General features: G+C 40.8%; 1 protein-coding gene and 1 long non-coding RNA gene across 15 annotated transcripts; one reads left to right on the top strand and one right to left on the bottom strand.

Moving 5' to 3' along the window:
• The first annotated feature begins 42344 nt into the window (after positions 1-42344).
• On the top strand, positions 42345-100806 carry MOBP (myelin associated oligodendrocyte basic protein). Of its 14 annotated transcripts, none has more exons than XR_012431005.1 (8): positions 42345-42406; positions 52922-53002; positions 71678-71743; positions 74289-74498; positions 74757-75106; positions 85917-86140; positions 96513-96596; positions 96714-100806. XR_012431005.1 is itself a non-coding variant. In XM_074031758.1 (6 exons), the coding sequence occupies exons 4-5, from the start codon at positions 74293-74295 to the stop codon at positions 75070-75072; spliced, it is 522 nt and encodes a 173-aa protein (XP_073887859.1). In that variant the 5' UTR covers positions 42345-42405; positions 52919-53002; positions 71678-71743; positions 74289-74292; the 3' UTR covers positions 75073-75106; positions 85917-88514. The 14 variants fall into 14 exon arrangements, 7 of the variants coding, with proteins under 7 accessions (XP_073887859.1, XP_073887862.1, XP_073887857.1 ...); XR_012431004.1 differs by having other exon boundaries at positions 42345-42405; positions 52919-53002; XR_012431007.1 differs by having other exon boundaries at positions 42345-42405; positions 52919-53002; positions 74757-75068.
• LOC123571843 (uncharacterized) lies at positions 84224-86417 on the bottom strand. Its single transcript, XR_006696126.3, has 3 exons — positions 85879-86417; positions 84765-84871; positions 84224-84397 (listed from the first exon to the last, which is right to left on the bottom strand). It is a non-coding gene; the product is annotated as an uncharacterized lncRNA (long non-coding RNA).
• Positions 100807-144179: the final 43373 nt, after the last annotated feature.

Genomic DNA, 144179 nt, shown 5'->3' on the forward strand with positions numbered 1-144179 from the left:
GGTCTTCAGGTGTGGTCATCTTCTCTCACACTAAAATACTCTCATCTCCTAGACGTGAATGTTTAATTGCACCCCAGCATGACATTTGGCCTGTGCTTAGCAGGCAGTTTTGAGGCCCCGGCTTATTAATGCACAAAAGCACAGCACATAAGCCAACACTTAAGTCCTAATTAGCAAGAATCAGTCTGTATCTCTGTAGTCCCTGCATCTACTCTGGCCACCATCTCTGTATGCTTAGGGCAGCCATGTGAACATTATTAATTATTGTACACTCCAAGACAATAGTTATTATGTAGGCAGGAGTAGTGGCCTTGTTTGTTTCTTGTGCTGCTGCTCCCCTTGCTGCTTCCCATACACCCTCCTGATGAGGTGTACATCTATGGTGCCTCACGGCTCAGGCACTGATGAGTAAAGAAAATGGGAAAAAAGAGTTTGATATTAGCCCCTACCGAAGCATATGAAGAAGCGTCTCAGCTGCTTTCATTGAAAAATTCCTAGCCAGTGTGTGGGCTTTTCTTATCACCGCTGCTTATCAGCATGTCAAAAGTCAATTCTTCGGACTGCAAATCTTGACGGCCTTAGACATAATGCTCTTACTGCATGTGGAGCTAACCCCAGGAAGATGGAGTGGCAGTCTCTGGAGGATTAGGTGGTCTCCAATGTGGGTTGATGGGCTCCTGAACTCTTTCCTTTAACCACGCAGAGTCTACACTGCCAGTGGTCATGTGCCGCAACTCTATAGATGTAGAAACTCAAAATATTCAAAATATTCTGAAACAGTTTCCATTGAAAGGAAGGAGAAAAGCAGTCAGGTGCCACGCTTCGGTCAAGAGAACTAGTAGATGGCTCACAAGAACACTCTGTCGCTACTGTCTGTGCCTCTGTCACAACAAACATCCTGATCCTTCAGTTTCAAGGGTGCAGGGCCATTTTCCTCCCTTTCATACTGGTAGTTCTCAAGATAACTGTATGATATGCTGGGAATGCAATATCCTGATAATCAGGTGACATTGGTCAGAACAGCCCAGGCTCTGTTATAGTCCCTGCTCAAAACAGAATGGCCTTTAACACTTGTGTCCAGCAAACCACATCCTGGGAGAAAACCCAAGGTGGGCTGCTTTCTGGGGTCCCTCAGCTGTAGTGCAAGTGAAGCATTTACAGTCAAAACTCCATCCATCTGCTCTGGGTAGCTTTCCTGATCTTGGGGTAGCGGTTCATATTGAATCCTAGACTTCTGTTGTCTTCTGTTAGATATTTGTAAGTAATAAACTCACTTCATGGAATTTATGTATGAATGTATTTGGTCTCATTGTACTCAGAAAAGTTGGTAGCCATTGCGCAGTGAACCCGCTTCATAATTGGTGAAAACACCTATGGCCCCCTTGTGCCACGGCAAGGAGGTTAATTCAGCCAAACATAAACTTCATGTTCGTAAAACCCTGTGGCACAATTATCACCATGTGGGAGGCCTTTAACAATGGTGATGCTGATTTGAAGAACTCTGAAGGAAGAAATTTACACAAATGGGTTGGGTACATGGGAGTCCCTCCTAACTTAAAGCAACCCTTACTCCCCTCTGCCTAAAAAGAGTGGAGAAGCCAGGCGTGGTGGCTCAGGCCTGTAATCCGAGCACTTTGGGAGGCTGAGGCAGGCAGATCACAAGGTCAGGGGTTCAAGACCAGCCTGACCAACATGGGGAAGCCATGTCTCTACTAAAAATACAAAAATTAGCCAGGCGTGGTGGTGGGCACCTACAATCCCAGCTACTTGGGAGGCTGAGGCAGGAGAATCACTTGAACCAGGGAGGCGGAGGTTGCAGTGAGTCGAGACCATGCCACTGCACTCCAGCCTGCGTGACAGGGCAAGACTCCGTCTCAGGAAAAAAAAAAAAAAAAAAGTGGATAAGAACTGAAACAGGTTTACAATTTCACCTAATTGGAAATACAAAGTTTACAAAAATAATATTTAAAATAAAAGGTTAAATGAGTGCTCATTGAATTTTATGCCTCCACAAAATAGGTTGTGAATTAACTTCCACATTTATTGAAAGCCACCAAAGTTGGGAAGCCTCCGTGTCTGATATTCACATGTGGCTCAAATGAGAATTGTACCTGGGGATACCCCAAAGCTTAAATATGGTATCCCCTATGATATTATGAGGAGTTACTGTACATAAAACCGGTTGTCTTCCTTTAACTCTGAAAATCATATTATCTTGCCTAAATTCTCCATAACGCATCGCTCTGCAGTATCCTATAGTGGACATAGGTTTCCTGAACAATGAGCACTAAAATTAAGTGTGTGCGACTCACCTATGTTCTTATCAAAATGGAAATCCCTGAATCCTACTAGTTAGAATAACACGACAGAGCTGCATGTGAGGAAGGACCACGTGAGTCCCGGGAAAGAGCTGAGGCCCTGAAGCGGGAGGTGGCCAGGACCGAGACCTGATGCCTGTGTGGAGAATCGTCTGTGGGTGTGAGTGGCACTCTGGGGTCAGTGCCCAGGTTCTTATGCTCCCCCTCCTCAAAGATCAGGGCCTGAGCAGGGGCTGGCATGTGTGTGGCACCTGGAACTGCAAGGCCACCACCCATGTGTGAGGCCGTCATGGGGACCTGAACACGGTGTCATCTGCAGACTCCACCCATCCATTGGCCCCAATTCCTGGCCAGCTTCTGCCAAGGTGAGGGGGTGGAATTTGGAAGGTGGGTGTAAGCTGAAGCCTGTCCCCCAGTGACTGACATACAGTGATGACACTCTCTATGTGGGGGAAAGAAAGAGAAATCAGACTGTTATTGTGTCTATGTAGAAAGATGAAGACATAAGAAAGTCCATTTAGATCTGTACTGAGAAAAATTCTTCTGCCTTGAGATGCCGTTAATCTGTAACCCTAGCCCTAACCCTGTGCTCACAGAAACATGTGCTGTATTGACTCAAGGTTTAATGGATTTAGGGCTGTGCAGGATGTGCCTTAGTGAAAATGTGTTTGCAGGCAGTATGCTTGGTAAAAGTCATCGCCGTTCTCCAGTCTCGAGTACCCAGGGACACAGTGCACTGCGGAAAGCCTCAGGGACCTCTGCCCAAGAAAGCCTGGGTATTGTCCAAGGTTTCTCCCCACTGAGGCAGCCTGAGATATGGCCTCGTGGGAAGGGAAAGACCTGACCGTCCCCCAGCCCGACACCCATAAAGGGTCTGTGCTGAGGAGGATTAGTGAACGAGGAAGGCCTTTTTGCAGTTGATGTAAGAGGAAGGCATCTGTCTCCTGCTCATCCCTGGAAACGGAATGTCTCGGTGTAAAACCTGACCATACATTCTATTTACTGAGATAGGAGAAAACCGCCTTCTGGCTGGAGGTGAGACATGCTGGCTGCAATACTGCTCTTACTGCATGGAGATGTTGGTGTAAAGTCAAACGTAAATCTGGCCGACGTGCACATCGAGGCACAGCACCTTTCCTGAAACGTATTTATGACACAGAGTCCTTTGCTCACATGTTTTCCTGCTGACCCTCTCCCCACCACTACCCTGTAGTCCTGCCACATCCCCCCCACTGCTTGCCGAGATAGTAGAGATAGTGATCAATGAATACTGAGGGAACTCCAGAGACCAGTGCCAGTGCGGGTCCTCCGTATGCTGAGCGCAGGTCCCCTGGGCCCACTTTCCTTCCTCTATACTTTGTCTCTGTGTCGAAGTTTTATGGGGGTGCAGTCATGCCCATCTCTTCACAGGCCACCTGCAGAAGGCTGCTGTCATGCAGCCATGGCAGAGTTGCATCCTTGAGGCAAAGATCAGTTGGCAAAGCTGAAAATACTGACTCCTGGCTCTTTAGGGAAACAGTTTCCGGTCCCTGGTTTAAGGGCTGTGTGGCAGGACCCCAGGATCTTGGTCAGATTGCTCCTCAGTCAAGGCCTGCTGTGGCCTTCGCTAGTATATCTGCAAAGTCTGTGTGCTATGGTGCCTCTCATGGGGGCGTTGAGCTCTGGCGTGCTAGATTTCAGGGTCTCTGCCTCATGGTCATCTGTTTCACCAACAGAGACCCTGTGGCCAGATTCAAATTAGCAGGAACAGTTGGTCTTTGGCAGCAGGTATACCTTAGAGCTGAGCTGCCACCGACCCTGAGGTGGTCCCATGACACCTACTGTCTGGGTCAAAGTTGGGGCAGGGCTGGTGTCCTGAACTGCCGTGCGATGTGGATCATAATAGCCAGGGGGAGAGAGGGGGTTGCTATTACTCCCCATATCGCAGAGGGTGCCTCACCCCCCTGCGATGTGGATTGTAATAGCCAATTACTCCCCCCTGCAATGTGTGTCCATTATTAGCAGTCTCTTTTGTTCAGGATATTAGGAACAATTTCACAGGTTGTGTGTTCACAGCTTGCGATAGGGAAACGAATACCATCCTCTGCACCTCCGGATATTAGGAACCATGTCACACAATGGGTGTACACTTTTTGGGAGATTTAGGGTAATGTCGTCCTGTGTTTCCCTGAATATTCAGAGAAATATCACAGGGTGGCTGTACACCCGCTACTCTCTTGGCAGGAACATCATACTTTGCCTACTGGAAATTAGAAGCAGTATCACAGACTGGATGTCAAGTCACTGTCATATTGGAAGTAATATCATGCTCTCCCCCACAAGTTATGAGGAATAATATCACAGGGTGGTGTGTACCTTCTCCGGTAGTGGGAGTAGTATCATCATCTCTTCCTTTAGATGACAGGAACAATATCACAGGGTGGGTGTACACCCCGTGTGTTTTTGGAAGCAAAGTCATTCTCTCTTCTTCTAGGTTTTACGATTCATATCACAGGCGGGGTGTACACCCCCTGTTATATTGGATGGAATCTCATCCTCTTTCAACCTGTATCTTTAGAACAATATCCCATGGGGGCTGTACATCTCTTCAATATTGGTAGTAATACCATCTTCTCCTTTCCTGGATATCAGAAACAATATCACAGGAGGGGTGTACACCCCTTGCAATATTGGTAGTAATATCACCTCTCCCTTGTGGTTATTAAGGACAAAATCCCAGGGTGGCTGTACGGTTTCTACTGAGTAATATCATCCACTCACCCCCTGGATATCAGGAACCATATCACAGAAGAGGTGTCCACCTCCTTTGATATTGTCAGCCATGTCGTCTTCTTCCCGCCTGGATATTAAGAAGGATACCCCGGGTTTGGGGGTGGTGTACACCCACTGCGATATTGAAAGTAAAATCAGCCTCTTTCCCACTGGATATTAGGAACCATATCACAGGTGTGTGTGCACCTTCTGGGATATTGGGAGTACTATCAGCCTCCACCCCGCTGCATTTTAGAAACAATATACGGGGAGCAGGGTGGTTACACCCCCTGCGTTATTGAGAACAATATTCTTCTCTTTTCCCTGTACAGTAGCAACTACATCACAGGGGTCTGTACACCTTCTGCGATATTGGGATTAATGTTATCCTCTCCACCACTGAATGTCAAAAGCAATATCACAGAAGGGTGTACACCCCCTGTGATATGGCCAGTAATATTATCGTCTCTACCTTTGGATGCTAGGAACATCATCACTGGGGCTTGTACACTCCCCTGCGATATTGGGCATAATGTTATCCTCTCTTCCCCTGGATATTAGGAACGATATCCCTGGTGGTGGGAGGTGGAGTACATTAAGAACAATATCACTGGGTGGGTGTACACCCCCTGTGATATTGGGTGTAGTATCATCCTCTCTTCCCTAGGATATTAAGAACAATATCACAAGAGGGGTGTACAGCCACAGCCCTTGTGTTATTGGGAGCAATGGCATCTTCTCCCCCCCTGTCGATATAAGGAACTATATCCCAGTGTGGGTGTACATCCCCTGTGATATTGGGCATATTGTCATCGTCTCCCAACATGGATATGGGGCATAGTGTCACAGGGGGGTGTACACCTTCTTCGATATTGGGAGTAATATCATCTTCTCCCCGCAGGATTGTAGGCACAATATCGAAGGGGTTTTACAACTCGTGTGATATGGGAAGTAATATCATCCTCTCCCCACCTAGATGTTAGGAACTATATCACAGGCGGCTGCACACTTCTTGCGATATTGGGAGTCATATCATCCTCTCCCATCATGGATCTTAAGAACAATATTACAAAAGAGGTGTACACCCCCTGCGATATTGAGAGTAATATTATGCTCTCCCCTTTGGGATATTAGGAACAATATCGCAGGAGGTGTGTACAACCCCTGCAATATTGGGAGTAATATCATCCTCTCCCCCTGAATAGAAGAAACCATATCACAGGAGGATGTACATCCCCTGTGATATTTGGAGTAATATAATTTCCTCTCCCTCTGGATATTCGGAACAATATCACAGTGGGTGTGTACACCCCCTGTGATATTGCCAGTAGTATCATCGTCTCCCTCCCAGGATATAGGGAACCCCGTTGTGATATTGGGAGTAATATCTTCCTCTCCCCCACTGGCTATTAGGGGCAATGTCATAGAAGGGGTGTACACCCCCTGCTCTATTGGGAGTGATATCGTCCTCTCCGTCCCTGAATATTAAGAAAAATATCACTAGGGAGTGTACACCTCTTGCAGTATTGAGACTAATATCATCCTCTCTCCCCCTGGATATTAGGAACCATACCACAGGGGTTGTGTACACCCCCTGCGAAATCGGAAGAAACATCATCCTCTCCACCTTTCGATGTTAGGGACAATATCACGGGGGAGGTCTACGCCCCTTGCGATATTGGGAGTCATATCATCCTCTCCCACCCAGGATATAAGGAGCAAGATGACCGAAGGGATGTACACCCACCGCGATAGTTTCAATAATGTCATCCTCTACCCCCTGGCTATTAGGAATAACATCATAGAAGGGTGTACACTTTCTTTGATATTGGGAGTAATATCATCCTCTCCCCACCGGATATCAGGAACAAGTCTATTAATTATTAATATTCATAAATATAAAAATTAATAGCAATCTTCGATATTAACAATCACAATAAAGATAGTAAGAATTAATACTGGCTAAAATGTTAACGATTAGTATTAATAATTAATAGTAACATCACTATTAATTGTAAAATAGTGATATCAGCAATTAATGTTACTTAAATCAATACTAAGTGATGTTGGTAATAAAATAATAATTAATATTAAGAACTAATAATATTGTTAAATGACAGTAATATTAATAATTAATTTTAAGCGTGCATAATCATATATTTAAAATAATTATTCACAATTAATAATGGTAACCTATTAATTAATAGTATCATTGATAATTATTAAAATTGATCATTGATGTTTAATAATTAATCATATTATTACTCCTAATACCGCAGGGGGTGTACACCTACTTGTGATATTGTTCCTAATATCCAGGGACGGAGAACATGATTTTAGTTTGAATATTGCAGGAGGTGTACACTCACCCTGTGACACTGATCCTAATATCCAGGGATCATGACTCCCAATGTAGCAATGAGTGGGCAGCCATGGATGTTAGGAACAATATCCCAGGCTGGGTGTACACCTCCTGTTCTATGGGGAGTAATATCATCCTCTCCCTTCCAGGATATTAATAACAATATCACAGGGTGGGTGAACACCTGCGATACTGGAATTATTATCACCCTCTCCCCCTCTGGATACTAGGAACAATATCACAGAAGAGCCGTACCCTCCCTGCGATATTGGGAGCAATATCATATGCTTCTTCCATTAATATTAGGAGCAATATCACCGGATGGCTGCCCAAGGAACACCTTGCCGTCATTCTCGTAAACCCATGACCTTCCAGCTTGGGCATTAGGGCCATTATGAACATGTGACAGTCTGCAGAGATTTTGTTTATGGCCAGTTTTGGGGCCAGTTTATGGCCAGATTTTGGGGGGCTTGCTCCCAACACTTCTTTTCTTCCCTTCCCTTCCCTTCCCGTCCCTTCTCTCTCTCTCTCCTCTCTCTCTCTCTCTCTCTCTCTCCTCTCTTTCTCTCTTTCTTTCTTTCCAGAGTTTCACTCTTGTCACCCAGGCGGGAGTGCACTGGCACGATCTCGACTTACTGCAACCTCTGCCTCCTGGGTTCGAGCGATTCTCCTGCCTCATCTTCCTGAGTAGCTGGGATTACAGGTGCCCGCCTCTATGCCCAGCTAATTTTTGTATTTTGGTTTGAGTAATGTGTGATCCTAGGCAAGTCACTATCTCTCCTTATTTGTGAAACAAGGACAGTAGTATTACCTATCTCCTGGAATTCTTGGGAGGTCAAATGAGACTTCACGTATTTAGCAAAGTAAATGGCATATAGCTAGAATTCAAACTTTACCTACTAACGTGATCTTTAAATATTGTCCCTCGCTATTGCCACAATGTCTTTGACTTCAGAGCAGGATGAAGGAAGGAAGGAAGGTAATGGAGAAAAGTACCAGACAACACTCAGGAACCAGTTTACAGAAGGGTCTCTAATAGCATTGAGCCTCTTCATAAACTTCTACTTGCCCCCGGAACACAGAGAGGATTATAGATGGGATTTTGGTAGCACGCACTTGGGACAGGCTGCTAGGCCATGGCTTTCACACAAAACAAGGGTCTGGCATAGCTGCCCTTAAAATGTGCATGGTTTTGGCCGGGCGCGGTGGCTCAAGCCTGTAATCCCAGCACTTTGGGAGGCCGAGACGGGCGGATCACAAGGTCAGGAGATCGAGACCATCCTGGCTAACACGGTGAAACCCCGTCTCTACTAAAAAATACAAAAACCTAGCTGGGTGAGGTGGCGGGCGTCTGTAGTCCCAGCTGCTCAGGAGGCTGAGGCAGGAGAATGGCGTGAACCCGGGAGGTGGAGCTTGCAGTGAGCTGAGATCCAGCCACTGCACTCCAGTCTGGGCGACAAAGCGAGACTCTGTCTCAACAACAACAACAAAAAAATGTGCATGGTTTTCTGACTGACAGTGGCCCAAGAAGCCGTCTCCCCACTCCATGAGTGGTGGGCTGGTTCATGCTCGTGTAAAGACCCCCATCCCATTATTGCCGTCTTCTTAGAAGGCCTCCAGCACTACTCAGGCAGTTTGGGCCAGATGGCCTCCATTTTCATCTAGCCTTCCAGCTGGCTTTAATCCTGAGGAACAAGGATATTCTATCTGGAATGTTTAGAATCACCTCCTAAATAGGATACTAGAGATATAGATATTTTAGGGCCCTTGTCCCATTTGCTTTTTGGGTCTAATTAATACCTTATCCTAGCCCAAAAGGCTTCTCACCTTTACTGTATGCATAGGAAATTTCTAGCCTTCAACCTCAAGAGAGGAGCCTCCAAGTCTCCTGGCTGCACACAGGGTCCTGCCAGCTTTCAGCCTCACAGGATAATGGAACATTTTAAATGCTTCCAAACTCACTGATAACGTGAGTTACTGTAATTGCAATTATTCAGACCTTACTTCATTCCTCCAACAGTCCTAGTTTTGTACTGATTTGAGTAAAGTGGTTAAATTCTGCTGCTTTTAGAAAAATCACAGATTTGTAGTTGCACCATTTGGGAGAAGAACTGAAATGTCGCTTTGAAAATATGAATTTAGGCCAGGCACAGTGGTTCACGCCTGTAATACCAGCACTTTGGGAGGCTAAGGCAGGCAGATTATGAGGTCAAGAGAACCAGACCATACTGGCCAACCTGGTGAAACCCCGTCTCTACTAAAAACACAAAAATTAGCTGGGCATGATGGCGCTCACCTGTAGTTCCAGTTACTCGGGAGGCTGAGGCAGGAGAATCGCTAGAACCTGGGACTCAGAGGTTGCAGTAAGCCGAGATGGCACCACTGCACTCCAGCCTGGTGACAGAGCAAGACTCTGTCTAAAAAAAAAAAATTAAAAATTATTTAAAAATAGAGATAAGGGTCTTGCTATGTTGCCCAGGCTGGTCTTGAACTCCTGGTCTCAAGAGATTATCCCAAGTTAGCCTCCCAAAGTGCTAGGATTATAGGTGGAAAATCTGAATTTATCAGTGGAGGAGCGAGGAAGAAATGAACTCTTTGAAGAGAGTGATTTGCTAAGGGAATATTCTCTCTCTACAGAGGGCTCCTTGGACAGGTTCCAGAAGACCTTAGTATAGATACAGGATATGAGAATCACAGCATCTATAAACTGCATCCTCAAGGTGTCTTTTCCCAGGGATACTGTTATTGTGCTCATATTCCTTCTTATTTCTAATTATGTATATTTGTGCTTTTTCTCTTAGTTAGTACCGCATTAGTGAGTAGTCCACGGACCATCCTCACTTCTGATATCAATTGCACATTTGGGAAATTCCCAAGGCCATTCACAGTTTTTTGCTTTGTTTTGTTTTGAGATAGAGTCTCTCTCTGTCATCCAGGCTGGAGTGCAGTGGCATGATCTTGGCTCACTGCAACCTCTGCCTCCCGGGTTCAAGTGATCCTCCCATTTCAGCCTCCCGAGTAGCTAGGCACACAGGTGTGTGCCATCATGCTAATTTTTGTATTTTTAGTAGGCGTAGGGTTTCACCATGTTGGCCAGGCTGGTCTTGAACTCCTGACTTCAAGTGATGTTCCTCCCTCAGCCTCCCAAAGTGCTGGGATTACAGGTGTGAACCACTGAACTTGGCCTACTCTCAGGTTTAATGATTCACCAGAAGCACTCTTAGAACTCACTGAAACTGTGATCCTCATAGTTATGGTTTATTGCCGTGAAAGAACACAGATTAAAATCAGCCAAAAGAAGAGCTGCATGGGGCAGAGTCTAGCAGAGTTCCACACTTGGAGCTTCAGTTGTCCTCTCCCAACTGTGGGCTCACAGACAGTGCTAACGGATCCCTGCAACAGTGTGTGACAATATGCATGAAGCATGGCCAACAAGGGAAGCTCGCCTGAGCCTTGGTGTCCAGAGTTTTGCTGGGGCCAGGTTATGTAGACATGTTTGACTGTTCATGTGGCCGACTTTTAGTCCCCTGCTCCTCCAGATACAGAGCAGGTACTGTGTGGTCTAAAGATTTCATCACAAATTAGTGTGAGACTATCTGGCATGGTCAAGTCCCTCAGATAAACAAAGACACTCTTTCTTTCTTTTCTTTCTTTCTGTCTTTCTTTCTTTCTTTCTTTCTTTCTTTCTTTTCTTTCTTTCTTTCTTTCTCTCTTTCTTTCTTTTCTTTTCTTTCTTTCTTTTTCTTTCTTTCTTTCTCTCTCTCTCCTTCCTTCCTTTCTTTCTTTCTCTCTCTCTCTCTCTCTCTCTCTCTCTTTCCTTCCTTCCTTCCTTCCTTCCTTCCTTCCTTCCTTCCTTCCTTCCTTCCTTCCTTCCTTCCTTCCTTTCTTTCTTTCTTTCTTCCTTTCTTTCTTTCTTTCTTTCTTTCTTTCTTTCTTTCTTTCTTTCTTTCTTTCTTTCTTTCTCTTTCTTTCTTTCTTAATTTCTTTCTCTCTCTCTCTCTTAAAAGAGATAGCATCTCACTTCCTATGTTGCTCAGGCTGGTCTCAAACTCCTAGCCTCACGTGATCTCCTGCCTCAGCCTCTCGAGTAGTTGGGATTATAGGCACAAACCACTGCACCCGGCCCAACAAAGATACTCTTTTTTTTTTTTTTTTTTTGAGACGGAGTCTTGCTCTGTAGCCCGGGCTGGAGTGCAGTGGCCTGATCTCAGCTCACTGCAAGCTCCGCCTCCCGGGTTTACGCCATTCTCCTGCCTCAGCCTCCGGAGTAGCTGGGACTACAGGCGCCCGCCACCTCGCCCGGCTAGTTTTTTGTATTTTTAGTAGAGACGGGGTTTCACCGTGTTAGCCAGGATGGTCTCGATCTCCTGACCTCGTGATCCGCCCGTCTCGGCCTCCCAAAGTGCTGGGATTACAGGCTTGAGCCACCGCGCCCGGCCTAAAGATACTCTTAATTAGTCAGGACATTCTAAGAGTTTAGAGGTCACTTCCTAGGAGCAGAGGGCAAAGGCCAGACCTCTCCCTGGGTAAGTTTAATTCTTTATTATATAATGAGTTTGATCAGTGATAACATTTAAATTATTTTTGATTCTATATTATTTTTCAAATTTTTATTTCTGCTCTATGACTTTCCTTCTTATTTTCTCAGATTTCATTTACTATTTTAAAACTTCTTGAGACGAAGTACTAATTCACATATCTTGGTTCACTCTTGTTCAGTAATATATGTAATAAATTTACTATAAATTACTACAAATTAGACTTATCTTTATGATTTCTAGGTGATATACTGCTGTAGTTTGTAGTTATTCTTTGGCCAAGTGTTGTTTAAGGGTGCTTTTTATCAGTGTCAAGAATTGCTATTCATTTTTATTTTCATTGCCTTGTCAGTGTGGTCCGTATTCCTGCTGAATTTTGGACTTTGTTGAAGTTTTCATTGGGGTATAAAACATGGTTGAATTTGGGGACTATTACAATACATAAGCATTTGAAAAAAAGTTATGTTCTAGTTATTAGGGAACAGGGTTCCCTAATATGTATATATAATTAGGTCAAATTATTAATTATATTCAAACAATGTATGTTATTATTTTTGTATATTTGATATTTTGTATATTTGATTTTTGAGGTCTAATAGAAGTGAATTAAAAGCTCTTGCTGTTATCTTTCTCTGATCTTTTATTATATTACCTATAGGTCACATGTTTAGATACTACCGTTATTTGTTGAATAAAGATTCGTATTCTTTAGAAAAATTAAAATTAGCCAGGCGTGGTGGCTGGTGCCTGTAGTCCCAGCTACTCTGGAGGCTGAGGCAGGAGAATCGCTTGATCTTGGGAGACGGATGTTACAGTGAGCTGAGATTGTGCCACTGCACTTCAGCCTGGGTGACAGAGTGAGACTCTGTCTCAAAGAAGGAAAAAAAATAAAAATAAAAGAAATATTTGTATTCTTTATATCTCCACTGCGGATCTTACCTGTTAGCGTTATGAAGTATCCTTTTTTTCTTGCTTAATAATTTTTCCCCTTTCTTCAACTCCCTACCAACTTCTTTCTTTCTGTTTTATTTTAATATGCATGGCATTTCTTTCCTACTCATTTATTTCATTTATTTATTTTTTTGGAGATGGAGTCTTGCTCTGTTGCCCAAGTTGGAGTGCAATGGCACGTTCTTGGCTCACTGCAACCTCTGACTCCTGGGCCCAAGTGATTCTCCTGGCTCAGCCTCCTGAGTAGCTGGGATTACAGGCATGTGCCACCACACCCAGCTAAGTTTTGTATTTTTAGTAGAGACAGCATTTTGCCACATTGGCCAAGCTGTTCTCAAACTCCTGGCCTCAAGTGATCTGCCTGCCTTGGCCTCCCAAAGTGCTGAGTTTACAGGTGTGAGCCACTGCTCCTGGCCCCACTCATTTATTTTAAAAACTCTAGGAGCTGCCTTTTTTTTTTTTTTTTTTTTTGTAAGTCTCTACTAAACTCTATATAGTTTTTTTTAGTTCTTAGTTTTGATATAATCTTATAGTTTTTAAAATAGGTATGTATATCCATGTCCACTATTTTTGTGTATAAAAGATTCTTCAGTGAGTCACTGTTGCATGTCATATAAGACTCACTAAAGACATCACTCTCAGAACTAGTAAAAGTCTATCCCAAAGATGCACTTCAATATCTCATTTATTGTCAAAGAAGGAAATTTTAGAAAGCTTACCTGTGTCCTGCCTTTCAGTGATCCAAGTTTCAGAAATACTAAAATCATCTTACTACCCAGTTAAAAAAAAAACAAAACTAGAAACACAAAACAAGAATTACTCCATTGCCCTATTGTATTTAAGAAGTATTCTTTAATAAAGCAGGACCCAGAAAGAAAGAAAAAAGAAAAGAAAAAAGGAAGGAAGGAAAGTAAAAGGAAATGAGGAAGGAAGGAAGGAAGGAAGGAAAGAAGGAAGGAAGGAAGGGAGGGAGCAGGCACAGTGGCTCACGCCTATAATCTCAGCAATTTGGGAAGTCGAGGCAGGTGCATCATTTGAGGCCAGGAGTTTGAGACCAGCCTGGCCAACGTGATGAAGCCCCGTCTCTGTGAAAAATACAAAAATTAGCCGGGCGTAGTGGCATGTGCCTGTAATCCTAGCTACTTGGGTGGCTAAGGCACAAAATAGCTTGAATCTGGGAGACAGAGGTTGCAGCCTGGGTGACAGAGCGAGACTCTGTCTTAAAAGAAAAAAAAAAAAAAGAAGAAGAAGAGAGGAAGAAGGAAAAGAAAGAAAGATGGCCATAGTCAAGTTCAATTCCAGACAATGGCAATGATATTTTTATAAATGTTGCATATTTTGTCAGAATTTAAAAAGAAACTGGTAGGCCTCCGAGAGTTTCACTTTATTTGCAAAATAAAGGATTTGGTTACATGATCTCCAAGTTTTATTTTCTGCCAAATAGTCCGTGGATGACCAGGCAACAGAGTTCCCTAAATGATCTGATTAAACTTCGCGTGGGAACGGATGAAGAAGTGAGGCTTCCTCCCAGCGTCACTCAGCTGCATGGAGGCAGGATGGAGACCGGTACCTGCACCTCTGAAAAGAAGGGCAAAGCCTTCTGTGCATTGCACTTCCAGGCATGGATCACACTGATGCAGCCTGGTTCATTTTTCCCTTGCTGTGCCTTCAACAGCAGCTGACAGGTGATGGGACAAGGTCTCTAAAAAATTTCATACAGGGGTCAGGCTGCAGAGTACAGCAAAGGTTGTCGAGGTCTGAAAAACCTCTGACTACACCTGCCTCTGAGCCTGCTCAGATGGCCCCACACACTCGGGGAACTCTCCTCGGTCACATCAGGTCAGTGCTGTTTTTTTATGAGTCCTTGAACTGTGCATGGTTCTCATCATTCATGCTAATCGAATGTGGGCTCCAGAAGATAATCATTGTAAAGAGAGGATGATTAATGTTGTGATTTAAAAAATGTAAGACCTATGGCTTATGGCTTATATAATAATATAACAGTTATTTATTCAATCATTCATTTACGCCAGATCTATGCAACTGGGAACCCATAATGAGCCAAACTTTTTGCTAATTACTGGGGCAATAATGGCCAGAATTAAGTAATTTCAGATAATAAACCACTTTTGCTCAGCTTTGGGACTAAACCCTCCGTGAAACCAGCAGACAATGTCATCATTTTCTCCTGCTCCCCTCTCCAGACTCATTCCATTCTCTTCCCATTAAAATTCTACCCTCTAGGCATGCAGCTCACCCTGAGGGTCCCTGATCACTCTTCCTTCTAGGACTTCACAGACACTCTTCTTTTCTCTGCAGCTTTTTGTTCCGTTTTTGCATATGGCAACTTGGACAGTTTTCTTTGGAGAGTGGGAAGTATAACATATTTTTGTTTTATTATTAAAAAATACATTGTCCAGGTCAGGTGCAGTGGCTCACGTCTGTAATTCCAGCACCTTGGGAGGCTGAGGTGGGTGGATCATTTGAGGTCAGGAGTTCGAGACCAGCCTGGCCAACATGGTGAAACCCCATCTCCACTAAAAAAACAAAAACTAGCCAGGCGTGGTGGCAGGCGCTTGTAGTACCAGCTACTTGGGAGGCTGAGAAGGAGAATTGCTTGAGCCCAGGAGGCAGAGTTTGCAGTGAGCCGAGACTGTGCCATTGCACTCCAGCCTGGGCGACAAAGTGAGACTGTCTCAAAAAAAAAAAAAAAAAAAAAAAATTGTCCTGTGCAGTGGCTCATGTCTATAATCTCAACATTTTGGGAGGCTGAGATAGGAAGATTGCTTGACCCCAGGAGTTCGAGACCAGCCTGGGCAACACAGGGAAACCCTGTCTGTACAAAAACTTAAAAATTAGGCAGTGTGGTGGTACATACCTGTAGTCCCAGCTACTTGGGAGGCTAAGGCAGGAGGATCACTGGAACCTGGGAGTTTGAGGTTGCTGTGTGCCATGATTGCACTACTGCACTCCAACCTGGGTGGGAGAGTGAGTCCTTGTCTTCTTTTTTTTTTGAGATGGAGTCTCGCTCTCTCGCTCAGACTGGAGTGCTGTGGTGTGATCTCGGCTCACTGCAACCTCCGCCTCCCGGGTTCAAGCAATTCTCTGCCTCAGCCTCCCGAGTAGCTGGGATTACAGCTACTTTTTTTATGTTAGATTATGGCTAACTTAACATAATAACTGTTGCCAGTTATTATGCTCAAATTCTTTATTCTATGTAATACATGTGGAAAAAATTTAAATCCTAGGTTGCTCCTGGCGTAACTCTGTAGACTCAACATCTGGAACGCTTTCTCCATTTTCAAGTTAATATATTCTCAGAGCATGCAAAATAATTTGAGTGATTATCTAAGGAAACACCAATCCATGCTAAAACATTACGTTTTCTATAGCTAAACAGCCCTTTGCAGCCACAGTTTTTTCAAATATTCCTAGAAAACAAGATCTGGCTGAACTGAAAATACTAATAGCATGATCAATAAGTTACACTTGTTAAACAAGGAGTAAAGAAATGCAACATCTGAATTCTTTAAAGCCACAAGCCAGAGGAACAGATCTAAAACACTGACTACTTAAAGCATTTTCTATCTTCAAACTTCTAGAAAAACAAATATTACAGAAGCCTCCTGTGCTATTTCACAAGTCCTGACTGGCTTGAAGTGAAAGGAAATCAAGACACTAAACAAGTCAAGAAAAAACCTCAAATACCATAAAATATTTATTAAAAAGACATTATAATTTGCAATGTATTTTGCAGGGAAAAAATGGAAGAGGAATTGAATGCCTAGTTTTGAAAAATGGAAGCAGGAATTGAATGCCTAGCTATGAAACCAGTAGGCCTCTGAGAGTTTCACTTTAGTTGCAAAATAAGGGATTTGGTTACATGATCTCCAAGTTTTATTTTCTGCCAAATAGTCCGTGGGTAACCAGGCATCAGAGTTCCCCAAATGATCTGATGAAACTCAATGTGGGAATGGACAAAGAAGCAAGGCTGCCTCCCAGGGTCACTCAGCTGCATGGTGGCAGGATGGAGGCTGGTACCCACACCTCTGAAAAGGAGGACAAAGCCTTCTGTGCATTGCACTTCTAGGCATGGATCACACTGATGCAGCCTGGTTCACTTCTCCCTCGCTGTGCCTTCAACAGCAGCTGACAGATGACGGGACAAGGTCTAATACAACTCACAGCCCTAAGCATGATTGGGACCTGCAGTGCTCAAATCTCTACAAAGGTTAATGGGATTGGTAATCAGAATGCAAAGTTATCCTCTGTGTGATTAACAAAGATGCTGCAGATGCTGATAGATGTGACAAGCTCCTTATTTGCATGTCTGGATGCCAGCCCTCCCTTTCACTGTTCAGTTTTTCCAATCTCTGGTTCCATGAGACCAAGTCTATAGCTTCACCTATAATGACTGTGCTCTACTATGCATCACTGGAATTGGATATGAATATATTTGACATTTCCAAATGTTCAAGCATAACATTTTTTCTTTAGTAATCAAAGAGACTGTTACACATGTATACAATCTATTACACGCTATATGCATAATCTGTTTATGTTATTTTAAAAAATAGAATATTTCTCACAAATAATAATAAACTAAAATGGAAAGACTGGATAACATTCAATTTCTTATTCATTTAGTCTCCGAATGATTTTCCTTTAATAAAAGTATCATATTTGTTAATGATTCTATTCATAATCTCTTAGAAAACATAGGCCGGGCGTGGTGGCTCAGGCCTATAAACCCAGCACTTTGGAGGTCGAGGCAGGCAGATCACTTGAGGTCAGAAGTTCGAGACCAGCCTGTTCAACAAGGTGAAACCCCGTTTCTACTAAAAAAAAAAAAAAAAAAAAAAAAAGCCAAGCGAGGTGGTGGGCACCTGTAATCCAAGCTACTAGGGAGGCTGAGGCAGAAGAATCGCTTGAACCCTAGAGGCCAAGGTTGCAGTGAGCAGAGATCTGCACTCCAGCCTGGGTGACAGAGTGAGACTCCATCTAAAAAAAAATACAAAATTTAAGGCTGAAGGAGGTGGGTCGCTTGAGCCTGGGAAGGTTGAGGCTACAGTGAGCTACGATTGCATCTCTGCACTTCAGCCTGGGCCACACAGTGAGACTCTGTTTCAAAAAAAGAAAAAAATATATAATATCTCATACAGAGACTAGATAAAATTTCCAGTGTTAGAACAAAGCCACCAATACCCAAATGTGGTCCTTTGCTCCCTTGGCATTGGAAGTTGTGGGCCTGTCACCCCTGGATTCCTGGGGTCGTGTGCAGAAGGGGGTGACCTGTAGAGCATTGCTGGCCCTGCACTGGAAAGTGATGAAAGTCTGAGATGAGGGAAACAGGGCAGACTCCCTCATTGCTGGAGGACACCGGCATGGTCGCCATTTCACAGTGCTGTTGGGAGAGGCATCTGTTGGAGCTCCGCAGAGGCTGGAAGAGTTCCCTGAGCCCATAGTTCTTACCTGGGTCTGCGGTCAAAAGCAGCTTCAGCAGGAGCAGCACCTACCCGATGCCTGGCACTGTGATGCGATGCTTCAGTGAAGGGCATCCTGATGCCTAGATGAGGACATCAGGGGAGCCAGGGCTCCCTCTGCAGGGAGGGATGGGGCAGGGAGAGAGAGAACCGGGTGTATCCTGTGAGCACCTCTGTCCTGGGCACTGGGTCCTCTCTGCACCCACTCCTCTCTTCCCATCAACCCCTGAATAGGGCTCCAGAGGCCAGAACTGGAATGGGGAATCTGTGTCCCTACTCATTCCTTCAGACCCAGCTTGGAAATCTTTTCCAAAGAAGATTTTCAGGCTCCCAGCTTCCTGCTGAATGAAATGCCCTCTTCTACGTTCCTAGAGCATCCTTTGCTAACACTTTTGAAAGCCTTTATCCTGGCACATGAGCTGTTTCTTTGGCTCTTTGAGGCCAAAGACTTTGTTGTATTCATCTCTTTGTCCCCAGAGATTCACATAAGGCTTAGTGCATGGTCATTCTTTGATTGCTGATGGAAAAACGAACAAACACATGAATGAACGAATATAATCCAATGACTTGCTTTTTGTCCTTGAAGTACTCCTGGAACTTTATTTTTCTTTGCCATAGGAAAGGAAGGAAGAAAGCGATTTGAAATTTAAAAGGCCAGCAGTCCTGGAAACCCAGAGGTATGTCCCGATGTGCCCATTTCAGCGGCAGAAGCAGTACAGGATTCAGTGTCAGCTCAGGAGCCAAAAAGCTCAGGTTTAAAAACAGGTGTTGCTGTTTGGTCTTGTGATCCTGGGGACATGATCTAACTTCTCTGTGCCTTGGTTTCTCCACGCGTAAATTAGAGAATAGTAGTGCCATATCATGGGGTTGTCAAGAGGATCAAATGAATTAATGTATCTAGAGCCCTTGGAATATTTTCTGGCATGCAGCAGTGCTCCAAACATGTCAGCTGTTGTTGCACTACAGTGTTTAATACGCGATCTTTTTTTTTTTTTTTTTTTTTTTTTTTGAGACGGAGTCTCGCTGTGTCACCCAGGCTGGAGTGCAGTGGCGCGATCTCGGCTCACTGCAAGCTCCACCTCCCGGGTTCACGCCATTCTCCTGCCTCAGCCTCCGAGTAGCTGGGACTACAGGCGCCCGCCACCACGCCCGGCTAGTTTTTTTTTTTTTTTTTTTTTGGTATTTTTTTTTTTTTTTTTTGAGATGAAGTCTTGCTCTGTTGCCTGGGCTGGAGTGCAGTGGTGCGATCTCGGCTCACTGCAACCTCTGCCTCCCAGGTTGAAGTGATTTCCTGCCTCAGCCTCCCGAGCAGCTGGGACTACAGGCACATGCCACCACGCCACCATGCCCAGCTAATTTTTGAATTTTTAGTAGAGATGGGGTTTCACCATATTGGCCAGGCTAGTCTCAAACTCCTGACCTTGCGATCCACCCACCTAGGCCTCCCAAAGTGCTGGCATTACAGGCGTCAGCCACCGAACCCAGTCAATATGTGATCATTCTTAATGCCCAAGCAGAGATGAGGGTTAGGCTAGGAACTGCACTCTCCTTCATAGTTTATCACTAAACACAGTTCGACCATGAAAAGAAAAAGAAAAGAAAAGCTGTTTCACTCAAAATTAGATAATTTCCTGCAGAGAGTAATGAACAAGAGACTGTCTTAACCTGATTAAAGGAAGCCTCAAGAAAATGAGTATAAACTTCTTACTTAATGATAAAACAGTAGATTCTTTCCCAAGATAAAAACGAATGTTACTTAGGCTGCAAGGATAAATGACAGATGAGTTGAGAGTGCTGCATAAAAGACCAGAAACAGGCCAATTCCAGACAGAAGATTGACTGACCAAATTGATGACTCCCATTTCATAAGGTATTGTGTCGTAGCAAGTGGGGAGATAAGACGAGAGAAGTCCCTGATACAACTGCTTTGAGTGAAGGGCTCACATATACCCTTTTCTTTCCTTTTTTATAACTTTGACAAGTCATCTTTTAAAATTTCAAATTTTGACCATCAACATAAAATATTCAAGGCACTTGGTACTAGATAATATATAGGCAACAGAAGAGGAGAAACCCTATTTTAAGTATGTAACTATCATCTGCCATATTAAGGTAGGGATTTCTCATATCAATTCTACATAGTGCTGATTTTTGTATTTTTAGTAGAGATGGGGTTCCACCAAGTTGGCCAGGCTGGTCTCAAACTCTTGACCTCAAGGGATCCACCCTCCTCGGCCTCTCAAAGTGCTGGGACTACAGACATGAGCCACTGCACCAGGCCAAAACACAAGTCTTTTAGAAATGTTTCAATGGCTCATCTGATCACAGTATCACCATGTGAATATTTTCTAACTTTTCCAACTTAATTCTATATTGAAAAATAAGTTGCTTGGCCTGGAATAGTCCCTAGATACCTTTAAGAACAATTAAAAAAAATTAATATTATTCTAAATAAATTATAGTTGCATACATTTAAGGGATACACTGTGATGTTTTGATATACGTATACCATGTGGAGTAATTAAATCAAGCTAATTAACATATCTGTCATCTCACTTATTTTTTCTGATGAGACATTTGAAATTTACTCTCTCAGTCATTTTGAAATATACATTATTATTGACTATAATCACCCTGATGTGCAACAGATCTCAAAACTTACTCCTTAAATAAGTTAAGTGGGGAAGTGAGACAAGGGTGGAAATAGGCAGTAAAGCTGTGGCCAACTGGGGTTCCATGCACTGGGAGCTCTGGGAGGCCATGGAGAATTGAAAGCAAGCAGCGAGTGGGCAGGTGGCGAAAATGATGAACAAGTTCCTCCTATTTGGTGATCATTGTGTTTTACTGAAAGCTTCAAAAATGGAAGTTTTTGGGTGCTCCATTCACTGAATATTTTGTTTAAATGGTTTCAATGGGTTTTAAGCAAAAACAAATCAAAATTTAAAATAAGTATTTTATAAAAATGAGAAGGGGCACAGGTTGATTTACACAGTAGTTTTTCAAAGGCTCAAAAATTTCCAAAATCTGATGATTAGTACCAAACTTCAAATAAAAAGTGAGCAAAATTCATTGAAAAGAACAGTCATTAAATAGAAAGTCACCTTCCTGGTGTGATCTGTAAATGTGTGTTCTGTAGCTGCACATTTTAAACTGTCATTTTAGGGCACAGTCTTCTTAAAATACCTACTTATTTTTGGAGTGGACATTGAGGCTTCCTCAGCAGATTTCTATCTCTTTTGGGGAACGTGGGAGGTGGGAGGATCAGTGAATCACCACAGCTCCCACATGGAAAGTAAAAGCTTATAGACAATTTGTGCAAGTTCCACAGTCATCACCAACTTTCTGGAGAAACAGATTTAACACCTAATTTTCTATTAACCTTGATTTTCATTTATTTGAGCTCATTGCTACCAAAAGCTTTATTGCAACCAAAAGCTTTATTGCAAAATGCAAAATCATTGTCAAATAATTGAATCAGTAGTTGCAGATTTACATTATATAGAAAAATGATAAAGCCAGTACAGCAAAAGCAGAGTACTCCACGTTCTTGATGGAAGGATTTCTCAGCTTCCTTCTTACCTGTAATTTCCTACCTACCCCAGCAACTGACTGTCCAGCTTTTTGCATTTCACGTGCCGCGGTTAATTGTTACTGTGCATCTGGTTGGTACTCCCGTTGCTAGCAGGAGCAGCAGCTGGGATTGCTTTTATCAGCATCTGAGACAAATAGGAACTGACTGTCTCTGGGCCTCGTGTCCCAGCACATTCTATAATTTTAGCAAGTGCCCTGAATGCTGTCTTTGAAATGGAGGTATTGGTTAAGCTTCTGCATTTGGAAAGAGCAGAGCAAGCAGATATGATTACTGCTGATCATCTTTCACTAAGCATGTCTAAGTGAGAGTTCCTTTTACTGCACGCGTGTGTCACGTGCCATGACCAGAAGAGATAATGGCCCGAGTGGGGTGGACACAGTGGACGCTTACCAAACCCAGCCTGACTTATTTTAATGCAGCAATTAAATAATACTTTGGGCTGGGCACGGTGGCTCGCGCCTGTAATCCCAGCACTTTGGGAGGCCAAGGCAGGCGGATCACTTGAGGTCAGGAGTTCAAGACCAGCCTGGCCAACATGGCAAAACCCCTTCTCTACTAAAAATACACAAAAAAATTAGCCAGGCCTGGTGGCACATGCCTGTAATCCTAGCTACTCAGGAGCCTGAGGCAGGAGACTCATTTGAACCCAGGAGGTGGAGGTTGCGGTGAGCTAAGATTGAGCTGTTGCATTCCAGCCTGGGAGACAGTGAGACTCCGTCTCAGAAATAAAAAATAGATAAAAACTTTGTCCCAAAATGGACAATCTTGGACAAATGATAAACTGGAAAGGACACAGGGAAAAGAGACCTAAACTGGGCCTGTCCCAGACCATTGGGATGTTTGCTCACCTCTGCAAGCATGCCATCCAGCTCCAGCGGCCTGTGGGCCTTGGTGGAGTGTGGAAGCTGGTTTGGTTAATATCTCAGTCTCCAGTTGCGATGACGCAGCGAGGACTGAAATCTAGGAAAATCCCACTCCCAAGCCAGTACTCATTGCATATGACAGCTTCAGCCTGTGATCACTTTCAGCTGTTTCTACTGACTCATTCTGGCCACAAGGGGGCAGTGTAGCGTAGTGATTATGAGCACAGACCAGTCAGACTTCCCGAATGAAGCTCACATTTCTTCCCCTGACTTTGTAACTGGGCAAGTTACTGAAGATATTTGAGTTTGAGTTTCAACACCTACAAAATGAGAATAATAAACACATCGAATAGGGTTGTCGTGGGGGAATAGATGAGATAAATGCATGAAGTGCTTGAAGAATATAGTCATACAAAACTTAACGATGGGAATACTTTCTGAGAAACGTGTGGTTGAGGCCATTTCATCATTGTGCAAACATCACAGAGTGTACTTACACAAATAACGATGGCATAACTTATACACACTTAGGCTATATGGCATAGCCTACTGCTCCTAGGTTACTGTCTTTGTCTGATTGTGTTGTTATAAAGGAACACCTAAGGCTCAGTAATTTTTGAAGAAAAGAAGTTTACTTGCCTCATGGTTCTGCAGGCTTGAAGCATGGTGCCAGCATCTGCTTCTGGTGAGGGCCTCAGGCTGCTTCCACTCATGGCGGAAAAAGAAGGGGAGCTGTCATGGGCAGAGATCATATGGCAATAGAGAAGCAGCAAGAGAGTGGGACGGCAAGGCGGCAGGCTCTTTTTAACAGGCAGATCTCAAGGAAACTCATAGAGTGAGAACTCACTCACTACTGCGAGGCTGGCACCAAGCCATTCATGAGGGATTCACCCCACCAGGGCCCAAATGCCTCTCATTAGGCTTCACCTCCAACACTGGGGATCAAATTTCAACCTGAGGCTTAGAGAGGACAAATATCCAAACCACAGCCACTATAAACCTGTACAACATGTTACTGTACTGATTACTGCAGGCAATTCAAACATAATGGTGTTTGTGTATAAAAACATATTTAAACAGAAAAGCGGCAGTAAAAATGCAATTAAAAAATATAAAAAATAGTACACCTGTATGGGGCACTTCACATAAATGGAGCTTGCGGCACTGGAAATCACTCTGAGTCAGTGAGTGAGTGGTGAGTGTGAAGTCCCAGGACATTACTGTACTCTGCTGTTGACTTTATAAACACTGTACATTTAGACTACGCTAAATTTATTTATTTATTTATTTATTGAGGCAGAGTCTCACTCCGTTGTCCAGGCTGGAGTGCAGTGTTGTGATCTCAGCTCACTGCAATCTCCACCTCCTGGGTCCAAGCAATTCTCCTGCCTCAGCCTCCCGAGCAGCTGGGACTACAGGTACATGCCACCACATCCAGCTAATTTGTTAATTTCTGTAATTTTAGTAGAGACAGGGTTTCACTATGTTGGCCAGGCTGGTCTTGAACTCCTGACCTCAGGTGATCCATCCCCTTGGCCTCCCAAAGTGCTGGGATTACAGGCGTGAGCCACCGTGCCTGGCCTAATTTTTGTATTTTTTTGTAAAGATGGGGTTTCACTATGTTGCCCAGGCTGGTCTTGAACTCCTGACTTCAAGTGATCCATCCTCCTCTGGTTCCCAAGGTGTTGGGATTACAGGCGTGAGCCACTGCGCCCGGCCTCTAGCAGTCCTGCTCTGAGGTTCTCACAGTCCCACCTTTTCTCTGCAAGAAGCTGAACGGTCAGAATGAAGAACAAGAGGACATGTGTGTCATTGAATGTTATTTCCAATTTGAAAGTTTTGCCTTAATTGGAGCATTTACTTCATTTAAGATAGTGTAATTACTGATTGATATAATGGACTGAATATTTGTGTTCCCTGACTCCCACCAATTCATATGTGGATATCCTTACCCCAACATGACAGTATTAGGAGGCAGGGCCTTTGGGAGGTGACTAGGTCATAAAGGAGAAGCTTTCATGAATGGGATTAGTGCCCTGATAAAAGGAACCCCAGGAAGCTCTCTTGCTCTCTTTCTGGTATATGAGGTATAAAAAACAGTCGGCAGTCTGTAAGCCAGAAGAAGGCCCTCATCAGAACCTGGGGCCACGCGGGCATCCTCATCTCAGACTTCCAGCATCCACAACTGTGAGAAATAAATTCCTGTTGTTTGTAAGCCATCCACTCTGTGATGCTTTATTACGGCAGCCTGAATGGATGGTGACAATATATCTTGTTCATCTCACTGTGTTCTATTTGTCTTACCTGTTTTTCTTTATCCCCTATTTTAGAATTAATGCTATTTTTTTAATTAAAAAATTTCAAATTGAGATATGATTTATTTACAGTAAAATTTTACCATTTTTGTTTAGTTCTGTAACTTTTTAATTTAAAAAAATATTTAAAATTGTTTTTGAGACACAGTCCCACTCTGTCATCCAGGATAGAGTGCAGTGGCGTGATCAGGGCTCACTGCAGCCTCAATCTCCCAGGCTCAAGTGATCCTCCCACTTCAGCCTTCCAAGTAGCTGGGATTACAGGTGCACACCACCATGCCCAGCTAATTTTTGTATTTTTTGTAGAGACAAGGTTTCGCGATATTGCCCAGGCTCAAGTGATCCTCCCGCCTTGGCCTCCCCAAATGCTTGGATTACAGGCATGAGTTTTTTTAAGACAGATCTCACTCTATTGTCTGGGCTGGAGTGCAGTGGTTTAATCATAGCTCACTGCAACCTTGATCTCCTGGGCTCAGAAAATCCTCTCACCTTAGCCTCCTGAGTAGCTGGGACCACCGACACACACCACTATGCCCAGCTAATTTTTTTTCTTTTTGTAGAGATAGGGGTGTCACTATGTTCCCAGGCTGGTCTCAAACTCCTGGGCTCAAGTGACTCCTGTGTTCCTACCTTGGCCTCCCAAAGTTCTGGGATCACAAGCGTGAGCCACCATGCCCAGCCTAGTTCTATGAGTTTTCACAGCACATAGAGGTCATTACCACCACCATGATCAAGATACGCAATAGTTTCATCACCCAAAAAATCCTCCTATGCTCTTTTATAGCCTTCCCCAACCTCCTCTTATCCCTGCTCCTGGCAACTGCCAATATTTCTCCATCACTTTAGTTTTGCTTTTTCTAGAATGTCATATAAATGGAATCATGAACTATGCAGACTTTTGTGTCTGGCTTCTTTTAGTTAACATAATGCATTTGAAATTCATTCCTGTTGTTGATAGTTCCAATAGTTTATTCCTTCTTACTGTTGAGTAGTATTCCATTGAATGAACATACCAGAGTTTGTTTATTCTCTCACTAGTTGAGAGACATTGAATCTCCAGCCCTAGTTTCAGTATTTGGTAATTATAAATGAGATGATAATAAACATTTGTGTATCAGTTGAGTTTATTTCTTTAGGGTAGTTCAGCAGTGGGATTTCTGAGTCATATAGTAAGTATACTTAGTTTAACTTTTTGAGAAACTGCCAAATTGTCTTCCAAAGTGGCTGTGCTATTTGCCAACCCCACTAACAATGTTTAAGAGTTCTGAGCCAGGTGCGGTGACTCACGCCTGTAATCCCAGTACTTCGGGAGGCTGAGACAGGTGAATCACTTGGGGCCAGGAGTTCGAGACCAGTCTGGCCAATGTGGTGAAACCCCATCTCTACTAAAAACACAAAAATTACCCGGATGTGGTGGTGCACACCTGTAGTTCCAGCTACTCAGGAGGCTGAGGCAGGAGAATCTCTTGAACCTGGGAGGCAGAGGTTGCAGTGAGCCGAGATTGTGCCACTGCATTCCAGCCTTGGTGACAGGTTGCTCTGCAACCTCGCCTGCATTTGGTATTGTCAGAAATTTTTAAAAAGCCATTTAATGGGTTTATAATGCAACATCACTGTGGACGTAATTATATGCCCCTAATTATTAATGATGTTGAGCATCATTTTTTGTATTTGCCACCTGTACTAATCTTCGTTCGTAAAGTGTCTTTTGATTGTGTTTTCATTTGAAACTTGGTCATATTTTTCTGTTTCTTTATATGCCAAGTAATTTTGGATTGCATCCTGGACTTTCTATTTTATTTTTTTTTAGAGACAGGGTTTCTCCATGTTGGCCAGGCTGGTCTTGAACTTTTGGCCTCCAGTGATCCGCCCACCTTAGTCTCCCAAAGTGCTGGGTTGGTTGTTATGTTGTGTTGATTCTGAGTCTTGTTAATCCTCTGAAGAACATCCAGGGGGTTTGGTTTAGAAGGCATTATTCAGCAGCTTTTATCCTAATTATTTCTTCCTTGAAGATAATCTGTCTTTTTTCCTTTGGCTGCTTCTCTTCGTGTATTTTTTTTTCTAAAAATTTTTTATAAGTGTGTTGATGTGTGAATTTCTTTTTACTTGTCATGCTGAGGGGCTTACCGCGTCTTCAGACTTTGAATTGATGTTTTTCAATATTTTGAGATACAATCTTTATCCAGCATTTTTTCAAGTGTTGATTTTCTCTTCTTTTCTTTCTCCTGTCCCTCTGGGATTCCAGTTAACTACATGCTGGACTTCCTTACTATTTTCTTTAGCTTTTCTTTTGTATGTTTCATTCTTTTTTCCCTCTGTGCTGCATTCTAGATATTTTATTTCAACTAGCTTTTTATTTTCTTTCTTTCTTTCTTTCTTTTTTTTTTTTGCGACAAGGTCTCACTTTGTTGCCGAGGCTGGAGGGCAGTGAGTTGTTAGGTTGGAGTTACCTAGGCTGGAGATCTTGGCTCACTGCAGCCTCAACCATCTGGGCTCAGGTGATCCTCTCACCTCTCAGCATCCTGATAGCTGGGACTACAGGCATGTGCCACCATGCCAGGCTAATTGTTTGTGTTTTTTTTGTAAAGATGTGGTTTTGCCATGTTGCCAGTCTGGTCTTAAACTCTTGGGCTCAAGCAATCCTCTTGCCTCAGCCTCCCAAAGTTCTGGGATTACAGGCATGAGCTACCACACCCTGCCTCAACTAGCTTTTTGATTCACTAATTCCCTATTCAGCTGTGTCTAATCTGATTTTATACTAATCTGTTTAGTTGGTAATTTGCATTTTAAAACTTCTGAGTTTTAAAATTTTTATTTTTTTATTTTTATTTTTCCAATTTGCCAGGAAGTTTTTATAGCTTTCAGGTTACAGCCAAATTTTTAAATTTTGTCTTTTATCTCCTGTTCATAATAAGCATAGCTACTTTGAAATCTGTGTTAGATAATTCCATTGTTAGGATCCTTTCTATTTTTGTTTCTAGTGTACATTTTTTCCTGCAACTTCCCATTTATGTTGTCTATTCACATGCTTTATTGTCTTTGAATATGGGTAGGGCATTTCACTTAAAAAGTTGTTTGAAGAAATAACTTGATAACTTGGAGACTGTTACCTCTCTCCAGAAAACGTAAGTCATTTCTCCTTGCTTGGGTAAACTATTAATCTATATTTACCTCCGGAAACAGAATGTTGTGAGTTAACCAGGTGACTGCAAGACTGTGCAAAGACGATTTTACTTCCTATTTGCCCTTTTTCTTAGGGCAGGTGCTTGTGTTCATAGCCCAAAAATTTGGGAGATTTATCATTATTAATGGGCTCTAATCAACCTTTTGTCCCCTTAGCCTGGTGAAAGTCCTGTGGTGGGCTAAATAATTTGGTTCCCAAAGATACCCATGTCCTAATTCCTGGAACCTGTGAGTATGTTACCTTATGGGGCAAAAGGCATTTTGTAGACGTGACTAACTTAAGGATCTTGAGATGGGAAGATTATTCTGGATTATCTAGGTGGGTCCAGTATCATCAGAGGAGTGCTTATAAGAGGGAATTAGGGGTGAGAGACAGAAAAAGATGCAAAGCAGAGGTACGTGCTGGCACAGTAGAGAGACAGAGGGAGAAAATGGAGAAGATGGTACATCACTAGCTTTGAAGACAGAGAAAGAGGGCGCAAGTCAAGTGCTGGGGAAATACAATTAAAAATAAAATCTCCTACCACCCTAGAAAACACGTCCAAAAAGTAAAAGAAAAAGATAATAGTGTTATTATCGAATAAGCATTAAGGCAGAATGTAATGCACATCACAAGCAATCTACTAAAGAGATTATGAGGACAGAAAGATTTTTCACCCTTTTATACCTCCGTGTATATCTGCCAGGTAGACATATACATAGATATTTTCTTTCTTTTCTTTCTTTCTTTTTTTTTTTGAGATGAAGTCTCACTCTGTCACCCAGGCCGAAGTGCAGTGGTGTAATCTCAGCTCACTGCAACCTCTGCTTTCCGGGTTCAAGAGATTCTCCTGCCTTAGCCTCCTGAGTAGCTAGGATTACAGGTGTGCACCACCATGCCTAGCTAATTTTTGTATTTTTAGTAGAGACAGAGTTTCACCATGTTGGCCAGTCTGGTCTTAAACTCCTGACCTCAGGTGATCTGCCTGCCTTGGCCTCCCAGAGTGCTGGGATTACAGGCATGAGCCACCATGCCCAGCCAGCTCCGATGTTTTCAAGATAAACAATAAGTAGTCCTCTAGCAAGAGGACCAGACAGTATCTCTTAAGACAGACACTTCAATGACTTTCAGCCAAAAAAAAAAAAAAAAAAAAAAAGACATTTGATTGACTTCAGTGGCAATGATTCAGTGCTTCTCTCCCTCTCCAAATACTTTAGAAGAAAGAAAATAACACTGTCACAAAACTTGCAAAGATATCATGAATACAATTTCTTTACAGACTTTGTCACACGTAGTTCATCCTAAATGCACCTGATAATTGGAGTAGCCATCCGTGTAGCTAATTGCTGTATCCAAAGGACAAATAAACTTCTCTTTAAGACAGGAGGTTGTTTTGCAACTTGGAATGAGGCACCCACTGAAGGTAGACTCCCATCCTGCCACAGGAACTGGGAGATAAGGGGGCCATGTCCCTTGATGCTTACATTTCAAAGAGATGACGCCCAGATCCTTGAGAAGGACATTCCCGGGCTGTGAAGTCTGCAAAAGGGCTTATTTAAGCTTTTAAAAAGATTTATGCACATCCCAAAAAGGTAGAGAAAGAACTTAGAATGATAAGTTTTCTAAACTAAATGTTCTTAAATAGGGGGAAGTCTCTTTCCTGATTTTCTTTTTCTTTTTTTAATTTGTATTATGTATGAATGTATGTATGTATGTATTTATTTATTTCAGTCTCCTAGCTATGAAATTCTAGCTCACTGCAGCCTGGAACTCCTGGGCTCGAGGAATACTTCCATCTCAGCCTCCCGAGTAGCTAGGACTACAGGACCACGTCACCACACGTGGCTACGTTTTTTATTTTTTTTAGAGGCAGGGTCTTGCTATGTTGTTCAGGCTGGCTTTGAACCCCTGGCCTCAAGCGATCCTCCCACCTCGGCCTCCTAGAGTGCTGGGATTATAGGTGTGAGCCACTGTGACTGGCCTGATGGGTAAGATAGCACAGGTGGTTTACTGAGGAGACAAGACCTGCCTATAGCACAGTGAGGTTCATATGGAAGTCTTGGGGTCCAAAGAGAATTGAAATAAGACCCTGGGGACCAGCCAGGCCCCAAGGAGGTGGCAGGAAAGGAAAGTGAGCCCAGGCAAAGTAGCTGATTGTTTCTCTGAATGTGTGACTGGGTAAATCTCGGGACTGGGAAAGTTTTTTTTTGCGCTTTTCTGAGCTCAACTTTTGGGTGCCCATGCCTTGCTTTGAAAGGGTTTTTGTCTGTGAACCCAGACATCTTTCATTAATTACTTAAGTTACTCAGAAAACTGGGGGCCCTGGAGCGAAAGGAAGAGACAAAAGGGGAAAAAATCCATGTAGCATTCTGGTTCTGTTTGATCTGGAAGACAGCGGGCAATAATGGAAGAATGCTGGAGATGGAGATTGGAGGGTGGTTGGATTCCACCATCTTGAGCCACGTCTGCTGTTTGGACTTGCAGACTTCAAACATGGCTAGGGGATTCCTAATTAGAATCGAGTTAATTCCCTTCTTGGTGTTCAGGGGAGCAGTCACTGCTGGGCGAGATGGTCGCAGATCGGATCCTGGATATGGGCTTATGTGTTTGCTTTCTGAAGATGAATGCATTAACTGCAACTCTCACTAATGGAAAGGAGCCTGTTTCTTTGTCCACGTGGTCAAATGAAGCCTGGGCATGGTCACTTAGCTCTGGGCATAGGGAGGGCAAGATTTAGGCTTTAGGGTCCAGGACCCCCCAATCTGACTTCTCCCATTTCTAAGCCTCCCAGGACCTCCCAGAATCTGAGACCGCAGTGAATAGGACATAAGGGTGGTGGGTGCGTGGGGGGGATCCCGTCCTTACAGCATCGCCCCCCAATTCACTCCTAGTTAACCCTGTTGTCGCCAACTTAGTGAAAACCTCGCCCCTGTCTCCGTCACACATCTGGCGCCTCCAAGTGATGTTTAAGCCGGTGTGCAGGCCGGTTGGTGACGGGGCTGGGACGACGCAGTCCCCATGCCCGCGCCGGGCAGCGCCGCCACTTCCTCGCCAGCCCCCGCCGCAGCGCTCCCCATCCGGGCCGCGCCACTTTGACCGATCTCCCCGATTTTCAAAACGGAGAACTGAGCCTCTTTTTATTTTCTTTCTTTTTTTAGAGACAAGTTTTCCCTTTGTCACCCAGGCTTGAGTGCAGTGGTGTGATCATGACTCACTACCTCCTTAAACTCCTGGGCTCAAGCGATCCTCCCCGTTCAAGCCTCCTGAATAGCTAGGACTACAGGCAGGCACCACCACGCCTGGTTAATTTTTATTTTTAAATTTTTATAAAGACGAGGTCTTACTATGTTGCCCACGCTTGTCTCAAACTCCTGGCCTCAAGCAATTCTACCCCGTTAGCCTCCCAAGGCATGAGCCACTGCACCTGGCTTTTTTTCTTTCTTATTTTCAATTTGTACTGCCTTTACAGCAGCAGTCTAGGCAGCCTCTTGAAGAAATGCAAGTTGAAAAGGGGAACATATTATTTCCCAGTCTCCAGAAGAAATGCAGCCCTGCTGGTATCCTAATTTTAGTACAGTGAAGCCAATTTTGGACTTCTGACCTTCAGAACTATAAGATAACGTAGCTATTTTAGGTTGTGCTGTTTTAAGCCATTAAATTTGTGGCACTTCGTGGCATCAACAATAAGAAACTAATACACTAATCAATATACTCCTTGTTACACGATAAGGCAAATAACAACAACAACAACAACTAGGTATACACAGTAGACCACTATTACAGCTCGCTACCATCTGAGAACCACCTCAGAAACACATTGCACGTATCTGTGATTGTTTTTTCATCATTTACTCTGTCCACTGACTTAGATTACAGAATTCTGGGTGAGATACACCCGATTTAGTAATTGAAGTGTTAAAAGTTTTATGGCATGAATATTTAATACAAAAAGGGGTTAATTCCAACCATGTCTCTTTCATTTCTTGTGGAGACCTGTTTGTATCATTAGAAATTGTCTGGCTGCTAGTTACAGAGGCCTAAACTAACACGGGCTTAGTTAAGATAGAGACATATTTTTCACTCGTATAAAGTGAATCATACGTAAGCAATCCAAAGATTGCACAGAGGCTCCAGATATTTTCCGTGTTTCAGAGTCCTATGTGTGCTCTGCCTGACTTAGTTTTTCGTTCTCATGGTTACAAGATGTCCACCTTAGAGCCATTCGAAACATACCATATGTTACAGGCTGGAAGAAGGGAAAAGGGAAAGGATAAAAAGGTGTCTGCCAGTGGAGCAAGCCTAACCCTGAAAGAATGTTCCTGAAGGCCCAGCAAGGCTCCCACGTGCACATCATTCATCACTGGGCACCACCACGTGCAGGCAGAGCTAGGCAGTGTAGGTTCTTTGCAAAGTAAGTGCATTGCCATCCAAGTATCAGAGGGGCTCTGGGACTTAGAAGAAAAGGTAGAGGAGGCATCAGGTAGGCAACTAGTGGTTTCTGATGTGCTGTTCTTTCCAGACAGCTCAGGGTATTTGGATGCTCTCTCCTGCTCTCCTGCTACCTAAACTTGGGTGAGATTGGTGTCTGGAACACAGGTTGAGAAAAATTCACGTTATTAGTTGTTCATACTGTTCTCTGAGGAAACATAGGGATTTTTAAGAACTGTTTTAGGGATTCCACAGACAATATATATTTTTCTTTTAAACGTGTAAGGTGTAGGCTGTATGCAGGGGGTTAAAATGTTTAATCCCAGCACTCCTTGGAAGCCAAGGTGGGCGGGTCACTTGATCAGGAGTTTGAGACCAGCCTGGCCACTATGGTGAAACCACCTCTCTCCTAAAAATACAAAAATTATCCAGGTGTGGTGCCATGTGCCTGTAATCCCAGCTACTCATGAAGCTGATGAAGGAGAATCTCTTGAATCAAGGAGGTGGAGAGCTGAGGTTGCACTAAGCTGAGAACAGGCCACTACCCTCCAGCCTGGGAAACAAGAGCAAGACTGTGTCTCGAACAAAAAAAAATAAATAAAACCCACGAAGGCTTAATGTTACCATGGAGCACAACTATTAATTTTCATAATTTATATCAGAGATTCTTAAACATTCTTTTTTTGGTCTTATTTTTTGTCACCACAGCAGAACAGATTCTTGCTTCAATTCTTCATGGCCATAGTCAAAAGAAATAATAACTCTTTTTAATAACTTAGGTAACTTTCATGTTCTAACAGGTTAGAAGTGATTTGAAAAAATCATAGACTCCTGACTTCAGGAGTGAAGCTACAGACTTGCCTGGTGAGTGTTACAGCTCATGAAGGCAGTGCAGACCCAAACAGTGGGCAGCAGCAAGATTTAATGCCAAGACTGAAAAATCCAAGTTTCGCCAACAGCCACAGACACCCCCGGAAGTTGCCACCGCTAGCTCTGGCGGCCTGCTTTTTTTGCCTTATTTGGCACCACCCACATTCTGCTGATTGGTCCATTTTATAGAGAGCTGATTGGTCCGCTTTACAGAGTGCTGATTGGTCCATTTTACAGAGTGCTGATTGGTCCGTTTTTACCAAGTGCTGATTGGCATATTTACAAACCTTTAGCTAGACACAGAGAGTTCACTGGTGCATTTACAATCCTTTAGCTAGACAGAAAAGTTCTCCAAGTCCTCACAGGACCCAGAAGCCCAGCCGGCTTCACCTCTCATGGGCTGGCTGCAATCTCGGCCTCTTGGGTTCAAGCTGTTCTCCTGCCTCAGCCTCCCAAGTAGCTGGGATTACAGGTGTCTGCCAGCATGCCTGGCTAATTTTTGTATTTTTAGAAGAGCTGGGGTTTCACCATGTTGGTGAAAGATTCTCCCTGGGGCCTGAAAGCTTGAAGGGATGAGTAACTCCTCCCTTCTCAGGCGCAGCCCCAAGGCGCAAGGCCACTTGCACCAGCAGCGTGCGTCAGCAAGATATCAGAAGCAGGAAGAGAGCTGGCTGGAAGACACCTACCCAGGCTAGAAGACACCTATCCTTGAAGATTGAGAAAGAGGCCATCTGGGTACCACATAGCAGTTAGGTCAGATTGGGACACTTCCTGTTTACAGGAGACTATAAAATCCCTGGCCCTTCCTCACTTGGGGCTGAGGCCATTTTAGGTCTCAGCCCACCTGCACCCAGGTGCTCATTAAAACAGCATGTTGCTCCACACTGCCTCGTGTTGTTGGCGCATTCACGGGGTTCCAGCGGACACAAGAACCTTTCAGTTGGCCAGGCTGGTCTCGAACTCCTCACGTCATGATCCACCCGCCTCGGCCTCCCAAAGTGCTGGGATTACAGGCATGAGCTACTACGCCTGGCCTCTTGATACAATTTTAATTGGTAGGGGTTCTTTTTATTAAAAAGAAATCTTGCTGTAGTTGTGTTGTAGTCAGAGCCCGCTTTGAGAAATCCTCCCAATGAAGTTAATCTTTCTCAAATTCAGTCACCAGCCGAGAAGCGATATTTGGAGTAAATGGGAGAGGGTTAATGGAAACTTTAGGTAAAAAAAGATTTAGTTGAAAACAGGCTACGGTTAGCTCAGCCACATGTGCTGTTTACACCTTATTGTGGATTTCAGATCAATAAGGTCAGACATCAGATTTTTGGTTTATCAAGGTGCAATAAATTAGAGAAGGTAGTGTTTATTTATAAACATCTTATTGTGCCCAGTGTTAAAAAAGAGCCTTAAAAAACAACAACAAAAAGCAGCCTGATAATAATTCCAATCTGTTAACTCACAATGGTGTCAGTTACTTGGGATATGTGATTTTCTCAAGACACTTTCTTAATAAGCTACCAGATCACAAAGTGACAAATGTTTGGCTGCTTGGTAAGCATAGAATTAAAATAATGGTAATTCTTTTTTTCAAAGGTTAGTTCCATCAATGTTGGGTTCTGCTCCATGGTGCATATTTCTTGTCTAGTGAAAACTTGTATCAGGAAGTAGAATTAGGGTTCCTCCGCTGCTGCCGGCTAACATCACATTCTTGATACATTCTTATTCTGGGTCTCCCCTTTTGCTAGAATCCTTGCATATTGCTACCCCACATCCACACTTTCCTTCTCTAATGGCAAATTACACAGAATTCCAAACATGGATTGGGCACAGGAAGTTTAACAGTGGTGGTATGGCTCCTACAGAGTGAGTTTTAACATTGGAAATTGAATAAAACCCAGTCCCTTAATTAGGGAACACTATGTACATTATTACACAGGTCACCACTGGCCAGAACACAATTGTGACTGGGCCCTAGCAGAGCAGAGGGAGAGAGACGGAGATGTTGGGTGTGGAGCTTGGGAACACACAGAGGCTTTGTCTGAGTGGCTGGCAGCTCAATTGGTATCATATTCCTCTGTTGACGATTGAACGCTGGAGAACATGGTGCTAAAAATCTGTGAGGTTAAGGTCAAAATCTTGGATGATACAGATTTACACTGAAAGAGAGGATTGAAGGGCAAATGAGGAACCATTTATGAATATTTTCTCCCAGGTTTGATCGATCAGTCCATTATTATTTACTTTACAATAATTAAATGGTCTTATCACTTTTCTTTTTTAAGAGGCAAGGTCTCTGTGTTGCCCAGGCTGGTCTTGAACTCCTGAGCTCAAGTTATCCTCCCGCCTTGGCCTCCCAGAGTGCTGGGATTATAGGCCTGAGCCACCATGTCTAGCTGGTCTTATAATTATTTATAAAACAAAACACTGAGTTTTCATATATATCAGGAAAAATAGCATTGGCGTGAATCAGAAACTCTCTGGCCTACCTTCTGTCTTTCTACTTGAAAAAATCAACTTTTACAACACATATTTGATACATAATTTTGTTAAGTAAATAATAATTGTCTAATTATGGATATGACTTGATGTATATTTAAGCTTTTAGGTGAAAAATGGAAGATGTTCTTATCTTACCAGTGACATGTGCATCTCCTTTCTAAGAAAAATGTTCTTTTGTAAATAATTTACTCATTTGTATTAATTTTCAGTAATCTCCCTAACAAAATCTTTCCTATTCCTTCTAACCTTTTTTACGGTTGAATTTCTCTCTGTGCTAGTATAAAATAGTATTGTGACTGCTAATGAATTTGGGGTTTCTTTTCTTTTCTTTTTTTTTTTTGAGGTGGAGTCTCACCTGTTGTCCAGGCTGTAGTGCAGTGGCTCGATCTCAGCTCACTGCAAACTCTACCTCCTGGGTTCAAGCAATTCTCATGCCTCACCTCCTGAGTAACTGGGATTACAGGCGTGTACCACGATGCCCAGCTAATTTTTCTATTTTTCATAGAGACGGGGTTTCACCATGTTGGCCAGGCTGGTCTCGAACTCCTGACCTCAAGTGATCCACCGGCCTCAGCCTCCCGTAGTGCTGGGATTACGGGTGTGAGCCACCACACCCAGCCTGGGATTTCTCTTCAGAGTGATGAACATGTTACAAAATTAGATGGTGGTAATGGCTCCACACCCTTGTGAATATACTAAAAATTTTGTAAATTTCACAGCTTAAAATGATGAGTTTTATGATATATGAATTATATCTTGCTACAATTACTGTCCTTTGGTAAAAAGTGTCAGGTTAACTACATATGGTTATTTTATCTACTCTCCTTTCCAAAAAATTACTAAAATTATAGTAGTAAAATATTTGTAAAAGGTAAAGGATTAAAAAAATTTTCCTCCACAAAGGCAGTAGAGCATTTTAAAAACTACTTTAACTCCCAAAGAAAAGGAGACAACAAGATGAATGATGATAACACAATTTTAGGAAACATAAAGTGGACGGAGGATGTGAACAGAGTAGAGGAAGTTTCAGTCTGAGTGCTTGCAGGAGCGATGCCTGAGAAAAAAGCACATCAAAAGTTATCTGTTGCAACGCTGAGGGTCTCTGCACCTGGAGCATCCAGGTATAGTGGAAAGCAAGGATCAGGCATAGACAAGTCGCACACACAGAATGGATTCTGAGAGTCATTGCACTAACTTGCTGTGGTCACTGGAAGTTTATTATGGAGAAATTTCCTGATTCGGGAACAGTGAGGAACACTCATGTGGGTCCCTCAGGTCCCTTGTCTACTTTGAGCAGAATATCAATAGCATGGTGTTCAAACTTCTGTATCTTCCCTGCCCCTGTCAGGCTGTAAAATAGATGGCTTTTCATTGAAGAAACTGAATGACTCTATGGAAAAATCCTCCAGCTACTTATATTTCTAGGTTCCTTGTTGTAAAGGCCAACATGGGTGCCTGCGGCATTCCCCAGCATCGAACCCATCCTTGTACCTGGAGCCTCCAGTCTTCTCTTGAATGGCTGACTATTAAGCAGTAATGGACAGTGAAAGATCACCAGATAAAGAGGACAACTTTTGGTTAGAAGGGGAGAGATGGAAACAAATAACCAGGATGAAGAAACGTGGAGTAAGCAAACCGATTCAATGCAAGGAGCAAAACTAACAAAGACACAAAGAAAACCAAAACCAAGCAACATCGCCCAGTGTGGTAGTTACTGTTTTGCTAGTTTCCTAGTTTACAGAAAATGCTATGTGCTTTGAAAAAAGAAAAGTCAGCAAATAAGAATGAAGTCTTGAAATTTAAAAATGTAATTGTCAAAATGAAGTATCAAATTCAAAAAGATGGTTATAATAAATAAAATAAGAAAACTTCATGAGAGATAAAACAAGAAGTCAAAGAATTGGAAACTAGGAAAGAGAAGAATGAGTAACAATTTAGAAGATCAATTTAGATAGTTCAAAAGCCAAATAACAGAAATTCAAGAAACAAGAAAGAGAATGGAGAAAAATAAATTAACAAAACCAACAACAAAAAGGAAGAATTTTTGGAGTGGAATTTTATGAATTTCCAGATGAAAATGCTCCACCAAGTGGGGACGAAAAAACATTCACATTGAAGGATGAAATTTCAGGACAACTGGGGTCAAAATGAGATCTTGAACATTTCCAGAGGCTTAGAAGAAAATCACAGAAAAAGCAACGGGCATCTGAAAGGTCTAGAACTTCTCAAAAACAACACTGGAGGGGAAGATACCAAAAAACAATGTATCATCCACATCATTTTTCTAAGGGAAAATACTTTTCAACTTAGAATTCTATACACAAACAGGCAATCAAGTATGAGGGCAGAGTAAAGGAGTTTTCAGGGACACAAACACTTGAAAAAATTCACTTAATATATACTCTTTCTAGGAAAGGTATTGTAAGGCATGCTTCGGAAAGGTGAGGATGGCATGGGATCCTGGACAAGGTGATCTCTTTCCAGCAAAGCAATGAAGGGAAGACCCAGGCCTGCGTCGGGTCTAGAGAGCAACCAGCCTGAAATCTGAACGAGATGACAGAGGATTACAGAAGACAATAGATGTGAAAGATCATTCAGTATATTGGAATGCTTAGAATTTATTAGCAGATAGTTGACAGATCTGTTGGAATATTTGGAAAAAATGATGAAGTGTAAAATTCAAAACTAAGCAGATTAAAATAAATGAATAAAATTAAAAATGGGGTGATTATTAATTCCAGGAACAAGAAATTTGTACAAAGAAAGGAAACAATCGTAGTTAATCACAAGGTTCTGTAGGAGGGAATATTTACATATTTATAATAATATAAATATTAACTAACTACATTCAGTAGGTAAGGGAAAAGGGAGAGGAAAAAGTAGAATGTAAGAAAACTACACCCTTAAAAGGAAGCCAATAACCTACCATAAATAGGTATATAAATGGCTATTTGTGTGAATTACTTAGTATATGGAAATAAATAGAGAAAAGATAGCTAAAAAAAAGTTTTAAATGGTTGCCTCTGGTGGCTGGGATTTTGAGTGGGGTGAGGCAGCACAAGGGACTATTGTTTTCCAACATAAGCCTTTTAATATTATTATAACTTTGCACAAGTGCTATTTTGATAAATGTAGAAACCAATTAAAATAGTACTTATTGTCACTGTGGCGTATTAGTTTGCTAGGGCTGCTGAAATAAAGTACCACCAACTGGGTGACGTACACAACAGAAATGAATTGTCTCACAGTTCTCAAAACTTGAAGTTTGAGGTCAAGGTGTGGGCAGTGCTGGTTTCTTCCGAGGACTATGAATGAAGGATCTGTTCCAGGCCTCCCTCCTTGGCTTGTAGATGACCATCTTCTCCCCATGACTTCACACTGTCCTCCCTCCAAATGTGTCTTTCTGTTCAAACTTCTTCATGTAAGGACACTAGTCATGTTGCATCAGAGCCCACCCTAACGACTTCATAACTTGATCACCTCTGTGGTCTGTCTTCAAATCCTTATTTGAATCCAAATTTTTTTTTTTTTGGAGACAGAGTCTTGCTCTGTCACCCAGGCTGGAGTGTAGTGGTGCAATCTTGTCTCACAGCAACCTCTGCCTCCCAGGTTCAAGTGATTCTCAATTCGCAGCCTCCTGAGTAGCTGGGAATTAAAATCCTCTGTAATATTAGGCACATGACACCACACCCGGCTAATTTCTTTGTATTTTTAGTAGAGAAAGAATTTTGCCCTGTTGGCAAGGCTGGTCTCAAATTCCTGGCCAAAGTGCTGGGCTTACAGGCGCAAGCCACTGTACCCGGCCTCATTCCAAATTCTAAGACACTAGGGGTTAGGACTCCAACAAAGGAATTTGAGAGACGGGGGATGGGACACATTTTAATTCATAACATGTGGGGATTGTCAACTGTAGCCAAAGTTTCTGTGGGAAAATCCTCTGCAGTGTTAGCAAGTTTCTTAATTGTGACTGTGAGTCCTGGAAGGTCTTGCTCTATGTGGAACACAGGCTGCCATTCAAGAAGAGTGACACTGACTCAGACATGGCCTCCCCAGTGGTTCTGGGAGTGAGAGTGCCACCGCACTAAGGGCAAGCGCTAACATTTAAGTAGAAATAGAAAGAGATGGCATTACGAGCATTTTGTGAAATCTCCATAGTTGGGTTGCATAAATTATATATCACCCTGTATATGGTGGAGTAGAAGATCAAAGATGGGACTTCCCCAAAATGTGTCATTAAGAACTTTTGTTGGAAAGATTTGAGAAGCAGAGGGTCTTTAATAAAGATAGAGTTTTGTAATATATCTACTGGATCTTGTATTTTTTAAATAGCCTGAATTAGTCTTGTTATTTTGTGAATAGAAAACAAATCCTTACAACTGCCACCCGCCTCTGTTGGTAACCTTCTTTAGGGCCAGGGCCGTAAGAGTTGCATTGGTGCAGGACTCTGTGTGCCAGGCATTCTTTCCACCAGTGCAAACATATCAACTGATTTAGTCCTCACTCAAATCCTTGAGGTGGGTCCTGTGATGATCCCAGTGTCAGGGCCTCCAGATTTCAAACTCTAAACCATCCTACCCTACTCCCCAGCCCCCAGTCACAGTCAATACAACACAAGCAAAATACTGGCATCACAGTGGGAATGAATCAATCAGCATACGTCTGTAACTCATTTACTCAGAGAAAGAATGTTTAACTAACTATAAAGTCAGTGTATGAAGAGGCCGGGCGCGGTGGCTCAAGCCTGTAATCACAACACTTTGGGAGGCTAAGGCAGGCTAATTACCTGAGGTCAGGAGTTTGAGACCAGCCTGGGCAACATGGCAAAACCCTGTCTCTACTAAAAATACAAAAATTAGTCAGGCATGGTTGTGGGCATCTGTAGTCCCAGCTGCTCAGGAGGCTGAGGCAGGAGAATAGCTTGAACCCGAGAGGTGGAGGTTGCAGTGAGCTGAGATAGTGCCACTGCACTCCAGCCTGGGGGACAGAACCAGATTCCATCTCAAAACAAAAACAAAAACAAAAATGTTAGTGTACAGAGAGATTTATGGTCAATGTTTGTAGTCTCACTGGATTACCTCTTCAAGATTCCCTGGCTGATTCTTTACTGAGACAAGAGCCTAAAGAGAAACTTGGTGGTAATGTTGACATTTATATTACACTGTCATGCAGGGGGCTCTGGGAATCCAAAAGGCAAGGCTGCTGTTGGTTGGATTGGTTTCAGAAGTAAGCTTTCATCTTTCAAATTATTAGTGGGTAGTTCTACATATATAAAATAAATAGCAGAAGCAGAATTACAGGACTGCTGGGATTTAACAGAGCACAGAAAGGTGTGGCTCCACATTTTAGGAACATTATAAGGAAATGCTGGTGTCTAAGACTGAAGCCAATATACTGTTAATTTAATGAGATTCATCATTTGCAGAAACTATTCAACATAAGAGATGATTTATACATGTTTTTATAAATGTGAATGCATAGGGTAATTGTCATGGAAACTCCCAAATTCAATGTTAGTTGTAACTGGGCTGCATTAGACTCTTGCTAAATCAAGTGTACAAGGGCATGCGTGTGTGAATGTTAGTTTTGGGGTGTATCTGTGGGTATACATGAGTGTTTTAGGGAAGGAAGTGGGGATGGTTATTTAATCTACATGGAGTATAAAAACTCCTGGAATTTGTCAATGTGATTGCAACATGTGGTGGTGTAGCATGTTGGTGGAAGGGTATGTGGTTTGGTGGGGTGAGCTGGTGTGTGGTGTGGTTGGACCTGGCATGGAACTTAACTGGAGTTTGTGTGGAATGAACTTTGAGGGGTGAGTTTTCACATGGGATGTTGATTATGTGGGATGTGGGAGGTGGGAGGCTGGAATACATGAATGCTGGGGGGCTGTACAGTGAATGTGGGGTGTGTGCGTGTGTGTGTGTGATATGGTTGTAGTTTAGCTTAGCTTTTGTTTAGATTTTCTTTTGCTCTTTGTTTTTGTCTTTGTTTGCCCTTTGTTTTGTCTTTGTTTCACTCTTTGTTTAAACTTTCTTTGGCTTTTGTTTGCTCTTTCTTTAGCCTTTTGTTTAAACTTTGTGTGGCCTTTTTGTAGTCTTTCTGTAGCTTTTGTTTTTAAGTGGATCTTCGCTGAGGACTCATCAAAAACACCTTGTGTAATGAAAAACCCAGATCTATAACCTCTCCCTATATATTCTGCATGCATTGAGGTAGGCTCAAACCCTTAGGGACCTGGTATAGACGCGGAATCCGTTTCACACAACAACTGCTATTTGAAGGTAAGAGGATTCCATTGGTTTTTATTTTACTTCATTTTATACTTTCATCTTTAAGTGACAAGTGTACATTTTTGTATGGGCCATTTCATTATATCCCAGGGAAAACTTTCTGTAAGAATAGTCAAAATGGGGAGGACATACAAGGATGGAGAAAACAAGAACAGAGATACCACGTTTATTCTGATGTGGGCAGGGGGCCACCTGGAATGTTCCTGCTAATGTTTGGAAATTTTATGAGCCCAGGGAGAGGCTCTGAGCCCTCATTTAGATTTCCTCAGATTCAAAGCCCTGTGTTCCTGGAGCCAGATGGATGGTAGTTCAGGCTGCTTCTTTTCTTTTCTTTTCTTTTCTTCTATTTCTTCTTTTATTATTTGTCATGATTTAAAAATGAGTTTTTCTTCTTATCTGGGAACAAATTTTTTCCTCATACAGTTGGATTTATGTGTGTGGGGGATGTTAGTGGAACAACAAAGCCCAAATCTTTTTGGAATTCTGCCCCCTGTAGACCAACAACCTTAAACAGAAAGGCACTAATGCTTTGTCTGATAGAGATTATCTTCGAAACAACAGGGAGTTTTCAGTTCTATGGATGACAGAGAAAGGAAAAAATATTATGTGTCAGGGAGGCCAGTAATGAACTTGGCCTACAGTACTAGCAGGAAAATGGGGAAAGGACTTTTTAATGCTTTGTGAATAAATCAGGGAGGCAGAGAGCAGGCTGCTGCCAGGTGTGCGGATATGCTGTTTTGTGACTATTTAGAACAGCAGGAGACTTGTTGGTGAGTGAGTTTCAAAAATTGTTTCAGATTTTTAGAAAAGTTGCAAACAATACAAAAAATTTCAGGTGCACCCAAATTACCCAGATATTCCTGTTTTACCACATTTCCTTTATCATTCTCTTTCTCTCTCTGTATCCATATATATGTGTGTATATACAAAAATATATGTGTGTATATATAGACACATATATTATATATAATATACGTATATATACACACATATATAATTAATTTTAATTAAAATTTATTTTAATTAGAATTAATTAAAATTAGAAAATTAATATTGAGAAAATACTATTTTTAAGTCTAGCGATATCTAGATTTCATCAATTGTCCAAGGAGCCAATTGAGAACCATGCATGACCTTTTGTTGTCCTGTCCCCTTAGCCTCCTTTAATTTGGAACCATACCTGAGGAAGCTTTGACCTAGACAGTTTTAGAGAGTATAAGCCAGTTATTTTGCTAAATGTCCCTCAATATGGGTTTGGTCTGCACTTTTCTCACAATTATGCAGTTTTCAAAGGAATATACTTGCATTTTAGATCACATAAATCCAAATTCATACTTGAATCTGAGTATACAATTTAAAAATTCAAGGTCTTGTTACCTAATAGTTATTAAGATTTTAAATTAGTACCTAAAATCTTTGTACACCAAATAGCCAAAAATTAAAAATCTAGAGCTTTTACAGATAATTCCCAAGGAATCATCAAAAGTGTATAAGTATTGCCCTTGGATTATAAATGGCAATTATAGTGACCTGTACATGAACTTATAGGCTTAAAGTGAGGTATTCAATTTACATTACTTGTGTGTGTTGGATTCATGTCTACTGCTCTCTGAGTATTAGTTTAATAAATGTAATAATTCCTTTCTAGGTGCAACCATTTGCTGAAAGCAGATACGGCTCAATAGAGTTTCCCTGGGTAGACACTCCAGGCTGGCTGGCGTCCTCTTTGTTAACTTAACAAAAAGATCTTCCTAGTAGTAGGGGCGGAGTTAGCTCTGCCTATTAAAAAATTAATTCGGGCTTATATTACTACTAGTATGATCATTGAGGTTCAGAAAGATGAGGTAGTGAATAATAATATAATAATTAGAACCTCGGTGAAACAGTCTCTATCAACCCCAAGTCTGGAACATCACCCTTCCAAGTTCTTTTCCAGCTCCTCCTCTGGCATGAGGCATGAGTCCTTTCCCAGCTGCTCCTCTGGCACGCTGGCATGCCCCTCTTGTACTTGTTTCCATTCAGTTCTGCATTACCTGCTACAATGGCCCAGTGGCAACACCCAGAGAGCTAGTAATTACACATAGAAGGAATCTAACATGTACTGAGATACACACACCACAGCGCTCCCAAGAAGCAACAGGTGTGTAGAGGCATTGACTCAGTTACCAGATCCACCATCTCTGCAAGCGCAGAGCGGAGCTCATTTCTCCACACAATATGTTTGCACTCATGTGGATGAGGGCTTCTGGTGTCCTCAAGTCCAGTGGGTTTTCTATAACTACTATAGAGAACCTCGTGGTGGTTTCCTCAGAATCACCAAGGTTAACTTCAAGTCCCTTCCCCTGAGAGGGATTCCTGGTAGAGACAGAACTCTCATTTCCTTTGTAAGTAAGAGAACTTCAGTTTGGAAGTGGCTGGCAGTTTTATCATTCTGGAGACAGAGGCTTTGACTTCCCAGGAGACTTACTTTGAGAAAATTACTGACATGAATTCCTTAGATTAACAAATATAAAATATCCTTTTTTTTTTTTTTTTTTTTTTGCAGAGAAAACAAGGAAGTCATAAAAAATTTAAATGCAGGGCAGTTGGTTAACCTATTGTATGATCTTTGTAGTACTGTGAACATATTGTGGCTTTAATAGGACTGTTCTCTGGATGACATAGATTAACTTTTTTCTCCTAAATATCGAATTAGGTTAAAATTTTGGAGTTCTGTACATAGTGCTATTTAATATTGAGGAACTCAACTACTGGGAAAATGTAGCATTAGCTATTATGACTATTTCATCAGGGCCATGAAAGTCACTCTGTAGTTTGATAAAGTGTTTTCTACTTAAAAGACAACTCAAAGATATTCCCAAGATGGACCATCCTGGAGTAAAAAATGAGGGCCCCCTTCTCTCACCCAGCCAAAAGAATTGGGGACCACTGGCCAGGCGTGGTGGCTCATGGCTGTAATCCCAGCACTTTGGGAGGCTGAGACAGGCAGACCACTTGAACTCAGGAGTTTAAGAACAACCTGGGCAACATGGGAAGACCCCATCTCCACAAAAAATACAAAAATTAACCAAGCATGGTGGTGCGTGCCTATAGTCCCATCTACTTTGGAGGCTGAGGCTTGAGGATCACTTGAGCCTGGGAGGTAAAGGCTGTATTAAGACATGTTCGTGCCACTACACTCCAGCCTGGGTGACTGTCTCAAAAAGAAAACTGGGACTCTGTCTCAAAAGGGAAAAAAAAAAAATAATAACTGGGGGCCAGAACATGGAAGGGTTGGGAGGGCAGAGAGTCTTGTGGATAGGGGTTAAGCTGCTTCCCACAACGTGGAAATTTGTGGGGCTGTACTTGGCCCATAGGATTAGATCCCATCGTGTGCTGCAAGAGTGACTTCTTATAATAGCTGTGCAGGCCACTCTGGCTTCTGTTGCTTCTGTCACCCTTAAAGCATTAGGTAAATACCTGGTGTCAACTGTGCTCTGGGTGGTTAAGGAAACTTCCTGTTTTAAAATGTACTTCTGATTTTGTTTTTGTTCAGGCATGGTGAGGCCAACCAGATCAGGAGATGGTTGCCATTGAAAAGACAGTGTTTTACTCATCACTCCCAGGAGGGGGGAAAACGTGGGGAAGGGCCACCTGGCCACATGGGGAAGCACCAAGGTCTTAGGTCAGGAGTCAGAAGGAGTGAGGGTGAAAAAGCATGGGTGAGAGCCTTTATTATGGTTTTTGTTGGGAGAAATGGTCTAGGCAGAGTAAGCAGGAGAGGCATGCTTAAGATTGGCTAGTTTGAATAATTTCATGGGGCTCTGAGGTGTAGGAGCTGTCTGGTATCTGGTCCTGGAGTGATAAGGGCAGAAGAATATTAGTTCAACTTGTAAGAGTTCAATAAAGGAGGTAGTTGGTGAATTTGGGTTCTGGACTGGTTGATTTGCATATAAATGGCATCTCACGGGGGGGCAATTGCTATCTCTAGGAATCAGCTAGCCCTGGGAGGGGCAGCATCTCCAGGGTCAGCAATGCCCCAGATGCCAGAGCATCTGGATGGAATACAGAAAATAAGATCATTTACCACAGAATATATGTATCAAAACATCACACACTGTACACCATAAAAACAAAGGAGAAGCAGCACAGGAAGCTATAAGGTTGTGTAATAAGGGTGCTTGAGAGTTAATCTAGACTAAGTGGCTAAGAAGGTTTTCCCTGAGGGAGGCATATTTGACTTGAAATCTTGTATTCTTGGGCAACTGTTACACAAGTAAAGTGAGCTGGGGAGGGTATTTCTGGAAATACCAGTCCAAGGTAGAAGGAGCCATAATGCATTGAGACAATTGAATATGGTTGAAATACAGAGAGACAGGAGCTAAATATGTTTTTTAGCTCTATTTTTAGCTCTATTTTTCTTCACTTGGCTGGTTTTCTGAATGTTCCAAACAAGGGATTTGAGAATTCCTACTCCAATCACTGACACTTGATGGTTTATGTAAGTTATTGTCATAAAAACATATAAATGGCATTAACTTAAATGAAACACAGACTCAAATTACTCAAATTCCAATCTCTGGCACTTGATGGTTTAAGTAAGTTATTTAATAACAACACATGGATGGCATTAACTTAAATGAAACACACACTCAAATTACAGTGATGTGTTGGTTAACAACGAGGATACGTTCTGAGAAATGAGACGTTGGACGATTTAGTCATTGTGTGAACATTATAGAGTGTACTTACACAAACCTAGATGGTACAGGCTACTTAACACAATGGTAAATATTTGTATGTCTAAACATAGAAAAGATACAATAAAAATACAATATTATAATCTCATGGGGCCGCCATTGTTTAAATAATCCCTGATTGACTGAAATGTTGTTATATGGCAGATGACTATACATGGAACGCCTGAATTATACACATCATCCCCCTAAAAAGCCATTTTTCCCTAATTGCTTCTCCCCTTCCATTAAATTTTAATACTACAGATGTACAGTATGTCTGTTTATGTATTGTACATATTTGTGCTTTGCACATAAAAAGAGTGAGAATATGTCTGTTTATGTATTGTACATATTTGTGCTTTGCACATAAAAAGAGAATTCTCACGTAGGTCTGAGATTGAAAAAAAATTAAATAAAACAAGTAAGTTTTTTTTGCCCCCCTCAAGATCCAGTTTTCATCTCTTGGAGGGGATATTACCCACGTTGTGAATACATGCAGTATGCCCTTTACATTGCTTTCTTTAATGTTAACATCTTATGTAACTGTGTAGCACAACTAATAAAACTAATACATTAACATTGATACATTATTAATTAACTATAGAGTCTAATCATATTTCACAAGTTTTCCCACTAATGTTCTTTTTCTGTCAGGCACTAATCCAGGATACTGCATTGCATTTAGTTATCAGGTCTCTTTAATTTTCTCTAACCTGTGACAATTCCTCAGTTTTTCCTTGTCTTTCATGACCTTGAGACTTTTAAAAAACATTGATAAGTTATGTATAGTGTCCTTCAATTTGAATTTTTCTGATGTCTTTTCATGATTAGGTTGAAGTTATATATTATTGAAAAGAATTACACAGAGATGATATGTGCTTCTTATATCAGAGAATAAATGAGGATGATATGTCTTATTACTGGTGATGTTAACCTTGATCATTTGACTGAGATGATACTTCCCAGATTTCTCCACTTTAAAGTGATTGTTCTTTTCTTTTCAATTAGTTAATATTTCTTGGGGGGATATTTGGAGATGATACAAATACTGTGTTTCTGCTTACACTTTCACCTACTAATTTTAGCATCCATTAGTCAATGATGCTTGCAGAAATTATTATTGTGGTATTCTAATAGTGATTTTCTATTTCCCTCATTGCTTCTACATTTATTAATTGGAATGATTCTTTAAGGAAGATTATCTCTTCTAGTCCATTTATTTATTTATTCAGTTATTTATTTATATCAGTATAGGCCCAACAATATTTATTTTATTCCTTGGTTTATAATCCAATACTATTCTTATTTACCTTCTTGCTCAAATAACTTTGGTAGGAGCTCTTTTAGGTTAGCTCCTGTGCCTTTTTCACATGTTGCCAACCTCTCTGAGCATTTTCTGACATCACAATTTGTTCCAGGATAAACTTGTATTTTCTCTCAGTCTCAAATCAATCACCTCTTCAATAAGCTATGGTTCCTTTTATTGGACACTTTACCAGTCTAGCCTAGTATACTGATGATAGTTAAAAAACAAGATTTGGGTATTACTTGTTGTATCAGTTCATTCTTGCATTGCTATAAAGAAATATCTGACACTAGGTAATTTGTATAAAAAAAGAAGCTTAGTTGGCTCATGGTTCTGCAGGCTGTACAGGAAGCATAGCAGCTTCTGTTTCTGGGGAGGCCTCAGGAAGCTTCCAATCATCACAGAAGGCAAAGGGTAAGTGAGACATCTCAGATGGTGAGAGCAGGAGAGAGAGAGAAAGAGAGAGAGGGAGGAGGTGCTGCACACTTTTAAGCAACCAGATATCATGAGAACTCACTATCATGAGGACAGTACCAAGGGGGACGCTGCTAAACCATTCATGAGAAACCATGATCCAATTGCCTCCCACCAGGGTCCACTTCCAACTCAGGGGATTGCATTTTAACATGAGATTTGGTGGGGATACAGAGCCAAACCATATCTGGTATATTCCTTGCTATTGGGGTGTTACTTCTTCTAAAGCTTCTCAGCAGACAGAGCTAGGAAATCTGTGTGTGTATACTAACTTACATACGCACACACCTATATTTATTTCTGTATTTCTGACTCCAATCTAGCAGCACAAGTTTCATTCTAGCCTTCTTCCTTTCCTTTTTTATAACCTCATTCTTTGGATAGTAAGAAACTGAATTCTCATTATCTATAATGTATTTATTTGCTTAATTCTACTATTGTAGGATTATCTAAACTATTTGTCAAAGTTACTTCAGTCATATCCTTTTTTTCCCCCTTCCCTTCAGTGTGGTTATGTGATTCATTTCATTTGATTTATTTATTGTAGTCAGTTTCATTAGTCACAGCCTGCATTCCATCTTGGATTCCTTCTGCTTCCCTACATGGTGATTGATTTATTTTGTTTGATTTTTAAAAAAAATTCTTATTTTTTATGGAAAAGCCTCATTTTGTCATACATTATGTTTATCTTTTCTCTACTTTCTTTAACATATCAATAATGATAATCTCTGGGTCTGCTTCCATTGACCGTTAAAAAAAAATTTGGTGTCCTTTTCCTGTTTCTTTAAATGTCTGGTAATTCTTATTGTATGCTGGACATTGTGGATAATAGATTGTAGAGGTTCTGGATTATGTTAAATTACCAGAGAGCCACTCTGATCCTGTCAAGTCTTGGTTTTAGGCCTTGCTAGGTCAGACCTATTTTATTTTTGCGTTTACTTCTATGAGTTGTCCCTATTATAAGGTGAGAGCTTTCTGGGGTCTCAAAAGATTGGGATGTTCACCAAGGTCTCACAATGTCTCCTCATTAATATGTGAATTCAGGTATTTCTGCTTGGTTATCAGCCTCTTAGCAAGAATTTTTAAGGGGCTTCCCACAGTTTCACCCTGTAATTGTGCAACTTTGGATTTGGCCAAGGATCTGAGAGAAATTATATACAGTCATGCACTGCATAAAGTGTTTTGGTCAATGACAGTGGTGGTCCCATAAGATTATAATACAGCTGAAAAATTCGTATCATCTAGTGATGCCATGGCTGTCATAACATCATAACACATTACTCATCTGTTTGTGGTAATGCTGGTGTAAACAAATCTACTGTGCTGCCAATTGTATAAAAGTATAGCACATACAATTATGTACAGTACATAATACTTGGTAATGATGATAAATGACTATGTTACTTGTTTGTGTATTTATTATAATATACTTTATATTGTTATTTTAGAATGTGCTCCTTCTACTTGTATTAAAAAAAGGTAGCTGTAAAACAGCCTCAGGCAGGTTCTTCAGGAGGTGTTCCAGAAGAAGACATTGTTGTCATAGGAGATGACAGCTCCATGTGTGTTATTGTCCCTGAAGAACTTCCAGTGGGATGTCAGGTGGAGGTAGAAGACAGTGATATTGACAGTCTTGGCCCTGTGTAGGCCTAGGCTAATGTGTGTGTTTGCATCTTAGTTTTTAAGAAAGAAGTTTAAAAAGTAAAAAATAAATTAAAAATTTTAAAAATAGAAAAAAGCTTATAGAATAAGAATATAAAGAGAAAATAATTTTCTATAGCTACATGATGTGTTTTAAGCTAAGTGTTATTACAAAAGAGTCAAAAAGTTAAGAAAATTCAAGTTTATAAAGTAAAAAGTTACAGTAAGCTAACATTTATTTTTGAAGAAGAAAAAATTAAAACAATAATTCTAGTGTAGCCTAAGTGTATAGCATTTATAAAGTCTATAGTGTATACTGTAATGTCCTAGGCCTTCACATTTACTCACCACTCATTTACTGATTCAACCAGAGCAACTTCTGGGCTTGCAAGCTCCATTCATGGTAAGTGCCCTATATAGCTGTACCATTTTAAATCTTTTATACTGCATTTTACTGTACATTTTCTATTTTAGATATGTTTCAATATGCAAATCGTTAAATTACTGTTGCATTACAGTTGCCTACAGTATTCAGTATAGTTACATGCTGTACAGGTGTGTAGCCTGGGAGCAATAGGCTATACCATATAGTCTAGGTGTGTAGCAGGCTAAACCATCTATGATGTTTGTGCAATGACAAAATTGTCTAATGATTCAGTTCTCAGGATTTATCCCTGTCATTAAGCAACACATGACTGGATATTTTCCCACTGGTTCCCTATTGTCTATTATTCTCCCCTCCACCCTTCCAGATTCCCGTGGCCTTAGCACCCCCTAACTCCTACCCCTGTTTCTTCCCATCTCTCCTTGGAATGTTTTTTCCTGTACAGCAGATTGAAAAATATTCACAGAAAAAACCAGGATGAATGTGGAGTTTTGCTTCCTTTCTCTCAAGGATCATAGCCCTGCAATGATTGCCATCCAGTGCCTGAGAATAATTCTTCTGTGTATTTTTTTCAGCTTTATTGTTTCAGCAGGAGTTTAAATTCAATACTTGCTACTATATCTCAACTGATCATTTTTCTCTTTCTTTCTTTCCCTTCCTCCCTCTCTCTCTCTCTGTTTCCTTCTTTCTTTCTTTCTTTCTTTCTTTCTTTCTTTCTTTCTTTCTTTCTTTCTTTCTTTCTTTCTTTCTCTCTCTCTCTCTCTCTCTCTCTCTCTCTCTGTCTGTCTCTTTCGAGATGGAGTCTTGCTATGTCACCCAGGCTAAAGTGCAGTGGTATAATCTCGGCTCACTGCAACCTCCGCCTCCCGGGTTCAAGCGATTCTCCTGCCTCAGCCTCCCAAGTAGCTGGGATTACAGGCGCCTGCCACTGCGCCTGACTAATTTTTGTATTTTTAGTAGAGACGGGGTTTCACCATCTTAGCCAACTGGTCTCAAACTCCTGACCTCATGATCCACCTGCCTCGGCCTCCCAAAGTGCTGGGATTACAGGCGTGAGCCACCGTGCACGGCCCTGATCATTTTTCTAAATAAGAAGCTTGTAGACTCATAGGATTTCAATTATTCTGTCAAGCAGAGGGGAGAAAAGAAACATGCTAGTGATCCTTATCTGATTTCACTTCAGACTCTTACAAGGATTTCTATAGTTCGTTACACAAAGTTTTCAATTACATCCTTATTACTAGAATAAAAATGATCAACTAAGAGAACCAATCAGAATTACAGGGTTCTTTTGGAGGCTATTTTTGTGTCTAGAATCTTTATAATCTTATAAGACCTTTTTTTTTCTTTCAAATAGCCCTTCCAAGATCTGATATATATTAATAAGGAATGGGACCAAAGGTTATGAATAGTCATGTAAACGTCCATATTTCATAGGAAAACAATATTAATATCCTCTGGAACTTCTCAATTTAATGCTTTATCAAACTGGATTTTTTCCTGTAATTTACAGCACAAAGAACACATCTCTTCCTTGAGAGTCATAGAAAAGGAGGAGGATATTCCCTAAGCTCCTTTCTTGGGATGATTGATTTGATTGTGAAGATTTGTGTGTTTAGACCCAGACTCTGGAATTTCATTTATCAAGTTTATAAGCAAAAATTAGGCTTGTAAAGCTCAAATTTACTAGGAGAAATGAAAAAAGAACTACAGATTTTCTATATAATGACAGTGAATTAACTGGACATATAGCATTTTTTTTCTGTATAATGTAAAGGTGGTTATTAAAAGTTTACATGTGATTTTGTGACTATATCTTTCCTCTATCCCTCAGCTGTCAGATGGCATGTAGATCAAACGTCATAATGCTCCCTAGGATTGTGAGAGTGAAGCTCCATGTATAACACACTTGAATTAACTGCAACCTGAGTAACCAAAACACTGTATTAACCAGAGCATATTCTACTGCTTCACTTTCAGGAAAAAAAAAAAAAGAAGCAAATGATACCAAGACAAGCTCATAACAGAGATCCAATCAGCAGATGTGTACGGATGAAAATACAGGTACAAATGAATCGCTTATAGCCTTTTGGATCTGCATCTAAATTTTTGTGTAATGATGACTAGTATTCAGAATGTCACAGTAGAATGCAGAATCAGCAAAAGAATGAGCAATCAAATTTTCAGTAAGAGTTAAATACTTCTTTAGTATGTCCAGGTGGCTCACCCTATTCTAGGTTCTGGGAGCAGAAATATATATAAAAAAATTTATCTACCCCAGAGGGTCTATGGCCCAAGCCACCGTGTGTCTGTACTTGACAAACTCACATATCATGCACAGTGAAACAGCCATTCTCTGATAAACAGACTTCCTCCCTTTATATTCCCAAACTCTCTGCAGGAGAGTCCTTCCATCTTTTTGTGTTAACTGAATCTAGCCTGTTCTCTGAGAACAAGGCTTTATGTGTTAGCCTTTCAAATGGCGGCCACTTTACACTCCAGGTAGCTCCAGGTTTGAGAGTGTGGTCAGTGTCCTCCCCATTGCCACTTTTAGGCTACCATGCCTTCACCCTCTAGTTAAATCTCTGCATTTTGAAGCTTGTGCTGCATTCCTGCCAGACTTCACTGGGCCTCCAAGTCGCACCTCCTCCTTTGCTGATGGTTTTTCACTGGGCTGCCCACTCCCTCTCCACTTAGGTGACTTTACTATTTACTTGAATGAACTATTCACCTATCCACTCTGCTCATCCATCTATTGTCATTGTGTGACCATTGTCAATACCTGAAACTACTCCATCAACCAAACAGTGCAAACATCTAGCATCTCATTCACCATCTTCCTTTCTTTTCATTTGTTATACATATCCCATTACAAGTCTTCTTTCACTAGGTGCTTCTAGTTGACTTGCCCTTTCACCTCCCATTCATTTACCTATTCTTTCATCTATCACCTTTTTCTACCTTCTATTTTCTTCACATTACTGATAGATTCTAAGATCCATTACTTCAATTTTTCTCTTGCAAATTGTCTGGCGAATTCCACCCGGGATGAACCTATCCATCTCCTCTATGTCTACACCCAGGCTGCTAAGAAAAACTAAAGAATAACAGAGTGAAGCAGATTTGTATTTCTGCAAATTAATGGTCAGTGACCTCAACTAGACTCTCAAAACTGGCCAGTTTAATTTCTACAAAATCTCTCTTAAACCCATTCTATTCCTCTCAAGCCTCCAACTCTGTTTTTCTCAGCATTTTTCCATTTCACTGGAAAAATGGAAACTATTAGATGGAGACTTCATACGGTCAAAAGTCTTCTCACTTCTAACAAAGGCCAACGATTTTGCATGTGGTCTGCACTCTAGCTCCTCAGGTTTTTCTCAAGAATATTAATTATTTCCTTTCTTTCTGATATTATTTCTATTTCTTCCTCTCTACTTCCCATTAGCACTTATGCATGCTCCAATTTATCTTATTACTACAAGCAACTCAACAAACCAGCGAAACATCTCCCTCTGTCCCCACAAAGGACCCTTTGCAAACCACATGCTTCTCTGGCTACTACCAGTCTCTCCCACTGTTCTCAAATTTCTGGGCTGGGTTGCCCATAGTTTCTCTTTCTATCTTTAGTCACTATTCCCTCCATAAATCCTCAAATTCAACTTCTGTCTGTTTCAACAACTCCATGGAATCAACTCTTGCTAAAGTCACCAATAATTTTCATACCACTTAATCAAATGTACTCATGTTGTCCTCATATCACGCCACCTTTCAGAGTCATTCTACAAAGTTGACCATTTCTTCTATTGAAATACTTTTTCCCTTTGATTCCCATGATGTCACATGCTCCTAGTTTCTCTTCTACCTCTCTCATTCAGCCACCAAGGCAATCCCATCCACTATCATGGCTTCAATTGCTACCTATACTCCAACAACTTTCAAATTCTATCTCTAGCCAACTTCTCCTCTGAACTATTCACATGACATCTTCATCTAGAAGCCTTCAAACACCTCTACTTGAATGCATTAAAAGTGAACTCATGCTTCTGTTTTTTCCCCAAACCTTCTTTTTCTACAGTAGATACTTCCAACACCTATCTAATTGCTCAAACGACAGACCTTGGATATACCGTTGACTCCTTCTCATTACCGCTTCTTATGTGCAACGAATTACCAAGTCTTGTTAATTCTACTCTTGGAATATTTTGTCACCACCATCATTAGTCACATGGCCTCCTGGAATGGGCTTTGCCCACAAAAACTATTTTCCTCAAAGCTATGGAAGTAAGCTTACAAAAATGCACCTCTGATTATGACATATTTCTACTTTAATATCCTTCAGTATATTAAAGATTTCCCTCCCTTCTAGTATTTTTTGACCTACAAAGCATGTCAATTCACAACTCAGCCTCTGATTTCCTCTCCAGCCCATCCTGCTCCACTCTCCTTCTTACATACACTGGTCTTGTTCTAAGTCCTCAAATGTACCTCCTCAACCCCAACTCAGAGCCTTCTGTCCCAAACACTCTAGGCTTACTCCTCCCTCTGCTGCAATAACATTGACTCACTCTTCAGCTCCTACCCTCCAAGAAGCCTTCCCTGACCTCTTATCCTAGTTAAGATCCTCATCTATATAGACTCATTGCCAACTGTATTTTTCCTTCAAGGCACTAGTCACAAATCTAATTAAACAACTACTTCTGAAGATGGTACTTGTTTAACGTGTGTCCTCCTTGCTAGAATGTGCACTCCTGAGGTCAGGGTCTTTGTTCATTGTCATACTGTCAGGGGCTAACATTATGTTTGGCTTATCATATGTGCTCAGTGACTGCTTTTTTGAAGGAATGAATGATTTTAATATAACATGGTAAGTATAAAGATGGAGGCATAGAGATTGCAAAATGGAACAGAGATAAGTGGCATTTCATTCAGCCAAGGAAGTCTACCAGTGTAATTGCTGTTGCGTGATTCAGATGATGGTCTTGAACACAAAATTTGGGAATAGGGTGGTCAGCAACCTAGTGCTTATTTCAGCTTGTGTCTCCAGCTTGGCCTCTTCTTTGTCTCTCAAAGAATGGAACCCCTGGAAAACCCAAGGCAGCTTAGTAGCTATCACCATTCACTAGTTGTAGGTGGAGCAATAATTTAACCCATCAGATAATCTGAGTTCTCTTCTTAAGTCCCCTGCTGTGACCATAGATCATTTAGGTTTTTCTATAAAGCAATACAATTTGGGAGATTGGTTGTCTTCCCCATCATTCAGGAAAGAATTATAAGAGGATTTACCTACATATGTATACATTCAAAATCCTCTCATTTTCATAGGAGAAACAAACCATCCTTATTTCTTTATTTCTTACACCACAAACACTGGATTAAGAAAGGCAAATAATTGTAAAACCGAGTGCACTTTGAAATTAGGATGCTTTCTATGGAGAGACAATTTTATGCCAAAACCTTAATTTTTAAACTACCCTTGCTGGGAACCTGACAAAAGCAGCCCAAGTCCTACATAACATCCCAGGGGACAGAAGCACCTGGGGATTTTTAAGACACTTTCAATCGAATCAGTTTCAACGTTCATTCATTGAGCGGATGGTGAAACAGAACGCTGAGGATTCAGACAGAAACTCTGTCCTCAAAGAGCTCATGCTGAGGTCACAGACATATAGCCACATTGTTATAACGTAATCCACAAATAGAAGTATGTACAAGTTATAAAGATGGCCCAGAGAGGGACAGATCTTTTTGGGGGATCAAATCCTGATGAGGTAGACCTCAGCTGGGTTGTTAAGGATGAATAGGCATTTACCACACAAGCATGATGGGGAAAAGGCATTCCAGGGAAAGGTCCATCTTCTAATCACAGGATAATGCTTCTGGCCTGTACCAGCAAGAAATGGTGTGGGAGGTGAAGGACAGAGACCAAGCCATGAGGGGTCTATGTGCCATATTAATTGAGAAACAAGTACTTGGTTCTGTAACTGAGGGAACCCTTAAAGTTTTTGAGTAGGGACAGATATAATCAATTTCACGTCATCTCTGTGGCAACGTGGTGGATAGATAAGGGAAAAGTGAGTCTAGAGTCAGGGCTGGCCAGCAGATAAACGGAGAGACCAGCTGGGCCCGCCTGTCCCCTCAGCCTGTGGAATATTCATCCACATACAATTTCAGGCTAAATTTGAGTGTTCATAAGCTAAAACCATGTATTGTATAATTTTAGATACAAGAAACTGAAGGGTATCATGTTATTTACGTAACATTCAGAAAACTACTGCACTTCTTGATTGTTTATCTGGCCCCACTATAATAAGTGAAGGTTTTACTCCTGAAATGTTGCTAAATAAATTATCTGTGTGCTAAAGATAACAACCTTAGGTCACACCCTTTCCTTTCCCTTAGAATAGCTGGAAGCAGGTAGAGTTTGTTCATCAGAAGGGACTTTTGCACAACTTTATGAGATAGTTGCAGGTGGGCAGTGTGGTTCTTGGACCACATTAGTTGGTCCTTGTTGCCTAAAACAAAGCAAAACAATAAGGGCATTTAACATGGCTTTGTTTTGTGTCCCCACATGGGCCTTCAAAATAATTAGGAGTCTCTTATGTTTTCATTTTTTCATAGTCTTAGCAGGTCCCCACATCAGTATTAGATTTTGACATCTTGCTGCTTTCTGTGGAAAAGCACCCAGATTCCAAATAAATATGTGTATGAAATTTTCCATTACCGGGCACTGGTTTGTCACCAACAATCTACTGTTCAACATTTATTGTACTAATTTGTAAACATAATCGTTGTCACGGAGACAAATGGATAAACAAGGACAGACAGATAATGACATCTTTAGAGACAGCATGTGGTAGTTACAGCTAACCTTTGGGTCCTACATTTTTGTGTTTTTGCTGCTGTGGACTGACGAACACAGAAGCCATTGTTTTTTAGTGTGTGAATCTACACTCAGAGAAAAAGGCTCAGCCTCTGGTCTGAGAGGATTAGCAAAGTTTTAGAGACTACTAAAGGTCTCTAAGGGTGAATGGGGAATGAAATTACTCTTCAGGAAACATGGATAATTTTTATCACAGCTAAGGAGTTGAAGCTGAGCAGTTTTTGGAAGGCTATGAAAGTTTTTGAAAGGCATATGTGAAAACCTGGACCAGAAGTGGAATCTTTGGACCCCCAGTTATTATTCCAAAATAGCCCTTGTGGAAGCACCCGTGTGCACTCCTCACTTGCAGGAAGTCGTGGGTTCTTTCTGACAGCCCAGGGCTCACCGGCCTGTGGGCGTTCCTCTCACCAAGTGCCAATCCAGTCAGTGGTGGTTGAATGGACCCACCTCCCTCGCCAGTGCCTCTGATTGGCTGCTTCCCCCTACCCCCCTACCTGACGTCATTTCCCCTGTTTTTGAGGACCAATCAGGATGGACACAAACGATGCTTCCTTACTGTCCTTTGCCTTTCTCTGAGTACTACATAGTTAAGAATATTTGTAATATGATTACTAGCTATAAAAGATACCTCATTTTCTATTATTTCTCCATTTGTCTACTTTTCTTTTAAATTTACAGTTTGTTTTTAATGTAAACATCCTGGTTACTAAAACTTTATACGTTTATATGTTGGAATATTTTCTTCTATACCAGCGCTGGTCTTTCAACTTGTAACCTCAGCTGTATAAAATAATCCTTTTAGTCTGTAAAATAGTCTGTATGATTTGCTTTACTCCTGTTCAAGTTTGCTGTGTTAGAAGGAGCATAGTGTCAGGGTTAGGCACACATTCTAGTTTACCTTTGTTGGGGTCCTGGGACTCCATTTACTAGCTCTGTGATCTTGGTTGAGTTATCTGACTTCTCTGAATCTCTCATTTGCAAAACGGGGCTATTATGAGGTTATGAGGATGAAATAAGTTAAATACGTAAAGCCCTTGAACAGTGCCTGGTTTGTATCTCATTCCACGTGTTTGCTATTGTAATTTTTTTTCTAAGGTATTTGTTCTAATTTCTTCTTGTCTTTTTTTAGGGTAGTCCATCCATTTCCTGACTCTATTAAATAAAATAAAATAAATAAAAATACTCCCTCTGTTGTGATCCATGCTACTATACATATGTGTAGTGTATGTGTAGGGTATAGTATGAAAGTACATACTATACTTCCAGCCACTTCCTCCTAAGGGGCTTTTCCCCAACTGTGTGTGTGGGTTCCTGTTTGTCTACGGACTCTCTTCACTTGATGTCAGGCTCTTTAACTTTTACCCATCTTCTTGATTCTTGTAGAATGGTATCAATTGTTATAATCTCTGTCTTTTTGATAATTGATGAGTTTGAATGTATTTTTATATGCTTATGGGTCATCCGTGACTTCCTCCTGTGTAAATTGCCTTTTCATATGATTTGCCCAATTTTCTTTTGGGTTGCTTTTTCTTAATGATTTGTAAGAGTTCTTTAAATATTCTGGGTAGGAATTATTTGTATATTATGTGTGTTGTGTTCTCCCAGTGTTCCTTAACTTTTGACTATGTTTATTGTGTCTTTTGATGTACAGTAGCTTTTATTTGTTTTTTAACTTCTGTTTTTAGAGACAGGGTCTGGCTTTGCTGCCCAAGCTAGAGTGCCGTGTTGTGATCATAGCTCACTGCTACCACCATCTCCCAGGCTCAAGAGATCCTTTCACCTCAGCCTTCTGAGTAGCTGGGACTACAGGCATGTGATATCATGCCAAGCTAATTAAAAAAAAAATGTAGGGATAGTCTTGCTATGTTGCCCAGGCTTGTCTCAAACTCCAGCCTGGCCTCAAATGATTCTGCCTCAGCCTCCCAAAATACTGGGATTACAAGCATGAGCTACCATGCCCAGCCAGTAGTTTTTAATTTTGATGTAATCACTTCTCCTTGCAAGTTAATTTTATCAACATTATTTGTTGAAGAATCCATCTGCCCCCTACCAATTTATAATAATATTCCTATCATATATCAAGTTCTCTTGTTAATACGGATGTGTTTCTGAGTTCTATTTTTGAATAGAACTGTTCCACTTGTCTGTTTCTGGGCAATGGCACACTATTTTAATTACTATTGCTTAGTAATGTGTTTGGATATCTGGTATGAAAAGTCCTGTCATTCTTTTCAGAATTTTCTTTTTCTTTTTCTTTTTTTTTTTGAGACAGTCTTGCTCTGTCACCCAGGCTGGAGTGCAGTGGTGTGATCTCTGCTCACTGCAAGCCTGGCCTCCCGGGTTCATGCCATTCTCCTGCCTTAGCCTCCCAAGTAGCTGGGACTACAGGTGCCCGCCACCACGTCCAGCTAATTTTTTGTATTTTTAGTAGAGACAGGGTTTCACTGTGTTGGCCAGGATGGTCTTGATCTCCTGACCTCATGATCTGCCTGCCTTGGCCTCCCGAAGTACTGGGATTACAGGCATGAGCCACAGCGCCCGGCCCCAGAATTTTCTTAGTCCTTTGATTTTCCTTTGCCCTTCCATCAAATCAGCTCATCACATACCACAAAAGACCTTTGGTGATTTTAGTAAGAAATGCATGAAGTTATGAACTCACTTCGGAAATGTTTACATCTTTATGATAAAGATCTTTTTCTATCTATGGACAATTTTTCCTTCTATTTATTCATGCATTCTTTTATACTTTCACTGAAGTTTTGAAATTTTTTGTCAAAACAATCCATACATTTTAGTCTTTGATTTATTTCTAGGTACTTCAGGATTCTTGTTGCTATTGTAAATAAAATATTTTTCAGTTATTTTTTTCCATACTCCCTCTCTCCCTGGGTGTTCTCCTATGTTCCTTTGGCTGTAAATCTCATTTTTATGTGAAACACAGTTCAATTCATTTCTGCCCTTCTCTCTTGAGATTTCTCAATCCGCATGACCAATCATTCCCTTCTACAGACACTTGGAGGTTTCAGAAGTATCTCACAATGAACATGTCTAAGATTGAACTCTTGATTCTTTCTTCCCCATCCCTAAACCATTCCCCCACCTTAGAAAAATGATTGACTGTCTACCTAATTTCTCTTGGAGACATCCTGAATGTCTGTGCTTCCTTGCTGACATTCAGTCTGTCTGCTTGTCCTGTTCACTGTTAGATTTCTTTTCTTGCTTATGCTGTACTCTGACCTATCCCAGACTAGTCTGTTAGGTGGCACCATCAGCACTTAGACCTTTAGAAGCATCTCAGGCTTAACCCATGTGGAACACAGTAGGTACTCAATTAATATTTGTTGAATACATAAATGTTTAAAACTATACCCTTATCTTTTCCCCCGCAGTCTCCCCCACCTCAGTAAATTGCTTCATTGGGCATTTGCTTAAGTCATAAGTGTGACAATCATCCTTGCCTTATTCTTTACAACAAGTCACACATCCAGTTTGTCCTTATGTTCTATTAATTTTGCCTCTAAAATCAACCTCCACTGCCACTGCCCTTGTCAAAGTCTCTGTCATGTCTCACTGGTTTTCCTGTTTCCTCTCCTGCTTACTTCTAATCTATATTGCAAGGAGCTTGAGTGATCTTCATGGAACCTAAATATGAAGATATATCTCCTTCAGTCAAGACCTTTCAACACCTTCCTATCCTTCCCATTCCTTAGCTCACTTTCAAGGGCCTGTCTGGTCTTGATCATGCCTTGCCCCTAGCTTCAATGTTCCCCTCCCTCACTCTGTTTCAGCCACTCTGTTTTCTGGTTTCTTGGGGACATCAAGTCTCAAGGTCTGTCTCTGTAACTGTTTTCTCCCTCATGTATGGATGGCTCCCACTTATCTTTTGGATCTCAAATTAAATTTCATTTCTTCAGAAATACTTCCTTAGCCCTCTAATCTAAATTTGTTTCATTTCTATATTGTCTCCTAGCACCCAGTTCCTTCCTTTTAGAGCCCTAATCACATTTCAGTCATACATTGGATATACTACTAATGGGATAAGAGATGATCTGTTAATGTCTTCTTCTCTGTACCCTAAGCTCTGTGAGCATAGGGACCTTCTTGGTCTTGTTCACTATGTGCACTTAAAGGTACTCAATAAATCTTCAAATGGATGACTGTTAGTATTGTATTTGGCTGCCTTTACCTTCAGTTATCTTATGTATATATTCTTTGCACATATAGACTGATATCATCTGCCTTTCCTGTCAGTGGGGTCTATTGTGATCATACATAAATTGTCTCAGTAGCTCCTACCTACTGTTCAGGGGGTCCTTGTCAGCCTTAAAATTAGCACCAAGAATTGCTCTCCAGGGTACTAATATATCTCACCTATTCAAGGCAGGATCTGGGTGTATGCTTCCCTCCCTGGCTCCTGTCCCAGCCCCTGGTGAGAGTGCTACCTCTGGAGGTGACTGAGGATAACAGAGGGAGCTGTAAGTTCCTTCGAGCTGACTACCACATTGACGGTTAACTGGCTTCAGCTGGGATGGCTGGCCACTCCGAGTTTCTGCCATATAGTTAATGACCTAGTTTCCTGCTGCTTTCAGTTGATATTATAGAAGTATTTTCTTTTGTCAATACAACCTCTTCATACGCACCTTTAAAAATGGATGTCTAATATTCAGTTGGTCTTCAAATGACTATAAAATATTTCTGTAATTAGCTAATTATAAGAATATTAATAATTAAATAACAATCAAATCCTTACTGCTTACATTGTATTTGCATACTTTGCAAATGTGCAAGATCTCCCCTCTCATCTTCTGTTCTTTAATAAGCTAGGCTGACTTTAGGAAAGATAAAGAATAGTGAATGCTTCACTTTTTCTGTTTTGGTAATTTTGTTACCACTCCTGTTTCTGGGGAATACGCAGAAATAAAGTTTGGGATTTTCCTACTATCCCCCCCGTCCTCATCAGTTAGTAAAATTCCACTTACAATTTTTCGTGCATATTATTATTCTTACTGAAAATATATTTTATTTTGTTTCTCTTCACAGAATGAAAGGTTAAAAGATTTTATTGCTCTCAAGGGCATTGATATTCAAAGAGTAAATATTAAATTGTGAAATGGAGGCAAGGTTTAACAGAAACTCATTGAAGATTGATAAATATTTTTAAGACTCAAAGTTAATTCTTCATGCTTTGAAAAAATTCAATATTTTAAATGTTAGACAGTTCATCTTGTTCTTAAAACCAGTTATGAAAATTGTAATTCCCAGTTACTTCCATCTCTTCCTTACAATTTTTTCATTTTTTTTTTGAGACAGAGTCTCACTCTGTCACCCAGGCTGAAGTGCAGTGACGTGATCTTGGCTCACTGCAACCTTCACCTCCTGGGCTCAAGCGATTCTCATGCCTCGACCTCCCAAGTAGCTGGGATTACAGGCATGCACCACCATGTTTGGCTAATTTTTGTACTTTTAGTAAATATGGGGTTTCACCACGTTGGCCAGGCTGTTCTTGAACACCTGACCTCGGGTGATCTGCCCGCCTCAGCCTTCCAAAGTGCTGGGATTACAGGTGTGAACCACTGTGCCTGGCTTCTTCCTTACAGTGTTTTCTAATCATTTGAAGGCACATGGGGTGATGGTGTGGGTTTTGAGAAATTACAGCCATGTACTGGAAGGAACTGAGAAAAAGGAAAAGGAAGGCTTAGGAAGAACAAGACCTTATTTGCTCAAGTGTTTTCTACTTTGTGAATTTATGGGGGGAATTCTTTGTCCTGTGGAGCACACTCTTAGGTCATTGAAGGAAACACTTTTCCATTCTGTTCTTTAAAGTGGGAACAAAGAAAGAGGCTTGGGGTAGGTAATTTATTATGACTATCCTCACCCTTTCTCTAGTGTTAGGTATATCGCAGTGATGTCATCCTCTGGACTGTGAATGACAAATTGATGATGTCACTGAGGCCCCATCTCCCCTGTGTGAACAGAGTGGTACGGATTATAACAGACAATTAATCTCATTGGTCAATCATAAGTTGTGCTTATCTTATTTACTTATCTTCTCTGGGCCTCAGTTTCTTCATCTGTAAAATAAGGATAAATGTAATCTATCTCATAGGATTATTGCCAGGGTTAAATCTATGAATAAATGTCATGAACTTGGAAGAGTGCCTGATTCACAGTGAGCTCTCCATCAGTAGTACTATTATAAGCTATTATTTACAACTTATGCTTCTCAATGGGTATGATTTAGGAAATAGCAAAACAATACATTTTTGGTTTTTGTAATCGTTACTTTCGAATTGTCTGGCAGCTCACATACCACGAATCATACCAGACAACTCAGACCACTGAGTTTCCTCGGTGGTGTAAAATGCATGTCCTTTCTGCAAAGAAAGCTGAGCCTCAGATTTGGTGCCTGAAGGTGAAAAGAGAGTAGGCTAGAGGTTGAGTCTTTGCCAGAGAGAAGGAGAAAGCAGAGAGAAGAGTTTTTCTAGCCCACAGAAGAGTGGGAAACGAGAGAGAAAGCAAGCGAGAGAGAGAAAGCTAAGGAGGCAGACGTTTGTTTTCTTTTTTTTAGATGAAACCTCAAAACCGTGGTGGGGGATGTGGTATGGTGTGGTAGAATCATCCAGATATGTTTAAATTTGTTTTGTGTGTGTATGAGGGGCAGTGACACACTGCAACAGGAATAGTGTAGTGGGGGCACTGCAAGCCTCTAGAAAAGGCTGCCCTCAGCCTCATCCAGCGTGACTATGAGTGACGGCACAGCTTTTGTTGGGAGGCTGTCTAAGCCAGTGACTCAGAATAACGCTCTCTGTTCCCCACTCATAATGTATGGGAAACAAACATTTCCTAGAATAGATGTGAAGGAGCTGAGAGGACAGCTGGACCAGAATAGGAGGCTACTGAGTCAGGAGCCTGATGACCAGTGTCTTTGGTTGGGTCAAGTGGTGAGTATGCAATGTGTGTCATTCATGTTAAAAGGTGGGTAGACCAGATGAGGCACCCCATGGCAAGGCCCAGCAGAGGACACCACCCAGACCAGTCACCCCTTCCCTCATTGCCATGAAGATACTCAGCTTTCTCATACTCTTATCTACCCTGAGAAGGAAGAGAGGGAGGTGAGAAATAGTCATGTTAGGGAACTGAACTTTGACTACGAAGTAGGAAGGGATGGTTTCAGCTAGAAGTGACCAAGGCACTATAAACTTAGAGTTTTGGTTGCTCTCTCCCTTCCACTTTCTTTCTCAGCCAACATTCATCATGGGTTGGGCTTGTAATATCACATCAATCCCACAATTACAGATAAATAAAAAAAAGTTGTGCTTTTTTTGGTAAAATCGATCTCGATTTGAATAAATTTGAAATTTCTTGCTTTCTTTATTAACCTGAAATTTCTTTCTTAAGTATATATTAAACATCCCATTCCTTAATTCATATAATAGATCTGGAGACTGATCATTATTTTCCCTTGGAGGTTTTGATATCTGAAGCCAGTGTGTTATTCTCGCATAGGGTTCAGGTCCTGGGTGCATAGTCAAGGTCAAAGCTTGTCTCCTGTTCTTCCCATGTTGAGTTCTTTATGTCTCCTGTTCTTCCCATGTTGAGTTCTTTATACCAAGAGAAGAACAGACCCTTGCTCATGGTTGTGAGGGAGCTTAGTGAAATAATTGAAGACTATTCTGCTTTCGAAATATTGACCTGCATCTACCTTTCATTCTGCAAACTCTGTACCCATTTACATGTCTGACTTCCTATGATGCCATGCAGATATGAAGGGGCATGTGGGCTGCAGCATTTCAGCTTACCACTTGCATTTTCTTTCCTTTCCAGAGGACTGCCCAGAACTAAGGGTCACCTGCGGCTTTCATGACATGATTATGCCACATCCCAATTGCTTTTTTCAGAAAAGATGATAAAAAGAAAGGAGGAAGGATGGGAAGAAGGGCAAAAAATCCACTTTATACTGTTTTAATTTCTTCCTGCAGCCTTTTTAGGGAATGGCAAAGCTGTGTTTATAGATACTATGACACTGGTGGTTACATAGAGCTTAATGCCACCGTTAGGACGTGTAATGAAATGTGTATGTAATGATTAAAGTTAGCTAATTAATTTGCATGAATTAGAAAAAGATATAGTGTGTTCACAAAATCTTTCTTTTTCCCATAAAGAGCCCAGTTTTATAACTTTCAAGGTTAGTTAGAAAGGTCCCTTCCTCTGTTGAATAGACATTTTTGCCTGAACCAGAGCAGAGTCCCCAGTGGAACATGGGACTGCTAGAGAGCATCTGGGGACAGGAAATAAGTGGCTAAGGGCTCTGCAGCTGTTGTGAAAGACACCCTTTGTTCATTCTCTCATTTTTAGTCAAACATCTTCTGAATCAGGCATTGAACAGGATTAAGGACAAAAAATTTAAGGAGACAGTGAAACAGTAAGGGTAGCACTAGAGTTTCTAGATGCTTTCCTAGAATTATTCACAGAACACAAAGGAAGGAGGTATGATCATTACTCTTTGGGGGAAGGGATGGATCTGGAAAGGCTCTCAGGGAGTGTCTTCACTTTGAGCTGAACCTCAAGGCAATGGAGGCATTTGTTGTGCAACTGTTAAGTGGTAAAAGACAGGGGAAGGAACCCTATGGGACAAGTTCCAAAGGCTTGAAATAATCCTGTCTCTTGGGGGCTAGGAATGATTGGGTTGGGCTGGATGCACTTACCAGAGGAGGGTTCTTTCTTGAATAAAAAGCCTTATTATTGCAGAAAGGTCATCTTCCCATAGACTTTTTGCCTACTTTTCATTGACTAGAATGTAGTCATATGGGGGAATTGTATAGATTAAACAAGGCATATATACTGCCAAACAAAATCAAGGTTCATTACTGAGTAAGGGGAGGGTGGATATTAGGCAGTCTACTAGTCATATTAACCATTATGAGTTTGCTATTTTAAAATTATTATTGTATTATGTTGGGGATTTCACTTAAATTCTTCCTCAATTTTCTCATCTGTAAAATGGGGATAGGAGGAACTACTTGGAGGGTTGTTTTCCCCAAAGCAATGTTAGATATAAAGCATATGGAACATACTAGGTGCTCAATAAATGGTGCAGAGATTTTTGTTCTCCTTTCTTTGGGTCCTTCCCCTTCACTTTCTTCTCCTTCTTTGAATACTTGCTTCACTTTTCTCTCCTCTTTAGTTTTAAGTTATATAGAAACCTGGAGAAGATTATATTTTACAGTTTCAAGTTTGTTTTTTTTCTTCATCCTGCCAGAGTTCATAATTACCTTTGCTTGCAATTAGGCGGTATCTTTTGTGAAAACGTCATGCAGTGTTTATAATTTGTTTTTAACCACTAAAGTAAATAAATATGTGATTAATGCTTAAGTATCATCAGAGATACACAGTGAGATAAATAGAGTGTGTCTAAAAAATTCAGCAGGATTAGATAGGTCATTTAAATGAATCCTCATTAGCGAAAGGAAAATATAATTTATTAAGTAAGTTATTTACATTAGTTACAGTGCTAGGTTCAATTTTTTATTTACTTTATTTCATTTCATATTTTCAAAGCCCCTCTGAGTTAAGTTTATTATTACAGGAAACTGAGTGTAACCAATTAGGAATGTATTTGGTTATGTGTAACAGAAATAATAGTGGTTTACACAAGGTGGAAGTTTGTTTGTTTCTCATGTAAAAGGTCTTCAGAGTTCAAGAGTCCAGGCCAGAAACAGCAAACTCCACAGTCCTCCAGGATTCAGGCTCCTCTGGTATTTTTGCTCCACCACCTCACAGAAAGTGGCTTCACCTGTGAGGTTGAGCTGTGGTCCAAGATGGCTGCTGCACCCAGGAGTAAACTGCTAGACTACAGTTTGTGCACATTTTTATCCTCACTAGACAATCCCAGATTGTTTCCAGAAATGCACAGTCTTTGCAAGCACACGTAGAACAAGATCATGAAGCAAATATGAACAACTGTTGGAGTCATTGTCATAGCGACTGCTTTCTCTAACTGCCTTAGAATTAGGAGCCAATGTAACAAAAATAGGTCCATACATTTGGAAATTTTACAATAGATTTTGTAATAACCGATGAATTGAAGAACTCATCCATAATTAAAATGAAGATTAAAAATAATTTTAATATTTGTGGTATGCAGCTAAAGTTGTACAATGGAAAAGGTTATAGCCATAAATGTACACATATGAAGCATTTGACTCAATAAGGAAAAAATACAATAACACGAATATAAAGAAAATGGAAGAAAAGAAATTATAGGCCAGGTGCAGTGGTTCACGCCTGTAATCCCAGCACTTTGGGAGTCTGAGGTGGGAGGATCACTTGAGCTCAGGGAGATCCCGTCTCTACAGCAAAAAGAAAAATATTAGCTGGGTGTAGTGCCAGGCACCTGTAGTCCCAGCTACTCAAGAGGCTGAGGCAGGAGAATTACTTGAGCCCAGGTGGTTGAGGCTGCAGTGAGCTGTGATTGCACCACTGCACTCTAGAATGGGCCACAGAGTGAGACCTTGTCTCAAAAAAAAAAAAAAAAAAAAAAAAAAAAAAGAAGTGCATACAGAAATGAGTAAATTGGGGGAAAAAAGAACAAAGATGAAAACCACTTCCTTACTTTTGAAAATAAAATGAAGTAGATAACTTCTGACAAAAGTACTCAAAAAAAAGAGAGAAGATATATAGAATATAAACTATAGAGAAGATTATAATTACAGATTTATTACAAATTAAAAAAACTGTAAGAGAACACTACAGATAACATAAACTTGAAAAGTGAATAATTTTTTCAATAATATAAATTTGAACAATATGTAAGGTGTGGTCCTACTTTTTATTAACTGTATATTTACATGTAAATATTCTCAAAGAAAAAAAGTTAACATATTTTACAAGTGACTAACCATGGGGTAAGAATTTATGAATTTGTATTATTTTCTTTTTCTTTTTTTTGAGACAAAGTCTCACTGTGTTGCCGAGGCTGGAGTGCAATGGCATGATATCGGCTCACTGCAAACTCTGCCTCCTGAGTTCAGCCTCCTGAGTAGCTGGGATTACAGGCACCTGCCACCATGCCCGGTTACATTTTTTTTTTCTTTTTTTGAGATGGAATTTCACTCTTGTTGCTCGGGCTGGAGTGCAATGGTACAATCTTGGCTCACCACAACCTCCGCCTCCTGGGTTCAAGCAATTCTGCTGCCTCAGCCTCTTAAGTAGCTGGGATTACAAGCATGCACCACCATGCCCAGCTCATTTTGTATTTTTAGTAGAGACGGGGTTTCTCCATGTTGGTCATGCTGGTCTCGAACTCCCGACCTCGGGTGATTCGCCCGCCTTAGTCTCCTGAAGTGTTGGGATTATAGGCGTCAGCCACCGCATCTGCCCTGGCTAATTTTTATATTTTTAGTAGAGACAGGGTTTCACCATGTTGACCAGGCAGGTCTTGAACTCCTGACCTCAAGTAATCTGTCTGCCTTGGCCTCCCAAAGCACTGGGATTACAGACATGAACCACCGCACTGGGCATATTATTTTCATCCATCTGAGTTTTCTAACTTTCAGCAGTGAATATAGATTTTTTAATCCACTAATGGACTGGAGGGGAGGAGCTGCAGAAGTGCCTGTGGGTCACACTTCCCTCAGGGCCCATCCCAAGCTTACTGCTAGTCCTGGACAGGGACCCTTCTGGCTCTGGCCGAGAAGTCCTGGTTTCTATTGTGAAGCCTCCAAACTCCATTCTCTATCTTTCTCTTCTGGAGTGATTTGTTTCCCCAATTTTCAGTCTTTCTTACCCTAGGACATAGACCCATGGATCTTTGAGCCTTATCCTACCCCTGGGTCCATCTCTAGTCCCCCGAAGTCTAGTCTGGGCCCAGCACCTGGAATCCTATTCCTTGGGAGGAGGGTTGAGTCTATAGGAAGCACAAAGCAGTGTTGGACCTGGCTAAAGTCCTCGGGATGTTGGAGTCACACAGATGTGGATTCAAATCCCTTGCTGCCTCTTACTGGCTTATGGATTTAGTTGTGTTCCTTAGACTTTCCATCTTTAGTTCGTTAATAACGCCACATTATAAAACGAGATAAAGTATGCAAAACAACCATACACAATGGTGCTCAGTAAATTGTTACTTCTTCACTGTTAGTTATTTGCTTTATTAAAGGAAAAACTTTAATAAAACAAATTCAATTTAACAGAGTTTAATTCAGCAAAGAACAATTCACAGATCAGACTGTCCCCAGAACCAGATTAGGTTCAGAGGGACTCCAGGGCCGCCACACAGTCAGAAAACATCGATGGACAGAAAAAGGAAAGTGACAAATAGAAACCGAAAGTGAGGTACAGAAACAGCTGGACTGGTTACAGCTGGAATTTGCCTTATTTGAACACAGTTGGCTGTCTGTGATTGACCAAAACTCTGTGATTGGTATAAGACGCAGTTACAATGTACACATCCAGTTAGGTTACAGTTTACTATGTACAAATAAACCGTTAGGCGGAACTTAAAATATGTAAGGATGTGGCTTTAGGCTAAACTTAATTTAACAGCCTGTATTTCCAAGGAATTTACTAGCAATCCTGGTGTGTTAGGAAACGATGACTCTCATTTAGCATGTGGGGCTTAACGTTTTTAAATTGGAGGGTGGCGTGGAGCCGACAGTTGAGGAGGCAGTATATAGAACCACTTAACCAGGTACCCCAACTAAGTGCTGTATTTCTGCCACCGGGGAAAACAGGAGGCCAGTTTTCATTGTTGTTGTTGTTGTTGTTGTTGTTTTGGAGATGGAGTCTTGCTCTATCGCCCAGGCTGGAGTGCAGTGGCGTGACCTCGGCTCACTGCAATTTCCGCCTCCCAGGTTCAAGCGATTCTCCTGTCTCAGCCGCCCAAGTAGCTGGGATTACAGGCACGTGCCACCACACTTAGCTAATTTTTGTATTTTTAGTAGAGACCGGGTTTCACCATGTTGGCCAGGATGGTCTCAATCTGCTGACCTCGTGATCCGCCCACCAGTCTTTTACAAAATATAAACATTTTACTAAAGGAGGGAGAAAATATTATTTTGAAAGTTGGATGCATTTTCAGGTGGTTGTGCTGGGAATGGTGAGGTTCTTCCAGGGAAGGGAATTACTTTTTCCTTCAGGACCATGCATTGATGGATAACTGGAGGTGATGCTGTCCCCTGCCGGACATGGTCAGGGGAGACAGGGAGTGAGGGAAGTTGTCACGGAGTAAGAAACAATTTTCCCTTGAAGTGCTCGGGGGAAGAAATGACGGGGCGGGAGTGCAAATGGGCATACAGTGACCCAGGCGTTACATCAGCTGGAGCACTGAGTGGGATTTGAGAATTCATTTAGGGAAGGAATTCAGAGTCACAGTGGACTTCAAATCTCCTTATCCCATATTTCTTAAACAGTTGGGGTAAGAGCTAGATTTTCTGTTATTTGTGATGGGTGCCTGAGCCGTTTGGAAAAGGTGACCCTAGAAGGCCGGAGGAATTGGGAATGTCTGAGTTGCCTTTGAAGAGTTGAGTAACAGTCTGTATGTGCTGGGAACCTGAAGAAATTACTCCTGAAGGTTAGTCCTAAAGTGTTTCATTTCATTATTTCTCATGGAAGGAGAAACTCTAGATGAACTTAGCGACCTATGTAGGACTTGGGGAAGGGCTTGGCAGACGTTTAGGGTCTTTGCAATGAATCTGACCCTATAAGTCAGCTGCAGCTTCTCATTGGTCTATACATACCTGTCTGGATAAAGGGCTCCTTTGAATATATCTGATCATCTCCTTTTGAAAATTCAGTAATTTCTCTCCTAGGAGACTGCTACTCATCCTACCTTTCTGAATATCCATTACTCCTTCTTCCCACAGCTTGAAGGCAGGTCCACTCCTCCTCCTGGAAGCCTTCCCTTGACCGATTCCTCGCTGAGTTCACAGGTATCTCATCCATGACCAAGTTTTGCCCCCTTCCATGAGGTGAAAGGCTCTCAAGATGAGAGCTTTAGGTCCTGAGTTTAGAATGCCCATTTCTTTGTGGATGTCCTTGGCTCTTTAAACTCATGGTATCTCAGACCAATGAGATGATCTCCCTCCTTCTCATCTACTTAGACCTCTGATTAGCTGATGGCATGACTGTGTTCCCGGTCACACAGGTTAGACATTTCACCTGCCTCACTGCCTGTGTCCTAGCTCTATTACGTCTTCCAATTCTGCAGTGTAGATAGGATGAGGGCTCTTGGGGGGTAATGCAATTCACTGTGTATTTGCTTAGGTATCAGTTATTCCCAAGCCCTCATTTTGGCCAGATGAAATGCCTCTGCCCATGAAGTTTCACCTTGTTCTCTAGCCCAACATATTGCCCTCTCTTCTGTGGACTTTTCATGCCATTGCGTCAGCACATTCTCATGTTCCAGAGCATGCTGGCCTTGTATCACACTTACTGATGTCTGTGGACATTCCTCTACCTACAATGTGAGCTCATTGTGAACAGGATGTTTATCTGATCTACCCACTTCCTTATCTCAGTGACTTGTACTTATTTGGTCTCAGTAAATGAGGTTTTTCTGGCCATTAGCACATTATGTGCATTCTAATCACTTAAACTTGCCTGTATCTCCCACTGGTGGATAAGTTTCTTGAGGACTGGACAAAGCATGATTTAGCTTTGTGTCCAGTATGTGAACTGAGCGCTGTGCCAGATAAAACCAAAGTGTATAATAAATGTTAAATTAAATGGGCGAAGTTATCTTCATTTATCATTTAGTATTTATTATACCTTAAATAACTCCAACATTAAAAGTTTAGGGTTAAAAAAAGAAAGGTTTGGCAAAAGCAGATGAGCCTATAAGGGAAATGGACAAGGAGAGACTAGAGATAGAGGAGGAGATCTAAGAGAATGTGGTGTCACAGGAAAGGAAAGAGTTTAGATGGGGACCAAATATGAAGACAACTGGTTTAGCACCATGGAGGTCTCTGGGGAGCTATGTAGAGTCATTTTTCCTTGGGAGGAAAGGACCAGGAGCCACAGTGGTTACACTGATGAGTGAGTGAGGGGGAGATGCAAAGATGGAGGGGAAAAGTATTAATAACTGTTCAAGAACTTTGCCTATACAAAAGAGGAGGGTAATAGGGAAGCAAAAAGACATGGGAGCAGGATCCAGAGAGGATTTTCATTTAAAATGGGGCATATGAGTATGTTAAAAGCTGATGGAGTGGGGAAAACTTTCTGGGAAAAATATAAAACCTTTGATAAGATCTAAGATACTTAATTACATAAAACTAATTATTTTTGCGTGATAAAATCAAGTGAGATATTGGGAAAGAATATTTTTAACATCCATAACAGATGTGACACACAATTTGGATGATCACAGAGATGCAAAAACAATGTATTTGTAACTGCATTCTACCTGCTTCTCAGCTGTCATTTCTATTTATAGCAGAAGACAACCACACCAACAGACGAAAAAATTAAACTATCCCCTCAATATTATTTAGTTATTTTTCTGTACTTATCCTTAAAAACCCAGATAATAGGTTCTGTCTTCAAGGAATCCACATGATTTCCTTTACCTTTGTACACAATTGTATTGGTCACCATAACACTGTTTTGTAATTACATACTGCACATCTGCGTCTCCAACCTGACTCTGAGTTTGTTGAGAGCAGAGACATTCTCAGTATCCAGTTTATGCCCATTAACTATGTTGATTCTTGTTGTATGATAGTCACGTAAGTCCCCTGTGGACTTCGGTGCTTTGTAGTGTTAGGTAGGACTATTTCTGCATTTGTCACATTCCTAAAAGGAATGTTTTCAGTCCCCAGCAAGTTCCCCTGTTGCCCCTTCTGAGTCAGAACCCACCTTCTCCAAATATAACTATGCTCGATTTCTAGCACCATCGATTAGTTTTGCCCGTTCTTCAACCTCATATAAAATCAGTCATACAGCTTGTTTTCTTATGTCTGACTTCTTTTGTTCAACATTAAGTCTGTGAGATCAAAATGTGTTGATGTATGTCAGCAGGTCAGCAGTTTGTTCTTTTTCCTTGTTGTGTACTATTTTATTGCATGAATGATGATTGTTTTAATAAATAACAATAAACCTTTTTTTTTTTTTTTGCTTTTTAGAGAAAAGTCTTTTCCCAACTCTAGAATATTATTTAGTCAAGAATATGTTTGGTTTTAAATGTTTTCCTATGTTACACGTTACACGGGTCTCTAAAACATAAGAAAAACAAGAGCCCATGTTTCTCTCCTTGAAAACAGGATTTTAAAAAATACACAAATGAAAATTAATGAACTCTTAGTAGAGTTCCTTTCCACGGAGTTGGGGGAAAGTTGCCCTTCCAGGGTTTTGCTCTGTAGGACCACCCTGAATGTTACCTTGGACTATGGGAGTAGCAGGGGGCTTCCTGAGTAGAGGGCTCCCTTGCCTGATGTGCTTTTATGTCTCTTTCCGTCTCCTTGCATCGGCGATTTCCAGTGAGATGAGTCAGAAAACGACCAAGGAGGGTCCCAGACTCTCCAAAAACCAGAGGTACTCCGAGCACTTCAGCATACACTGCTGCCCGCCGTTCACCTTCCTCAATTCCAAGAAGGAGATAGTGGATCGGAAATACAGCATCTGTAAGAGCGGCTGCTTCTACCAGAAGAAAGAGGAGGACTGGATCTGCTGCGCCTGCCAAAAGACCAGGTGAGCGGTCGCCCAGCCCCGCGGCACGGCTGGGCACAGCGCGTGGTCTCGGCTCCGGGCACGCCCCTCCCGCTCCGCACCCCACTCTTCCCCCCAGTCGGCTCCGGGTTAGGCTCCGACACCGGAAGGCACTCCAGGGAGACTGGAAGGTGGGTGGGGGAGCAGGGCCTTCCTACCTGTTTCCAGCTCCTGCCAGCGTCGCTTAAGCAGCCGAGGAGAGCCCTGGCTCCCGCCTCCAGCTTCTTTTGGCCCTCTCAGAACCAGCCGCCGTGCCACGTCCCCTCAGAAGCCCAAGAAACAGCCAGCTGCGCCCCCCGCGGTGGTCAGAGCGCCAGCCAAGCCACGGTCCCCTCCGAGGTCTGAGCGTCAGCCACGGTCCCCTCCGAGGTCTGAGCGTCAGCCACGGTCCCCTCCGAGGTCTGAGCGTCAGCCACGCCCCCGCCCAGAGGTCCGACCACCGCCAGCCAAGCAGCGTCCCCCTCAGAAGTCCAAGCAACAGCAGCGCAGCAGCCCCCTCAGAGGGCCAGGCGCCAGTCGTGGGGGGTCCCCCGTCAAAGCTTCTAGGTTCTGGTAACACCATCTCTTCCCTTTTGTTCCCCAGCCCTAAGGTTAGTAGCTGCTTCCTGTGTTTACTAACACCGGGCTGTCTCCACAGCCCTTTTCAGCCTTATTACCCAACCTGTGTAATCAGCTCCCTCCATTAAATCCCCTCTGGTTGAAATACCTAGTGTGGCTTCTGGTTTCCTCCTAGATGCTATTGGTGCATACTTTGGGTGGCTGTGGCCATTGCTTCCTTTGTTTAATAGGACTGGAAGTTGTTAATCTATCAATTGAGATTATAGACCATGGTAACAGATTGAATAAATGAGTTCCTGAATGCCTGTGCCTCAGGGAGATAAGGAATGGTGACTCTAATCCTTATATGTAAAAGGAGAGGGTAATCCATTGGACCCATCCATCCTCCCAACACACTTCATCTCATGTCAATCTCAGTGGCAATACCGTTCATTCATTCACTCATTCACTTACTCAACAAATCCTATTGTATACCTGTAAAGTTCCATTTGATGTGCTAGGGGAAGGGAATATGGCAGCGAGGAAGCTGTGTTATTTGAGATTCACCAGGACCATATAAGAGAATAGGTGTCATCGTGTAGGGATCAGTGCCATAATGTTTTCGTAATATGCATGTACGTGGGACCATGAAAACCATAAGCAGGGAGTTACTAGCTCTGCCACAGGAGTTTGGGGCTTTACAAGGGACATTTGGATAGGATGAGTAGACGGCAAAAGCAAGGTGAGTCATATAGAGACAAAAAGAGGGCCAGGGATGAACATGTTCACCTACCCTATCTTAGTAGGCTAGGTTTTTTTTTTCTTTCTTTCTTTCTTTTCTTTTTGTTTTGTTTCTTTTTTTTCCTTTTCTTTTTTTTTTTTTTTTTTTTTTTTTTTTTTAGCAGTTTTAGGTTCACAGCAAAATTAAGGGGAAGGTACAGAGATTTCCCCTAAATTCTTGCCCCAACACACACATGCCTGACCAATTTTAAAATTTATTTTTATTTATTTATTTATTTACTGTTCTGAAGGTATATCAGCATGCCAACTTTTTAGAGCTTTTATTATTTGGAAGTGAACCTGTTTATAAGTTGGTGTTAATTGTATTCTGATACCCAGCACTTCTGTAGCATCTACTGTGTGTAGGTATCACATAATGTTTACTGATTTAGGAGGAAGAAAAGTCAATGGGGGAGAATGTTAAAGATGCCCCTAGATAATATGGTTTTTGGGTCACCACTAAGGCCTGGGCATCTGCCTTTTTAGTAAGAATTCACCACCCCCTCCCCTCAAGGTACAGTTATGTAGACAGTACACAGACTACACAATGATCAATGCTGACCTAAACAACCCATAAATGAATAATCCAGATTATTTGTGATGTGAGGTAAAGAAATGTGGAAAGTGACAAATTTATGGTACCAAAAGTGAAAGCATTAAAAAGGCACAAGATTAGGCAAGTGTAATTTGTGAAGGAAGTAACTACTCACTAAAACTTTAACAGCAAGTTGTATGACAGGTTACCTAGTCATTAACTGAGACCCTCTTAAGGAGCATGAGTAGAAGGGTCCTAGGAGAGGTAAGTATTGATATATGGAAGTAGTTAGAAAATGTATAAAACAGAGGAAATTAGTTGTATAAAAGGCATGTCACCTATGGTGGTGGCTTTGGGTGGCTGGAGTTCAATCAGGACACGGAAAGGAGTTAGAAGACAATGAAAGCAAACTTCACCATACTCACAGATTTGTCTGGACCTAACCTTGCTCAGTGTATTCACCTAAATTCAGGAGGTATCCTAGTGCTGGCGTGCTTTGACTCCCTCAGTTAACTAATCTCAGTGGGTATCAGAGAAGGTGCCTCCACAGGCTGTTATTACCTTCTTAGCCATTGTCCCTTACCTGGGAACAGAGGATCTGAAAGGCTTCATTCATAATGTCCCATGACTTCACTTATGCACTATCGGAGTCCTACTTGAGATATTCATTTTTCCTTCTTAGATTCCCAAAGGTCTTCAGGTAATATATTGGAGCCACTTCTTCGTCATATTGTCTATTCCTTTTATTGATACTGATTGACTATTTTGAATCGAAGGAGTGGGAGGCAGGTTGATAGGAAATATTTGCTCTTAAGCAGAGCTACTAACTTGCACATGAAGAAAGGATAAAAAAGATTTTCTGAAGCCAACTTGCTTTCTGAAACAGTGCTATTTCTGAAGTATTGCTTGTAGAGGTTAAATAATTTTGGCAAAGGCCTAATTGGGTTCTTAATAACTCCTTTGGATAGGTCTTCTCAAAAACCAGAGAATGATGTAATATTAGAAACCGATTGTATGGTTGTAGCATCCTGATTAAACATGGTGGCATTCTTAATATTTGATAGGAGGTAACAGTGGCGTCTCCCTCTTAGTTTATTCTGTCCTCTCAATTCTGAGATTTTAGGAATTCACAAGGTTGTCCTTGCCTTTGGGTTTAACAGGTACGTCCTGGGCCTCTTTTGGTTTTAGTATTCTGCTTTTGGGAGCTGGGGATCTGTGGTTCTTTGAAAACCACCGTGGCTGTGGGTGGTTAATTTGGAGTCAATCAGTCACATATATTCAGAAGTGCTGTGTGTGCCTTTGACTCATTTTTTTCTGCACAACATGTTTTATATTATTAAATTGAGCCCTGCACACAAGCAGCCTGGCAGACTGTGATTTTCCAGGAAAGAGCAGAGCTAGAGAAAAGGTCTGAGCTCTTTGCTTTCTGTTCAGGCTCTTGTTCTGCCTGTGTCTCAGGTTGCATTACTGCTTTTATTAGTTTGGGTGACTTAACTCTTGAATTTTACCCTACCTGTGGCACACCGTCTTTCCTATCTGGGAGCAGGCCTTTATACATCCTGGTGGTCCCTACAGTACAATGCTTATGCAGAGCAGATGCTTTTGCAGAGGCCTAGATTAGCCAGAGAGGCTTCCAGTCCTGGGAGCTGTGTGTTGTTTTGGAGTGTGACAGCCTCTGTCTGGTCACAGGTCCTTACCTGGTCCAGACCACATGGTTAACTATGCTTTCTCTGATAGCCTTAACCCAATTGTCTCTCATTCTCCTTCAACACTCATTTTATAAATACCTGATTCTAGATTAAGCTCACCACCTGCCTGCATTGGTTTTCCAGCTGCTGAGGATGGTCATGTGTGCATAGAGCTGCTGAGCACAGTTTGGGAAAAGCTTTATAGCCTGGTGGGTTGGTGCCACCAAAAATGGATGAACCCCAGCTACTCCCCAGACTGTCTTGGCTCCACCAGCCCCTGCACATTCATCGGAATATACATCTGTCTTTAAATCCTTCCCCTCAGCCTCAGAGGATGAAGCATTTATTCGCTGATGAGGCCAGTCCCCCACCCCTCCCTGTGATCTTCCAACCTCTTATCTCCTTTGGGGTCTTGCTGTACAACTTAGCAACCCTCCTAACCACTTCAGCCTTTGTATCTTGTCTCTTTCTCATTAGCATTTTGACATGTTTTGCTCTCTCATATTGACTACGTGTTCATGTCTGGCCCTATCCTCTTTTCTCTCTACCTTAGACAAATTTTAAAAAGAATAGTGTAAACTCATCATCTTTACTTCCTCAAATCCCATTTGCTCTTCAATTCATTGTGTTCTAATTTCTTCCCTTAGCACCCCCGGCCCCTGGAATTCCTCTTGTGCAGATTCCTCCAGAAGTAACAATGCAAGGGCAAGAAGTTTATTTGGGAGGTGAAGGGGACACTGGAGAAATGTGGGAAGCAAGACAAGGGAGGGAAAGAGACAATTTAAAGAAAAAACATTATCTAACCAATTCTCACCACGGGTTCCTGGAACTTAGTCCTGCCGAGGACCCCTGGGGAACAGTGTAGACATGTGTGTCAGTTATCTCACCAGAGGGCTGGAGGAACTGGGATATTTATACACCAGTTCTTGTCAGTCGTTAGTTAGCCAATGCTGCTTCAAGGGTGGGGGCATTCATTCTTTGACACATCTAGCTTGTTAAGGAGATGGCAAAGTGGGCTGCAGCAGCAAGATACAAACCCTCAGGAAAAGAAAGGCAAGTGCTGGCACCTGGAAGTGGGGCTGAGCACAAGAGTGGTAAGGGCAAGGGGTTATGGCCAAGGCACCAGTAGTGTTTGCTCTAATGGTTACCTGTGGCCTTCATGCTGCTTTTCCTAATGAATGCTGAACCCAGTCTGTATATCAATGGTGCTTTCTGTTGGATTTGTTGGGCTGTTCTCTCATTCAGTCTTTAAACTCTCTGTTCTCTTGGTTTCTGTGACTCTCTTCCTCCTTTTCTCTGCAGGAACTTTCCTTCCCCATCTTCTCGTGAGTGCTTACTCTTCTGCCAATTGCTTAACCTTGAGGTGCCCTAGGGTTCCAAACTGAGCTCTCTGCTTATATGATTTTGCCTTCTCTTGTGGTTTTAATTATGACTCTCATGCTGATAACTTCTAAACCTTAATTCATCCTTGACATTAATATATGAGCCTATTCACTCAGCAGATCAATTTGATGTTGGAAAATCTAATCTGTCTACGCTTGATTTCTTTCCTACAAAGCTTGTTCTTCTTTTTGTTTGCTATCTCAGCAAATAACACAGCTGTCCAACTAACCCCCCAAGTTGGAAACCTAAGCACATTGTAACTTCCAATTTTCCCTTGCATATAAATGCCTGCCAATTTGACTTTCTGATGGGAAGGAGTGCAGGATTGAGATCAAGCTAGAAACAAAGTAGTGGGAATGGAGATAGTTGATAAAATAAGGCTCCTCCACAGCACGTATGGAGGGATTGGCCTTTGATGGGAACAAGAAAAGCTGTTAGATTGTGCAAAGTAGAGAGAGACCCATTAATAGGCATTAAGACAGAGGTGGGTCATGCCAGAGAATGAGTGAGCTAGAAGTTTGAGAAGGTTAGGGTACACCTGGAATGTTAGAGACCAGGCTTCTAGGCAGTGGTTAGGGCTGGCTGAGCTCAGCTCAACAGAGCTGTATATAAATCATTTGTTCTTAAGGAGCTCTTTCTCCAATGAAGGAAACAGATTGCCACCTCTGAAATCATCAGTGGAATCACACAACTCCACATCCACACTCTGCTTCTCTTCCAACTTGTTTGCCAAATGCCCTCACAACAACTGTTCTTAAACTTTACCATGTGCCTCCAGTGCTCTGACTCCTCCATTTTTATCTCCATCTATCAGACTCTTCACTTTCCAAATTAGAAATGATATCCCAACATTTTAATATATTTCACAAATACCCTAGAATCCCCTGCCTTCTGAATATTTGTCTTACACCCCTGGGAAAACCCCAGCCTTTGATGAACCCAACTAACTGGCTTCACCATGCTTGATTTTGGGCAGCTAAGCATCACTGGAGAAAAGCACTCAGCAGGACAATAGTAGCTGGGCATAAGCAGAATTGTGTTTATCCTATCACTAAGCAGTTTCCTTTTGGGCAGTTACAGTTCAATTGCATGCATTCAGACAAAAAAGGAAGCATATACTTCAAAAGTGTCATGTATGCACGTGTAGTTTATATGCTCACACAATACTCCACATGTATCAGGCTTACTGATGTATAATTTACATGTGGTAAAATTAAACTCTTTTGGCATACATTTCTATGCACAGAGTCCTATGACTACTGCCACAAGTAAGATATAGAATATTTTCATTATCCTTCAAAATTTCCTTATATTTCACCTTTGCAGTCAACTCCCCAACCTGTAGTAACCACTGACCTATCTTCTGTTCCTATAGTTTTGTCTTTTGTAGGATTCTATGTAAGTGGAATTATATATTATTATAGCCTTTTGAGTGTGGCTTCTTTTACTTAACATAGTGCTTTTGAACCATGTTGTTGCGTGAGTCAATAGTTCTTTCTTTTTATAGTGGAGTAGTATATATAGAGTATATATGTGTGTGTGTGTGTGTGTGTGTATATATATATACATATATGCATCCATATGCAACTATGGCCCAACTTTTTTTTTTTTTTTTGAGACAGAATCTCGCTCTGTCTCCAAGGCTGGAGTACAATGACGTGATACCGGCTCACTGCAACCTCCGCCTTCTGGGTTCAAGTGATTCTCCTGCCTCAGCCTCCTAAGTAGCTGGGATTACAGGCGTGCGCCACCACACCTGGCTAATTTTTGTATTTTTAGTAGAGAGGGATTTCACCATGTTGGTCAGGCTGGTCTTGAGCTCCTGATCTCATGATCTGCCCACTTTGGCCTTTCAAAGTGCTGGGATTACAGGTGTGAGCCACCGTGCCCGGCCCCAGCATTTTAATCTCTTTCACAAATATCCTAGAATCCCTTGCCTTCTGAATATCTGTCTTACACCCCTGGGAAAAACCCAACCTTGGATGAACACAACTATATATATATATATGCATCCACATACAGTATATATGTATATAGTATACATATGCATCCATATAGTCTCTCTCTATGTGTATGTTTATATGTATGTGCATATATGTATATACATACGTGCATGTGTGTGTGTGTATGTATGTGTGTGTGTGTGTATATATATACACACACATATATATGGATTCACATACCACGGTTTGCTACTCACCAGTTGAAAGACGTTTGTTTCCAGTTTTGGTGATTATGAATAAAGCTGTGAACATTATGTGAACGTAAGTTTTCCTTTCTATTGGGTAAATAACTGGGACTGGTAATGCTGGGTAATATGGTAGATATTTGTTTAAACTTATAAGAAACAGCTAAATTATTTTCCAAAGAAGTTGTAACATTTTGCATTCCTGCCAGTAACCAGGGCTTATTGTTAACACTTGGTACTATCAGCTTTAAAAATTTTATTCATTCTGATTGGTATGTAATGGTATTCATTGTAGTTTTAATTTTGCATTTTCCTAATGGCTAGTGAAGTTGAGCATCTTTTAATGAGTACAAAGATAATCCACCAAAGACACTTATTTGGTGAAATCTCTGCTTAAATCTTCTACATATAAAAATTGAATTGTTTTATTATTGTATTTTGAGGGGTTTAAAAATATTCTAGATACAAGATGAGGGGTTTAAAAATATTTTAGATACAAGACATTTATAAACAATATTTTTTGAAAGCATTTTCTCCAAGTCTGTGACTTGCCTTTTTATTTTCTTAATAGTGTTTTGTGAAGAGCCAAAGTTTTGACAAAGTCAGATTTATCGAATTTTACTATCATGCTGGTCTTAATAGTAATTTTTATAAATTTTATAAATTTTATAAATGTTTATAATTTTTATAAATTATAAAATAATAATTTTTAATTTTTGATACCCCAGTTTCTTCGCCTCTCTGATGAGATACAGATGAGATACTGATGTACATGTCTACACTGTTCCCCAGGGGTCCCCAGCAGGGTCACACTTTTTGTGTTATATTTAAGAAATCTTTTTCTAATCCAAGGTCACAAAGATCTTCTCCTATATTTTTTGTAGAAATTTTAAATTCTAGGTTTTACTTTTACAGTATTATCCATTTTAAGTTAATTTTTTTTGTAATGGTATGAAGTATGAATTGAGGTTCAATTTTTTTTGTATATGGTTTGCATATGGCTCAGTTTTTTTTTTGTAATTATTTCAGTTCAGTATCATTTGTTGAAAAGTTTCTCCACTGAATTACCTTTGCAATTTGGCCAAAAATCGGTTGATCATATATTTATAGGTTTATTTCTAGACTTTCTACTTTTTTCTATTAATTTATACATCTTTCACCAAAATCATACTTGATTACTGTAGCTTAGTAGTAAGTATTGAAATCAGTTAGTGTGAATTCTCCAACATTATTCTTCATTTAAAACAATTGTTCTGGTAAAAAATTATTCTAGTTTTTTTACTTTTTCATATAAATTTTCAGTGTGTCAGGTTCTACAATATATTATGGTAGAATTTTGAAAGGAATTGTGTTGAGCTTATAGATCAAATTGGGGAGAACTGTAACAATACTGAGTCTGAGAATTCATGAACATGGTATAGCTCTCTATTTATTTAGGTCTTTTTTTGTTTTGTAGTTTCTAGTACAATATGTACATATCTTGCGCATATTTTGTTTGGTTTATACCTGAGATTTTATGCTTTTTGGTGATATCACAAATAGCATTCTTTTTCAATTTTGATTTCTAATTGTTCATTGCTAGTATATAAAAATGTAACTGAATTTTGTATATTGATCATGTATCCTGTGATTTTGCTAAACTTACCTATTCTAGATTTTTTGTGGTAGACTCTAGGGTTTTCTATATTGCAAATTATGCTGTCTTTGAATAGAGACGGTTTGATATTTTTCTTTTCAATTTGTATGCCTTTTTTTTTTTTAACAAGATTAAATTCTTGCCAAATTGGCTCTCTGGCTTATTACAAGGGATTACAGTCTGAAGGCCCAAGCCTAATAACACAAGGTGCTTGAGCTGGGTTGTTAGTTTATTCCTGTGCTTTCTTTATATCCTCATTTCAAAATATGGCTCAACTTTCCTCATGGCCTCTTGACTGATGTACTGTATTATCAAAACAGAGAATTGGCATGAGCATTCTTTGGATGTAAAGAATCACAGAGGTCCTAAATACTATTAGAATTACTATGGTGGTAATTGTTCAAAATTGCCTGATATCATCTTAATGGTTATGAGAGATGGTTACCAAAGCTCTAGGGATTGGATTTACAAGGTGGATTCAATTTCAGTTCACATTTGGGGACAATCTCAGTCTTGGAGGGAGTTAACATCTTGAAGAACAGTCATGTGGTAGTTGTCCATGTGTGGGCCAAAGACTGATGACACTTTCTTCTCAAACCCTACATGGCTGTGAATTATCTGTTTCCTCTATTCAGCTATGTGGGCAGTCTTTATAATTTCAACCTTTCAAAGCTGTGCTACAACATGATGACTAGAGCATTTTATATAGGACATGACTTTTGTGTACTAGTAACCTGTTACTTTCCTGTTTTGGGTTTGTCAGGGTGAATAATGTGGGGGTATTTTGTGGAAGCAGAGTCTAAAGAGTCATCATTATTGTCAGTGGTAAGGGGTACTGGCATAGCCCTGTGACTTAAGAGCCTTCACACCTCTTGCTGAGCAGATGGTCTCCCTTTCTGGAAGCTCCCTTGATACTTCCACCGCTATAATTTGGACATCTTTGCTGATCAGTTCACTTACTTGTCCATCTTCCTTGCTGGATGGAGTGTGCATAAGTCAGGATCAGAGAATCTTACACTCATTCCCCCAGGGCCTCACTCAGGGCCTGGCTGATGTTATTGACTGAATGAGCCCTATGAATACACTTGTAGTCAGTCTGGCACAGTGAGAAGGGCTCTGGCATCATTCCAACAACTGGAAATTAAAATGGAAAAAAAAAATTGAAAAAGTTTGAGTCTGAGCTCTGATGCCTGTGGATTTCCTGTGTCTGAATTACTTATTCTAAGTCACATTTTCCCCATCTGTAAAATGAGGATATTATCTACTTCATTAGTTCATCATATTTAGTATTAGGTAAGTGGATATTATTGGAACAATTATTTAATGGATACATTGTGTCATTTAACCCTAACTACTAGCATATTATCTCCAACTCAGTTGCCTTTCCTGGTTGATTTGGAGTTCAGGGGCTGTTGCTGTATAAACTGGTCATCCCCATTACCATCAATGTGGCTGCTATTGCTAATAAAGTGCCAATTAGATAATTAGATGCTCATATTACCTAGGATGCCACAGTGGCTGATTGCAGAGATACTTGCTGAGGGTGATGCCTGGGATCTGTGGGCTTCCGTGCTGGTCTCAGCACCTGGGTTTTATATTCAGCAGTATCTGTGGGGAGTTCGAAAACACTCATGCGACCACATGTCTGGAGGTCATACAGGCAATCCAGAAAGTGTAGAGATTCCTTCCTCAAATTTCAAGGGATGTGTTCCAACCTTCCAGGCTACAATTCACTCTACAAGTTTTAATAACATATTTCTGCGTTTATTTTTTTCTGGTATCCTCAATCCAGTTTGAAAGGTATCAGCTTTGCTAGCTTGATATATCATTTGGGATTTTCAAAATGCTATTGCTAATATCCGAATATAAATTTTATTTCTAATATTAAAAACCTTCCAAATTACACAAAAGCTGTGATCCTCATAAGTTTTGTCCCTAGAATAAAATTATGTGAACTTCCTAATGCATGCATTTTGGTTTTTGTGTATTTGTTTTTTAAACTAAGAACTTTGATGATGCGCTGAAACTATTCGACATAGCTTCATTTCAAAGGCAGTCACATAGAGTTCTGCTGTCTAAATAAATTAAAGCTGATATCACACAACATTTCAGTTGGGTAAGCTTGCAGGCAATGCTTGTCTGGGCCACACATTTATAATGTCTAATGTCTTTATTGGATGTTGTTTATCTCCTTCTTGAACAAGATTTGTTCCCCCATCAAAGTGGAAACATGTCAGTATGTTCACAATTTTGTAAGTGCATATACTCTATGTGTATATGTATGTACATTCACATCTTCATGTCTATAAGTAGTAAAACTTTTTTTCCAGGAGTGGGTGTACTTTAATTTCCTTTGTGTTTTTCTATGTTTCAAAATTATCTACAATGATTAACCAGAAAAGTAACAATTGTCATACTTAAAATAGAACTTTTAAAGAATATCTTTCCTAGACTCAGGCCAAGAAAAAAATATTATCATATAATTTTTGACCAGAGACTACCAGAATTAAGAAATTAAAGAGAGGGATTTTGCAGAATCCCTCAAAGGTAGTCTCAAAATCCACAATTATATTAACTGAACACAGAGAGAGAGAGAAAGAGTATACATCACCTACCTGTGTCATGTGTTTTTCTTTTTCTCTTTGTAAACCAGATTGAAAAGGAAGATCAGGCCAACCCCAAAAAAGAAGTGATCAAGGAAGAGTTTAAAGTGAATGAACGGCCTTGGCTCCTGGACTCATTGCTTCACAACTCATTTACCCTTGGATGAAGTTATCTGGCTTCAAATATTATGCAGGGACAAACACCTGCTGATGCAGCAACTGCTGATGCTCATGGTCCCCATGGCCTGGGGGCCTCAGGGCAGCCTGCCTGGAGGTGAGCAGGGCTATCTCTGTGTGTTGTACTCCAGTCAGGGGGTTCCAGCAGCACCCGCAGGCTCCAGAGCTCAATGCACAGTTCTTTTTGTTTCACCTGCAGTCCTTTCTTCTCCAGGATATGCACAGGTCTCCAGGGTCTTTCATGGCTCAGGGTCAGGGTCACTCAAATGCCAACCCACATGTTGTCCTCCAAATATTCCCTTCTATCCCTGGCATCCTGTTGCTGAGCTCAACTTTTACTTTTTGACTTTCTCCTTTGTAATTAATCTCTATCTGGGTTTCTCTCTTTCTCTGTGCCATTTGGTTTCCTTAATTAGTTCCCTGTGCCAGCCCACAGTCAGAGTCATAATTGGCTCTGGGGAAGATCCAAGTTATTTTCTGAGTAAGATATTAGACTGCCATATGATCCAGAGATGCAAAGAAATCCCTAGAGAGTGTAGGAGTTGTCTAAATCCATGTGTCAGTTGTAGCCAGCGAATTGTGTTGAAGCAGAGAGAAAAAGCATGAAAAGCAGCCCTCTCCCACTCCTCAGGCCCCTGTCTCCAACCTTACATGAGGCTTTTTGAACATCTCCTTCTGGCCCAGCTGGGGTGAGAGCAAGTCCTCTAAGGCACTGCCTTTGAGTCTTGCTCAGCCCATCTGAATGATCCGAACTCTAGAATTGACTGTTTTCAAATTGTGTGACCTTGGGAATGTTATCTGGCTTCAACCACAATGCCCTACCTCCAGCCCCTCTCCCAAGTGATCCTAAATACATGGCTGTTTCCCCCGACCCTACCCTACCTCGGGACACAGGCTCATGGCCTTATGGCACTTCACCACCAGAAGGGATGCTCAGAGTTCCTATTTCCACATCTAACCCGCTAATTCCTGGGAAAATCTGAGGCCTGGTCCCCCTAGTGCTTTCCCTGGCTGGCCTCTCCACATTTTCATTTGATGGTGGAGTGAGATCAGGAAAAATAGGAGAGGAACTTTGCCCTGGGGGAGAAGAGAGTTAAGTGTGGAAAGGGGTGAGTTATAGGAGGTTAAGCAGTCCAAGATTTCTCTCCCTGTGCAGGAGGCCATTTCCTGATGTGAGGGGGTTTGAACCCAATTATAATGGGACAGGGTTGGGTATTGACTTCCCATCTCTTCTCTCTGTTTTTCTCCCACTATCTGTAGCCCAAAACTCTTGCAGAGGACTTTGATCTTTAGTGTGCACTCTTGGTCAGGGTCCTAGGAACTAACCCCGATCCTCACTCCACCCAGATCTACCACATCCCCTACACACAAACACATGCTGCGGGGAGGGAGTTTTCCCCTGGGTCAAGTGGAGGATCCTTAGATCACCTTGTGCTCCTGTGGACTGGGGTGTGTGTGTGTGTGTGTGTGTGTGTGTGTGTGTGTGTGTGTGTTGGGAAACTTAGCTTTCAGAGAATGTCTTTGGGCTCTCACTTTCTCTCTCACACACAAATTCTGGGGACTTCTCCAAGTCCCTGAGGAACCTGACCACTGAAGCTGATCATGAGATGATTATATGCCAACACGCCGCCTTCAGTGGCCTGGCCTTGACTTAGGGCTGCACTGTATTCTCAGCAGTGGCCTTGCAGGAGCCCTTTTGAACTGCTTTCCTTATTCAACCCAGAGTTGGGGTGGTGGGAGAAGAGGGGTTGGAGTGAATCCATCTCTATTTAAATTCCAGCTGGGATTACTCTGGGAGTCTTCCTGGCTTGTTTTGGGCCCAAACTTAGCTACATTGTTTATTGGCTCCCAAAGTCGGGATTGGAGAGTTAAAAGATGCAGGCAGTGAATCCTTCTGCACTCTCCTCCACAATCTCTCCAGTGCTTTTCTACCTAGGAGGCCAGTGGAAGGGAGAAGAGGCCATGCCGTAGCCCACAAGGCTCATTGTTCTTCCAGGCTTGGTTCACTCTGCTTTTGATTCAGAAGCTCTTTCCCTACCCAACAAGACTACACTTCCTTGCCTTCTTTCTGTTCTTCCTTTTTGTGCATATAAATGGTATGTTGTGATATATTCTCAGTGCTTGTGCCTACCTTGGAACTCTGTTCTTGCTGTTCACTCCACATGTGATACTCTGGTCCAAGATCTTGGCCAGGTGCCTTCTGCTCAAATATCATCTCAGAGGTGCTTCCCTTGAAAACTCGGTGCTGTTTCCATAGTTACTCTATTTGATTACTCTAAGTTTTGTTGTCTTCGTAGCACTTATCACCCTCTGGAACTATTCTGTTCATTTATTTACTTGTTTAATGCTTGGCTCTTTTCCCCTCCTAATGTAAACTCCATGATTGCCAACATCTGTTTACTTGCTCCAGTTCCCCCCTCCCCACTTGTTCCTGGCACTAGTAAGAACTCAATAAACACTTGTTGACAGAATGAATGTTTGTTTGTTGTTTTTTATAGGAATATTTTTTCAAAAGTTCAGATATTTTTAAGAACTCAAAGGTGTCTATTGTATTTAGCAACAAGGAACTGTTGGTGACAGTGTAAGGCACTCTCTGTGTGAAGTAAATGGGAGGCGAGGAACAGGAATTTGAAATTGTAGATGCAACCCTCTCCACTAGGCTTGACCATGAAGGAAGGCAGAGGAATAGGGCAGGGGCTGGAGTGTTGCACTTACTGAGGAGGCACCTGAGCATGTGAAAGTGCTGCTGGGAGGGTGGCGGCAGAGTGGGTGTGTGAAGGAGGAGGAGTGGATCACTGATGGAGCCAGCAGCTGAGGAGTTGAGGGGGCCAAATCAGGCTCAGGTGAGAGGATCAGGCATGGAGCACTGGAAAAGAGGGAAGGAGAAAAGGAGAGTGTAGATTATGGTGGATCTGCAGACTTAGTAGCAGGACCTTGAGGCGGTTTCTGCCTGTGGTTTTGGTTTCCTCTGCAAAGATGGCCTGTTCACAATGTGGGTGATGGTGTTGGGGTCAGAGGCATGAAGATGGGAGAGAGAGTTATAAAGAAATCATTTCAACTCACATCTTTGAAATGATCTATATAATTCTTTCTCTAGATGAATTTATATTTTTATTTATTTATTTAAAATTCAAGATAACGTCTTGCCACTACATTTTTGCCTACAACTTCATATTTAGATCTAAATTCCAGATCTAAACTTGAGGCTCATATGGTTTCAGGTGGAAGAAATAAGAGTTGGAGAAAAAAAAATGCAGAGTCTAATCTTCCCAGCGAATAAAGATTCACGGGGAAACTTTGACGAAGGGAAGCTGCAAAAATTCCACCAGATTACAGGGAGATGGACTTGTACTCTGAGACAGTAATTTGTTCCCTGTCCATCTAGGCTGCTGTTCTTACACCAGAGAATGTGGAAACTCAGGGCTGGAAGGGCCCTGGGAGGGCTTCCTGCCTGCCTCCATCACATACGTCTCTGTCCAGTTAATAACACCATTACCAGGTATTTAGTATCTCTACCTGAGTAAGATGAAGTGTCCTTAGTGGAAAAAGATGATACTGTTGACCCAAGAGTAGGGTGTGCAGTTGTTACTTGGAGAGAATTTGCATACTCACTCTTTCTATTGTAGTGGAGGTATACACTTGCAGGAACAGTTGGGTAAGGCGAGTGATAAAATAACTTCTTATTGAACATCAACTACGCATTCACCTTACATCACAGGATGCTTTGTGTTTGTAAGTGGGAAATGAGAGAGATTTTCATGGCCCCCATGGCCACTGAAACCATGACCTTTACCTTACTACCATGATGCGGCAACCTAGAATTTTCTAAACAGAGATTGGTTTAGAGTACCCTAGCGTACTTGGAGATCCCACTATATGAGATAAGAGGAAGGTGGAGCCAGTAGGACTCCAGGCCACACCTTCACATCAACAAAAGTAGTGTTTAGTGTCTATGCTGACTCCTAACTTGATATAGATGAAGGATTTTACTGGAACAAAAGAGTCTGACTACATTTTCACGAATGCAACAAATATTGGTTGAATCCTCATGTTAGTGATTTTTCTAAATGGTTTACTGAATTAAAGAGTGTACTCTTTGACAGGTTTGGGTTTAATTGACTGGTATTTCAGTGACTACTCATTTCCTCTTAGGCAACAATTTACCTATCATCAAGTTCAGTGCTTTGACTTTGATCAACTGACTGGGTTAACCAAAGTGCAGATAAGCAAAAGAACACATATTAGGAAACAGTCCTGATAATTATTCCTATATTTTCAGTTTTAAACAAATTTATGTAAAAGTATCATATTTTACATGGCACTAAAATCCATTTCTGTTGCATAAGCTACATTGACATATAAACGACATTGGTAAATGTAAAATAGGTTTGAGGAGAGTAGAGAAAACAGGAAGCTACAGCTTAAGTAGTGGCCTGATGTCATAGCAAATCAGTTATCTATGAGATTTTGATCATTTGGCTCAAAAAGATCTCTTAATAAAACTAAGTTCTAAAAAAGTATTAAGTCTAATTTCCAGCATTCATATTGGGTTGTGAAGCATATGCACTCTCTTAAGAGTCAATTCATTACCTGAGGCTGGGGATCTGTGGGACCCAGTACTGGTGTCTGGAGAGACTGGTGGGCCCCTCTCTAGAACCTAAAAGATGCAAGGATTTTGTAGAGGGAAAGGTAAATAATGCCAAGTTACTGGGGTCTAGAAAGAAAGTTTTCTTTTGGAGCAAGAGGGTGTAAGTTTCTAAAGTTCCTTCAGCAGGGATGTTGGTCTTTTAGTTAGGAGGTTTAAAATCACTAGGAAGACAGGGTGAGGAAGAACGTCTGGGTCCCTGTTTGAGACGGTAACTGATGGTGGTGGAAGTCCTTTCTGCAGTGAGTTAATGGTGTGTATTTCTGATAAAGGTGGGAAGTTATTTACATTAACATTAACCAAATCTACCCTTCATGCAGAAAGAAAGAGCTCTTGGGTCATTCTCTATTAATGAAACCATACCAGGGTCAATATTAGAGTGTCTCTGTCTCTGAAATACAATGAAAATAATTCCCTGGCCCAGGTGGTGGCCCATGCTACCTCCAGGCAGTTCTACTTGATTAATGATGCAATGGAGATAATCCTATTGCATCCACCATCAAGGAGAGTTGGATAGTCTGTCATTCAGAGGAAGTGGGACTCAATAGACATTCTGAGTATTTATTAATTGAATCATGTTTACATGCAGATCAGAGGGTAAAGTTTTTCTTTACACCTTATATATCCTTCTCTTCCAAGGTAGAAGTCCATTCACAAACAATTCACTGCTAGGCAGACCTTTTTCCTAACAAGAACAGGTGGATGGCATAGTGGGGATTAGAGCACCTCAGCGCTCACAAAGGCATGCTATGGGATGCCCCAGGCTAGAAGCCCTAGGCTGGCTTCTAGGACCTCTTATTGATGGAAGTTATTTCATGGATCTTCCTGGATTTGATTTTATTTCTCTAATCTCCTAAGCACATCAACCTTTGGGTTTGCTACCTGTAATTTTTGTCTTAAGAAGGCAGCAACTCTATTCTTTCCAGAAAGAAATCTCGATGCAGGAAGAAGAAAAAGCCTGGTATCCTGCCTGTTTTTGTTCTCATGGAGATTCAACAGATTTTTATATAATCTGTTTTTATTATAATTCACTCTGCATTTCTTGAATTCTTTGTGAACATCCTTTCTCCTGTAGCTGACAGCTTCTGTTCTTTCTCTTAGGGCTTATGAGCTTTCTGAGTCAGATCCTTTAGCAAAGCCTTAGTTTTCTGCTCAGGGAGATCATTAAGGATCTCTACTGCCAGCTGCAAGATTTTGCATGTATTTTCAACTAGAGCTTTGGCTGGCAGCAGTTAAAAAATCATTTTCCAAGTTTAAATTTTTTTTCTTCCAGCTGATGCCTTGCTGACACTTCATTATTTGGCTTAGAATATAAATGGTATCTTTTTTTTTTTTTCCAATTCTTGTTAATGTGGATTTTTGCATTGTCTGATGACCCTAACTTTTCATCTTCTTACCATGGTAATCTGCCAGTTAACTCTTAATTTTCAGATCATCTAGTTCATTTCCTTTTTTGTGCGTTTTCTCCTCTGGCTCAAAGATCAACTGCTTTCAGCTGTCTAGTATATTTATTCATAACTGCAACTGCATTATTTTCCTAAACCACAGCTTCTTTCGGAGACTTGAGATCTTATCTGATTTGCTCACTGCCTCAGTAGGTAGGGGGTGGGGCAGGAGCAGTTAGGGGCAGAAAGAGACCACAGCCTTCTATTTACTGAAGCCTCCCCATGCCCCTCCAAACAATCTGTACTGTCACCTCTTTTCTTCTAACTCCTATCTTCCATTTCTTTCTTCACCTCAATGCCTACATCTCTGATCACAATATCTGTTTTTTTTTTTTTTTCCAGCTTAAATTTATAGAAGATCTTGGTTGATAGATTTGTAGCGGAGCTACTTAACAACCTTTCTATATTTTTATTGCTCTGGACTTTATACTTCACTGCTTTCTCTTTCCAGTTCTTGCCCCTGGCTGCTGACTCTGATTTTTCCCAAACCAGTCCTGCTCTGATTTATGCAGTTTCCCACCATCAAGCCACCAGCAATGAGCCCTGATAATGGTGCTGACCCACAGCCAGGTGCATTCTGTCTCCAAGTCTCTCTAATTCCCACATGGCCTGGTGACACAGTTACATTAGATTACGCTGGATTAGTCCTATCACTGCTGAATCTGCTTTCCTTAACTTGTGTTCACCTACAATTTTAACTTACTATTACTTGCTTCTAAGTCTTGTTTTAAGTCTTCATTACTTGTTTTAAGTCTTCAAAAGTCCTCAGTCAATGTTTGAACACAGCTTCTCATGTGACACTTTTCCTCTTCTGGTCTAAGTTTCTTTTTGGTGAGCTCTTGGGGTCCTACTAAGAGAATTTCTGCAGTCCAGAGAAGGAGGAGGGAGCATCTGGTACCAAAGTACCAAATGTGTTCATGAAAGTGTGTGTATGTGTGTGTGTGTGTGTGTGTGAGAGAGAGAGAGAGAGAGAGAGAAGAGAAAGAGAGGAGAGAGGAAGAAAGGAAAAGAGATTGGTCTTCCCTTTTTACTTTTTGTAGCTTTCTTCTTTCTGCTGCTTGTTGTGTTTCAGGAGAGGTAGTTTTCCTCCCTTCAATTCCCTATGTCTCCTTGCTGAAAATCACACTGACAGGAAGTCATGGCTCCTGATACAGTAAACCTCAGGCTGGTCCTTGCCCATCCAAGAGGTTTGACTGGCAATTCACTCTAATTTCTTCTCCCTTCTGACTTGTAAAACTCAAGTATCTGTGAAAATGAAAAAACTTTAGGGTACATATCTTACCCAACATGGCTTTATAAAGCTGCTTCTTAAGGCAGCTCTATATTATTATTATTATTATTTAGACAGAGTCTTGCTCTGTTGCTCAGGCTGGAGTGCAGTGGCACAATCTCGGCTCACTGCAACCTCTGCCTCCCAGGCTCAAGCAATTCTCGTACCTCAGCTCCCAAGTAGCTGGGATTATGGGCATGCGCCATCACACCCAGCTAATTTTTTGTATTTTTAGTAGAGACAGGGATTCACCATGTTAGCCAGCCTCACCTTGAACTCCTGGCCTCAAGTTAATCCTCCCACCTCAGCCTCCCAAAGTGCTGGGATTACAGGTGTGAGCCACAATGCCTGGCCAGGCAGCTGTATGTTTTAAACATTTAAGCCACCATTAGGAGATAACTAATTTAGAACAATGTTATATAGTGACTGTCTCATACAGGGAATGCAACAGCCAGCTTGGTTGTGCCAGGACATTATTTATACTGGGGAAAAATCAGGCTTGTGTGTATATGTGAGTATAAGATTTATTTTGTCTTAAAATCTGAGCCCCCTGTTTAAAATTTTTTAAGGGACTAACCAACTTTTGCTCTTCGCTCTTAATGCTTTTTCTTTCGGAGTCCACCTTTCATGGAACCCTGCAGCATTAAACACTTTTATATTTGTAATATATTTAAAAGATAAAAATGAAAGTGTCTGCTCCTAAGTTCATGGGCAAGTCCATTCATCACAAGTATTGCTGGCCAACAGAGTCAATATTTGCTGACTGAGTAAATAATGAAACGGTATTAAAGACGAAGTCATTTATGGTTTTACTGAGTATGTAAAGACTCAAAAATGAAAATTCCAACTAAAAAACAGAGGGTCCAAACCATAACTTTTGATGCCAAAACTATGCAGCTACCTCAGAGGACAGGTGAGCACACCTAAGTGTATAATACCATCTTCTCCTCTTATGCTACCATCTTTGCCACCCACATGGGGCTTGATGCCAAGAATCACAGGTACATTGCACATAACCTGTGTTGACAAGTGCTCATTTTAATTGGTTGATGGTCTTCTGGTGGTGAGTGGGTATGGGAGGAGAGTGGGTCTGGACTAAAGGTATGGAACCAGGTTAGCTCTCACATTCTCACCAGAAATTGGAGTTGACCACAGCAGATATTGCTTCTCTATATGTATGTAAGGTAGTTCAGAGAGAGGAACCTGGAAACAAATATCCCTGTAGTGGAATTCCTGTTTGAAGGTTATTACTTGTGTGACCTTGGACAAGGGACTGAAGGTCTCTAAGCTTCATTTTACAAGTGAAGACAACTTTTTTTTAAAAAAAACACATTAAGCAGTTAGTATAAAGCTTGCATGTAGGTAGCGCTCATACAGCAAAACAAAAAAAGTTGCTTATTCACATGTTCATAGCACTATTCACTATTTGCATTTGCTCTTATATTCATATGTGTACTTGATTATTACTTGTCTCCACCACTAGAATGTAAAACTCATAAGAGCAAGAACCATGGCTTTATACCTTGATGTTGTCCCTCATTTATCCCCCCAATTATTTGATATGGACAACCATTGTTTTCTGGAATGTATGGAAACAGTTTTGAAAGCATGGCCTTCAATCCCCCTCTGATCTACTTTTTTAAGCCACCATGCTATTGATTTGGCAGAGTATGGACTTAGTTTACTTTCTACTCTGCTACAATACACAGACTTTGCCTAGAAATGTCCTATTTTTGTAATTCATTTTGAAAAGATAATTATAATAGCGAGAAACGTAATTATTATCAAAGTAAATATCTCATTCTCTTTCTTAAGATGCACATAGTGTCAACTTTTACACAAAAGGGTCCCTATACTGTAAGATTTGCAGTAAGTTGCTGACCTCTTTCCTAAAACTTTCAGGTTGGTTTTGCCCTCCAGCTCAACCAGTTATTCAATAATTATATCTGTGATTTAGACAAATATATGACTTTCTTCCTAGTGGGGAATAAAGCACTTGAAGGGCTGCAGCCAGAGACCCTGTGCTAGCCTAGGACCAAGAGCAAACTAATGCCATCCATTTAGAGCAAAAGAAATGGGCAGAGTCCTTCCTCTGTGACCAGTGAATTTTGGATGCACTGCAGTCCTTTGCCTTCATTATTCAGAATATCTAGAAGTAGATGACACAACGTCAGATCTTCCACAAGAACCCTTGCCACCATTCCACAGAGTAACTCTCATGATCAAGGTGCTTGGTCCTACTTAAGCTAACAAAAAATTGGCTTTCACAAAACAATAATCAACTAATCAAAAATCCTTGGACGTTACAAATCATTTTTCCTCTGCCCTGAGCAGTATTTCCATGGGTATTTCTATATAGGCTTATCTACAGTTAATATTTATAAAGTAAGATTTCACTGGAGTATATTCGCCTCTCAGTTTAATCTGATATATATCTTGATTTTTAAAAGAAATCATCTGATTTGTAAACATACACTCAGTTTCTTGATATTTCTTCTTAACCTATGGCCTAAATCTTGACGATTTTGCCAAATTTCAATACCTTCCCATAAGAGCAAATTTAGTAAATTAATACACCTTCCAGTTGTTGGCATTTTGAGAACACTGGCTCAAAGGAAGTGTCAGGAAAATGGGCAAGAACACTGCAATCTTGGAAAGGACATGGAGTTATGTACCAAAAACTGGGCTGATACATGGTTTTATTTCTCACTAGCTGTATGAGCTTGGGAAAGTCATTTAACCCATCTGTGCCTCAGTTTCTTAATTAATGACTGACTTGCCTTCCCCACAGTGCAATTGTACAAACCAAGGGAAATAAAAGTTTTAATTTATCCCTGCCGAGTCCTGATGGCTAAGAAAAAATTATAATCTAAAGGTTTAGCATACCTAGATGAAAATATGTTTTCTGAGGGAATATCATAAAGTGGGGGAGGGGCTGGGATTGCCACCCTTCAGAAACGTCTCACCCTCTTGGTCAAGGAGCAGTATCTATTTGTGAAGAAAGGAGGGAGGCCAATCGGGGATGCATAGATACAACCACTGGGAGAATAACTGTGGGTTGAACAGCTGCATATAGAATTGTAGTTTGACAGGTTTTCCTGTCCATTAGCACTTTGAAGATGTCATCCCATTGTCTTCTGACCTCTGTAATTGCCACGGAGAGATCTGCTGTCAGTCTGCTTATCCTTCCATGGTAAGTAAATTGTGTTTTCTCGTTGTCGCTTTTCAGGTTTTCCTCTTTGTCTTTGGTGTTCTGAAGTTTCACTATAAAGTCACTAAGTACGGATTTATTTTTATTTATTCTGTTCAGGACTCAAGTTTCTTCAATCTGAAGATACATGTCTTTCTCCAGGGACATGCGGAAAAAAAAAAAAAAAAGATGTTGCACAACCATCAAAGTGGCAAAAATAAAAAAAAAAATCAAGTATTGGCAAAGATGTGGGGAAAATTCTCGTAAGCTACTGATGAGAATTTATAAACTATTATGACACCTTTGGCTTGCAATCTGGGGATACTAGCAAAGCAGAAAATTGTATAACTTGTGATCAAGCAATTATGATTTTAGGCACCCATCCTAGAGAAAACTTGAATTCATAGAAGAAATAGGTACATGTAAATCTGTTCAATGAATCATTGTTTGGCATTGAAAAGAGGAGAGAGATAAAAAGAAATTACCAAAATGTCCACCAATAGAATGAGTGAATCACCTGTGGTATATTCATAAATAAAAATCTTAAGTAGAAGTTAAAACAAATCAGATATATGCACCTTAGATAGATAAATTTAGAAGACAAAATGAGGAACATAAAAAGCAAATAGCAGATGGCAAATGTAATATAATGTACTATGCATAAATTTTAACAACACACAATATTATATTGCATATTGCCCATTAAGCAGAAGCCATAAGGTCTCACACTTTCCTTATAATGCAATAAAATAAAAATGACAAAAAAGTAAAAGGGTATTCCAAAAATAAAACTATCCTTTTGGAAAAAAAATTTTAAAATAGTTCCTGATTTGAAGACGTAACAGAAATTAAAAGCCATATACAAATGGTTAACAATATTAGGTGGACATATTTGTTTGAAGAGATGGGTGAAAGATAGTTGAAAAGCCTGGGGGTATTTTCAAGGTTATATGTCTTAGAAAACAAAAATACTTGTTTGGGTTCAATTTTGGATCTGGGCTTGTTCTTGTGGCTTCTGATGATTTCTGACATGGGGAAAAATGGGAAGAGTTGAAATACATCCTTCTACCCAAACCTTCCTTTAGTAATAGGTAGCAAAATGAAGAAGAAAATAGAATGTTGCAGAATGTGGAGGGATGTAAAATGGACAGTACTAGGGTAGAGGGAAAGTCAGATTAGAGGAAAGAAAGAGCATCAGGAACAGTCTTGTGCTAGGAGCTGGTGTGGCCAAGCACAGTCAGATGCCCAAAGATCCAACAAGGCCATGGTTCTGTGTCCTTGAGTGGGCACAACCATTCCTAGCCAAGTTTAAGAGGCAAGTAAAAATATGGGGGCAATGTCAGACGAAGTCTTGTTCAGGGTATGGGGCTAGGATGAGAGAGAATGCCACAGAATAGGGAGGAAGAGTGATAGATCCAGATGAGATACAGCTCAGAGTGCCATGCCCCCAGAAAGAGGAATCAGGCAAGTACTGTCCCAAGGCAGCTGGAGAGTGAGGGCTGAGTGCCCTGGCTTTCTCACTTGGGGAGACCATGGGTCTCTGTGGAAATTCCAATAAAAAGGCAGGGAAATTTGACTGCATGGAATCTTCAGGTAGAAATGTTTCTCTTGCCTAAATTCAGGTGCTAAATAAACAACAAAATGGTAACCTCTACTATGAAGCGTTTCCAATGATGGGGTATCTGAGGCCATTACATTCCTGAGAATAACATGGTGAGGTGCAGGGTGGTGGTGGTGGTGAAACATATGACAGACCACTGTAAGTGAGAACAAATTACTGGCCCAGCCCAACCCACACCAAATAAGAAATTTAATATCCCTTTGGCTTGTTTTAGATTTTGGCAAAGCCAGGCCCATAGCGCTTGCTGGGCTCTCTCTTCCACATCATCCAGAAGACACACATTTGCTGTGGAATGATTGTGGAGGTGAGAGTATAGTGCATATTAATTCATGCGAAAAGTTAGATATTAGCTCAGAAATGTTAATAACAAGGAAATACTGAATTCTCTGTTTGTCTGTTGTGGAAATAAAACCTTCTGGGGATGAATCAAAACTATCTGACAATTACTTGAAATGGGTGGATAGCTAAATGTAATGTGCCTTGGATATTATAACTAAAAGGTGCTATAATCCAGTTATATTTTTTGTCTTTTAAGGATTGGTTCTGAGGAGCTCTACCAGTAAATATTGCAAAAGTTACATAAAGCTCCAAAAGCTACTCTGTGTAAACTTCTTGAGTGGGAATTCTCAACCATAATATATGGCATATGACTGATAATTCTGGATGTTAACTGATTTTTATGTTCTGATGTTTTGATTGGTTTTGGGAAAAATTTTGGGAAAAAAGAGTTATCCTCGTAAATACCCAACAACTGGGTCTCTGGGTAAAAAGGCCTAATTTATAGAGAATGCTAATTTCCATGGTGTAAATATTTCCACAATGCAGATTTCTTTTCTTTTCTTTTTCTTTTCTTTTTTTTTTTTTTTTTGAGATGGAGTTTCACTCTTGTTACCCAGACTGGAGTGCAATGGTGCGACCTTAGCTTACTGTAATCTCTACCTCCCGGGTTCAAGCAATTCTCCTGCCTCAGCCTCCCAAGTAGCTGGGATTGCAGGCGCCCACCACCATGCCTGGCTAATTGTGTATTTTTAGTAGAGATAGGGTTTCACCATGTTGGCCAGGCTGGTCTCGAACTCTGGACCTCAGGTGATCCACCCACCTCAGCCTCCCAAAGTGCTGGAGATTACAGGCATGAGCCACCACGCCCGGGCCACAGTGCAGATTTCAAGCTATGAACATGATTCTCTGGAGTTTACCATTTATCTTTTAATGGATAAATTTGATGCAGAATTGGGAAGAGAAGCACACAATTGACTCTCGTCAACTGGCACAGGCTGGCGCCAGTGCACCACTGTATATATCCATGGCCCTCTGTGAAGCTACAGTTTACTACTAAAATTTGCGCTCCATAAATATACAAAGGCACTAGTAACAGAAAAAATATAAAGGGAATACAAACTAAATTCAAATTGGGGAGCTCAAATGGAGAAAACTGACAGATAATATTTTTGAAACATTGAAAAGTAGTATTTGTCTAGATTCACCTTTTATTATCTTTTTCTTTTTTTTCTTTTCCTTTTTTTTTTTTTTTTTTTTTGAGACGAAGTTTCACTCTTGTTGCCCAGGCTGGAGTGCAATGGCGTGCGATCTCAGCTCACTGCAACCTTGGCTCACTGTAACCTTCACCTTCCGGGATCAAGTGACTCTCCTGCCTCAGCCTCCCGAGTAGCCGGGATTACAGGCGCCCACCACTGTGCCCAGACAATTTTTTGTATTTTTAGTGGAGATGGGGTTTCACCATGTTGGTCAGGCTGGTCTTGAACTCCTGACCTCAGGTGATCCACCCACCTGGGCCTCCCAAAGTGCTGGGATTACAGGCATGAGCCACCGCACCTGGCCTGTTATTATCTTTTATTAAGCAAACAGGGTATCTATGTATCATACTGAGAGTTCTGAGCTCTTAGTTTCTTTGGTGTTCACCTAGATGGAGGCTGGGGCTTCCTTCCTTTCAGACATTGGTGCTAACGTGATGCTGACCAAAGAATTGATGGGATCTGCACACTGTAGAGCCGGTTTCAGGATGGTCAAGAAAGAAGAGAAGATATGAGCTGCCTGAATTTTGGGGTGGTGGCATTGAAATTTAGACTTGTGATTTGGTATGACAATATACGTCTTTCTGTGATTGTTAACATTAATGAAAACAAGAAAAATTAGTTTCTCAAAAGTTGAAAAATGGATTTCTAAACTTTTTATTAGAGTAAGGCAAAAGAACATATTAAAATAGAGGTAAATTAGAAATGTCAATAAGAACCCACGGACATTTTTTAAAAGGAGACTTTATCTGTTCTGTCCCTACAGTGATTTATGCTCTCGGATATTTTTGCTGTCATCCTGACAAATTCTAGTTGGAATGTGGAACAAGCTTATTTGTAGACCTAGTGCCTGTGGCTTCTAAAACAATTATCTGAAAAGAGAAACCACTGCCCGTTGGAAGAATAGTTGATTCCATACTTTGAGCTAGGGAAAAAAAAATCAGAATTAGTCTGTGAATTCTAGATGTTGAGAGAAAGCAAGGTTTCATCAGGGCATCAGAGAGTCATAAGTCCATAGGATGCAAAAAAGAAGATGAAATAAAATTGCCTGAAAAACGCACCTGAATTTCTGACATTGTTTACTGAAAAGCTGTGTATTGATGAACCCCAATTATGTGAGGTCAACATTTAAGAGTTTATAACCAACAGTTTGAAAATGCAGGGTGTTGTTTTTTTCTATAAGGAGACAAAACAGTCAGAAGGGAGTGTCGCAGGACATTATCACAGTGTCAAAGATCTCCGTGAAATGTGGTTCATTTGCTAGAAAATAATGCAAGCCTTTTGGAGAGAATCAGGGTTTCTAGTGATGCTAGGGATGACCTTAAGGGTTGTTTGTAAACTGAACTTTTTCCTTAGTTTTTCAGCAGCAGCTGCACAGAGTAGGCCTGCCTCTTCCCATGAAAACCATGCTGAGTTTTATCAACTAGTAGTGTGTGGGCACTATTGCAAGTTATGTCATGTTGGTTATGGCCACTTATCCAACAGGGCTTTCCTCTGTGCAGGGCTCTGCAGCCTCATTCTATGCTATTTTTATTATCACGTGTCTGTGTGCCTCAGGTGGCAAAGCAGAATAAGCTTCTCTACCCACAGTAGGGCTCTCTATGGCTCACTATGACTCACTCTAAGGGAAGAAACTCTTACAGATGTCAGAAAATGTTAGGTAAGTGGACAGTGATAAACGCAAAACATCAAGTTGTCAATATCAAAGAGAAAAACATTATGTTGGTGAAGGATAAGTATCAAAGCTAGTTAAAAAAGTAACAGGAGAAATATAAAGCAAAGGGGCAATACTCCACAAAAATGTAGATTGTAACTGAGCTTCTTCTCCTAAAGAGATTTAAAAATAAACTATAGAAAATATGTGAAGAAACAAAGTAAAACACCGAGGGGTAAGTTTGACCATGAATACCTAGGGAAAAACATACTTGCACTAAAACAACCAGTTGATGTCTATAAGAAGTAAATATATAATAAAATAAGTGAAAAAAATGGCCAATTTAACACCAATTGGTGCCTGTAATAACATGTTTATTGGCAAAGTCCGTATTTTACATACATACTATGGTTTACACAAAATGTGAAGGAAATCAACTAACAACAGGTCTATCATCAACACAGGATAGCAAAGCACTGAACATGTGCAACTAGGAGGTCAAATCACTTTCCCCAAAGGAGGTGGCAGGAGAGCCTGGTGTTAGCAAGAAGTGAGCAGCACTGTGGGATGGTCCAGAGGACAGCGTGATGGAGGTGGGAACTGGGTGGGATCAAGTGAAGAATGCAGGAAGCAGGGCTTTGGTGTTGTATACATGCATAAATCCTGAATGGGCGTGTGAGAGATCAGAACCCTGCCATGGTCAGTGTCACCTCGCTTAGTCACTTCCTCTTCTCTCCCATGTCACTGGGACAACACACTCTGGGGCTTACGAGCTAAAATGGGTTTGCAGCAATCAAGACAGCCTCCTTCTCCAAACAAACTACTCTCCTTGCTCCTAACATGTATGAAGAAAAGGTGAGACCCTTGGAGAAAGGGTGAAGAGGGAGGCTATCAACATAAGAGCATCCATCTTTTACAGGCTCTTTAAATAACTGCAGGTAACTTGTGGGACATTCTGCTGTGGACACCATTGAAAACCTATTGCCTGGACATATGTAAAAAATCTTGGATGTATGTAAAATATTCAGAAGTTTCTATCTTTAGATCTTCAGTAAGCAGGAGTGACAGGGGCCTGAATGAGACAAGAGACTTGTCTTGCCTTTGCAACAGTGAATGTCAGCTTGAGGAGAAGAAAAGGGGGACTTCAGTGATAATTACTGGGGTGGGCTGGTTTGTTGGCCTCATTGTGAATGCCTGAAAACAACTTAGGGGTATTTTCGGGAGTACAAATTCCTCTCTTCACAGACTGGGGACTTGAAGTCAATTTCTATAGTCATAGGCAGGTGAGTTCACAGTCAAAATCATGTTCCATATACAATTCACTCATTCCTGCTACTCACTCTTCTGTCTCCCTGGCTTTGCTTCCTTACTTAGATGTCAAGGATTTCTACCACGTAGCTTTTTGATGCTGCTCTGCTTCTTCCTGGCTCTTGCTATCACTATCTGAACCTTATGGCACGCGTAAGATTCCCGGGGACATAAGGTGTCTCTGGGGACAAGGGGATAATGCTGAGGGAATGGGAGACAAGAAGTCAGGGGAGCAGTCCCTAAAGCACAACGGCTCCAAGAGTGGCCCAACTGAATGGAGTGTATACTTGTTCACAGGCTCTTAAAGTACTTGACTGCACCAGAACAAACTCACCATGCAATGGACATTGTTAAGTGTTCAGGCACAACCAACAATGCTTCCAACTGTTGTTTTAGAAAAAACTGAATTGTTTTCATCCAGTCACTGACCCGTCACCACAGATCCTTAAATACCATTTTCCCACTTCCATTGACATGTGTTAAAGATTTACTTTGCTATGCCCTGTTAGGTATTTTATAAGATACCGTGTTATCTTATTTAGCCATAATGCAATAGTAGCTTACAGATGACAAAAAAATAAGGTTTAGAGACCGACCTAAAAGTGACACAGCTGATGTTCAGAGCACTTGAGATTCTGACACCTATGCAAACTCTACTTCTCATCCCTCATTTCCTAGCAAATCTCAATGAATTGAAACTGCCTGGTGTCCCCCTGCAGAGCTGGCAGGTCTTAAGGTGCCCTCCCTAATGGATGAGTTGTTCCTGCTGTTGTCGCCCTCTCCCCCATATGAGTGGCCAGTATGCTTCCACATGCTGTCTGGCCAGTGCTGGCCACTTGGTGAGTTACAAAGACTTGTAGGGAAAGTGGCATAATGCAGCTACTCCACACTTAGACCCTTCAAATCCAGGCAGAACAAGACCAAATGTCATAGGCCACAGCTTCAGATGGAATCTCTGTATTGAGCAAAACTCTGGTTCTCAACCTTTTCTGGTCAGGTTTCGGCTTGTGCTGGATCATGATTCCCCCCAGGTTTACTACATCATCCTTCTCATTCGGCTTAATAAAATGCGGTCACCATTTACTGAATGTTGACTATGTGCCAGACACTGAAGCCCTTTAGATGTTTAATTTTTACAACAGTTTGAGATATATAGCTTTATTATTCAAATTTTATAGAAGAAACAAATCAGCCCAAGCCTTTAATAAGTGGCTTGAGATTTCAAAATTAGTACGAAATGTGGCAGGGATTTGAACCAGCAGCCTGAGTCACTAGCTTTCTTGACTTGTGTATTGACCTGCCATCCCCTGGGGTTCTTGATTTTGCCACCTTGTCTGACTCCAGACGTTGGCCACAGCTCTTCTTCCTTGTTTCAACTCAATGACTCACAGGCAATGTGGGTTTCTCAATTTCCAGCTACAGTTTTGTATTTTTTGAGCTGATGTTATCATTCAGCCAGACACTTCCTGACCTGGAAGTTTCCTGATCCCATCGGCAATACCACCCAAATGTTCAGGGCTTAATCCTTTGGAAAATAAATGGACTCCTTGTTCCCGCTGAGACCTACTCCAATGTTGAAAGCCAGGGCTAACTCATTTCTAAAGCCAGACAGGGCCCAAATTGCTATTTGCTGGGTCAATGTCTATCTATACTATTTCCTACCTGTTAAAAGACTTGCAGAAATCCAACTATATAAAATATAGGTTTATTGTTCTTTGTGTCAATGGCATGCATTATTTTGGCTATGCTAGACTGAAGTAACAAATACACTCAAATTATGTAATAGCTCAAAGATAATAAAAATGTGTGCCTTGGCTCAGGTGACAGTCTGGGTAGAAGTGTAGGTTTGCTGGACACTTTTCCTCCAGACAGTCATTTAGCCTAGTTTAAAGAACAGCTCCTGGTTTATATTTAGAACAATGCCTACTCATTTTCAGGTGAAGGGAAATGGTCAGATATGTGTAATTTTTGCTCCATTCCCAAAGATAAGTCCAGCTCTTTTATGAGAGTCTCATAATTGGGTTTCTACTCAAGGACTTCTAGAAAAGAAATGTACCTAGAATTCCAATGCAAACATGTTTGTGTGAATCAGTAACCTTCTCCTTCTTTTGTATGTCATAAAAAAGCAACAAATGAGTTGTTAAACGCTAAAATTAAACACCATTTTAGCAAAACTGGAGACAGATAAGATTTAAGTTTCCAAAAATTAGGGCTGCCAGAAACAATTAAAATAAGCTCAGGAGCTGCTTGGGGGAAGTGAATAGAAAGATGAACTGTTGGCAGTGGATTTCAGAAATATACTTTCTGTAGAAAAAGAAACACTCTGGTGTCCCCCTGCAGGGCCAGCAGGTCTTAAGGTGCCTTCAGGAGCTGAAGGATCTGGTAAGACAATGGAGATTGAGTTGAAACTATGAGGGGGTGGGAGAGAGATGGCAATGAAAATGCACGGTGAGCAGCAAGCAATGACAAACCTCAGAAAACACCAAAATGAACATACAAAAAAAAAAATAACAAAGACATCCATCACCTGCACACAGACAGTTGGGAAAACCCAACTAATTCAATGCTGAGAAAAATGAAAGGTAGCTGACCAAGCATCAGTGGAAAGGTATAATTTAAAAAGTCAACAAAACCTATCAGATGAAGAATACCAGGAAATCTTTGTATCCCAATACTTTGCCATGAGTTAAAATAAAAGAAACCCTTAAGAAATCAGTTGCCTCTATGAAGGAAGGTTACCAAGTAGAAATGAAAGGACCCAAGGCAGGAGACAAAATGTGAGCTGTCAAAAGCAAACAAAAAATAGAAAGCAATATCTCAGTACAAAGCAACCCTGCAACACCCTCATTTATCTTTTAATTGGTAAATTTGACCAGTCAATATTTCTAAGAGTTCTGGCCAGGTTCAAAACTACCTCAGGCAACCCCAAAGAGGGAGGGATGATAGACCCACTTTAACCTTACCCTTCCCACAAGGCTTCTAAAGAAGAAAATATGCAAAAAGTAAACAGCTACAAAACTTAAAAAGGAGAGAATTTACACATTTAATAAAAACAGAACAAGGCCAATTACATTTGTTATATTACTAAGTGTAAATGGGTTCAATTAACCTATTAAATGAAAAAGATTTTCAAATTGGATCACAAAGCAAACTGTACACAAGAGAAACATCTAGAGCAGAGTGATTCAGAAAGACTAAAAATAAAAGAATGGGCAAAGTGTATCTGAAATATCACTCCCTTCACACACACACGAAAGGCAAGGAAGTTCACAACCTTAATATCAAACGAGAATATTAGTTAATGCCAAAAACCATGAAATGAGACTAATGCTCTTTATATAATGCTAGTATGCAATTGATACACAGGTAATGAATATCTGGGCACAAATAACCAACATTCATTAAACAGAAATTACAGGATATGAAAGAAAAGAAAGATCGAAATATAGTAGTCGTAGGCAAAAAAGCAAAGATGTAGAAGTCTTAATAACAAAAGTAGTAAGATAGATGTGATGGACGTGTATGAATCTATTATTCCCGTGAATATAAGTGACAAAGGTAGATTTGAGAAAATGACTATATATTAGCCCTCAAATAAAACCTTAATAAATTCTGCAATGAAAAAAAAGATGGATACAAAGAAGAAATTAATAATAACAATGAAACTCAAAAGGATCTTTTCCCTTGGGCATTAGAAGCATCACTACCACCATCACTTCTCTCTCAAGCAAATTTCCTTTTTTGTTACAGAGGAAATACAAACCAAAATTATAATATTCTGATGAAACATAGAAAATGAAAACACTACAAATCATAAGGAATATAGCTAAGCTGTGCTGAGATGAAAGTTAAAAGCCTTAAGTTCTTGTGTTAGTCTGTTTGTGTTGCTGTAAAGGAATACCTGAGACTGGATAATTTATAAAGAAAAGAGGTTTATTTGGCTCATGGTTGTGCAGGCTGTACAGGAAGCATAGGGCTGGCATCTGCTTCTGGGAAGACCTCAAGAATCTTCCAATCATGGCAGAAGGCAAAGGGGAGCCAGGTGTCATATGGTGAGAGAGGGAGCAAGAGAGAGATGCCAGGCTCTTTCAAGCCAGATCTAGTGCTAACTCATAGAGTGAGAAATCACTCATTACCGCAGGAAGACACCAAGCCATTTATGAGGGGTTCACCCCTGTGGCCTTCAGGGATCACTTTTTAATACGAGATCCTTCCACGGATCACATTTTAATATGAGATCTGGAGAGGAGAAATCATTCAAACCATACTGGTTCTCATATCAATGAAAAAATAAACAGTGAAAGTACATGAAATAAGCACCCCACTGAAAATGTTAAAAAAAAACAGCAAAATAATCCAAAGAAATGTAGAAGAAAAGAAAAAGGAATATGAAAATGAACATGAAAATAATGAAGTAGAAAAGAGAAAGCTTAATAAATCTGAAAGTTTATATCTTATTTTTTTCAAACCCAGATCTTTGATTCCATCTTGCAAAGTACCACACTGTTCTCTGGAGCAGCCTCTGAGAGAGGCTGTTTCTACTGAGGAAGGAGAAAGTTTGCTACAGCTGTGAGAGGAGGGCACATGTTGGCTCCCTTAGTCAAGATCCACTGTCTCAGCATCCAACCTACTAGTCAGAAAAGTCTGTTTAGTGATTGGTGCTCACTCAGCAACTTCCTTCCTTCCTTCCTTCCTTCCTTCCTTCCTTCCTTCCTTCCTTCCTTCCTTCCTTCCTCCTTCCTTCCTTCCTTCCTTCCTTCCTTCCTTCCTTCCTTCCTCCTTCCTTCCTTCCTTCCTTCCTTCCTTCTTTCCTTCCTTCCCTCCTTCCTTTCTCCCTCTCTCTCTCCTTTCTTTCTTTTGTTCTTTCTTTCTCTGTTTCTTTCTTTCTTTTGTACTTATGTAAAAGAAAACTACTAGTTGATATAATAAAAAAGAAGAAACACAGATTAATGAAATAAAAACTGATATGAGAAAAATAATGACAAAAGCAAAAAAATTAAAATCATAACAGACCACTTTTCTCAAATCTGAAGAAAATCTTTGAAAATTTGAGTAAAATGAAAATATTTTTAGAAAAATATAATTTACCAAAGCTGACTCCAGAAGAATTAAGAACATAAACACATTGTTTTAATAGAATAAATGAAGTCACCAAAGAGCTACTTCTTTAAGAACTCAGTTAGGCATGATAGTTTGACTGTATAATTCTACCAAACTTTTAAGGAGCAGTAAATTTCAATGCTCTGTAAACTGTTCTAGGGTTTAAAAGATAAAGAAGTCTCTCAAATATTATATCTGGAGATTATAACATTAATGCTGAAACCTGAGCAATCTTGCAAAAAAATAAAAAGTACATGCAAGTTTCTCCTATGTATAATCATACAAAATAATACAGATGAACAATCAGACTCCAGCTCTCACATTTATATCTCCTGGTCAGAGAAGCCCATTTCCTGGGCTTCAGAGAATCGTAAATCCAGCCATTCCACAGATATCGCCAGTCAACCTCCTTTCTAAACAGATGTCATCCCTTTTTCTTCAACCTTGTTCCTCTTGCATTTGCAAGCCAGAAATCTGCAGTCTCCTCTCAATTCATACACCTATTCAATTGCTAAAGTCTCTTGAGTTCCACTTCCTCATCAGTTTCATCTTCTCCCTCACCTGTCTCTGCACTAGAGCCTCATAACTGTACCTGAATTTCTGCAGTGGACTTTTAATTGGTATTCCTAGCTGCTGTACTTCCTCCTCAATTCTTGCTATAAAAGGTTATCCAAGTGCTTTTTCCAAATTGCAGATGCAATCACACCTCTCCTCAGATTGAAATCCTTCATTTAGTCCCCAACCCATTTTGATAAAGTTCAAATCTTTTAGATTTAGCACACAAGGCCCTTCATGGCTGTACACCTTATTTCTCCAAACTCTACTGTCAGTGCTACCCAATGTTCCCTTATATCCCAGTGATACTAAAACTACCTGTGATTATCCAAATACATCATGCTGTTGGTCATCTCTACAACTCAGTTCATGCCATTTCCTTCCTCATGGAGCAATTTCTTCATCCTTTTTGCTCATAAACCTAAAGTATATTTACTCTGACATTTTAAATAAGCTTAAATAGTTGCAAAGACTATGATACAACATATTGTAAATACTGACATTTTAAAGTAAAACATTTATATCACTCTTCTATTGCGTTAAATGAAATCTAAATACCATAACAACTTTATAATTCATGAAAAATACATAGATAAGCTATTCTTTAACAGTTAGAAATTTTATATCAGTTCCCTTTTCCTTTGGACTAATGTTTTCATTTCACTCCTTTCACATTTTTTTTCTAATGCAATAAACTTACTGCTTTACAGTCTTTTATTCAGCATTCTACAACACTTCTGTGCAGAACACATATTATACAAAATAAAATTTCAAAATTTCTTGTGGCTGAGTCATCATTATAATTATTAGTACTTTCACTTGATAAAACAACATAAATATACTATATTTAAAACCTAATTATTAAACATAAGTTCTAAAATTTTAAAAATCAGGACTGATAAGCCTCATTCATATATTTTTAAAAAAGATGAAAATGGCTTTTTCCTATTACTACACATTTTTGTCAATAAATGCTAGTTACACTAAGAACAAGACAGGATTAAGAATGAGTTTAATTTATTTTCTTTTTTTTTTTTTTGAGATAGCATTTTATTTTGTCACATAGGCTCACTGCAACCCCTAACTCCTGGACTCAAGGAATCCTCCCCTTCAGCCTCCTGAGTAGCTAGGACTACAGGCGCATGTCACTATGTCTGGCTAATTTTTTAATTTTTAAAAATTTTTTTAAGAGACAGAGTCTTGCTGTGTTGCCCAGGCTGGCCTCAAATTCTTGGCCTTATGTGATCCTCCCTCCTTGGCCTCCCAGACCACAGGGATTACAGATGAGAGTCACTGAGCCTGGCTTTATCTTTTGTTTTTATACAGAAAAGCACTGATAAGCTTCATTCATATAAATATATTTTTAAAAAAGAGTTTTCAAAAGATCATTGTTACCTGATTTTTTGAAAACTTGAATCACAAACTAAAAGTTATATTATGATCTATCAACCAAAATTATTTTTAAGGATCTAGTAGTAGTCAGTTCTATGAAATCCTCCTTTCATTTTATTAAAAGCAAAGAACAGAAAACCACCTGAGTTACAAAAGTTTGTAGATTAGTAAACATTTACTTCCTCGCTCTCGTCCTGCAATCCCCTCTCAATGTAAAATATCAATGTATTTGTAATTTTACATTTGAATTTGTAAATTTGTAAATGTAAAATTACAAATACATTGATATTTTACATCATCTGTTGCTTGTGTTCTAGAGGGTCAGTGTGGCAGGCTGGCTCTAAGATGGTCCCCAGTGCCATGTTCCTGAATGACCCGCAGAAAGCTTGAATAATGAGTGGACCCCCAGCCAAAAGCATGTTGCAAGCTTATACCAAACTTAAAAAAATACCAAGATAATTCACATTGCCACTTGCCAACCGAAATTCAGTGTCAATTTTGCAACCTGCGGGATTATGAGGTGAATGTGTTCAGTCAATAATATTTATCAAATTTATTCTGGTGCTTTACCAGAGCACCAACAGAACACCAGTGATGTTGTGGGCTGAAAAAAAATTCATTAAAAATCAAGAAACCTGGAAGCACCTTTCCTAAAGGTATCTTACAAACTCTAGCTCTTCACTCCCTCAATTATAAACAAATTTGTTCTATGATTGAACTATTTTGGGCAAAACCTATGTACTGTATTCCATTTATGGAGAGTGACAGTGCCCATTAGCATGTTAGAAGCTCTGAGGAGTCTACCTTTCTAAACAACCGCGTTTGCACAGAATCTCTCACACTGATTTGACCACAAAATCCTTTTTATACGTAACACATCTTAATACTCCATGGAACATATGTTAGGATATGCTGTCTTAGAGTGTACTCATTTTGTAAGAGTTGATTAGAAAATATACAAAATATTGTTCTAAAAATACTGGTGATAAGTGTTTGGTCAATGGCCAACTTACTATATGTGTTGGTTAACAGTTTCTCTTAGTCATCTAAGATAACCTTAAAAAGCTACATTGCAAATTCTCTTCTCCAGGGGAGATAGGTCTTCTTTTGGCCAATTTTTTTTCTCAAGATATGAATGTGATTTCAAAAACAGTGAAATATACTGACATTTGCTGATTACCATAACCTTAGTAGCCAAATGTGATTTGGAAGGGAAGGATTAGAAGCTGAAAGATTCCTTAGTAAATGAACATTGAGGATACACACACACACACACACACACACACACACACACACACACATATATATATATCCCAAAATAAAGCTAGATTTATTTACAGGTTGCAAATAAAATCATAAAAACTGAATATTATCTTACAAAGGCTTTCTTTTTTATATTATAAAGCAGGATTCTAAGAGCAACTACCCAAAGCCATAGGCATCATTGCTGGGAGCGTTCAGAACAAGTGAAGACCTAGGGCACACAAATGGGAAAGAAAACAGCCCTATCCTGCTCCTGCTGCTTGGAATGTGTGTGATATCTCTGTATCCTGGGAGGATATGTAATCTTCTTCTTGGTATTCCAGCTGTATGTGCAGCTCTTACACCATCCTCAGGTAGATGAAGTGAAGGGAACAGCTATTCAGGGTACTGAGATGATAGGATACCTCTAGTCCTAACCCTTCAGCTTATTTGGTTATTTCTGCAGATTATGTAGCATGAGGCTCCTAATCTACTTCCTATGGGCTGTGAACTTTGCATTTTTTTAAATCAATAGTGGGCAATTTTCAGGGTGGTGCTGAGACAGTGTGGGCTTTAGAACTGAAAGGTTGAAGGATTGGTCTTAGCACCATCACTTTCAGCTGTGAGAAGTTGAACACATTACTTAACTGATGTGACCCTCAGTTTCCTCTTCTGTATAATGAAAAATATTCTCTGCTCAAAAGGATGGTTTGAAGAATTAGAAGTAATGAATGTTTAGTACAGGTCCAGACATCTAGTAGGTACACAACAAATGATAACCAGATAATTATTTATGCATTCATTAACTTATGTAACAATGTTTACAGAGCACCTGCTCTGTGGAAGAGCTTTGGAGGGCAAAGATCACTAAGATGTGCCTCTTGACATATCTTACTGATATGAAATGACATTTAGTGATATGACTTGAGGGCATGAAGCTACTTTGTGGCATGACTGAAATGCACACCTCCCGCCTTTCCCATTCCACCAGCTTTGGAATGGGAATATTTCATTTTAGTTGGGGAAATATAACAAGTGTTTCACACAGACTGTTGAGATCCAATCCCCTATTTGTACAGTGGTGGGGTACATTCAATGTCCATCCAAAAGGAGAAAGTCATTTGTTTGAAACAAAAATCCCAACTTTCAGCCTCAAATTATTTACATTCTACTCTAGTCTATTGTGCCAAGTCAGCTAGAAAATAGCCATTGGGTAACACCTTTTGGATTGACGATCATCAATAGCTTTTGTGGTTAGAGAAATAACTGGTTAGAGGTACCGTCTTGCTGGATTGTGGCACAGAATGATTCAGAGTGATATCGTGGTTGTAATGAAAAAGTCAAAATGTTAGAAGCCAGTTACAATCTGTGGGGATTAGATTATGAATCTGTGTGTTGAGTTTAGGATATTTGCTCTGTCTTTCAGAATTGCTGTGAGGATAAAATCAAAGGTGATGGTAAATGTGAAATGTAAAATGCAATACCAGTAGAGTAGATATTACTTTTATTGAATACATTTACTATTTTATATCATTGGACATAACACTTTTTAAGGTCAGTGATCAAATATCTAAACTTCTTTTGTTCTTCACTGTCAGAGTGACTTGACAACTAGTTGAAACCGTGCATAATGGTAGGTAGACTGAAGCTGCACGAACTACCCTACACTCTTACTGACTGTAATAGCAGGATCCAAACATTAAAAAAAATCCATGTTTTCTTTAAACGACTTGAAAGCAAGTGTATTAGTTAGGGGTCTCCAGAGAAACAGAGCCAACTGGATGTGAGCATATGCGTGTGTGTGTGGAGAGAGAGAGAGAGAGAGAGATTATAAGGAGATGGTTCATATGATTTTGAATGTGAAGTTTCAAGATCTGCATTTGGCAAACTGGAGACCCAGGAAAGCCAATGGTGTAGTTCTAGTCGGAATCTGAAGGCCTGAGAACCGGAACAGTTGATGGTGTCAGTTCTGGTCCAAAAGCCAATAGTCTTGAGACCCCAAAAAAGATGATGTTTCAGTTCCAGTTAAAAGGTAGCTGATGTCTTAGTTCAAGGCAGTCAGGCTGGAGTAATTCTCTCTTGTTTTCAGGATCATCAACTCTTTTGTTCTAGTCTGGCCTTCAACTGATGAAATGAGGCCCATCCACATTAGGACAATCTGCTCTGCTCAGTATATAGACTCAAATGCTAATCTCATCCAGAAACTCCCTCATGAAAACACCCAGAAAATGTTTCACCAAATTTCTGGGCACCCCATGACCCAGTCAAGTTCATATGTAAAATTAACCATCACATCAATTAAGTTTTATTTTCACTTTTACTGCTGTGATTTTTCAGAGGTGGGAATGCTATGATTTTCTAGAATCTTATAGACTGAGTGAGATACAAATGGTCTACTTGTAAAGATGAATAAAGACCCATTAAACAGTAAAAATAATTTAAAAAAATAGCCCTTGCTAGTTTCAAATGAACAATGGTTATTTTATTTCCCTAAGAATTTGCTGTCAAAACAAACAGCCATTAGAGGGAGCTCTGGTTGCAGTTTAAAAACAAAATTAACCTCTGTGAATTGACAATGTTTACTTGGAACACCAAGTTTCCATGTTTTAATAGAGACACATAAATTATTTTCTTTAAACTAAAAAATATGAAGTATCCTTTAACAACACCATTTTGTATATCTGAACTCAGAAGAAACCAAATGTGCTTCGTGGAATACAAGAGCTGAATACAGAGACAAAGCTGGTGGAAGGGGAAAGGCAGGGGTGTGCGTTTCAGCCACGCCACGAAAGTGGCTGCTGCCCTTGAGTCAGTTGCTTGCTCTCTCTCCTAGTCTATTTCCTCTCCCAAACAATGAAGGTAACAGAGATTAGAATTTATCACATTGGAGTCTGCAGACATTTCCTAGGGACTGGAGAATTCTAGGAGAATTTAAATTTTTTTAAATTTTCTTTTTTCAAAGGCAACCATCTTGAGAATGTTACATTCTCAAAAGCTGTTGGTCCTAAAAGGATTATTTAAACCATATTCTCAGTCATGTGGATGATACACTCAAAACCAGCACCTGCCATGAGGTTTCAGGGCTGTGGTGGCATTTGTGTTGACAATTATATTGGCACCAAGTGATCCCTGTCTTCAAGTGACAGCATTGAACTTTTAATATGTTGCTAAGTCTTTCTGGCTGGCATTAGGTTGGTGTTGTCAAAATGACAACAGTTGACTTATCATTACCATTGTATTCATAAAGACAAATTTTCTCTTCTGCAGGGATAATATTCAACTGAAAGCATTGTTACAGAATAAGGTTTTAGAAACAAGTCATTTTGCAAACTGAGGTTCTGATTTGACATAATGAAAATTACTGCAGTGGAGGAATGTACTTGGTACTTTCATTTCCTGGGCTTGAGAAGAGAACAGAACAATAATGCATAACCAATGATTTGCATGTGCAAATGAAAGCTGCATGATAATATAGTGTGCCAAATAAGTCACGCTGTGGTGGTTTGGAAAGAGAAAAGAGGAGTAGATTGAGCCCTCACCTAAATGATAGACAAGCTGAACTCAAAAGACCTGCATCATAGCAGGCAGAAATATACCAATGGAAAGTAAAACGCTTGTGCAGATCCTGTTTGTGTGCTATCAACTCCAAACAGTTTAATAACAGTAGCTGTGAAGATTTTTCAGTACATTCTCATTATTTCTGACTGTACAATTTTATTGATTGGTTCATCATAATAATGGATCATTGTCAAATGGAAAAATAGCAATGACTCAGCATGCTTAAAAATAGAAATAAGATAGGTCAACAAGTAAAAAACTAAAACAAAGCAAAACCCCAGCAAATACATCTTTGTATTATTAAATCAACATCAAGCTTTCAATTTTAGCAAAACAGCGTTATCCATTACATCATACTTGTTGATTTGAATTGAAATATTTCTCTAGTTTTGCCTCCGGATAATCATTCTGAAAATACATCATATCCAGGGAAGGGGCTAGTCAGGCATTTCACGTCAAGGCTTTTTGTAGCCCACTGAGCAGAAAGAGTGCTGAGACCACAGAGCCGGCACTTCCTGAAGTCAACTGGACTCTCAGCGGGCTACAAAAAGCCTTGAAGTGAGACACTTGACTAGCTCCCCTAATGATAAAACTCTAGAACCTGCTAAATGGAAGAAAAAGAAGAAATGCTGGTCAGCAAGAAAGTTCTGCAAAATGGTTAATCCATTTACACATCACTGGGAATGGGTTGTGTTATGCTAACTTGGCAGTCTGCTATTTTTGCCAAAGTACATGATTCCATAGACAACAGTGGAAGGTGTTTTGTGGGCAGACATAGCTTTGTGCTTCTTTTGCTAGCTTAGCCTTAACTCAACAAAGTCTTGATACACACAGATGTATTAAGAAAAGGATATGCAGGAAGATGTTAAGCAAAACCTTTGAATTAGAGAAAAAACTTTGCACCCCTCCCCCACTCTCAAGTGTGGTAATGGTTTGAGACTGAAAACCAGAGGACAAGTGTAGTGGGCCACAGTTTACTGGGAGTTCCTATGTGCAGTGACATTTACATTTTAAGAAAGGGGCCCTTTCTCCCTTCCATTGCCTTTATTATTTCCCATTCTTAACCTCTTGAGAATTTTTATATTAAATTTTTGCTAAGGGAGGCAGTCAATCCTATCAAGACAATGTTTTTGTCTCATAGAATCTGTACTCTAACCCTCTCAGGAAGAAGTTGGGATTAGGTCTTATCAGCCCTCACCAAGGGATGTTAGCAAGATGGAACTGGGTCCCTGTGGAGGAAGCACTTGAATAGTAAAAGAAGTAGGAGGAAACCCAGGGAGAAGAGGGCATTGGCTGCCCATTTGAGATAAATTCTGTATGGGTTGAAGGTGACCAGAGGGGAATAGTAAAGGAAGCTTTGTTCCATCTTCAGGGCTCTGAGAATATTCATTTGATATTAAAAGTCTTTGGAATATAATGACAGAGTTATGGGAGTGTGGTTTTATTTAAGTTTCACAGCAATACAGTGAGGTAGGGATTATTATTGGTTATTTCTTAAGTTTCAGGAGGAAAGGTGAATAATGCTTTTTATATGTGTTTCTTTTAAAACAAAGGTGTATAAATTATGAAGAGAAAAGACACAAGTTTCAGTAAATTTTCCCATTCCCATTTTAGAGTTGAGGAAACTGAGCCTCAAAGAGATTCACTAAAGGTCATATATGCTTTGACTGTGTCCCCACCCAAATCTCATCTTGAATTGTAGCTCCCATAATTCCCACATGTCTTGGGAGGGACCCGGTGGGAGATAATTGAATCATGGGGGTGATTTCCCCCATACTGTTCTCATGGCAGCGAATGAGTCTCATGAGATCTGATGGTTTTATAAGGGGTTTCCTCTTTAGTTTGGCTCTCATTCTCTCTTGTCTGTGGCTTTTTACTTTCTGCCACGATTGTGAGGCCTCCCCAGCCACGTGGAACTGTGAGTCCATTAAACCTCTTTTTCATTATAAGTAATCCAGTCTTGCATATGTCGTTATCAGCATTGTAGATACAGACTAATACAGACTCCAAATCTGTCTGATACTCAGGTTGGTTGGCACTTTTCTCTCCACACTAACCTTCCTCCCCTATTCTCTATGTCTGTCTCCCAAACTCTCTATCTGCATTCCTCACTCTCTCACCTGGATCCATTGTGACTGATGGAACACATGAAAGACAGTTTGGGCACAGCCTGAAACTCTGTGACTGGGAGATGCTAGCAGTGGTCAAAATCCATGACCCACAGGTCTATAGCAACATGCTCTGCCCCATCCCATGCATACTAAATTAGAATGTCCATTTTAGCAAGATCCTTGGGTGACTATCATAAGCATCAAGGCCTGAGAAGTACTGCCCAAACCTACTCAGGTAAATCACTACATGGAGAGACACATTTTAGAGTTTCATCATTATCTTTTAAAAATAGAAAGAAAAGTGTGGGCATACTGGCTTTTGCCTATAATCCCAGCACTTTGAGAGGCAGAGGTGGGAGAATCACTTGAGCCCAGGAATTTGAGGCTGCAATGAGCTATGGTCATGCCACTGCACTCCAGCCTTGGTGACAGAGCAAGCCCCAGTCTCTAAAAAAAAGGAAAAAAGAGGCCAGGCGCGGTGGCTCAAGCCTGTAATCCCAGCACTTTGGGAGGCCGAGACGGGCGGATCACGAGGTCAGGAGATCGAGACCATCCTGGCTAACACGGTGAAACCCCGTCTCTACTAAAAAATACAAAAAAATAGCCGGGCGAGGTGGCAGGCGCCTGTAGTCCCAGCTACTCGGGAGGCTGAGGCAGGAGAATGGCGTAAACCCGGGAGGCGGAGCTTGCAGTGAGCTGAGATCCGGCCACTGCACTCCAGCCTGGGTGACAGAGCAAGACTCCGTCTCAAAAAAAAAAAAAAAAAAAAAAAAAAAGGAAAAAAGAAAGGAGAGAATGCCGTGCGCGGTGGCTCATGCCTGTAATCCCAGCACTTTGAGAGGCCGAGGTGAGGGGATTATGAGGTTAGGAGTTTGAGACCAGCCTGGGAAATATGGTGAAACACTGTCTCTACTAAAAATACAAAAAAATTAGCCGGGCATGGTGGCATGTGCCTGTAGTTCCAGCTACTCGGGAGGCTGAGGCAGGAGAATTGCTTGAACCCGGGAGGCGGAGTTTGCAGTAAGCCGAGAATCACGCCACTGCACTCCAGCCTGGGTGACAGAGCAAGACTCCATCTTGGGGGAAAAAAAAAGAAAAGAGAGAAAAGCCCATCAGTTTAAAAGCTTACCATCTCAATTAACAAGTACAATGGATTGGATTGGTTTCTATAAAAGGGTACAAGGCAGTTGTGATGTTAATGGACTTGCATGAAGACTATCCAAATCACCGTTCGTTGAACACTTTCTGTGTGAAAGGTACATGTTTGACCTCATTTACTCCCCACAAAATCCTTGTGACATCAGTAAGTCTCTATGTTGCAAGTAAGAAAATTGAGGCCTACAGAGGCGGAATAACTTCACGTCTTAAAATCAGTGAGTGCCAAGGTAGGAACTTGAACCACAATTATAGACTCCACGCCAGTTCTTCTCTGACTAGTAAGCAGGCACAAAGTTTACCCTAGGGAGGATGGGTCCAGAAGATTAATTCTGTAATTCCAGAGAATTACAAGATGTAGGAACCACAGTCTCAAAAGTGAAGCTCACGCTCAAGTCACATGGCAAGGACAGTAAGCAGTAGCCTCTATGGCTGAGCTGACAAGTGCCAGAGTCCACTGGGCAGGTGAAATCCATTCTATTTTGTAATGTGATTTGGAGATGTCTATACATAGAAATAAAGTACATTCTTCCTGTCATCAGGAAGCAGTCCCCATAATAAACAACATCAAATATGCTAGGATCTTAAAAGCCTTTAGGATTTCCAAGAAGTGATCAAACGTTATTTCAGATTTCTGGTAATAGAAGTGTTCTAGGAAAATGAAGCTTTGGGCTTTTGGTTAAATAAAACATATTGAACAAACAGGCTTATTTCCATTTCCCCCCAAATCCCCAGAATGACTATAAAGGAATAATAAATAAAATGAGTATAAGTGCTAGAATTCCTATGTTTAGGAAAACACCTTGATGGATTTCAGGATTATGAAATGTAAGGACTTCTTAGTTAATTAGAATAGAAGAAAATTTAATTGCACTGGGATATAAATAACAGAAATTTCAGAATTGCCCTCTGACTGCTGAAGATGGGGGGAGTTTGGGAGGTCCTAGAACAAGAAGAAGCATTGAGATGGAGGAAATCTTGGAGAGAAGATTACTGGTGAGCAGCATTCCAGAGAAAAGGGCATCGCCCAGATGGTTCTTTGTGGTAGGGGTGAGTGAGTGATATGGTCTGGGTCTGTGCCCTCACCCAAATGTCATCTTGAATTGTATCCCAAATTGTAATCCCCATGTGTTGAGGGAGGGAAACTTGTGGGAGGTTATTAGGTCATAGGCGTGTTCCCCCCATGCTGTTCTTGTGATAATGAGTTCTTACTTTCCTTTATAAATTACCCTGTCTTGGGTATTTCTTCATAGCAGCATGAGAATGGACTAATACAGTGAGGAAGGGGAAAATGTCAAACATTCTATTATTGATGTTTCTTATTCCCTGCTCTGCTGAAATAATCTTTCATTTTCCCCAGTTAACAACCTAATAGTTTGAGGTTGGTACTCTGGGAAATGAAGGGGGAGAGGCTACCCCACACTAAGAACAAAGCAGGGAGGAGAGAGGACAAAAAGGTTGGGGGCAGATACGGTGATGGGGAGTCAAGAGAACAGGCTCTTAGGATAAGAGGAAGCCAAAGGTAAATAAACTTTCTCTCCCTGACTCCTTACCCACCATAATTCCAAAATCTTTTGTAATGTAATAAAGACCTGTCATACATCTGTTTGGGCTAATGATGCTCTGAGGCACCTCCGTTTTCAGCTGTTTCTTGTTTAGGCCCAAGTAGGGTGAACAGAGGAGGCAAGACAACAAAGGAGGAATTTGGAGGGATTGGTAGTTATCGGCCTCCTTTGCTATGGAAATTTGTGGCTGGAAGAATTGGGGACACTTAGGCTACAGATACAAGGTCTTATTTAATTCATCAACTAGCTTTGTGAGATTAGCATTTTTATCTTCCCCATTTTACAGGTAAGAAAACTGAAGTTGGTGAGTTTCAGTATGTTGTCCAGTATATTGTAGCTAGAAAGTGACTGAAGAAAAATTTGAATCCAACTATGTGTTTCTCAAGAATTATCTACAATTTATATTTTGATTATGTTACATAAAACATGTGCACCTGAGGGGACCTTTCCACCATCATAAAATTGTGCATTTTTAAGGAAGTATTAATGGGCTCCCAAATATTTCCTCTTCACTTTTGATTCCCATGATCTTTTGCTGCTTGGCAGATGGGGCATAGGGTAAGGAGTTTTAAATTTAAGCATGGTCCTATAAACATTTTCTGTCTTTAGGTTTCTCTCATGGCTTGTGGGAGGTTGGGGTGATGCAGTATAAGGAGAAAGCCAAGACAGACTCCTCCCTCTGTATCTTAAATAATTGCTCTGCCCTGGGCTTCCAGAGCCTCTGAACAGATAGGTACAGACCCCTTGGTCAAAAAAGTCAAATATTCTTCTGTGTCCTTCTCTTCCCATTCAGACTGAGCCCCAAGGGGGAAAGTAAGGACTATGCTCATTTCCTAATCTCCTACAGAATCAAACACACAGCTGTGCACATTCTGTATGAACAACAAACACTTGTTGAAATGGAATTCAGTTGAACTCTGCTTCCTTACACATGAATCCACCTGCCACATCCCCAGAGCTTACTGGGAAATGATTGGGAAATAATCCTCTAGTCCATGAAGGCTTCATAATAATTCTTTCCATAAAATTAAAAAAAAACTCTGAAAATTTGTGTGCAGGAACACCTTAACACACCCAATTCTCTGTAGAAAATAACCTATCCCAGGGCCCTCTCTAGATCTCTGATTTACTACAGCACCATTTACTCTCTCCATGGTAAAGAGATCTTCTGATTGGGCAGGGTGAGTTGAGTATACCTGCATGGCAGACTGTTCTGGCTCAGGCTATCCAGATAGAGTATAATCCCTCAGTAACTGTGTTCTTGCCCTTTGCTACTCTACAAGATTTTGCTCAGAAAATTAGGTGCAATTTTCTCCCTGGCTCCTCCAAAAAAGAGTAAATCAATCAACACGATTATTCCAGAAGCATACTGGTGTAAGTGATTTCCTGATACAAGCACAGCTGGTTTTGGCTACTCCTTGAGACTTGGTTAGGATTTCACCTCCTAGTTTTACATTTGCTTGTTTGTTAGGCTTCTAACTTGTGCAAAAGAATCACCGAAGAGCTTTCATCCAAGAACTAGGAATTTCCATCTTTCTGCTAAAATATTAGAGCACACTATTCAAATGTGTTTTATTTTCAAGGGCAATGATTATTTATAGATGAGTTCATTCCCAATAAACATGACTTGACTGTTATTTATCTAAATTCTCAGGTTAACTAGAATGAAATAAAGGACTCAGAGAATCTCATAAAAATTTAAAAGCAGTGTTTTATTCGTGTCCCTGGGATTTGATTATATTGTCATCAAACTGAACAGTTTGTGTTGAAAACCTGCAAAGGTAGGAAATGTCAGTCAAAACTTTCAATGTTGCAAACATGATAATACTTTTCACAGGGGAAAAACTCAATAGGAAAACTTAGGAGAACAGGAGTGAAAAGTTGCTCCTTGGGGCTTAACTAAACTCTTCAGATACTAGACTATTCTCTGCTCTTGAACAGCATGAACAATTGTTCTGATTCAATCAGTGATGAATTTTAACTTTCACCCTAGTGAGGTTGGTTCCCATCCACCATAACCAGCAGGAATTTCATGGGATAGATCTAATGCACACTGTCCACTTTATCCTCAGAAGGAAATTCTATTCTCTAACCCAAGAGAAGACATCAATCCAAGTGTTTGTAATGGGGAAGGGCACACATTCACTCTACCTCAGATCTGATATTAGACAAAAACCGGGCATATGTATGAATCCATAGGAAAAAGGTTTAGATGAACACGTAAGCCAGTGAGATGCAACTCAGCAGCCTCCTTAGGCCATTCCAACACTGCAGGATGCAGTACCTCTGCTGGGAACTACAGGCAGGATGTGGGTAAATTTTTTCCACAGCAGCAGTCAGTGTTTGGGTATTATCTTCTGTTGTTTCTACCCAAGGATGAAGAGGCTGAAAAATAACAGAAACCATAGTATCTAATTACTTGTCAGCAGGAGCTCCCCAAATTGTCTCCCATCACCAGCACTCTGGGAGTCAGGCTGTGGGTCTAATGCTATTGTTCCTCTGCTTAAAATCTTTCCACCGTTCAAGAAAGCATGAAGTCATGATTTGGCCTTGATGGGCCCCTCCTGTCACCCCACCTGACAGTTAACCCTCTGACCACATGAAACTATACAAGCTAGGCAGTCCATGCCCCTGGGGTTTTACTCATGCCATCCCCTAAGACTTAAATGCCTTCCCCAATCCTGCAATCTCCTATCCTGGTTCACAACTAATCAGCCTTCAAACTGGTGTCTCCTCTTTGGTCTCGTGACATATGAGCCCAAGGAAAAAAGCTCTGTGCCTGTGTTGTAGAAGAAGTTTCTCACTCCTGTCTTATTCCTTTAGTTGAATATCTTAGGCCCAATTCCTTCTAGACTCACTTAAAGAGGGTGGACCTGACTCTTCAGATAACAATCCATGTGTAGTTGATTAGACTTTGCTTGCCAGTTCCCTCAGGGCCGTGTCCCATCCTGAGTCAGGGTGGAGATGGGCTAACTGGACAGTTGCCCTGTGCACCTGCAACCAGAATCACTGGAGTGTGACAAGTAATTACAAAGAAAGAAATATGCTAATTGCAGTTTGAGAAGGGAGTGAAATCTGCACTATGCTCTCACAGAAGACCAATAAAAATGATGGATTGGGTTACCTACAGAGTTTTGTTTAAATAAGGACTGCAAATTTGTGGTAGGGGCTGCATGTCTCCAGACCCTAGGAAGACAGCCTGAGGACACCAATTCTAGCCATTTTCTCTGTCCTTCCTTCACACTCAGCGTTTCCTCTGTGTACACACTGAATAAATGTTTAAAAAATATTCATTTTGGTCCCCAGGCAAGATGGCCAAATAGGAGCAGCTCTGGTCTGCAGCTCCCAGTGAGACCAAAGCAGAAGGTGGGTGATTTCTGCATTTCCGACTGAGGTACCCAGTTCATCTCACTGGGACTGGTTAGACACTGGATGCAGCCCATGGAGGGCCAGCAGAAGCAGGGTGGGGCATTGTCTCACCCGGGAAGTGCAAGGGGTTGGGGAACTCCCTCTTCTAGCCAAGGGAAACCCTGAGGAACTGTGCTGTGAGGAACAGTGCACTCCAGCCCAGATACTACGCTTTTCACATGGTCTTTCTACCCACAGACCAGGAAATTCCCTCAGGTGCCTACACCACAAGGGCCCTGGGTTTCAAGCACAAAGCTGGGTGGCCATTTGGGCAGACACTGAGCTAGCTGCAGGAGTTTTTTTTTTTTTTTATCATACCCCAGCAGCACTTGGAACACCAGCAAGACAGAATCATTCACTCCCCTGGAAAGGGGACTGAAGCCAGGGAGCCAAGTGGTCTAGCTCAGCAGATACCACCCCTATGGAGCCCAGCAAGGTAAGATTCACTGGTTTGAAATACTTGCTGCCAGCACAGCAGTCTGAAGTCAACCTGGGATGCTCGAATTTGATGGGGGGAGGGGCATTCACTATTACTGAGGCTTGAGTAGGCAGTTTTCCCCTCACAGTGTAAACAAAACTGCTGGGATGTTTGGACTGGGTGGAGCCCACCACAGCTCTGCAAAGCTGCTGTAGCCAGACTGCTTCTTTAGATTCCTCTCCTCTGGGCAGGGCATCTCTGAAAGAAAGGCAGCAGCTGCAGTCAGGGGCTTATAGATAAAACTCCCATCTCCCTGGGACTGAGTACTTGGGGGAAGGGGTGGGTGTAGGTGCAGCTTCAGCAGATTTAAACATTCCTGCCTGCTGGCTCTGAAGAAAGCAGCAGATCTCCCAGCACAGTGCTCGAGCTTTGCTAAGGGACAGACTGCCTCCTTAAGTGGAGGCCTGTCCCTCCTGACTGGGAGAGACTGACCCTGATGCCTGTCCCTACTGACTGGGAGAGACCTCCCAGCCGGGATTGACAGAAACCTCATATAGGAGAGCTCTGTCTGGCATCTGGCAGGTGCTCCTCTGGGATGAAGCTTCCAGAGGAAGGAGCAGGCAGCAATTTTTGCTGTTCTGCAACCTCTGCTGGTGATATCCAGGCAAACAGAGTCTGAAGTGGACCCCCAGCAAACTCCAGCAGACCTGCAGAAGAGGTGCCTGACTGTTAGAAGGAAAACGAACAAACAGAAAGCAATAGCATCAACACCAACAGAAAAAAAGACCACACAAAAACTCCAGCTGAAGGTGGCCAACATCAAAGACCAAAGGTAGATAAATCCACGAAGATGTGGAAAAACCAGCACAAAAAGGCTGAAAATCCCAAACACCAGAATGCCTCTTCTCCTCCAAAGGATCACAACTCCTTGCCAGCAAGGGAACAAAACTGGACGAAGAATGAGTTTGACAAGTGGACAGAAGTAGACTTCAGAAGCTGGGTAATAACAAACTCCTCCAAGCTAAAGGAGCATGTTCTAACCCAATGCAAGGAAGCTAAGATCCTTGATAAAAGATTACAGGAATTGCTAACTAGAATAACCAGTTTAGAGAAGAAAATAAATGACCTGATGAAGCTGAAAAACACAGCATGAGAACTTCATGAAGCATACACAAGTATCAATAGCCGAATCAATCAAGCGAAAGAAAGGATATCAGGGATTGAAGATCAACTTAATTAAATAAAGCATGAAGACAAGATTAGAGGAAAAAAAAAGTGAAAAGGAATGAACAAAGCCTCCAAGCAATATGGGACTAGTGAAAAAACCAAACCTACATTTGATTGGTGACCTCAGGGGATCCACCCACCTCAGCATCCCAAAGTGCTGGGATTACAGGCGTGAGCCACCATGCCCAGTCCTCTTTGAGGATTCTTTCAGACTAGCATGGCATTGGTTCTGAGTGTTCTTACACATTCAGAAAGTAAAGCATCAAGGTTTACAGTGTAGGCCAGGCATGGTGGCTCACATCTGCAATTTCAGTTCTTGGGAGGCCTAGGTGTTACTGGAAGCGGGTCCCAATCCAGACCCTCAGAGGGTTCTCGGACCTCACACAAGAAAGAATTTGGGGAGAGTCCACAGAGTAACGTGAAAGCAAGTTTATTAAGAAAGTAAAGGAATGAAAGAATGGCTACTCAAAAGGCAGAACAGCAGCATGGGCTGCTCAACGGAGTGTACTTAGAGTTGTTTCTTGAATATATGCTAAACAAGGGGCAGACTATTCATACGTTTTCCGGGAAAGGGGCTGGGATTTCCCAGAACTGAGGGTTCCTTCCCTTTTTAGACTTTATAGAGTGACTTCCAGGCATTGCCATCGCATTTGTAAACTGTCATGGCACTGGTCAATGCATTATAATTGGAGTATAATGAGTAGTGAGGACGACCAGAGGTCACTTTCATCCTCATAGGTTTTGGTAGGTTTTGGCTGGCTTCTTCACCGCATCCTATTTTATTAGCAGGGTCTTTGTGACCTGTATCTTGTGCTCACCTCATATTTCATGCCATGACTAAGAATGACTAACTTCCTGGGAATGCAGCCCAGTAGGCCTCAGTCTTATTTTACCCAGTCCCTATTCAAGATGGAGTCGCTCTGGTTCAAACACCTCTGACATAGGTGGGAGGGTTGCTTGAAGCTAGGAGTTGGAGTCCAGCCTGGGTAACATAGTGAGATCCTGTCTCTACAAAAATAAAATAAAATAAAATAAAATAGTAAAATAAAATAAAATAAAATAAAATGTTACAATGTTAATAAGACTAAATTCCAGAATTTTATATTAAAAATGGAAGTTTGAACCCTCCACAAACACTGCTAAAATAATAGCAAAAGTTTTAAAATGGTGTTGAGTAGTAAGAACAAAGAGAATTGCAATGGAAATACTCTTTGAAAAGAGAGTTCACCAAATTTTTGGAAATGTAGATAGACAAGAGGGAACAGATTAGCAACACAAAGGGTGGTATAATATAGTGCCTGTTGGGTAGTTACTGACAAAACATGTTCCAGATCTGGAACCCCCAAGAAATGGAACACTTGAAGATACTTGCAATTCCAAAATCCATGACGGTTGGAAAACAGAAAAATTCTTTTTTGGAAAGATCATTTATTTGCATAAAGTGGTCTGACTTCACTCATTTGGTGACAAGCTGACTTGAACTGACATGAGGCTATTTATAACCTTTAATTTTTCCACTGAATGTGCACATTTATATGCTTCACTGCAGAAATAATAGTATGTTTGAGAAAATTTTATTTATTAAAATGTCAACAAAAATAGTGATATTGGGAAGACAGAAGAGAGGGTACAAGGGGTAAGACTGAAGAATGTAAGAGCTAAATCCTCAACTACCTCAAAAGGAAGTTAAGGCGTAATGCTGTAAAACTGATATTTCAAGAAATGGCAGTGTAAATATATTATTCAGAAATATGATAGCAAATAACTAAATAGTCCTATAACCACAAAGAAGACTAGGTGTCCCAAAACCTTTTTTGGTTAACTTCTGTCAAACAGTCAAGGCACATATAATCCTAAACTATATGACCTATTTGAGATAATATAAAGAGAAGGGCTGCTTCTCAGCTCATTCAAAGGTGATAGCTTAACTTTAATACCAAAAAACAGGACAGCATGGGCAAGGAAAATTTCAGACCAGTTATCAATCATGAACGTAGATTTATATTACTAGCAAACTAAATCCACTAATGCATGAAAAGAATACTACATAATGATTAAGTAGAGCTAATTCAGCAAAATAACGTTGATTTAGCATAAGAATTCATGTAATATGTAACCACCACACTATCTGGTTAAGGAAGAATAATCATATGATTGTTCCAGTTAATACAGAAGCATCTGATAAAATTCAGCATTAATTTGTGATTAAAAAATTAGCAAACCTAGATGACAAACAACTTCCTTAATCTGATAAACAGTGTCTACAAATAACCTACAGCAAATGGCATTATCAATAGTGAAAGGTTAAAAGCTTCTCCTTTGAAGTCCAGAACAAGGCAAAGATGCCCACCATCACCACGGACCTTCAATTTTGTTCTGGAGGTCTTAGCCAGGTATGAAAATAAAGAAACAAAGTTGACATTTTTGCAGTTATTTACATAGACAAGTCTGAAGAAGCTACAGATATGTTAGAATAAGCAAATTTTATAATTTGCTGGATACAGAATATATAATATAAGTATATATGTTTTTGCTTCAAATAGATTTATAAACTCGAACAAACTTATTTTGCAGAACTCGACATATTGACTTTAAAATTTATGTAAAATTGCAAAGGGCTAAGCTGAGATAGTTGTGAAGAAGAAGAATGAAGTATAGGACTCGCTTTACCAGATATCAAGATTGATATAAGGCTTTGGTAGTCAAGACAGTGTGGTATGAAAACAAATACAAACAATACTCTTGTGGTTTGGCTGTGTTCTCACCCAAGTCTCATCTTGTATTGTAGCTCCCATAATTCCCACCTGTTGTGGGAGGAACCCAGTGGGAGGTAATGGAGTCCTGGGGGTGGTTTCCTCCATACTGTTATGGTGGTGAATATGTCTCATGAGACCTGATGGTTTTATAAGGGGAAACACCTTTTGCTTGACTCTCGTTCTTTCCTGTCTGCCACTATGTGAGACGTGCCTTTTGCCTTCCACCATGATACTGAGGCCTCCCTAGCCATGTGGAACTGAGTCCATTAAACCTCTTTTCTTTTACAAATTACCCAGTCTCGGGTATGTCTTTATCAGCAGTGTGAAAACAGATTAATCCAAATACCTAATGGAAGGGACTAGAAAGTCTAGACAGATCCTTTCTTATATTAACATTTTACTTATGAGAAAACAGGCATTGAAGATCACTAGAAGAAGAAAGAATTTTCAAAAAATAGCATTTGGGTCAATACATAGTATACAGCTATTCATCTAAGAAAATAAAAAGAGGCTGCCGTGGCTCATGCCTGTAAATCCAGTACTTTGGGAGGCCAATGTGGGTGGATCCCTTGAGGTCAGGAGTTCGAGACCAGCCTGGCCAACATGATGAAACCCTGTCACTACTTAAAAAAAAAAAAATTACAAAAATTAGCCTGGCATGGTGGTGGGTGCCTGTAATCCCAGCTACCTGGGAGGCTGAGGCAGGAGAATCACTTGAACCAGGGAGGTGGAGTTTGCAGTGAGATGAGATCGAGCCATTGCACTCAATACTGGATTCCATCTCAAAAAAAAAAAAAAAAAAAAAGGGAAAGAAATCTGACACCTTTTGACACTGAACACAAAAATCAATTCCAGATAGATTAATGCAAAAACTATGAAGATTTTAGAAGATATAATGGAGACTATTTTGGTGACCCTGCCCAAGAAAATATTTAAAAATACGAGATACAAAAATGTTAATCAACAATGTAATGATTAATAAATCTGACTACATTAAACAACTTCTGTTCATCAGTCACTGCAAAGAGAGTGAATGTTTGAGCCATGAAGCGAGAGATCTGTGTAACTAAGAAAGGGCTGAAGTCAAAGATGTATAAAGAACTTCCACAAATCCAAAAGCCTAACTGATAACTGGGCAAAAGTCTCAGATAAACACTTCATAAGAGAGGAAAGGTAAATTGCTGAGAAACAGAAAAACTCTCTTAACCTTAAACGAATTAAACTACAAATGGAACTATAATTAAATACAATGAAACATATAGATATACATCACACAGCCAACAGATTGGTGCAAGTTGAAAGATCCAAAAGATTTTGAGTGTTGATGTCAGTGGGCAGCCTGACAAACTTTCACTTATTGCTGAAAGGGCATGAATTTGTACCACCACTTTGGAAAACAGTTTGGCATTATCTAGCACATTTGAAGAGATGCAACCTCTATAACGCAGCATTGTCACTCCTTAGTACATATCCTAGAAAAAAGTATGTGCATGTGCACCAACAGATAAGAATAGGAATGCTTATGATATTATTGCTTTTAACAGCCTCAATGGAAATGACCTGAATGTTAATCCACAGTAGACCTGATAATAAACTAATTGTGGATTGATATGTCATGGTTGAGTCTCACTAGCATAATAAATAAGTGAAAGGAATAAGAGACAAAAGAATACATATAGTATGATTGTATTAGTATATAGCGTATTTTAAGGGATGCAAAATTGCCTGGTATCCCAAAGACTGAAAACGAGACTCTCTTCCTTTCTCTCCAATTTCTTTGTACTTGTGTTTTCCCAGATACTGCATTTCACTCTATGAACTTAAATTTGACCTGTGGAAATATTTTGCCCCAGAATTAGTTGTGATATTAAGTTTCTTATATTTAATAGGTAAAACCCAGTTATTATAAATTCTCTCAGAAAAAGGGAATTTCAGACATTCCTGTTTTTGTTGCTTTGTTTTGCAAAATTTATATATTTTACTGTTGGCACTGTTTAATCTTTCTTACTTTGCTTATTAAAAACCTCTCCATTGCCACCCTCTTCCAGCACAGGGCTGAATTGTCTAGTGACATAGTTTCTGCTTCCACTTGAGTCAATATGGAATGTTATTTCTTTCTATCTATTCAGTGATAAAACCCACTACCTTTTTGTGAGCCAATTTATACTCAAGGTCTCTAGACCACCACAGCACTATATATCCTAAAATTTACCCTGTATGGCACCTTTGTAGCCAACCCCCTTCCCATAGAATGTCAACTTAAATATTTTTATCAAGGCAACAAAATATTAAGTCAACAACTCATTATAGACGATAGCAATAAGTATTGAAGTTCAAATTTTTTACATAACTACTTTGTCAAAAATAACACCTGCAAGAACAATTTTATGAAGCAGGGCACTATCACATTTCAGCGGCTTTTGGATAAAGTGAACGTTTTCTCCTTATTGAGATTTATTTCACCATTTGTTAGAAAAGCCTGTTAATATCAAGGCCAAACACTAGAATTCCATTAATTTGTACCAAGAAGAAGGAAAAAAATCCCACATTTTAGAAGCTCAAAATGTACAGTATGGAAAGGAAAAAGATAAAGTAAGATTATTAAAGAATTGAATATGAGCTGTGAAATGTTTTGCATCTATAATACCAAGATGACACTCCTAGGCTAGATCCTACTTTATCTTTATTATTTCTGGTTATTCTTTTAACTGTCTCAAGCATATTTTTCTGGTTTTCTACAGAACTGGCAACTGCTAATATTTCCTGATTTGGTTCAGTTACTTTCTTGCTGTGTTCTGCTCTGTGGAAACGTGAACAGTGCTAGGAGACCTAACTGAAAAATGGTTTGAGAGTGAGCCAGACCTGAGTGTAAATCTTGACTTGGTCACTGAGTAAGTTACATAACTTTCTCTGTGAAACTGCAATAGTAATACTTTGTTCATGCTTTGAGGTTTGTGAGGACAATGAGTAATGCTTTCATGGGCAAGATGTCTCACTTTACAGTTGACAAAAGGTGCGTGCACACACACACATACACACACACACAAGTCTGGTACAGTGTAAGCCAATTTGCCATGCCAAAGGGCAGTTCAGAAGCAACAACACTACCATGGCCCAAGCGAAGTGGCCATGGCCTGCTACCTTCTGCAGACTGGGCCTAATTCCAGGCCTAAGCAGAGGCCACTCACACACTCATATTTGGCCTACAGATTCATTTTATTTAATCTGTGTAGCACTATTTTAAAAGTAAATGCATGCCAGTCTGTAAAAATGGGATGACTTCACATAAAAGACAGAATTTTCTAGTTCTCTTGAACAATTGGAAGAAAGTGGTAGCATGAGTCCACAAGCTGCTAGGGGAAGATCATTAGGGCTGGGGAGTGGCAGCCTCTTTTCATGGCATATGCCCAGTCCATCACGGGCCACCCCAGCCTGCGATTCCCATGTACTTTACCTGGCAGGCATTTTACTTGCTACTGGGAGTCTGACAAATGGATGGGCTACACAGTCTCCAGGTAAGCTGTCATTCAAAAATAGTTACTCTCACACCCAGACCTGAGAAGTTTAAACAGCCTTGGTTGTGTGCTCTGGGAAGCAGGAAGGGTAGCTGTACTGTGGGCCAGTCAAGGTTAGTTCTTTGCTACCCAGGCTGGACTGGCGATGACATTCTGAGCATCAATTGGCTACAGGCAAGGAGGGAAAGCCTCGCTGGCCCAGCCCTCGGAAGAGATGTGTGAGGTTATTTGTTCTCCCTAAGGATGGGCCAAGGCCGTATGCCCAGGCAGCTTTTCTTCCTCTCTAGTTTGTAAAATGCTGTTGAATACCTGTTCTTCTCCTAACATCCTGAGTGCTAGGCCCTTTTCCAATTATTTTTTTCTTCTCCATTCCTGATGTGGCTGCCCTCCTCACTATCAAGGCTATAGTGGCCAAACTATTTGGTTGAAGGGAGCATGGTCAGTGAGCAAAGAGTTACTGGCTAGTGCAAAGTTAAAACGGAAATTCACGTCTTCCACACATTCAGCTCTGAGCTGAAAGAGTGGAAGATGGAGTTTCTCCTTCCACAGAGCAAAGGAGCCTGTGAATCCATAAATAGGTGGAAAACTGGGCAACATTTTCACCATAGGAACTCGTGGGGAAGGACCACTGAAATTAGATATTAGACGTTCACAAAATTAACTAAGATCCCAAGCATAAAGAGTTATTTAATAGCTTCTAATGGTCTGAAAGACAGAAAAGGTATCAAACTAACCTTTTTTTTTTTTTTTTTTTTTTTTTTTTTTTTTTTTTTGCGATGGAGTTTCACTCTGTTGCCCAGGCTGGAGTGCAGTGGCGTGATCTCAGCTCACTGCAACCTCCACCTCCCAGGTTCAAGCAATTCTCCTGCCTTAGCCTCCCGAGGACCGGGGACTACAGATGCACACTGCCATGCCCGGCTAATTTTTTGTGTTTTAGTAGAGATGGGGTTTCACCATGTTGCCCAGGCTGGTCTCGAACTTCTGAGCTCAGGCAGTCTGCCAGCCTCGACCTCCCAAAATACTAGGATTACAGGCGTGAGCCACTCAAGCCAAATTTGATTGACAAATTGTTCCATCTTTTTTCTAATACCACAATTGGTAAATTTGGGAAGTTGTAAAACAAACGTGAGGTGATTAATTGCCTAGGGTTGAAGCGTGGCCCTTTTTAGGTCCTTTCCTTTTCTCAGTGCCCCATTTTCTATACTGTCCAATTATCTCTGACTTTATATCCCTGAAATGGAAACAAGTTCTGAAGTATTTGCTTTATGTTAACATATACCCTCCCTGATCATCCTCCCAGATGGATTTCTGTTTCCTGCAACATTCACACAGTGGCCTCTTTGTGGTGGAAAGGTGAAGCGTAATTTCCACCAAAAACTTGCGTGTGGTATATTTTATTTAAGAAATGAGATGTAGCACTTTCCGGTTACATTAATGAAAATTCTCAGAAACAATTATGCTTGGAAGGAAATATGTGTAACCTTCAGTTGTGTCTGCAATGCCTAGAAGTACGGACCCGTCCATTATCGAAAGTAGAGTTTACTAATCATGAGATGATAACACCACACTCAGTTTAGAGCTGCATTGTCTGACTCAGTGACCATGAGCCGTATGTGGCTACTGGGCATTCAAAATGTGCCTAGTCCAAATTGAGAAGTGCTGTTAGTGCAAAACATACACTGGATTTCAAAGAATTAGTATGAAAAAACTTGTAAAATATCTAATTAACAAGTTTAAAATATTGACTGCATGTCAAGATGATATATTTTGGATATATTATATAAAATCTGTCAGTACCATTAATTTTCACCATTTCTGAAGTTAAAAATGTGGCTACTAGAAAGTTTAGAAATGCACATGTGGCTTACATTATATTTCGGTTGGGCAGCACTACTCTAGAAGATGGAAGAAAACACCATCCTTTTCATTGCATCACCTTTCAGTCCCTGTAACGTCTACCCAGGATAGATACTCAGGGATCCATCACTCTCCCTTCTCCTCTTTTCCATGTCAACTCCCCTGGGTCTCCTCTAACCTCAACACTCCACCACCTTCCATTTGTCTGTCATTATGGGTGACGCTCTTTAAGATGCTAAAAACCAGATGGATCATGGTTTTTTTACTCTTTCTTGGAAGGGTATTGAGAGATCTATAGTCTCCCTTGTAGCAGAATTGATTTAGATCTTTCAAAGTCTTCAGATAGGTACATTAACAATACAAACAAGCTGTCCTCCTACTAATTTTGATGACCTTCCATGGCCAAGTTTTGAAGAGCTCTGATGCTAATATGATCTCAGACTCCTGACTTGATTCCACCAGATATCCTGTCCTACCATGCATGCAAAATAACTCTCCATAAAGCCCACTGAATACTTTTCAATGTATTCCATGTATTTTCTTACTGCATCCTCATAGAATACATTGAATAAAGTAGATCTATTGTAAAGCCGATTTTATAGCTATAGTTCCCAAAATGTAAAATGTTTTGCACAAAGACTCAGCAAGGGTTAATCGTAGAATTAGGTCATAAGCCCTAATTGTCTTTCAGCCCTGGTTCTCTACAGCAAGTGTAGAAAACAACAGAAAATGTGCTCACACTCTACACAAATGCTGTAACCAGTTTCTCCTCCAATCCAGTTTTCACAATGTTGCCTGAGTTATCCTTTGAAAATGCAGACTTGATTATATTTATTCACTACAAAACAAACAAACAAACAAACAAACACAAGCAAATCTTCACTGGCCACCAAATTACAACCAATCCCTTTAGTCTGCATAAGTGGACATTGATATGCCATCCCAGACTCATTTCTTTCCTCTCCATCTGCAATCTCTGGAAGAAGCAGGTTGGGTTTTCCCTTTTCCCCACTGCACCCAGCGCCTGCTCAAATGTCACAACTCAGCACTTCTTGGGTCTTGTTTTCTCAGATCCTCTCTTCTGGCTCTTTCCATAACCTCTAAATCACTCACCCCCTTTATCTCCTGGTAAAGCCTTTGGGCTTAGAGCAAATGTCAATGCTATTGAAAGCTTTCTCCAAACTTCCTAGGAAGAATTAATATCTTCCTTTTCTGGGTTTCCGTAATCCTTTGTACTGACTTTGTCCACTATACAGTACCTATTACTATTATAATTTAGAGTCAACTCTTGTGCCTGTCTCCTGCTTTAGAGCATGAACTTCTTGAGGAAAGAGACCGTCCATCTTTGTATCTCTATGTGTAGCAGATGTTCAGTGGATTGTCCCATCCATTCTCATCTATATACTGGTTTTCCCAGGTCTATCTGCAAAACCCAGCTTACTCCCCCAGCTCCAGATCCAATCATCTGACAAATACCTCTCATCTGATGTCCCGCAGGGACTTAAAGCTCATTGTGACTTAACTTGAACTCACTTCCTCCCGTACCCAACCTGCTTCTTCCACAGTCCCTATCTCTGTGTTTGACATCATCATCTATCCAGTTGCTTAATCCAGAGAACGGGAGTTATCCTTGACTCCATCCCCTCTTTTGCCAACATTCCTCCCCCTCATCCAAAAAATCTGATGTATTACTTCTGTTTCTCCAAGATCAATTAAATCTGTGTACTTTATCCCTGCTGCCATTATCTCAGGACATCATCATCTCTTGCCTAGATTACAGAAATTAAATCTTTGGAGTCTTCAGACTTGCCGCCAGCACCCAGAAAAGTATCTGGCATGTTGCTAGCACTCAATAAGTGTATATTGAATGAATCAATCAATGGCTGTGCATAGATGAGTTCACATCTGGCTCAGCCGTGCTCAAAGGAACCTCATCTGTTTGAAAATGCCCACCCACTTCCTGATGGAAGGACCCAGGAAAAGACTTTAGAGCTATTTATTTTTGAATTGAAGACTTGAATAGTTTTCTTAACATATGTAGCACCCAGAAGCTTTCAACATATTTGTAGATGAGTCATGTCAGTTAAGTTTCACAATCTCCTATGAGATAAATGACCTTGAGAATTCCCTTCGGTAACTGAGTCTCTTTTTTGCAGTTACAGAGTCTAAGTCATTTTCCCAGAGTTAGCAAGGTGGTAAGGAGAAGAGGCAGGGCTCAGGTCAAAGCATGCAGTCTCCAAAGGCTAGACCAGTTTGGCTAAATTTGGCCTCAGACTCAGTGGAGCAGGCTTGATTCTCTCATTCAGTGGAAAGCTTGCTTCTGAGAGAGTAGCTCTGGCAAGGGGATACTATAGGTCAGTGGAGCTGAATGGAAACTTCTGAGCCTCTGCTGACTAGAGGCCTGACACCTCATGCTCATAGCCTGTGGAGCCTGGGAGAGGGGCAAGCGAAGGAAGGCCTGGAACTCGGGCTTGAGGTTCTTCCTCGCCTCACTGCCATCAGTTGTTACGGCTGTCTCTTCCAGATTACTGCCGGAGATGTCAGGAATGATGTGCTCTCTCTCTCTCTCGCTCGCTCTCTGTTCTTAGTTTGCTTTCTGGAAACCAAAACTGCTGGAAATGCAGAAATGCTGTTGATGAAATCTATTTGGTAAGGGCAGAAAATTCAGAATTGTGAGTAATCACAGGATGCAAGAAGAATTGCTGCAGTCAGCTTTGATGCCAGGAAATAGGCCGTGGATGGGCACAGATAGTGGAAGAAAAGAATGGGAGCACATCCCAAATAACACTGCAGGTGGCCTGAGCTCTGGAGGGGCCCCACATCTTCCCTAGGCACCATGTGTAGCACTGCTGATGGGGAGCAGGAAGATTTCACTCACGTGGCTCTCAGTGGGTGCACACTGAGCCCCACAGTGTGTGAGGCCCTGTGCCAGGCACTGGGCGTGGAGCTGATGCAGCACAATCCCTGCTTCCTAGCTGCATAGTGTAGCCAAGCAGATAAGCTGTGCACATAAATAGCATAGTACAAAATACGAAGTCACACATTTCACAAAAGAGATTTTGACAAGGTCCTGGGCCATCTAGAGCGAAGGGAACCAGGGTCTTCTTTATGAGGGAAGAGGGATGTTGTGACCTGTTAGGTTAGATATTTAAGTTAGTTTTGCTGTAGTAAGGTGTGGCATAGTAAGAAACATTCAAACTGGAATGGCAAAACAATTATATTTATTACTCACAGACCCTGAGAGATGAGAACAGTACACCTTTCAGGTCAACAGGAAGCGGAAGGGGACATCCAGAACACATGAGCTCAACCAGCAGACTGGAAACAAACGAAAGGGAGGGACCTGAGGGCTGAAGCTTTGACTGGGATTCAGGGCATTGCCTATAGGGGTTTCCCACAGGAGGGTTGGATTGCTTAATTTGAAGGGAGTATGAGGCTAAATGTGGGAACTTAGGGTTACATTATCAATTTACCAGGCTTGAAGCAGAAGTAAGGTGGTTAAGTGGTTCAGGGTACAGGGCCTTATCTGTCTAAAAGAATGAAGATGGGAACTGGGTGAAGACTGTCTTGAAATATGTAGATCAAGTGTGACAAGCAGGAACAGGACAACAAGAAAGATGTTGCAGCAGCATTAATATAATGAGAGTTATGACAAGGCATTTCAACTGGGCTTAGACTTATATGTAGATTTGGATAAACAGAGAGTAAGAACATTCCACAATAAAAGAATTGCATATATAAAATCAAGAGCTGGGATTCATGGCAAGGAATCTTTTGCTAAAGGTTCTTCAAAACTCAGGAATAGGGACCCCAGCAGCCCTAGGCAATCTGGTCTTCTCTGTTGCTTCTATGGATTTTAACCCCGTTTCTGTGGCTGGTGGCTAAGGGTTTCTATTTCTGTATGATTCTGGAGCCTTATGGCTACTTGGTTCTTAGCTTGTTAGCTTCCTCAGAAATAATTCTGCAGAGTTGATTTCCAGGGCATTGAGTCCTGCTCCCTGGTGGAAATCCTCTGCATAAAATTTGTTGCTGACTTTCTCAGTGCACTCTGTATCTTTTGATTCCTTTACCATTTTTGTGCATACTGGTCCCCCACATGCTTTCCCTCCCAGGAGTCAGCAAATGTACCTTTGTCAGTGACTGCCCTGAGGCTGAGAGGCCTGCTTGGCCTGTGCCCATGAAGACCAAGATAGGCCTGGGTATTTATGTCCTTCCCAGGGTCAGCCCTTGACTGGTGATAGATGGATGTACAGTAGAAGTACTCTACTTTTGTTGTCCCCAACATGTGCCTAACCTGCCTCCAGAGACCCTGGGCATCATACATTGCTTGACTTTTTTTCTTTCCTGATTGCACTTCCCCTTCACTTCTCCAGGTTTTCCCCAGAGGAAATTACTTCCTAATAAACTACTATCACTCAAACTTTCATCTCAAGGTCTGCTTCTGTGGAATCCAACTCAGACATAAGCCAAGTGGGGTAGGCAACATAATGCCCCCTTCAAAGTGTTCCCATCCTCACCCTTAGAGCTTATGAATATAGCAAAAGGGGCTTTGTTGGTGTAATTAAGGTTGTAGATCTCAAGACAGAGAGATTATCCTGGGTTACCTGGGTGGGCCTAATCTAATAATGTGAACTCTTTTTTTTTTTTTTTTTTTTTTTGAGATGGAGTCTTGTTCTGTCGCCCAGGCTGGAGTGCAGGGGTGATCTTGGCACCTCCGACTCCCAGGTTCAAGCCATTCTCCTGCCTCAGCCTCCTGAGTAGCTGAGATTACAGGCACGTGCCACCATGCCCAGCTAATTTTTTTATTTTTATTTTTATTTTTAGCAGAGATGGGGTTTCATCATCTTGGCCAGGATGGTCTTGATCTCCCAACCTCGTGATTCACCCACCTCGGCCTCCCAAAGTGCTGGGATTACAGGCGTGAGCCACCACGCCCGGCCCATGTGAACCCTAAAAGCAGATAACTCTCTGGAAGGAGGCAGGAAGATACAGAAGAAGAAGCAATCAGAGAGACTGGAAGCATAAGAAGGATTTGACACACCTTTGTTGCCTCTGAGATGTAGGGGCCAAGTGCAAGGACCTTTCTCCTTCCTTCCTTCCTTCCTTCCTTCCTTCCTTCCTTCCTTCCTTCTTTCCTTCCTTCCTCTCTCTTCCTTCCTTTCCTTCCTTTCCTTCCTTGCCTTCCTTCCTTCCTTCCCTTCCCTTCCTTCCCTCCTTCCTTCCTTCCTTCCTTCCTTTCTTTCTTTCTTTCTTTCTTTCTTTCTTTCTTTCTTTCTTTCTTTCTTTCTTTCTTTCTTTCTTTCTTTCTTTCTCTTCCTTCCTTCCTTCCTTCCTTCCTTCTTTCCTTCCTTCCCCTCTCTTCCTTCCTTTCCTTCCTTTCCTTCCTTGCCTTCCTTCCTTCCCTTCCCTTCCCTTCCCTCCCTCCCTCCCTCCCTCCCTCCCTCCCTCCTTTCTTTCTTTCTTTCTTTCTTTCTTTCTTTCTTTCTTTCTTTCTTTCTTTCTTTCTTTCTTTCTTTCCCTCCCTCCCTCCCTCCCTCCCTCCCTCCCTCCCTTCCTTCCTTCCTTCCTTCCTTCCTTCCTTCCTTCCTTCCTTCCTTCCTTGTTGAGACAGGGTCACACTCTGTTATCCATGCTGGAGTGCAGTGGTGTGATCACGGCTCACTGCAGCCTCTACTTCCCAGGCTCAAACAATACTCCCACCTCAGCTTCCCAAGTAGCTGGGAGTACAGGCACATGCCACCATGCCCAGCCAATTTTTGCACTTTTTGTAGAGATGGGCTTTCCCTTTGGCCAGGCTGGTATCGAACTCCTGGGCTCAAGCAATCTGCCCGCCTCGGTCTCCGAAAGTGTTGGGATTACAGGCATGAGTCACTGTGCTCAGCCGTAGTTCTTTCTTTTGACCTATAGAACTGTGAGATAATAAATATATGTATTTTTTAAGCTGCTAAATTTGTAGTAATTTGTTACAGCAGCAATGGAAACAAATGTACCCAAGTTTCACATAAATAATGTGCATACTCACTATCTATGCTGGTGGCAACTTGTGCTAGGAATGTCATGAATTTTGTCCATATAACCACCTATACTTCAGATCCACACTGATGTAAAGATTTATGAAGTCTGTGAGCTTTCTGAGGGCCATCATTTCTTCTTTCCTTTCCCTGACCTCAGTCTGGTTGCATTGGGGTAGGGGTCTTAGTTTGCTTTATTTTCGTCTTACCTGTATTTTATCAGTGAAGGAATGCAGAGGACTGTGGAGATGGGACTTCCGGCAGTGCAGAGGGCATAGGCAGAAATGGGAAATCACTTGGTTGTAGTGAATTAGCTTGTCACCTGAGGGACAGGGGGGATTAGCACAGAGGAAGCCCCCACCAGGGCACTGAACTCATACATTAGGTTCTCCAGGTTGAGATGTATGAGTGAAAAGAGTGAAACTGCATTTGGAGATCCCGAGGTCCTTAGAGCAAAGGAGCTTGGCCTCCATCCTGCAGTAGCAAGAATTGTTGGAGGCTCTCAGCAGGGGTCCTGGATTCTCCAATGACATATTTATTCTTTCTCTTCTGCATCTCTGTTGAAGCACGTGTGCCCTTTTTACCAATTATGAGATTTTTTTTTCTGATCTTCTATCTAACAATAACTCACTCTGAGCAGACACTCTGTAGTCTCAAAATGTAATATTTTTTATCTATGTGCAGCTGCACACCTGTGATATAGCTTTGAGGCATGAATAGAAGCAGACTTCTCCACTGGGAGGTTTCCCTACATCACCACTCTGTGAGTTAGGAGCTTCTTCTATCCCAGTGCCTGACTCTGACAATCTGAACTGATGAAAGGTAAGGGAAATGACAATCTGAGCACCTGCTGCTCCCCAGGCTCTTTCTCTTTCTGCATCCACCTGTAGAGAGGCACTTCTATTTGTGAATATGCTCCCAGGCCTCTGGTGGTGTCAGGTTGTATTAAGGGATGGAGCACAGGTCCTGCCCAAAGAGGCCTTACCCAGTGGTGTTCTTCCTGTTGCCCTGTCCTTAGCTTTTTCGTGCGTGTTTAGTTTTTGAGCACCCTGAGAATGCATTCATTTCTCAGGCAAATTTTACATTAATAAAGCTCATGAATGATACTAAAGTATAATGTAAATAGGCCAAATCCATCATTTACAAGAACTGTCTCAAGAAGCAAAACGTTTAAAGTTCAAATTAGTAAGACACTCTTTCCCTGTTTTCAGAGTTAGTTGAAAGTCAAATCGTAATCAGAATCCCAACTCTCATTTGCAATGAAATCTCTGCCACAGAGAGAACATTCTGAAGCCCAAGGGGTCCACAAATACTCCCTGTAGTCAGTCGTGCAGGAAGCCAAATAATCCAATGGCTGATTGATAAGGGTGGAATCAGAACCAGGGGGATTAAATAAATGTTTGATACTCTTGTGGCTTTTTCACTCCTGTAGTTCAGCGAATGAGAGTGGCGCCCAGAAGCTTCTTCTCTCCTGTTGTTCGGTGAGTGGGAGAGAGTGTTACAGCTCTTTTACTCTGCTGCCCACAGCTCAGCAGACAGGAGTACTAAGCTCTTTCACTCCCACAGTTCGGTGAGTTCCAGGTTCTTGTCCCACGACCAAGAGGAATAACGTATGTGGACACTGGAGAGTGAGTAAAGCAGAGTAGAATTTTATTGAGTGACAGAAAGACAGCTCACGGCATCAAGAGGGGACCCAAAAGTAGGTTGCTATCTGTGAGGCTGAGTCTGGGGTTTTTAATGGGTTTAGAATGGGGGAGTGTGTGTTGATTGGTCCATGGGTAGTCTCGGAAAAAGCACCATTCAGTTGGCTAAAAGGCATAATTAAGAAGGAACCAATTGCGAGAGTGGGTAAAACCGGGATAGAAGTTCTCACTCAGTTGTGGACTCTGTTTGAAACTGGCAGCTTGGTTTTCAGGCTTTAAACTGTCCTTGGCTTGAAGGTGGGGTTTCACTGGGGACCCATCCCTGTCTGCCTAGAAATTTGTCTGTCTCCTGTCACTATGAATACCACGATGACATCATAGCTGGATGCTTTTCTCTTACAGTTGGGATGGTCTTAGAATGGCATTGGAATACTCAGAGTCCATTATCAAGGATTCACCATGTCTGTCTCCATCTTCTTATTAGAGACGTCTTTGCACCACAACCTAAATGCACTACTTCTGTTGGGCATGACCTTATCTTCACTAGATAGTGTTTAGCTTCTCAACATTCCAGTATTCAGGTGATCTCTCTGGTTTCTGCATGGCTGATACAGGCCCTTTTCTAAGGGAGTTTCTTCTTTAGATACCAGTATGTTTAATCTGTTTAGATGAGGTTCTGCTAAATAGAAACCCATTCTGACTTCTTGAGGTATGTTTTCTCCATTTCATTACAAATTGAATTTACAACTTGACCGCCAAGAAAAAATATTTCTCTCATTCTCATGTTCTCCCACCGTGTATCCCAAACTTCTCAGAAAGTCATAAGCTTCACCGTTTTCTCTCTATGACTTCCTGCCCTGATATTCTCTAAAAGTTCTAGGCTCCAAATGGGTATATAAGTCTTATATGGGATAAAGGCACAGGGACAGGGTCTAACACCTTGGCCACTACAGGATATGTGCCCAACCAGCAGACAGCTACTCAGAAGTCTGATTGCTACAGAAGATATACAGTGGGAGAGGGATTTTTTTTTTTATTATTTCTTTCAAGAAAAGCAGGACTGGGTGATGGGATGAGGCATGGACCACCTATTGTCATTTATCTATATCCATCTACCTTATTGTTTAGTGAAAATTTTTACTAGATTCTGGCTATTGACTACAAATTCTGGTTTTAGGGTGGTTGTGAGTTTCTTTTTTTTAATTATTATACTTTAAGTTCTAGGGTACATGTGCACGACGTGCAGGTTTGTTACATATGTATACATGTGCCATGTTGGTGTGTTTAATTTGGGGGATTATTTATAGTTTGGGGAAATCTCTATTGAGTGTTTCTCACTAGATTTAATCATAAATATAATTCCTAGTTCTTCAACATATTTTGAGGTTTGTAGCTACAATGTCTAAACTTAAAACTATGAATATCATGAGCAAATGAAAGGCATTGTTACTGTCCTGGCTTCTCTCTTACTTTGCACATGAAGTTTTGGACATACAGCTCTGATTATTTGAGACTCAATGGCAATAACTTCATGATATAAAGTAACTTCATGACAAGGGCTCTCTGAAATGTCAGCATTCATGTTGGCATCTTTCTAAAGAGTCTGTTGACTGTAAAATTGACTTCATGAATTTCAGAAATAGGTCAAGTTTAACAGGACCCTTAATAATTTCAAGACTCAGCATATGCCACGGGAAATGAAGACTGAAAATATTAGAAGTAAATATTTTAGGGGCAGTGTTCTTAGTAGGGAAAACTGAATATTTTTCTAGAGTGTTTGTGCTGTTGGCCTTCTGTTTATGTTCTCTCACAGGCTGTGATACGTTGGAAAATGGATGAGCCTGAAGCTGGTAAAAACAAGCATGGAATCCAATCAAAAGAGTTTAGGTCAATTGATTTTATGTCTCTTTGAACTTTACTTTGCTTAACAGTAAAAATGCGGGTGATGATATCAGGATTCAAGATATAACATACACAAAGTTGTCAGCGGGTGTTAATTTTCTCCTTTTACAGCACCTTTATCTTCTTTTATTTTTGGTCACTTTTATTCTTTGACCCATCAATATCATCACATCTCATCTTTTTGAAATCGGATACTTTGGATCAGTTTCTAGTCTATACATAAGTCCAGAGATAAGAAGAGAAGTTCCTTTATTTGAGGATAATTTGTCATGAACATTACTATCATGTTTTGACATTTATTAAATATTTGCTGGTTTGGGAAAGAGACAATTAGTATTTAAAACCTCAACATCACATCTACCATATTGCTTAGGCAGGCAGAAGAATAAATGAAATTAAAGCATTTGTTCTTCTAAGTTATGAGGTGATCTCATGTTCTTCATTCACATATGTAATATTACTCTTTAATCTTCTCCAAAATATGTTATCTATCAGCTCATTTAATTTGACCCTCCCAGACCACTTTAGGAAATCAATTGATACTTCTTCTTTTTTTTTTTTTTTACAGTCGAGGAAACTGAGGCACAAAAAGACATAAAAGACACATACCCAGCTTTAGTGTCTCGCCCAAAGAATCCAAGGCTCTCCAGTGCTAGAGTGCTAGATAGGTTTTTTTTAACCCCCAGAGGAGCTAGAGACACCTTAAATGCTGTGCCATTTGCAGTAAATATTTGCACATAGTCATGCATTAATCATATTAACATTAATGTTATAAACACCCATGCAACTATTTTAAGGTGCTCCAAGGTAACAGTTTGGCCACATGCATTATTTTCTTTTAGGATGTTTAATAATTCATAATATATAGCCAATAACAATTTCAGTACAAATGGATTAGTGAGCATATTACAATCACTTCTACCTATAGTTACTGCCCTTGGAAAGCCTTTATTCTCAGCTCTTTATTAAGAACTTCAAAACTCTCAGCATAACGTAAATTAAATCAGATTATTTAAAATGGTCACTAGTGCATTATAATAGTTCTTGGTTGCAAATGTGTGTTTTGTCATTTATGAGCCCTTCGATTATGACTATACATCAGCAATAAATATATCATCAATCTAGCTTTGAAATCAAAGATTTTTAGCCAATTTACCCTACATAAGTTCGTAAAGCAATATCACCTTCTAACTTAAAGATAAAGTGACTTAAAACTGACTAAGCAGATGTGTATAAATGCTCTTGCACCAATTCCAGTGTCTCCCAAGCAAGGAAACACTGTAAGAAAAGAAAACAAACTCACAGATTCCCTTCTCTCATCTACATTCAGACCAAGCAGGAAAAGTATCCCCAGTAGCCAAAAAAAGTAATTTAACTCACTCCTACTTGGATTTCCACCTGGACTTCATCATGCAACAATGAGAAAAGAACATGTTAAATGCCTATAGCCTATATAGCATTTTTAATGAAATGCTGGTATCCCCCTCTACCAAGTGGTCTAAAAAGACAAAACCCTTCTGCAAAATAAAAAGCTATCTGTGGGAATCAGAAAGATATGTGGCTTTAAGCAATATTTCTATTTAAGCAAAATATCAGGAATTCTTCATTTAATAAATGTATATATACAGTCAGAACATCTAAGTAAAAGCATATATGAAATTAAAGTTCAGTTTAAACAATAAGATTTCCTTTTTTTCTTTTTCTCATTTTCTTTTCTTCTGTGATACTGTAATTATTTTAAAATTAGGCTTCAAATTATTTTTTGTTTTATATGATGAACGATTGTCTTTCTTATTCTAAAATCTATTTTGCCAGAAATTAAGCTATTCTAGCTTTATTTTGGTGAGTATATAATGGTATCTTTCTCCACCCTTTGCTTTCAACCTAGCTAGCTATATCTTTTTTTTTTTTTTTTTTTTTTTTTTTTTTTTTGGTTTTAAGGAGCAGAGAGTTTAATAGGCAAGAAAGAAGGAAGAAACTCCCCTATACAGAGACAGAGGGACGGGAGCTTCAAAGCTGAGAGAAGAAACCCAGAGTGCCATGGATATCAGCCAGT

This window comes from Macaca fascicularis, chromosome 2, assembly GCF_037993035.2.
Source record: "Macaca fascicularis isolate 582-1 chromosome 2, T2T-MFA8v1.1".
Classification (NCBI taxonomy): Eukaryota; Metazoa; Chordata; class Mammalia; order Primates; family Cercopithecidae; genus Macaca; species Macaca fascicularis.

Bases quoted from the DNA above. Each gene is read 5' to 3' on its own strand.
- MOBP (XM_074031755.1), top strand. From the start codon at position 74,293: ATGAGTCAGAAAACGACCAAGGAGGGTCCCAGACTCTCCAAAAACCAG. The intron at 74,499-74,756 runs GTGAGCGGTCGC...TGGCCCTCTCAG, and splicing joins TGCGCCTGCCAAAAGACCAG to AACCAGCCGCCGTGCCACGT. The intron at 75,063-85,916 runs GTTCTGGTAACA...TTTGTAAACCAG, and splicing joins TCCCCCGTCAAAGCTTCTAG to ATTGAAAAGGAAGATCAGGC.